The sequence below is a fragment of the Pogona vitticeps genome, chromosome 12 (genome assembly GCF_051106095.1).
Source record: "Pogona vitticeps strain Pit_001003342236 chromosome 12, PviZW2.1, whole genome shotgun sequence".
NCBI lineage: Eukaryota > Metazoa > Chordata > Lepidosauria > Squamata > Agamidae > Pogona > Pogona vitticeps.
In genome coordinates, this window is record NC_135794.1 from 20,333,876 (window position 1) to 20,454,635 (window position 120,760).

Sequence of the window (120,760 nt, forward strand, 5' to 3'; positions counted from 1 at the left end):
GGGCTCGAACCATTCCCGCCGGCTTTTCCAAGGATCCGCATCGGTCCTTCCTCTCCCCCCCCCCCCCCGCTGGAACCACCAGGAAGATCCAGCTGCTGGGCAAACCGCCAGAGGCCAATCCTTTTGTGTGTGTGTGTGTGTGTGTGTGTGTGTGTGTGTGTGTGTGTGTGTGTGTGTGTGTGTGTGTGTGTGTGTGTAAGCCAAACTAAACAAAGATTTTAAAAACACACACATTTTTCACATGGGGGAACTTGCAAGAGAGAAAGGGAGTAAAAGCCGGACGCTTGTCCGCACGTTTTTGATTAGGAAAGGGGGTGGGGGGGTGTTTCATCTGATGTGAGCTCATTCCATCCCGGGGGGAGAGAACAGAAAGCAATTATACACGGATATAAAATGCAGCCTGGCGATCCAGCTGATCTCCTCCGAGGACCGGGGCGTCCGGGGCTTGTTTCCAAAGTGTTGTGTTTTGTGTTGATGCTGCTGCTGCTGATTTTAAAGGGAGAGGGGAATGGAGGTGGTAGGCGGTGGGTGCAGGAAGACGCGCTCCTTCATGTTCTCCCGGCTTTTTTGGCCGGCTACCTCGCCCCTCGCCCTAGCCAGCTGAGGGGAAAAAGAAAAGAAAAAGTAACAGAAAAGTAAAAGGAAAAGAAAAGTTCCTTTCATCGTTAGAAAGAATTTCAAAAAAAAAAAGAGGAGGGAGGGCTCCAGAAGACCACCGCTGGGATAAAGGCTTTGGAGAGCACAGACCGCACCGGCCGCCTCTCCGGATCCTGTCCTTACCTGCCGTCCGCGGCCGATTTTTCTCTTACCTGCCGCTTGTCAAGGGCCGCGAAGCCGTTGCATGGCCGGCCGAGGAGCTGGGAGGGGGGGCGTGGCCGGGAGCCCGAGAGCCAATCGGAACCCCGGCCCGGGGACCGAGCCCTCCATAAAAAGGCGAGCCCTGGATAACGCGCTCCTTGTTTCGCTGCCCGGCTCGCCTGCGCGCTTCTTCTGCGGGCCAGGTAGAGTCGTCCCGCTCGGGGAGGCTCGATCGCGCGCTGCCGGAGAGGACCGCTCGGGTCGTGCGCTCAGGCTTTGAAGTCGCCCACAGAGAGAGAGAGAAAGAAAGAGAGAAAGAGATGGCTGCGATTAATGGGACCGTCGAGAACGGGCAGCCGGAGAAAAAGATGCCCCTGCCGCTCCCTCACCCTATTCGGAACCTAGAGGTCAAATACACGAAGGTAAGAAGGGTGAATGGAAGGTGAGGAGGGTGTCTTAAACCCCACCCACCCATGTGTGCCGTGGGAATATCTCTTATCCATTGGAGTTTTTTTTTTAAAAAAATTCAAGTTTCTAGTCCCTAAGGAATCTTGTTTATTCCTCTCTTTTCCATTGAAGTTTTTTTTAAAAAAATCAAGTTTCTAGTCCCTAAGGAATCTTGTTTATTCCTCTCTTTTCCACTGAAGTTTTTTTTTTTAATTCAAGTTTCTAGTCCTTAAGGAATCTTGTGTATTACTCTTTTCCAGAAACCTTGCCTGTCCTTATCGCTAGAAAGCCCTCAGACCTTCTCAGAACAGGAGATGGCTCCAGGACAAAAGCCATAAATAGGATACGGGGCGTATATGTGGGGGCTTTCTAGGGAGAAAAGTTAGCTCAAAAAACAACAGGTTTCATGCACTGCTTAAGATGCGCTGGTGTCTGCTTCGGTGATGATTAGAAGGCAGTTTTCATGCGTGTGGGTTCTCTAAGCTTGGATGCGAGGAGCAACAACTTAAAAGCCCCATATCGCTATTGTGTGTATTTTCTAACTAGGGAAACGGCCACTTGATGCAGCTGTTAATGTTTGATGGCTGGTCACGTCAGTCTTGGGCACCCCGGCTGTCCGACAAGCACAACAGCAAAGTGAAGTTTTAGGGTTGTCCAAGCTATTATGTTTTGGACCCATGAGAGAAAAAAAGATTCACGAGAAAAGACAGTAAGACTGACGAGATAGCATAGAAGGAAGCAGGAAAAGAGGCAGCTCTATCGTGAGATGGATTGACTCAATAAAAGGAAAGTAGGGCCTTTAGTTTGCAAGACCATTCATGACAGGAACCTTTGAAGGGAACCCGTTTGTGGGGCGGCGATACATTACGAAGCCATTTCACAGGGCACAACCCCAAGAGAAGACGAGAGCTCGTGACTTGTTCTTCTTGAATCAGAAGGGAGGGCATCTCTTATAAAGTGCTGACCGACTTTGATGTTCCCTTAAACTAAACAATAACATATTTTTGAAACTATCCTAACTAAAGAAATTCAAACAATGGATGTTATTTTAAAAAGGTGGAGAAGAAAACCCTCAGTTCGCAAGCCGGGCTTCTGCTTCTTTAAATTTTTAAATTAAATCTCTACTTTTAAGAGAGTAGGTTTGGGAGATCTTTCTTAGTTGGCTGATGCCACTGCAGAGAAGGCCCCGCTTATGGCAGCTAGTTTGGCCTCTCCTGGGCAGAATGGGGAAGCAAGGTTTCAATGAACACTTTTACAAGTTATTGGGTAGAAAGGGGTCTCAGAATCAACCAGGTCTAAAACCAATGACGTATCTCTGGAGCTACTTGAGGTCTTCATGTATTCCCGAGAGGAGGCTGGATTGAGGTTCTTTCTATTCTCGGTGCCTCCTCATTGTCTTGATAACAAAATATTGTGTCGATTGGCATGTTGAGGATGGTCAAGGCCCAACCCAATGAGCCATGGCATTCATTGGCTAGTTCTGGAACGCAGGACGGTTAATATGGATGTCATGCTTCGAGGAGAGATGAGCCAGAAGTGCTGAGGAAATAATGGCTGGCTCACACCATCTCATGACTCAACTGACATTCTGGCCTAGGGATTTTCCTCATTTGCAGTGCCCGCTTAGAGGAGAGCTTACAAATTTGCTTTACCACAGCAGACACCTTGTTTTTCCACATCTCCCGGTCAAGATGCGACACAGTTGTGGTCTTGAACTGTTGGGGAAGTGGAGGGAGGAAAGGGAGACTGAGCGAGCAGAAATGTAAAAATCCGTGACACAGAGTAATTTCATTTATTCTGTGTTAGCTGGACATGGACCTTTTGTATCAATCTGCCAGCCCCATCTTCCTTGCAGATTGCCTTTCTTGTAGATTTATCCCTGTCACCTTCCAAAGAAGAAGATTTATTTTTATACAAACAGTTGTGGAAACTCTGGAGACAGTGTCATATGAATGAAAGGGCAGGGTTTGCACTGGACAAATGCAATAGCTGGAACTATAAAACAGGGTCTTTCCCATAGCAAATGTCTGCAGCCGTGCTATTCTTTTTTAATAAAAATTTAAATTATGTTTGACGTATGTTGGATTCAAGAGAGATAAAACGGTTCCCTCTTTAGCTTGTGATTGATGCCTGAAAAAATCATCTTTCTACCGACTGCTTTAACTGAAGGGCGCTCTCCTGAGCGCGGCGTAATACTTTCACCTCCACAAAGGTAGAAGGAAAGAATTAAAATAAGTATGATAACTTCTATGGGCCCCATTTTTTTGGTAGATTCCAGCTTTCCTAGTTATAAAGGTTTTTTTTTTTTTGCATGTTTTGGTGGTGAAAAATTAGGGATTGCACATGAAATTCAGGGCTAGTACCCCTACATTGATATTTGTATGTATTCTTCTTCGATACATGGGTTGAAGTTCCTGTCTTTAGAAATAAATTAGTAATGGCCCAGCAGGAAATAATACCTGAAATGGAGGATAGTGTAATTAAGAAAATAAGATAAAAATGAGGTTTATAATGCTGTGAAGGAAATATGAATGATTAATATATATTTTTGTTCTGTAATAATACTTTTTAACCTGGGGGGGTGTCAGGGTCTCCTTGAACTATCTGATGAGAACTATTGATTGCCTTCACAAAAAAACTAAACATAAAAACTTAGCACATTTTGTATACAATTTATTTTATACCAAAAAAAGAAATAAAAGGGTGGGTAGCCACACTTAGCTCATGGACCACCTCCTCAAAGACTGTAGATTTTGAACTCTTGCTTTATAGCGTGGGACATAATTAAGTTTGTTGAATGTATACCTTCTATTTCCATAAAAAAATTATCATGCACCTCCTGTTTAAGCTATGAAACTAGATGAAGGTATGCCTTCCAACTTATATAAAAATAAAAAAATGCACGGATACGATAAGGAGGTGATTGTAGGAAGATGGCAAGAGATTTGCACACAACTACTAGAGAAGTATTAAATGTTTGTTCTAACCAGAATTAGTTTTATCTGTTATGGTAACTCAGTTACAGAGTAAGAGTCTAACCGAAAGGGGAACGGCTCAGCGTTCTAGTTTTGCTGCTGATAACAACTTAATTTTTCAAAATCCATTAACTGTCTGGTTTCTACTGATTAACTAATCCATTGGTTAAATTTGTCAACACATTGCAGAAGTGTGCATTCTTGAGGGTCTTGAAAAGAGTTGACCTGGATTTCAGCTGAGTGCCTTTGGCTTCAGTTTCTGGGGCGGTTAGAACAAGAGGATAAAACCCAACTTTTCCTAGCTAACTTATTTTGACACATCACAGCACCTTCCAGAGAGGATAGAAAGAGTGTTGTCAGGAAAACTGTTCATTATCCTTCCCATAACAGAGAAAGCCATTTGGCTAATCTACCGATAATTTTCTTGCAAGATCTAGTGCGGTGGAAGCAGGGAAAAGATGCTAAGGGGAAAAAAAAAACACTTCTAAACTGGGCTGCTGTGAATGCTAATAGAAGATAAAATACAACTTTTGGAACAGAAATGTATGGCCTGAAGCCAGCAATTTGGTCTTTTATTTCCCCGTTCTGTAACGGAAGTTTTTAGGAAATTTTACTAGCTACAATTTTCGGCCGAGGCCTAGAATTTGCAGAATAGCACACAAAATGAACAATTACTTGTGTTGCTTGTGCCTGTAACAACACACTCATCTTTGAAGAATAAGGCCAAGATCCTCTGCACGTATAGCTGAACTTAGCATCTCTTGTGTGTGATTAAATTTAGAGGGGGCCAGGTCACATAATCTTTAAAACATGACAGAACTCGGCATTGTAGTGCATTCCTTTTTTTATGCGCTCCTGATTTGCGTATCAGTTTACAATCTTCTGCTAGATGTCCTCTGTAATCTTGTTTAAATTTTTTTTAGTTCTTTGCAAAGTCCCTCATAAGGCAGAGCAGAAGCATTCTGAAGTCCCTTTCCCTATTTAAGGAAAATGCTTTGGTGTGGTTTAGTTGTTTATTTGTCCCGCCTGGAGAATTTCTGAAAGAACTGGCCATCTTTGGCAAGAAGCCGTTTTGATTACTCACTCCCACTGAAAAGTTTCTGGCGCTGGGTTTTTAATGGCGTTTGAATTTAACAGGAATTGGACGGAGCCAACGAATCTATTTGGGCTTGGCTCGTCGAAAGAATTACACAAACTTCACGGGCTGATTTGGAAGAAGCCAAAAGGTTATTATCTCTATCAGACCCATCTATGGCCAATGTAATTGGATTTTTTTTAAAAAAAAAATCATCTTGTATGTGTAGTTCTAGGACTATGGGTTTATTTTTCTTTCTTTCTTTTTAAAGATAACCATGACTTGTTCTCCCTTTGGGGAAATATTTGCTAAACATTGTTCAGCTGCCCCAAACAACAAATGTTTTCTTGTTCAAAGATGGGATTTTACTTACCTGTGTGATTGAGCGAATCTTGCTTCCCAAGAAAACCTGTCTTTAGCTCTTCATGACCGATCATAATGGAAAACATCATAGAGAAAAGTTGTGTTAGGCTAAACAACTGAATTTAGTCTCTTAAGGGAGCTCCCATTCAAACAATGCACCGTATTGTCTGTTTCTGCTCTAAGTCTCAGTTCTTAGGCGCTGATTTGCTACCATTTCACTTTCAACCAACATGCTTAACATTTACCTGTATGCGGGTAGAAGTGGCATTCCATGGCATTGTTAATCAGCAGAGAAAAATGGATGGATCAACACCTAAAAGTGTATGTGTCCATTCTTGGTAAACGGGTGAGACGGAAAGGCACAATCTTTTTGACATTTTTTTTGTTTCTAACATTTTTTTAAAAATTCCTTAAATGTGTGGCTAGCAACCATACCGTGTTATTAAAAAAAAGCAAGGATTCAGCACCTCCCATTTTTATTGGTATGGTCAAGGAGACAGGATTTTGGGCCATGCTCTTTCCAGGGTGACGATCCTAATCATAGTTTCTTTCCCCTACAAACCAATTAACATCATGGAGTTTTGTGTTCTACAACGTTGTGTGAAACATCGCTGCTTTAGAAAAATAATCTCACGTATCTACCTACATAAGGGACGTGGTGTCGCTGCGGGTTAAACTGCAGAAGCCTCTATGCTGCAAGGTCGGAAGACCAAGCAGTCGTAAGATCGAATCCATGCGATGGAGTGAGCGCCCGTCGCTTGTCCCCGCTCCTGCCAAGCTAGCAGTTCAAAAGCATGTAAAATGCAAGTAGATAAATAGGTAACACCACGGTGGGAAGGTAACGGCGTTCCATGTCTAGTCACACTGGCCATGTGACCTCGGAAACAATCTACAGACAAACGCTGGCTCTATGACTTGGAGACGGGAATGAGCACTGTGCCCTAGAGTCGGTCACGATTGGACTAAATGTCAAGGGGAACCTTCACTTTTTTTATCTACAGTACCTGTCTGTCTGCATATACTCTGTTCAGGGCTTGCTCTTGAAAAACAATCAGAGAGAACAGCTCGTGCCAAAAGTGGTACGTGAGCAGAGTGGAGCTGGTTTTACAGGCTGTTGAAGCTGTTGCCTTCTGCCGTTGTATCTATTTCTGAACCTTTCAAGGTCCTTATCATGGTTTCAAGCTATTTATGGTTTTAATCGGCGTCTGAACAATAACGTGTTCCCTCGTGAACTTACCAAGCACTTGAGTTTATCATCTAAATCTCTATAGTTTCTCCCACCTCATAGAGAAGTCAGGTTGGTGGAGACCCAACACAGTATCTTTTGTCTCGCGGCATCTCAGGGTGGAATCAGATGAGAAAGTATTGTGTCTGGTCACACTGGAAAGTGTAGCTTCCTGGGGAGTCATCTAAAAGTAACTTTTCCATTCATCCGGGAATTGCTCCACCTTGGCCCCTCGGTCAGGGTTGGGCTGAAGTTCATGGCAATTTACTGGGCAATGGGCACCGTGAAATAGCATGCACCAGGTTGCACCAGAAGCAGTCCAAAACACACGCCATTTCCCTACCTGCTTGCACTGTCAGTTGTAGAACACCCTCCCCAGGCAGATTAGGGTGAGTTCCTCACTGGACATGTAGTAAAAATTGTGTCTCTTGGCGGCTTTTAGGAAGACTGCAAAGATGCATTTTTCAGTCTAGCATTTTTGATACGAACAGAATACACCATTGGTTTATTTAATTATTTCATTTGTGCTCTTGGTTAGCTGTCTTGAACAGCTTTCTTTTAAGCGGAAAGGTAAGATAAATTGGAACGAATAAAATGAATGATACGTTGTTGAGTTTTTGATGGGTCTGTTGTAATCTGGCTCAAGACGTTGCAAGGGTTTTGAGAGGCGATCTGAAAAATAAAGACGTGGTTTCTGCGTTAAAGAAATAGGTGTTGGTGTCTGACCCGACCATGCAGCAAAGAGTGTTTAGGAAGATAAGTTAAATGAACAATTTTGTGTCTTTGCTATAAATGTGCAGTCTGAGTAGATCCTTTGAACTTCAGTTTAATCACAAGGCCCAAAGAAAATAAATGTGAGCTCCATATTGCCTACAGCTTCTGCTAATGTTGAGTTTTTGTGCTGCTACATAGGATATTTACACAGATGTACATACCTAGGAATAAAATATAATAAACTGAAGGTTATGGATTTCTGTGTTTCTTGGACTTCAACCCCTTGCATTCTGGTAGTTTTCTGAGAGGAATCCTGTACAGACCCTTGTGGCTAGAGACTACCAGACCACTAATTCCTTGCAGCTCCCATGGAGCTTAGCCTTGCCTGTCCATTTCCCATGTCTTCTCCACAGGAAGAAGGTAGCTGCTGGAATCTTAACTACCTTTAAGAAAAACACAAAAATCCCATTCCTATGATGTCGCTGCAGCACCAGTTCAATTTTCATCATGGCACCCAAGACTACTTTTAGTAGAGTGCTAGTGGGGGTGAATATGATGGACTCCTTTTTTTGCATAAAAATCGAAACAAAACTCATCTAGAATCTTTGCATACAGTAAATCAGCAGCAGGTCCAAGAGACATTGGCCTTCTTGTAATCATAATCTCTCTCTCTCTTTAGATATTTATCAACAATGAATGGCATGAGTCGAACAGCGGAAAGAAGTTCCCTACATTCAATCCTTCAAAGCAGGAGAAGATCTGTGATGTTGAAGAAGGAGACAAGGTGTGTTTTTCTTAAACCCAGTTGCTAAGAGCTAGGCAGGGCATGTGCATAATGGCTCTGCAAAAATGTATTAAAGCCAGTGATGTCTACTGGAAAAGTTACATTAATAATTTTCTAGCTGTTATCGGTGCAGTCAGTCTGTCTGGGACCCCAGTCTAGCTCAGTTTAAGCATTCCTTTCCACTGGCCAGACCATCAAAGCAGAACTAGGACCAAGACAGGAGAATCTAGAAATGATCCAGACTGAGACAAGGCATGTTTGGGGAGTATGTTAAAAAGAAATAAAGTGTAACAAATGTAACTTGAAAGCTATGCAACAGTGTACAGTAGTTTGGATTTCACTGCATGATATGGTTAGTATATCATTAGAAGCAGAGGTACCTTGAGAAGCAGAGGATGTCTGTTTATCCATATATGTGTGTAGGCATCCTTCAGTCTCAAGAGACTATGGTAATGTGCTTTGAATAGAAGTCTTGGAACAGCATCTAGTGTGGCTGAGAAGGCCAATTCGAGAGTGACCGTCCCTTCCACACTGAAGACAAATACAATCTGTCCCCTGTCCAGCTCCCTGATTTGGCTGGTTTTGGGATGGCCTCTTTGCCTCGGCCTGCTGGACAAGGGTCTCTTCAAATTGGGAGAGGCCGTGATGCACCGCCTGCCTCCAGGCTGAGTGCTCAGATGTCAAGGTTTCCCATCTGTTGAGGTCCATTCCTAAGGCCTTCAGATCCTGTTTGCAGATCTCCTTGTATCGCAGCTGGGGTCTCCCTCTGGGGCACTTTCCCTGCACTAATTCTCCATACAGGAGATCTTTTGGATCCATATACCAGTAGTTCCATATACTGTATATAAGTGTGTGTGTTTTTCTAGATGTTGGTTAGGTGCAAGTCTAATTGACTGTGCATGGAGTTCTGAAGGAACTAGATGGATGGAAAATGTAACAGTAAGAGATGCCCATATCTTTTAACTGGGGTGCTTATGACTGGGAAGCACAACATTATAGTGGAAGCATCGCAGACATTTTTCTTTATCCTGTGCTTCACCACTCCAAGTTGCAATGACATATATAGGGTTTCTACAGCACTAGACGGAGTGAGGTGTCCCCTGGAGAGCAGAGAAGAAGTGTGTACCATGGAACCTGCCAGTGTTGAAGTATAAGTCCCCTGCCAGTCTGAACTGGTACAGTCCACTGAGGCTTAGGGCTCACCCCCACCTCATTTTGTTGTGTGTTTAAGCCACAGCCTTGGGACAAAATTACAAAGTATTGTGATGTTCCCTAGGGACTTAAGAAGTTTTGTTCTTTTTCATTTTGTAGAACGCATCTGGGTTTGAATTCCAGAGTGTGGTCTTATTTTAAAAACCAGTTGTTTATGCTGGCTTTAGAGCTTCTTGAGCAGCTACCATGCCACAATGAGGACCTCTGTCTTAATGTCTCTTGTGCTACAACTGTGCATGCTTGCATCCGGAATCATAGGATGGCAGGTCTGTCCAGTCATATGTCAGAGAAATGCAGTTCATCTTATGAACAAATGTGCTTCTTCCTCCACTCCCTGCTTGCAGGTCTTTAAGTAGGCAAGAACATGAGTTGGGATCCTGGATGTCCTTTCAAGACATGCTCAGAAGGTGTCTCTTCATCCAAGCTCATGTCAGCTCTTAATTTGGAATTTCTTTTCCCATGCAATTGCAGATGTGCTTAACGATTACCTTGTTAAATGATGAAACTGCTTGACAATGAAGTTTTTGTGATTGCTTTTGTGATCGCAAAATGATGTTCTAATAGGGAAAAATCATTTAACAATGATCGGTTCCCTGCTTCGGGAACCGATTTTTCGCTAGACGACGATTTAGAAACAGCTGATCGGTGGCTCTAAAATGGCCGCCCGCTGTGCAGAATGGCTCCCCGCTGTGATTTAGGACGGATTCCTCGCTTTACAGGCACCGAAAATGGCCGCCCCTATGGAGGATCTTTGCCGGACCCTGCGGTATTTAGCCCATTGGGACACATTGAACAGGTTTTCAATGCATTTCAATGGGCTTTTTCATTTTGCTTGGCGAGGATTTTGCTTAACAGCAATTTCAACTGAACGAATTATTCTCGTCAAGCGAGGCACCACTGTAGATCATTCAGGAAAAGAAGTTGCATTGGGGAAACTGTGTATCTCGGTCATCTTCAGAGGATGAAACCCAATAGTAAGCTGCAACTTGAGTAGGTCTATTGAATCTGTGGGATTCATGGAGGGGTTGGCTTTCCAAATCCCCATGGAATCAATGGAAATACCCAAGTTGCCACTTACTGCTGGATTTCAACCCGAAAGTCTGTTGGTGAAGGTGAGAGCATTGAAGTGAGGCTGGCCTGAAGATGAATTAGACCTGTTGTCCCAGCCAGCCTACCCAAACTTCCATAAACAAATTGCACAATAGGATTCTCCACTCCCACCGCCAAATCTTGCTTACCTGAAAATTATGGCTAAACTTTTGATTTGGGTCTCTACACAGCTGTGGTGGATGCTGTCTTTTTTTCCTCTCTCCCAGCAACTCTGGATTCTAGCTGTTTTGCAGCTGTATTGCAACGCTCTTGTAACGTAACACTGATTAAGCATTAGGTGGATTAAGTCTGGAATTTCAGCCTTGCCCATAGTTTCCTCGTTTATGTGTGGGTTTCAGTTTGGACCTCTTAACATTCATGTAACTGAAGGAGTTTACTTGGGCTGGACCTGACCTTTCCATTGAGAAATGTCAGCTGAGTGTTTCCACTTGCGCAAATAGTCACCTTATGGAACGTCGAACCACAAGTAGGCATTAAGATAATCTTTGGGGAGCTTTGAAGGTCAAGCCAATCCTTTGGGCCAAAGGCATGTCATACCATTAAGGGGCAAGGGAACTATTGTGGTCTGGAATGAGGTTGGTCCATGTGGTATGTCCACATCATTTGGGGGCAGGAACAACCTGATTCTGAGAATCACTATTCTGGAAGATAGGAGTGTATCTACGATTAGGTTTCCCTCCAGCATATTGTCATTGCAAAAGACAATAAGGGCAAGAAAAGTTGAAGGCAATAGGAAAAGAGAAAGGCCAACTACAAGATGGATTGTTTCAGTAAAGGAAGCCTCAGCCTAGCCCTGAGTTTGCAAGAGCTGGGCAAGATTGTTGACCTAGGAATTTTGGGAGGTCACTGTTGGGTAAAGTCAGCAGCAACCTGACAGTGCATAGCGCTATCAGCAACAGCAACAATACATGGTATTCAGAATTTTCCAGCCTTCTCACTTCAGGATTGAGCCGGCATTCTTAGAGTATATCCGCATACTCTATAAAGTTATAATAGTTGGGTATCACTTTGATGGCATCAGTTGTTTCTGGAGAATCCAGAGGCGTGTCGTTTGGCGAGAACGTTGTCTCTGTGATAAAGAACTGAATGTATCTCGTCAGAGTCCAGATCTTCGGATTGTTTAGGATTCAACCAGGGTTGTTAATTTGGTATCAGCCTGTGCAGCGTAGATACAATTTTCTTTGGAGAAAAAGCCATGACAGAGCACCAGTCCAGAACAAGAACTGAATGAGGCCCTCCCTGATCCTGCCTGAGATCAGAGTCTTTCTTTAAAAAATAAAAAAATAGGCCAGCTTGCAAAAAAAGCAGAAATAACCATAACTAACTTGGTAAAAGCAAAGCTGTATGTACTCTTGGAGTAATGCTGGCAAATTTTACTTCCTCTGTGAATTCAACACGCACACTATGCTCTTTCACTCCGCTGAGCCTGTTCACTCCTCATTGCACTGTTCTGGTTTGCCCGCGTAAGACGGCATGTCCTTTCCCCTCATCTTTCAAGAAATCTTGGCGTTCTCCCAAGCTGACTGGTAACCTCAGCCCTGTGTGTGGATGATGCTCTTTCAGCTACATAAGAACTGACCATTGAGGATCACGTGTTCTATCGGTCTGTAGCAGGTGAGGGTCATCTCCAGAAGGCTCCTGGAGTCTTCTCCTGGGGTCCTGTGCCCTCAGCCCCTTCCTTTACGCAAGGGGGGGGGGAAGAATCAGGAACTTCAGCCCACGGTGCCTCTTCCCAAGTAGCCTCCACCTCAGCCATGGCTCAGAATATACTCTTTCCACATCTCCCCCTCCTCCTACTCTTTCCACATCTCCCCGAAGGAAGCCCCTGAGCCCTCTGAGTCTTCCTTTTTCATCCCTGCCTTTGCTTTGTCCTCCCCCTCACGGGTGGGCCTCATCAGCCCGGTTGCTCACAGATACCTGTCACCCCTCCCTCTCTCGCCTAATAGGGGTCCGGGAGCTGTAGCCTCAGACGGCCGGCCCCTCACACTTCCTCGGGCTGTGGGGAGAGAACTGCCTCTTCAAAACCCATTCGAGGAACTTACGTCCGCCGTCTTTTCCACCCACAGGCGGAAAATGGCGGGGGCAACGGAAGAGGCAAAACCATAGATCTTAAAATGCGCAAGAGAAGTTTGGGTGCAGTTCCTTGCTCTTCGTCTGAGATGTTCCAAAATCCTTGGAATGAATTTTTGTAGAAAACTTTGGTTCTTGTTCCTCCTTTCTTCAGCCTCAGAAAACAGATGGCAAGATCATAATAATGTGCTGTCAAGTTGATTCTGAGTTGCCGCGAATGTCCTAGGATTTTCTAGGCATCAGGCGTTGTTTACCAGTCCCTCCTTCCTGTTGTGCTCTAAGGTGGCGTAGGCTTCCCGAAGGCCATACAGGTGGCAGGGCACCTCATCCCGTCCACCATATAGGCTCAGCATGATCGCTTCTGCCTCCTCTCCCAATGGGTATTCAGCCTCCCAGCCCCTGGCTCTGCCACCAGATGTTCCAGTCCATTGAGTCCTACCAGCTCCTGGGGCCAGAATAGCACCTCTTTTAATTTCACTGCTCACAGACTTTGTGAAGGCAAGCCAACTTTCCTTGGGTTCGAAGCGACGGAATGGGGTTGCCTAGTGCCACATCGCGGGTACGGGACAAAGTCGGTCTTCTTCTTTTCTGCTTTTAATTGTGCTGGCAACGCTTCCTAATTGGTTTTGATAGCGTCGCTTTCGGTATTTAATTCCTGGCCTTGTTATTTGATTTGCTGTTTATTTCCTGTGTCTTCATTCTATTAGCGTCTTGCTTTGTAAAACCCGCTTGAGGCTGTTTTGTTTTTAGAAAGCAGAGCAAAAATGCCATACGATTTGTAATGAGAAGTTTGTCTTCTGGATCCGGCAGGAAATTTACTTTTAGTTATAGTTACCATTTTCAAAGCCCCAAAAGTAATGAGCTCTCATTGGGGCCATAATTTTGAAAGTACCTGTATCTTTTCTTTCTACCTGAAACTAATTAAGACAGTTGCCTTAAGTTTCTTCAAAGTCCTAGAATCCTATGACTTATGGTACCTCCTCCTCCTCCTCCTCCTCCTCATCATCATATTCCTAAGCAATGAGGTAGCATAACTTATAACTATAAATGTAACTAGTTACACTGTGGAATGTTATGTTGTAGTTCCAATGTAACTTGTTTATGACAGTGACTGCATGGAAACTAATCAATTAATTAAAGTCCCTTGTTGTTGTTGCCAACTTATGATTTCCAAGTCTTGGGCTGTGGGTCAGTTTCTCTCTATTTTCTTCCTTGGTCTTTTCTTTTTAGCCTGACATAGATAAAGCGGTGGATGCAGCCAAAGCCGCCTTTGAAAGAGGATCTCTGTGGAGGCAAATGGACGCCATGAATCGAGGGCGCCTCCTGAACAAGCTGGCTGATCTTATTGAGCAGGACAGAGTGGTGTTAGCTGTAAGTGACTTTGACCCATGGCAGCCACAGAGGGGAGGAGAGAGGGTGGGGAGAACCAGCCAGAACCTGTTCATGCCTTTTACTTGCACCAGAGTAGACCCATCCAGCTTTGTAGCAGTGTCGTAGACGTCAAGCAGTCTGTTGGGATCTCAAGGTTCTGCTTTCTTCTTTTACGCTCAAGAGCACAGTCTAATACTTCAGATGGCATGGTGCAGAATTTGCTCCCGACAAAACGTAATCAACAGAAGCTCACTGTTTATAGAACAGATTTGTCTCCACTGACCAAGAACAACATACTAGAAGAAGCTTTATCAAACATCTATGTTAGTAAACCTGTGTTAGACACAACTGTTTCTTAATTCATTGTGTCCAGTTTTCCAGACTCCTGCCTTTTCTTGTCTCCAAGTTTGAGATTTTTTTTTAAGGGGCAAAGTTTAAAAATATTTTTGTGTGCATTTTAAAAAAAGATTCCCATAAGATTTTCATTTTAATGCACATTTTCATGTGCATTTTTTTCTTTCGTGGCATACATTGCAAGTTTGGAATTGCGTGGGTTTTTAATGGCGGACTGCATCCCGTTTATTGTGAAACCCTGGAGCTGCAGAATTAGTTGAATCAGTGCAGAATTAACCGATCTTGATATCCCATGTTTTCCACTATAATTCTGCTGAGTGATCAATCTACTGTTCTCATCTACTTCTTCCATCAGTAGAAACTCTAGTAAGAATTAGACTGGAGGAATATTCCATCTATGTAAAAAAATATTACGTATACGTAAAGAGTCAGATGATTGGATCTGTATGTGCTTTTTTTTATTTCTTAGACTCTGGAAACGATGGACACAGGGAAACCATTTCTGCAAGCATTCTTCATTGACTTAGAAGGTTGCATAAAGACGCTTAGATACTACGCGGGATGGGCAGATAAGATCCAAGGGAAGACCATACCTGTGGGTAAGCCAAGTTGGAGCTGGTATCTTTTGTGTTTACTTCTGACTGCTATTAACTTGGAACTTCTATGGGGGAGACAAGAAATTAAGGACTGTTACTGATGACACAGCCAACTTTGGGTAAAATGAGCTTATGTTCTCCTTCTTCTCAAGCTCTTGGGGTCTTCCTTCATATCCAAGTTCATGGTTACCATAGTTGACCTCTAAATCAGAAACTGAAGACTCTGTTAAAATGGAGAGTCGGAAGGACCAATTTTTTGTCTTGCAAGCAGAACATCAAGATCATCTTTAAACCATGGTGTGGAATTCCTCCTCCCTTTAGAGTCTCATTCTTAAGAATGATCTGTTTTGAAATGAAACAGTTTCTCGGATCACCTCTAAGGAGGACATGAGATTCTGTTCCTGATTTAGAATTCTAAATGTCTGCATAAGGCTTGGGTCATGCAGGCTAATTCATAAAGTTAACGTGGCAAGAGTACTTATTTTTGCTGCCATAAATGTGGACTGTTGCACTGGAGTGGTGGTGCAATTATTTGTTGACATAAGATCCTATGAAGGATCCATCTGTCAAAGGCTCTGTGGCTCATGCAATCATCATGTGTTGAACTTATTTAGCTGTATCTTACCTTCAAACCTGAACAGAAGGCTAAGAATACTCCAAGGTAGAACTCTATGTATTTCTTCATATGGTGATAATGACTTTTGACAAAAGAACAGTGCTTAGCATCAGGATCTCCAATCTTCCCATGAAAACTCTGGAAGCTCCCCAAAAACGCTTGAGCAGAGGACGGGAGAGCAGGTTGTCATGGGGGCTGTCCATGTGCCTCAAAGGTTATTTGGCAGTCCCACAGATTCCCTGCAAAAATTGTCAGATCCTGAAAGTGTTCAAAAATGAGGTACAAAAAACTCATTGATCACCTGGAAATGGTTCTTCAGTGTAATTCAGTTTTGATTTCCTGTTAACTTGGGCTTGTTCTTGATTTTCTGTAATGTTTTCCCTATGTATGGGAGCTGGTGAAGCCCCCCAATAGACTCTGGAAGGTAGACGGTTGGCCTGTAGGTGCATGTAAGGTGCCTATCCTTTGCATTATATCGGTGTTCCTCTTATGCAGCCATTGAGTTGTGATGTGCCTTTGTGAAGCCTCTAATGGCCAAAATATATGAGCTTTGTTATTCTTAATTCTTTTACATTAAACTTTTGTTTCAAGGTTGTGTGCTTCTTTAGTCATACTGATTTGCATGACCCTTAGCATAGTCTGCTACCTAACGTGGGCCACCTAAGTACATGGTACTAAATATGCAGTTTATCCAGTGTTTTTCTTCGACTAGTCTTAATTGCATTTCTTTCTACTGAGCCCTTTGGAAAAGGTTCCCAGCCTTAAGAGTTACGCTACTTACTTGTCTTCGTCTTCTAAAATGATTCATACTGAAATTATCCTTCTTTAGTAACTAATGGCCTGAAATCTCTTGCAGATGAAAACTATGTCTGCTTCACCAGACATGAGCCGGTGGGCGTCTGTGGAGCCATAACACCAGTGAGTATAATGTTTTCTTTGGGAAACCCAAGGGTGGCCTTCTTGCCGACATCTTGAGGTCTCTTGCAGGTCCTACTCTTCCAGCTTCTTTTTCCCGAAGTAAAATTCATCTAGCTTGCTTCCTGATCTTTGCTTGGACCACAGGCATTGACTATTGGAATTTCTCTTTTTTTTAAAGCCAAAATGCATTTTTGTCTCTGTGTGTGAATATGTCCAGGGTATCTGTGTTGATTTACTGAAGCAAAAATGCCAAAGGGACTTATGACCTCTGAAAGACTAAGGTGTTTATTTGGCGTATATTTTCATGGATTGTTGGCACCCTTCAGGTGCGTGTGGTCACTGTGTCATGTTGTAGTTTTCTGCCATCAAGTCACCTTCTACTTAATGTCAGCCATGTGAATATGACCTCCAAAATATTCTGTCAATAACAGCACCTTGCAAACTCTTGCAAACAGCTCTTGCAAACTCAAGCCCTCGGCGTCTTTTATTGAGTCAGTCCATCTCATACTCGGTCTTCCTCTTCTCCTGCTGCCTTCCAACTTTTCCCACTCTGTCTGTGCTCTGGTGCACAACTATCCAAACAAACTGCGCCAGAGCACAGACAGAGTTCTGACTCCCGTCCTCTGAAGATGCCGGCTGCAGAGACTGGCGAAACGTTAGGAAGAACAACCTTCAGAACACGGCCAAAGAGCCCGAAAAACCCACCACAATCAATTGTGTCCAGGGTTCAACGGTCGCATTGGAGTTCCATTTTGCTACAACAGGGAAAAGCTCGCACTTTTCTTTCTTCCTACCCAAAGAAAGCTACAGTGGGAAACGTTGTGGAGGAACTCGATGCTGGAAGCACATTAAACTGTTCTTTCTGTGTTAAGGAAACTCCCATGTAATTGGCCTGTACCAGAGGCTTGAGTGTGGTTGGGTCTCTAACTCTGTAGCTTATTTAACATAATAGTTAATCCCAGTGTATCATGGCCCCGTTCTGTTGATTACGCTGTAGGGGAACATAGCTGCCACCAATTAACTCTGCCTAATCTACAACAGGTATTTTCATTGGCAAAAGATGATTGCATCTAGGCTGGGAATGTTTACACAGCTGTTGGAGTAAAATACCGCTCTGGGATATTTCCTTACTACTGCTAGGATGTGGCCAGCATCATGTTAGAGAGGACGAGATTTGACATCCTCTGTCTTTAGGAAAGCAAATGTATCGCTGATCCGGTCGGACCGGAGACCCTACTGCAATCGGCGCCTTCATTTGGATAGAAAAGAGGTAGCAAGGGATTCAGAAACTTGTACAGTGGTGCCTCGCTTAACGGGCGCCCCGTTTAATGATGAAATCGCATAGTGATTAACTTTTTGCGATCACTTTTGCAATCGCTTTGTGATGGTCTGAATGGGTTTTTTTTTCGCTTTACCGATCATCGCAAAGTGATGAATTTTTAACAGCTGATTGGCAGTTCCAAAATGGCTGGGTAAAAAAAATGGCCGCCCGCCGTGTTTAGGGAAGGATTCCTTGCTTACCAGGCAGCGAAAATGGCCACCGTATGGAGGATTTTCGCTTAAAGGTAAGTTTTTTAGTCCATAGGAATGCATTAAACAGGTTTTAATGCGTTTCTATGAGCTTTTAAAAATCGCATAGTGACGAAATCGCTCAGCAGCGATTTTGCTGCACCGATTATCATCGCTATGTGAGGCACCACTGTACCTTGGTCTAATAGGCAGGTAGAAATATTTCCTAATCTTATCTAAGATCAAAATACTGGGAATTGAATCTGGGTCCTTATATTTAAAAAAATCATATTCTTTTACCCAGCTATAGGCTACCTCTCCTCCATTCTGGGAAATCAGAACATTGGGTTGTTTGAAACTATCCACGTTGCCTCTATGTTTGCTCTGGAGCAGTTTACGCAATCGCAACCCACATAACATTTCTGACTTAACTAGCTTCTACATAAATTGAGCTGGCTTAGTTGAAAACACGCACATATACCCCAGTGTTCTGAAGCAATCTGCTTTTCACAGTGTCCTTTAACATAGCTAATCTCTTCTGCCACCCACAGTTTTCTTTCCGTGTTTATGTCCTGTGGTCCTGTAGAACGAGAGAGGCCTGACCACCCATCCTGAATAAGCATTTCAGTAGCAGCTTTTCTGTGATGTAAAAACAAAGATATCCATGTTGGTTCATGAGAACAAAACAAAATTTGGTTTTGCCTTTTTCTTTGGCAGTGGTTCAACCTATACAGTACTTGTGTTTGTCATCGCCCTGTTTACTGAGCAAAATGGCCCTATACTGACACCTACAGACAGAATAAAGTACTACTATGCAGCTACTACTGTAGATAAGCATGTACTGTATACTAAGAAGAACTAGTTGTTGCAGTGAGAGAGAGATAACTGAGAAGAGAAGAAACATGTTGTAAAGAGGATCCTTGGAAGACTGACACACCCTACACACCAAACAGCATGCAAAGCAAATTAATCTTGAATGTATATAGCAGAAATCTGCAATGCTATTCCATATAACTGTTGTTGCTCTTTAATCTGGGGTGCGTGAAGAGTTGCAGAATTGCAGTGAAACGGATTTTGAGAAAGAGAGTCAAAGATATTCTTAAAGTGCTAGCAATGCAATACTTACAGGTTGAATTTCTTTGTTTCAGTGGAATTTTCCATTGCTTATGCTGATATGGAAGATGGCTCCGGCTTTGTGCTGCGGAAACACATTAGTTGTCAAACCTGCCGAGCAAACACCCCTCACTTCACTATACATTGGCTCTTTAATCAAGGAGGTACGTAAAAGTCGAAGGCATTCTAGTGGGATTCTGACCCTTGCTGTAATTGGTTTTGTTTGGGGTGGGTGCACAGAGGGGAAACAGACAGCCGTGTCTATACATTCACTATGTTGGGACTGAGAAAGAGAGATACAGATGATGGTTGTCTGTATGTCCTAACTAAGGGCCTGGTCTCACAGGAAACCTGTCTTTACAAGCAGTGAGAAAAGGAATTCGAGATGTGTACAGTTACAGGTTTCACAAAGGGTAGACTATATCATACATTCGTTAACATGTGCACGAGGCAGTAGTTGGAAAAGCTACTTCTTGGATTACGACTCCTATGATTCTCCATCCTATGTAGCTACTGCCAAAAAGGTAACTTCTCATCGAAGCAGGAACAACGATGTGAAACAAGCTTGTGTGGCCTAAACCCCCCTGATCTCGGTGGGGATTTCGTTCAGGCAAATGGATTTAGGAGAGCAATTGAGGATGTTCTGAAAGTTACTTGCATCCCTTAGTAGGTGATTGCAATGCCCACTCTCAACACATCCTAACTTTTCTTAATCCAGTGCGACAATAATGATGTACTATTAAACTTTCCAGGCAGGATTCCCCCCAGGTGTGGTGAACATTGTGCCAGGATACGGCCCAACTGCTGGAGCTGCTATTTCTACACATCCTAATGTTGACAAAGTAGCTTTTACTGGGTCGACAGAGGTAAGCATTGTTATTTTCCTTTCTTCTTCTTCCTCATCCCCCTCTGTCTATTTTACCCCACAGCAAACTCCTACTTTGTGAACTTGTTTAAAAGCACAAACATGAATTTTATGTAATGTTTCCTTTCCCTGGAAAGCAGCTCAGAGATTACATCAGGATATTTTGCAAACATTATCATATATTCTGTTCAATTTAGTAGTGTGGCTATTAACATGCAGAGTTTTTTTCTTTCTTTTGAGCCTACTTTTACACTTAAGTTCCCCACTGAGTTAACCCTCTTTAGGTTACTGAGATAATCCAATACAACACTCCATTGATTAATTTAATTTATATGCCTTAGACACACAAAGACGTTAGCAGCAAAAAGAAGAGTATATATTAAAATAAAATCTTGATTGGTTTTTGTTTAATAAACCAAATATTGAAAAAGCAGTAAAATGATAGCCGGCACGCAACCAGCTCAACCCCTTCAGCTGCAGACCAGCTTAAGTGGGCAAGGTTGGCAGGTCTGTTTAGCGGAAGGACAACAGAGATGGTCCAAACCCAGAATCTCCAGTGAGGAATTTAAGAGTTTGGTTGTGTCCATGTACCTGTTATGCTTCCAGTGTTGGCTTGATGGAGTGAACGGTCCACCTCCAAAATCTTAAAGATAGGGCAGGCTTATATGAGAACCTGTGCTGTCTGCCCTTCTACCCGTAGTGATCTCACAAAAATGATGATTCTCTGATCTGGTGTATGGAAACACAACTCCTATTACCCCCAAGCCAGCAGTATCTATGGGGGACACTAGGCTGGGGAAAATCTTCTGCCATCACTTTGCTTAGTCTCATACTTACTTATTATTTATTACATATGTTTGTATACCACCCAGCTTAGTGTAAATCACTACTCGGGCGGTCAACAACAAACGTAAACATAAACAATATATCCATCCCCTCAAATTCCCAACTGTAAGATTAAATACAGTGGTGTCTCGCTTCACGACAATAATCCATTCCAGCGAAATTGCTGTAGAGCGAAATTGTCGTGAAGCGGGGAAAAAAACCCATTGGAATGCATTGAAAACGGTTCAATGCGTTCCAATGGGGGAAATACCTGCTCATCCAGCAAACATCCTCCATAGGGTGGCCATTTTCCAGTGCCTGTCTTGCGAAATGAGGTCTGAGAAACAGCGGGCGGCCATTTTGAGAGCCGCTGATCAGCTGTTTCCAAATCATTGTCTAGCGAAAAATCGGTTCCCTAAGCAGGGAATAGCAAAAAACAAAACAAAAAAACCCCCCACCATCTAAACATTGCTTTGTGATCGCTATAGCGGTCGCAAAAAACTCCTCATCAACTGAAAAAAACCGTCATGTGGGGTAAGTGTCTAGCGAGGCACCACTGTAAAACAAACAAAACAAAAAACAGACAAAAATTGAATGATAAAGATGTCAAAAAAAGCAACAAGTGATGGCAGTTGGATGGGGAAGAGCCAATTCTCATTGACTCCTCAGGGGAAAATACTATTGGCCGCTTGGCCTTTAGCAGCCTCTTAAAGGTGCTTAGTGAGAGGTGCTTGACCTACTGCCAGGGGAAGCCTATTCCAGAAGGAAGGGGCCACAGCTGAGAAAGCTCTATTCCTGGTGGAAGCCTTTTGAGCTTCTTTCGGAGTGGCCCTCTGCAGTCACAAGGGTTAGGTCGATCAGGTGGGGCGAGCAGAAGTTCATAAATGGAAGTGTTCCATTGGCTGAGATGTGGCTTATTGCATTGGGCTATGGCCGATGAAGGGCGCGTGTGTATGAAAACGGCCTTCTTGGTTTTATGTAGAAGAATATCTGCTGCTGTGCAGTTTGTGCTTCCCAGTGCCCCTGTGTAGAAAACTCTGGCCCACCACTGTCCCTTTGTTTTTCTTGGCTGAGGACTTCATCTTCTTGCTGGCGGACTGCTTGCTCCGTGTCTTTGTGGCATACTCGACATGCGTGATGTGACCGTGCATAATTATGATCAGTTGTGGTCAGCCAGAGAGGGCTCCCCTACATCTAACTCAACGGGGCTGTTGGAAACTTTAGCAGCCAGGAGCACCATCTACTGGCGGACCTTGGCGGCATCTGTTCCTTTTATTCATAGAAAAGACATTCCTAGCTTGCTGGATGAGGAAGGTGTAGAGCGGTGGTTCCCAAATGTTTCTTGTGGCTCCCTTGACTTACTGGTCACTGGCTGTGCTTCCCCAGTGTGATACTTTGGGTGAGTCCGGGAAGAACGGAGGGGTCGTGCTCAGAAAAGACCTACCAAAAATGGAAAATACTAGCATTCGTGGGAATGTTACAGTGGTCTCTCTTACGGTGCGGATTATCTACACTTGCAGAACCTGGATCCTATATTTTGCAAAGCGCTAGTTAAATCTACTTCTTTCCCTGTGTGCCGGAATTTGAGTATCAACCAATCTTTGTCATTGGATGTGCTTCCAAGAATTAACCACCTGTCTTCAGAGCTATGAAATGACAGTTTGCTTTATTACATGTTGAGTTCAGCATATTCATTAGAGACGATCTGAGGACGTCATGACATGTTATAACGGCACATATCTGGTGACCAGTATGAACACAAGTGGAGGTTGTGGGTCTGTTGCTGGGGACAATGAGCTGTTGTGGGTTCAGGGCAGTCTCTGTATAGCAAATGGGCCCCGCTGCCAGTCACTTTTCCCTGCCGTCTTCTGTTCGGTAGGGAACGGAAAGAAAAGACTTGTTCTTTTTTTTAAAGTCTAAGGAGCAGCCTTTTTATCAGTAAAGAATCAGCAACATCATGAATTCCTTTCCGTTTGCTAATTCTCTCCTGTAACCATTTGCTGGAACCCTATTTAATATGCCCACTTCCTTCCCCTCGCAGGTTGGAAAGCTGATCAAAGAAGCGGCTTCAAAAAGTAACTTGAAAAGGGTGACCTTGGAACTGGGTGGAAAGAATCCCTGCATTGTCTGTGCAGATGCTGACCGTGAGTTTGGGCGGTGTCTCAATATTGCAGTAATTGCTCAGGGTGCCCTGCCTTGCCCCTGTCTCAGGATTAATTCAAGGAAGGGTTTGTTGAGTCAGCCCCCCTCTCCCCATGATTGCTTCTCATCCAGGTGGTGGTGAAAACAGGCACATGGGGGATCCAGACAAACTAGAGAATGTGGCCACCTAGAACTGGAAGGGTGGATTATTATTATTATTTTGCTGGTGACAAGACTGAAAAATATGCCCACGTGATGGGTGGTGAGCTTTTCGGGGCGGTTGATGAAGCTTGCAGAGGACTTAATGCCAACCTGTGGGGTTCTGTCCCAGGCTCTCTGCGATGTTTCTAGGATGTGCCAGAGGGTGGCTTAGGACTCACAGAGCTGGTGCTCCACCAGGGACCTTGCTCCAAATGGCACAATGGTCCAGCCATGTGCTCCCACCAGCTCTCTCGCTGTCCCCTTCCTTCGGTTTGGCTCTTCGGTTTGCCAACATTATACAGGGTGCCGTACTCATTGACACAACTTTGCACTGATCTCTGTGAGTGTGAGCCTGGGCAGCTCTAAAGATCAAGGCAGCGACATCAAACCTAGAGAGCAAAGCAGAAGCTGCTGTGTTTGGAAGGGAAATCAAAGTATATGGAGAAGGAGGAGGGATATCATCATTCCAGTCCCAGGTACCTGGTGCTGTGCAGATGCTGGTCCACAATGTGTGTGTGTGTGTGTGTGTGTGTGTGTGTGTGTGTGTGTGTGTGTGTGTGTTGGAATTCATCTCTCTGAAGGAGCCAGAGATCATCCACTGGGCATTTGGCTTGTGGAGTAATCTGTTGGGGCCATCACTTCCTCAGAATAGTACACATCTGCTGTTGTATCCCAGAAGATAAACTGAAGGCCAGCAATGATCAATATAGCTCAGTGGTTTAGGTAGCTGGATGCAGGGCCAGAGGTTTAGACTTAAATTTCCCACCGTTTCTACTTGACAAGGGCTGGACTTGATGATTTACAGGGTCCCTTCCAGCTCTGCAGTTTGGATGATTGGGTTCAGCACCATGGATAGTTCCGTAGGCATCACATGCTACACTATGGCGCAAATCCTTTTGCTTAGTTATGCCTCCACAGTGGATTCTCACTGGTGGTTAACAAACCCCTGCTTGGGCTTTCAGGCATTGGACCTCCTGCTGACTTGTGTAACTAGCCAAAACAGCCTTTGGGGCAATCTTGGGGTTGCAGGCGCATGAGATGGCAACGGGCATAGCAGCAGGGGGCTTCTGCTCGGGTAAGAAAGTCAGGAACACTCCCTTCTGCAGACAGCAGGCAACACACTATTAACATGCGTGGTAGAAACAAAGAGGATTGAGGCCTTAGAGTTTCGTGGTAGAGAATATACTTAACTTGCATTCAAAGAGGCCTTGGGTTCTATCCTCGGCATCTCCACATTGGTTTGCAAAAGGCTTCTGTCTGAAACCCAAGAAAGATGCTGCTAATCAGCATTTATTATATGGAACTGGATCATCAAATGCCATGGGCAAAATCCAGTGGCATAACTTTGCACCTGGCATAATTTGGATTTGGCGCTGGAAATATTTAAATTACATTAATTAGAACTCCTTATCCACTTGTTTTAGGTTCTGAGGCTTCTTAGAGGCTCCCATTTATCCCGGGGAAACCTTGGGGAGCAGGGGAGGGGGAGACTTTAGAAGTCATCCCCAGATGGCCACTGCTGACATTAGGACCATAGCTGCCGATCCAGCTGTGATGTTTGACTTTTCAAGCCCCTCTCCCATCCTCAGGGTCCTAAAATCTTCCCCAGGGCAAAGGGTAGCTCTGTGGAGACTTGGAACCTAAAACGGGGTGAAGAAGGGAAGTTTTCAATTCTGTGTTTTCCAACATGCCTTCTGTGTTGCACCGGGCACACCTTTAAACAACAGGAGTTGCCCATTGAGACCAATTTAGTGTCCTCTAAATGGTGGACTCCAAATCCCATCAGCCCCAGTCAGTGTGGCCAGTGGTCAGGATGATGGGAAAGAAGGCCTATCGACATGCTGTTAAGTTTCTCAATTCTAAACCTCATTGGCTTGATTTTGGTATTTTAGTACAATTTCCTATGTTCTTATGGGAACCACTGTTTCTTTCTCCTCCTGTTCTCGGCCCTTTCCAGTGGACTTAGCCGTGGACTGCGCCCACCAAGGCGTCTTCTTCAACCAAGGCCAATGCTGCACAGCTGCCTCGCGGGTCTTTGTAGAAGAACAGGTGTACGCGGAGTTTGTCCGGCGCAGCGTGGAATATGCTAAAAAGCGACTTGTGGGGGACCCCTTTGATGCCAGAACTGAACAGGGGCCACAGGTAAAACATCTGCACTATTGATTGAAATGTGTTTTTCCCCCTTTATTTATAGGATTTCTATCTGTCATTTATTCATTTATATAGTCTGCTCTACAGCTAGAAAGGCTTTTGAATCAGATTCTGGTCACTAGGTAAAAAAAATATAATTTGCTAACATCCAAGAATATTTGTGAACCTCAAGAAACAATGGAAACAATTGTATTTTGCATCATATGTGCACAAGTGGGATGTGTAACATAATGCTGTAGGATAAAATACTCCTGTTCATATATATTTTTTTGTCCATGCCCTTATCCTTGACACTAAACTGAGTTTCCCCATTCTACCAGTTTTTCTCCTCTCCTTTCCGAATAGTTAGATAGCATTTGACGTCATTGTGCATGGGTGAGTCTGTTTTGGCTATGTAAGAATCCATATTTTGAGAATAAGTTTGCTCTTCTAGAAACACGATTCCAGTATGTCCATAGGTGTACTGCATCTGGACGTTGAGTCATGGCAACTAGACTTCTTTCTTATTAGGTTGAAACGTTTTTCTACTCATCCAAGTAGCTTCTTCAGACTGAAGGATCAGTCTCCTATTTCTCATGCTGCTCGTTCATCCGTCCCCAGGAAGACCACTGTTAACAACTGTTAACAACCCATGACACTGGGTGGAGAAAGACTGCAGAAGTAGGATTATCCCTCACCCCCCATCCTTTGTCCATCTAACAAGCCTGTTCAGACCAGGGGGAAGGGAAACCAACGTGAAAGATATATCAGGGATCGCCTATCAACTTTCCTCAGATTAAAGAAGCTATGTGGATAAGTAGCGAAACATTTCAGCCTAATAAGAAAGAAATCCAGTTGCCATGACTCAACTTCCAGATAACCTCATCTGGATGACTGAGAATCTTCACAGGTATATTGTCCATAGGTGTCGTAGAATCTTTATCCTTCAGTAGAGGGAGCCCTTCTATCACAAAGGGCTCTCACACATAAAAACATGAACACACAAAACTCATGGTGTGCAGATATGTATTTTTGGTGTACAACTGTACACTTCTACATAAAATTTAAAATTTACACCACAACATAGAACATGTATGTGGGAGAAATGCATATTTCAAAACATTTGTACACATATCGAAGCCATGATGCCCTGCATCTTCTTATCAGTTCTGAATTACAAAGTTAAGAAATGTTTTGAGTTTTTGTTTTGTTTTGTTTTGTTTTTGTTTTGGTCTTCTGGAACTCACAGCCTGTATTTTAGGAGTCTATTTGATCCCATTTTTTCCTGCTGGAAAGACAATGCCACAGAATGGCTCTGGAACACAAAACACAATATTTTTTTTGCGACTTAAAGAGTTGCAAGGTTACAGCCGTTTTCTTTTGTAACAGATTGACCAAAAGCAGTTCGACAAAATCCTGGAATTGATCGAGAGTGGGAAGGAGGAAGGGGCCAGACTGGAGTGCGGTGGCGTAGTGGTGGGAGACCGTGGCCTGTTCATAAAGCCAGCTGTCTTTTCGGAGGTCACGGATGACATGAGAATTGCAAAGGAGGAGGTACGGAGTCCATAACTGAAAGGTTAAGATGGGTGTGGATAGGAGGAACATATGTCAGGATGAATTCTGATATCTCTGCATTTTTTTTTATGTAACATGCCTGATTTTGTTAAGTGTTGAATAGAGATGGACACAAACTGCCGGTTCATCCTGGGTCATTTAGTGCCTCAACAGATGTTTGGTGGTTCATTGCCCCACCCTCTCTGACAGGGGCCAATCAGAAGCACCGCCTGGAGGAGGCGGAGCTGAGACTCTGCCTCTGAGTGGGTGCCCACTATAGAGGCGGGGACCGAACCACCAAACACCTATTGCAGTGGTGAACAAACGGGGCGAAACCACCGAACTAGTAGTTCATGCCCATCTTTAGTGATGAACCCTAGAGACAAGAGCTCTGAGCCTTGTGCTCAGAAGATATGGTTGAGCAGCCACACTTTATTGCAGATCCTACATCTAGTTCTTTTAAGGGTTGGTTTTTGCATAGATTCAGAGTGAGAAAGAAGAGGTGAAGGTCAGTTGGTTCTCAGTTAAGCCAATAAAGACTTAGTGGTCTCTTCCCCTCTCTGCAAACTTGTTCGTGAATTCTGTTCCATATTTTTTTTTAATCCTGAAGTTTCAAATGGATTGTACCACAATTCATGTATACTTTTGTTAGGGTGAAAATCAACTAAAAGCAGATGGCCTGGCCAGGAAATCAATCTCTCTCTCTCTCTCTCTCTCAAGTTACATCATTTCACACTCAGTATGTCGAAAAGGCACCTGGATGGAAGTAGCATGCGAATGTGATGTTTAATTTTGTGAAACCTGTGATTTTTGTCATGACACTCCTTAACGGGTAGATGGGCTTGATGTCGCCTTTTAACAGATTTTTGGACCCGTGCAACCCATAATGAAGTTCAAAAGCCTAGAAGAAGTCATACAAAGGGCCAATAAAACAGAATATGGACTCACGGCTGCAGTGTTTACAAAGAATTTGGACAGAGCCCTGACCCTGGCTTCGGCACTACAGTCGGGTACAGTCTGGTAAGATAAGTTTATCGCGATGGGGTCCTTTCAAGGAGAAAGGCATGGTAAAAGTATTATAAATAAATAATACAGTGGTGCCTCGCACAGCGAGGTTAATCCGTTCCGGATTAACCCTCGCTGTGTGAAAGCATCGCTGTACGGGAAGGAAAAAGCCATTGGAATGCATTAAACTTAGTTTAATGCGTTCCAATAGCAGCTTTACTCACCGTACAGCGATGCTTTTCCAATGGCCGGCAGCCATTTTCGCGCCCTCCCCTCGCTTAACGAGGGTGCGAAAACGCTGCGTGCGGCCATTTTGGGGCTTCCGGTGGCCATTTTGAGGCTTCCAGCGGCCATTTTGGACCCGCCGAACAGCTGATTGGCGGGTCGCAAAGCGAAAGTCGGTAAGCGAAACGCTTACTGACCTTCGCTGTGCGATTTTCGGCCATAGAGGACATCGCTCTGCGATCGCATTAGCGATCGAAAAAACGTCCTCGTAGAGCGAATTCATCGCTCTATGGGGCGCTCGTTGTGCGAGGCACCACTGTACTTTGTTCAGAATTAGAGGAGAATGGGTATGGTGGATCTCATGTCAGACAAGGACACAGGAGATAGAAGTTCAAGGTCACCCCTTGGCCATGGAATTCATGGTGTGTGCGTGTGTGGGGGGGTACAGTAAGCCTTTTCTTCAATATATCACAAACCTTGAAAACCTGTAAGCGGGAAGCAAATTGATGGGAGAAAACAATGATAACATTATGTTTTTTTCACCAAGGAATACATACAGGCAGTGTGGATAAAATGTGGTCATACTTCTTCCTGTTTCAATTTCACCCCTCATTTTTGGAATGCATTACAAATCTTCCCATGTCCCACTTCTTAAAGCACAGAGAAGATGCTTGTGACTTTTGCTGATCACATGAAACTGTGGGACGCAAGATAGCGTCCCAGAAGACAGAGCCAGGATTCAAAGCTCTCTTGACCATCTGGAGCTTGGCAGAACCAACGAGATGAAATTCAGTGGAGCTAAATGTATAGCCCTACATTTAGGTGCAAAGAAAATTTAAAAAAAAGAAACAAGTACAAGATAGGGGAGACCTGGCTCGGTGGAGAGCAATATAAGTTTTTTTAAAAAATCCAGCTGTCTTGTGTAATCAGACATTGAGCATGAGCTGGCAATGTGATGTGGCTCCCAGCACCCTCCAACCCTATGGTAATGCAGTCTCGGAGCGTAGCATTCAGACCTTGAGAAGTTATAGGAGGTCCTATTCTGTTCTGCATTAGTCAGGGATGTATATGGAACTCTGTCTGCTCCATCTCAAGAAGAACATGGACAAACCAGACCACCCCCCAGAGTGAAATGAGGATGTTGAAGGGTTTGGGTACAAAGGCTTATGAGACATGCTTGAGGTAGTGGGGTGTCTTTTGTTGAAAGTGACAGGGTGCAACTCAGTTTAGACTGAAGATGAGTGCAAGAGGAGAGACCTCCTCTATCTATACATCCTTGGCTGTCCTTTACCTGCTCCAATTTATGTTTATTTATTTATTTATTGCATTTATATGCCGCCCATCTAGACATAGTCTACTCTGGGCGGCTCACAACTTAGAAGATAAAAACAATTTAAAATATACAGTTTTACATTAAAAAACAAAATGATATAAAATGTAATATAAATTTACGATGTTGACCTTCCTCCTTCATCGCTGAGAAGTAGAGGCATTTATCGCTGCGTCTCCCCTTAGTTAATCAGAAATGGGGACTATCCCAATGTGCTTCTAGAATTTGTTGGAGGTAATTGGACATAGCTTGCATGTCTTTACATGGGGAGAAGTAGTCAGAGAAAGAATGACCATGGGTTTCCTAGACTCTCTTTTACTTGCTATGACCTACGGTGGTCCGTTAGCCTATACTGATATTCTTCCGGGGTGATAACATCATTGCCTCCCTTCTTGCTATATATATATATATATACAGTGGTGCCTCGCACAACGAGTGCCTCACAAAACGATGAATTCACACAACGATGCCTTTTTCTGTTAAATTTGCTGCCTCACACAGCGATGTTTCCTATGGGGGATTTTCACACAACGATCTCCCTTTTCGCTCCTGTAAAAGTGTCTTACAATGTTTGGACGCTGTTTTAAATGATTGGAATGGTTAGTCCACCTCCTGAAACCTATGCAAACTGATTTTGGTGTTGTTCTGACACTTCGTTAATTTATGATGATTTTTTGAATTTTCTCCATAGGAAACCATTGGATGGTCTGTCTAATGGTTTCCAATGGAAAAAAACAAAAAATCATCATAAATTAACGAAGCGTCGGAACAACACCAAAATCAGTTTGCATAGGTTTCAGGAGGTGGACTAACCATTGCAATCATTTAAAACAGCGTCCAAACATTGTAAGACACTTTTACAGGAGCGAAAAGGGAGATCGGGAAGAACTTTAAAAGGCAAACGGAGATCAAAGAGCCCTTTCCCAGGCATTGATCTGTCTCAATGATAGAAGTTCATCTGATTGTGTTTTTTTTCCTTTCCAAAGGATCAACTGCTACAATTCCCTCTTTGCACAAGCTCCATTTGGTGGCTTTAAAATGTCCGGAAACGGTAGAGAACTGTAAGTAGTAAGTTTTCCTCCTGTTTTTTTTTTTTTTTTTTTAAAGTGGGGAATGAGCAAGGAAACGGGGACACTCTGTGGCAAGAATAAAAGCCAACTGATATTTTGGAGCTTCTTATGGGTTGAGGTGCTCTTTCCATGGCCACTTTGCCCGTGATCATCAGAACGTCTCCCTCTTGTCAGAGGTGATGAGGAATGGAGCCTTCTACATGGTGGTCCCCAGCAGAGACCTTCAGAAGGGCGGCAGAAGCAATTTAAGAAAAAATAAATGTTGACATATTTTAGATTCCAAGCCTAGGATATCCCTGGTGGTCATAGGTTTTTTTAAAAATCCCTCTCTCTGAGCATAGAAATAGAAGAACATGCTCTAGAGACTTGAGGTTGTAGGAAAGTCCTCAGCCAGGGTATTTTTCTATCACAGTGGTTCCCAGATGTTCTGAGGCTAAAACCGCTAGCTGTGTTGGCCAGGATTTCTGGGAGTTGTAGTCCAGGAACATCTGGGGTAACCAAGGTTGGGGAGCATTCCTCCATTGGAATGTGGGTTTCAGAAGACAGCATGGGAGTGTCCTATAGACATGCTCTGGATTCTCAGGATTCGGAGCCCTTTTGCGCTCTTGGAAGAGTGGAGGAATTGCACCAACCCTGGAGCAGAAATGAACACTTCATTTCTCTCCTCTTGGAATCAAGGGGATGAAAAAGTAAAACAAAAATAAACCCCAAAGGGGTTAAAATGAACAACAACAACAAAAAAGCCACAGCACTCCTTTCCACCCTACTGGCACAAACTAGGATGGTGGGAAGAAGCTTCTTCTCCCTCTTCATTCCTGTCCCATATGATTTCTCCATTAATCTGATAGTTGGTGTTTCCGTATCTATTGCAGAGGGGAAAAGGATTTACAAGAGAGTCCATCAAGAATGTCTGTAGTTTCTTTTAAAGAGCTAAATGTGTGTAAGACAAATCCTCTAACAGCCCATACTTCTTAACAATTCCACAGACGTAGCCTTCCAGATGTGGAGGGATTGCAACATCTGCCATTCCTAACCAGGGCATCTAACAGTGAGGAATGGTGAATGTTGGTACTCATCTTGTGATAGGTATTTCATAGTTGTTTTATTCATCTTAGCTATTCCCTCTGGTCACTAAAAACAACACCATGGAGCATCAGCATGTGGAATTCCTTGCATCTAAACCACAAAATACCTTTTCTCCTTTTTTTTTTTTACAGGGGCGAATATGCTCTGACTGAATACACCGAAGTGAAGACAGTAACTATTAAACTGTCACAGAAGACTCACTGAGTGAGGAATGCCAGGAGACCTAAAACTCTGACGCTCTGAATGTTGATGTTTAGTAGGATGGGCGGGTGGTAAAATTTGAGGAGAAGGGAGGAAGTCCGCGTGAACCCCAATCTTCCTTGGGCCCTGAGGACTTTGTTGGGACACTGTTCAAGAATTAACGGTTTGGCTTTCCAAAATGGGCCTCCAACTTTGGTGTTGTCCACTGAATGTTAAACAATGATGATGATTATTATTTTTTAAAAATGTGAACATGTTTGTATCAATGGAATGTCCTTCCCCTTGATAACGGAATGCTGCTGAACTTCAGTAATGGCTCAGGGGATGCAGGAGTGGAGACGGAGAATCAGATGGGCAACATCTTCCAGATGTGGTAGGATTCCATCTGCCCCAGACATCTGCCATCTAAGAACATCTGAACAATGTCAAGTTATGGCTTGACTGCCATTTTCTAGTGGAAAAGCAGAGTATAAAGGTAATGGCTACAATCCTGTTGCTTAGCATACTAAGCACAACTAGAGCAGGCCCATTGAATCAATGGATCATAGAAGAGTTGACTCACCACATCTCCAGTAATTCAATAGACCTACTCTAGTTGTGACTTAACTACCTTAAGCAATGGGATTCAGCCATTAATAAATGCCCATCCTCTAGAACAGTGGGTCCCAACCTTGGGTCCCCGGACGCTCTTGGACTAAAACTCCCAGAAGCCTTCTCTGCCAGTTCTGGCCAGGATTTCTGGGAGTTACAGTTCATGAACATCTGGGGACTCAAGGTTGTGTACCACTGCTGTAGGTGGTTTCCACAGCCTCAAAGGTTATGCCTTCTAATCGTGCAACTGACCCTGTTCAGACAGCAAAAGCCCTCACTTTGCTTGAACTGTTTTCTCTTAGGGTCCGTTTCTTTAAAAAGCCCGATGAAGTTTTTCATACAAATCCTCTTGATCTGTCTCATGCACGCGGCTGCCTTCGCCACGTGGATTGCTCTCTCTTTTTGTACACCCAGTTTAAATTGGGCCTCTGGACTGTGACATTGTTAAGGGAAGCCCCTACGGCTGATTTAGCTCATCCTCTGTTGGGAAAACAGAGGGCCCTGTAGAAAAGAGGACAGGACTTTTGTATGATCAGCAGTTGTGTGTGTGGGGGAGAGGGAATTTAGCAAGTGTCATTGAATGATTACCTCCTGAATTTTCCATCTTCCACAGGAGCCTTGTGGAAATAGCCACCTGAGGCTCTCAGGAACTAGAAAATTTTCTTCTGGGTCCTTCTATCACCTGTCTGAGAACAGCTTTGGAATATAGGCTTCTTGGGTTTGCCAAATTCTTGGGTTTCCTCTTCAGTCATAAATATGTACCAAACCTCAAAAAAAATTGTACACAACTAGAGGCCTTATCCATGTAACTTTTAATAATGGTTCTAGCTCCCTATTGGGATCATTTTTCATCTTCTTTCTACACTACCAATATTGTGACATAATAAAAAAAGAGGAGTCTCTGTGTTATAAAATTAGGAGATAAATTCTGCTTCTGGTTTTCCAGACACATGTTTTACTCAGTTTAATGTTTATTGTATGGTCACAGACCCAATAACGCATATTCTGCGGTTGCTTGAAATTAGTATTTTTTTAAAATGCTCCATTAAAAGAAAGAGATAAGTAGCTTCATGCAGGGACATAAGTATGCCTGCATAACTCTCACTCACCCAGAGCGTTTACTGATTTGAGAATTCAGAGCCATAATTAGCAGTTGTAGCAGCTGGGGTGGGACCGGCTCGACCGTTGGGTGAACAGAAATTATTCCTTCAGGTTCTGGTGTCACTGAGCTACCTGCTCACCCAGGTATGGCTCTCCTCTTCTAGTGGAAGAAGAGGGTGCTGCAGTAAGGGAGGGAATGGTCTTACCCCAGGCTGCATCGCCAGCTAGTCAAATATTCCCATTACGAACCAATTGATCGACATTTTTGCACCCTGGGCATTTCAGTGTACTGGGTGAAAATCCCAGTCCACCCACTCTAAATACGGCTCTGATGGTTCACCCAGAAGGACCTCCTTAATTTGCAACCGTGTATTCAAGCCAGAGAAGCAAACATCAAAATTAAACCGCAAAAGTAATCTTCTGTCTTGTCTGTCTGATGATGACTAATCCATCATAATTCCATTAGGAATAATCTATTTTTAATAACTTGGCATGTAAAAATTGATGCCTAAAGTCCGTCTTTTGACCTCAGACATTTAAAAATCTTTATGCTACTCACTGTAACAGGGTGTTTTTTTTAAAAAAATATGTGTGTGTGTTTTTTTAAATGTTATCAGAACTGAATTTTTCTATATTGGATAATAAAATATTGTTAGGCACTAATTGTAAAGTACAATCCACTAGAGCCTTTATATTCTTTCATTGCATGTTAGTGCTTTTCTGTATGAAATATTCCTTTTTAAATGTCTAAATATATAAAGATATATTTATAAATTAGAACACAATTAATCTAAAGTATTTTTATTGCTGATTGTACATGGGAGATGTTACGCTTGTTCTAAAGGGGAACTCTTTGTCATGTTAGCTTTATGGTTATTATTAAAAAATGTTATGATTTTTGCGATGTGGCTCAGGCGTATTCTGTGGGGGAGGGGGCAATTTCTGCATGATGAAACCGACCTGAACCATTCGATTCCTGGTACGAATGCTTGATTGAGCAACGTTTGCAAAGCCCAGGCCAACTTGACCTGCATCCTCAGAATGAATGTTATCAGAACTCTGCTAAATACCAACAAAATAATGATTGCTCCATGCGCACAAGGCGAATTCCAAATTTTGCACGGCGGTGACACCTTGATGTCACTCCGGGTTGCCTTTAAATGCACAGAGCACTGGAGCATTAGCATCTTCATATCCTCCATCGTAGATAATGTAACACCTACAAAGTGAATTGAAAGTGTTTCTATCTTAAGTCTGTGCCTTTATCATAGAAAAGTGAAGTTGGAAGGGGGCCCACAAGGCCATCAAGTCCAACCCTCTGCTCAATGCAGGAATACAATCAAAGCATATCTGTCAGGTGATTATCTACGTTTTCCTTGAATGATGGTTGTTGTAGGTTTTTCGGGTTGTTTGGCCCATGTTCTGGAGGTTTTTCTTCCTAGTGTTTCGCCACTTTCTGTGACTGGCATCTTCAGAGGACAGAAGTCGGAACTCTGTCTGTGTTCTAACTCCTGTCTTCCGAAGATGCCGGCCACGGAGACTGGTGAAATGTTAGGAAGAAAATCCTCCAGAACGCGCCCAAACAGCCCGCAAAACCTACAACCACCGTTGGATCCCAGCTGTGAAAGCCTTCAAGAATACATTTTTCTTCAATGCCTTCGGTGCTGGAGCACTCACCAACTCCCGAGGTAACTGGTTCCACTGTCATACTGCTCTAACAGTTAGAAAGTTTTTCCTGATATTCAATCGAAATCTGGCTTCCTTTAACTTGAGTCCATCGCTGTGTGTCCTGTACTCTGGGATGACTGAGAACAGATCCTGCCCCTTCTCTGTATGACAGCCTTTGAAATATTTGAAAAGTGCTATCATATCACCCCTCTGTCTTCTTTTCTCAAGGCTAAACATGCCCAGTTCTTTCAGCCCTTCCTCATAAGGCTTGGTTTCCAGGCCCCTGATCATCCTTTTCGCCCTCCTCTGAACTTGTTCCAATTTCTCAGCATCCGTCTTGAAGTGTGGTGTCCAGAACTGGACACAAGACTCAAGGTGAGGCCTAACCAGTGCTGAATAGAGAGGGACTAGCACCTCTTGGGATTTGGAAACTGTACTTCTATTAATACATCCTAAAATAAAATTTGCCTTTTTTGTAGCTACATCACACTGTTGGCTCATATTTAGCTTCCAAGATCTTTCTTGCTCGTAGTTTTGCTGAGCCAGGTATCCCCCATCTTGTAACTGTGCAATTGCTTTCTTTTTCTGAGGTGCAGGACTTATCCCTGCTGAATTTCATTCTGCTGTTTTCGGCTCTGTGCTCCATCCTATCAAGGTCATTTTGAATTTTGTTTCTGTCTTCTAGGGTATTTGCTATTCCGCCCAATTTTGTATTATCTGCAAATTTGACAAGCATTCCCTGCACTCCCTCATCCAGGTCATTAATAAAAATATTGAAGAGCACCTGGTCCAGGACTGAGCCTTGGGGTGCTCCACTTATGACCTCCTCCCAGTTAGAGAAGGACCCATTAATCATCACCTTATGAGTACAATTATTTAGCCAATTGTGTATGCACCTGACACTTGATCTATCCAGCCCACACCTAGTTAGCTTGCTAATCTGGAGATCATGGGGCACTTCCTCAAAAGCTTTGCTGAAGTCAAGATATACTATGTCTACAGCATTCCCTCTGTCTATCACGGAGGTTACCTGGTCAAATTAGTTTGGCAGGATTTGTTCTTGACAAATCCATGTTGGCTTCTAGTTATTACTGCCTTGTTTTCTAGGTGCTTGCACAATGACCAGAATCTTGTCTGGGACTGATGTCACGCTGGGTCCTTCTATCGCCTGTCTATAGTTCCCAGGCTCCTCTCTTTTTTTGCCCTTTTTGAAGATAAGAGCAACACTGGACCTCCTCCCATCCTCTGGCACCTCACCCATTTTCCATGATTTCAAGAAAAAAATATATTCATAGTGGTTCTGATGCTTAATTTATCTGGGACACAGGGAGAGGCTGGGCATTCTACAGCAAAATAGGAAAAAGCTACACCATCTGGTGACATTCATTTACTTTGCACCATCACCTTTGATGTTGCAGGACTGCATGCCTCATTGGACCCGATCATTGGCTGTACAAAATAGACTTGACAGGAGTTGCATCTAAGCACATCGGGAGTGGGACAGTTCGTCCTCTCTTGTGCTATGAGAAGCCACTGTGGCTTTTCATAGAGGTCTTACTGGTAACATCCCTTTTCCAATTCTTTGCTTGCTGTGATGAAGAAGCTGACCACCTGACACACACCCCTTTTTGGGGGTAAGGTCAAATTGCAGACGTTCTGGGCATGGAAAAAACGGGGGCCAGCCTTTCCTCTCCCCATCCATAGCTTAGGAACTATGAGTCATACACTAAGTAACATAGTTACCTAGATAGACTTGTTGGGATTACAAGCCTGACGCTCAAGTACACAACATAACATACAGTTACAAAGTTGCTTTTGTTTGAGTAACAGGCAGCATTTTCTAGTTATTTTCGAAAGGCTTTTTAAAAGGGCCTTTGAGAGACAACTCGAGGTGGAGTCTTGCCCCAGGTACCTCTCTGTTATGAATCCTAAACGGGACTAGCCCTGTGCTTTTCTAACCGTGCTTTTTTTGTTTTCATCGTGCAATGTCAAGATTGGCCACTAGAGGGAACAGGAGAGGCCTCCCACCGGAGGCGTTACTACCGAAAAGCGCTTCTGGAACGGAGCCGGGCTATCTGCGAGGAAAGCCACGAACTCCTGCCAAAAAATAAAATAAAATAAAATAATTAAAAACCAAGGCGCCCGGGCTCGCCTCGTCTCCACCCCCGGAGCCGCCTGGCCAGTCTCCAGCCTTCTTCCCGGAACTTTGCGCGCCGCCGGCCGCGCAAAAAGCGCCTCGGCCCGCCTCGCAGCCTCTTCCCAGTCCCCACCCCCGGCCGTGTCGAAGGAGGAAGTGGTGGCCGGGCCGCCGATGTGCCTCGGGCGGGCTGGAAAGAGGGAGCGGCAGTCGAAGAAGGCGGCGGCAACAGGATCGGCGGCCGCGCGGGCGCATCTTCCGCGTCCCAGGTAAGAGGCAGGTTAACTCCCTCCCCCCGATGACCGTAGGGCAGGGGAGTTTCCAGCCTTTCCTCTGCCCCGATGGCGTTTTGAAGGTTGCGTCTCGCTTTTCCTAACTCCCAACTCCCGTGCAGACGTTCAGACGTTACTGGAACAAACGCGGGCGCCTTAAGTAACGCGCCCCCCCAGTTCCTGCGCAGTCCTGGAACGTCCGTCCGGAGAGAGTTCGTTCAGGGGGGACTGACTGCCGAGGGCGAGGAGTACGGAAAGCTGGGTCTTGATGGGGAGTTATTTTGTTTTTAGAAAGCATTTTGGAATAGTTTTTCTGGGGAGGGGAGCTGGGCGCATAAAGTTTAGTCCGCTTCTTGTGTGTTGGTTTTGCAGAAGAGGGGAGGAGTGGTGTTGTGTTTGCTCTCGCTGAAGAGCAGGAGAAAAGGAGGAGGAAAGAAAATTGGCGGACGAAATGCTGGGGGGGGGGGGAAGGCCTGGGTTGCCAGAGAAGGCGGCTGCTTTGCCTTTCGAAAATAAGATTTATTCCATCCGGCGAGGTTCAGGTTTCCTTGGCCCCTCCCCATCAGCTTTTATAAACGGCGCCCCTCTCTCCCAAATTCGCCCCTTGCAACTTTTTAAAATCCAGGATGGTGAGCTGATCAGAAAATGGGCAGTCTTTCGGAGCCCAGCCCGCTTTTCCTCTTCCACGTGTTCTCTCTGGGTTGTTGTTCACCCACGGTGCCTTGACAGGCGCCAGTACAACCGGTGAAGTGTCCCTCCCCGCCTACTCTCTGCTGGGCAGAGCTTTCTGCCTGTTTAATTTCTTTCTTTCTTTCTTTCTTTCTTTCTTTCTTTCTTTCTTTCTTTCTTTCTTTCTTTCTTTCTTTCTTTCTTTCTTTCTTTCTTTCTTTCTTTCTTTCTTTCTTTCTTTCTTTCTTTCTCATATTTTTGCCCCACCTTTCTCCTTGAAAAGGTCCCAAGGTGGCTTACAGCAATGAAAGACAATATTTAAAGTTGAAAACCGTGAGTACACAAGGGTGGTTAGCATCATTAAAAGACAACATTTAAAACTGGGGACAAAGAATCAGGAGGCATCTTACATCAAATAACAGGCAATATTAAGGCAAAGATCAATATGTACACAAAAATGTCACTCTGAGAGACGAAGAACGCAGAAATTGAAGACATTTCCCTGAAAATAAGACAGGATCTTATATTAATTTTTGATCCAAAAATCGCATTAGGGCTTATTTTGAGGGTTTTTTTTTCATGTACTGTACAACAATCTACATTTATTCAAATACCATAGTCATGTCATCTTCTGGTTGCTGCACAATAGTGGAGGGCAGGGTTTCACTTAACTGGGGCTTATTTTTGTGGTAGGGCTTACATTACGAGCATCCTGAAAAATCATACTAGGGCTTATTTTCAGGTTAGGTCTTATTTTCAGGGAAACAGGGTAGTACTGTACTAAAAATCCAAGTCAAGGCAAGAATGTGTAACTATCTAAAAATCAGACAAGGGGTTTACTTGAGGTACGACTGAAGAGAAAGATCTTTTTTGCCTGCTTGCAGAAGGAGAGCAAAGCGACAAGATTTTGTAAAACTGTAACAGACATCAAGGAAAGATCCCGGTCTTCTCCAGAAGTGACTTGAGAAGGGTGTCGTTGTTTTGACTTTGTTGTTTGGTTTCTCTTTGTGAACAGGCAATATTTACATTTCTTGGAATTTGCCTTTAAGCCTTAAAACCCAGTCAATAAATAAGCATACACACTCACACACAAATAGCGGTTTGGTTATAAAGTGCAAACAAATGAGTCAACTAGAGTTGGTTTAACATTATTTGGAGGCAACCAAATTTTCAGTTCTACGTTTTGAGAGATGTATCTGTTTGCTGATTTCTTATTGACCTGAGACAGCAAAATATCCCCGTTGGAAACTTCCTTAGACACGATCTTTCTGGAAGTTTGTTGTTAAGGTTTCATTTTGTTATTTATGTCTTTATTTGAACCAGTCGGTTTCTTTTGACTTCGTAATTTCTCTTTGCACCCTGGTCTAAAACGGTACAGTTCAGGAAGTGCTATTTTTTGCACTCTTCTGCCATTTCTTTGTAGCCCAATATATGCTCTGCTTCCTTGATCATGTAGATGATCTGCGTTTTCACATATCTGCTTGCTGATTTCTCATTGACTTCAAAACAGCAAAATATCCTGTTGCAAACTACCTTAGTGAAGGTTTCATTTTGTTATTTTTATTTATTTTATTTTTTCTTTGACTTTCTAATTTATTGATAGATTTATTGATTTAATTTATATCCCACCCATCTAGACCAAAGTCTACTCTGGGCGGCTAACAACAAGTTCATAAAACAAGTTCATAAAACAATAACAGTATAGTTTCTCTTTGCACCCTGGTCTAGAACGGTTCAGGAAGTGCTAATTTTGCACTTTTGTGCCATTTCTCTGTGGTATATACGCCCTACTTCTTGGATCAGGTGTACAATTTGCTTTCATTCCAACAATTTATTGTTTAACATCCAAAGAACAGAATTTGTAGGCACCTTGTGCTCGATGTACTCTCTCCTAGGCCGTTGCTTTTAAAATGTGTGCACAAAGAACCTCGTAAACATTTCCCTTGCACGCCTTCTGTGTACTCCAAGAGTTCTGGGAAATTTGCAAAGTCTCCCGGGTGCAGGGTGGATTGAATCTTAAAATGAACTATATCATAAATCACTGTTTAAATAATGATTTAAATTTTAAAAATGGGTTATTTAAAATAATTCAATAAAAAAACTTTTAAAAATTTAAGCCATGATTTAAACCACGATTTAAGTCAATGTTTGTTTGTTGTTACATCATTGGTTCCTCCCAACCCTGATTGGATGGCCCTGTTGCTCCAAGTTAATCAAATGGAGTGCTCCTCTATCCAGCAGCCCTCTCCATTTTTTGTTGCAGGGAAAAATTTTTTTTAAAAAAAATATTTATTGGTTGCCTTTATACTCTGCATTTCCTCCAATGAATTTTCACCTGTTTATCCTCACAAGAACCCTGTAAGGTGGGTCAAGAAGAGAGAGAGAGAGCAAAGGAGGCAAGACTCAGTTTTGTGACCTAGCAGGGGCCAGAACCCCCATCGCCTAAGTCCCCATCATAAAGCAGTTCCTGAGAAGAAATTGCTGGCATCATAGTAATGTGTGTGTCTCTGTGTGTGGAGTGGCGCTGTTATTTCATTAGGGCTGTTGTTGTAGGGTGATCTCCATGAAGTAAACCAGCCCCCTACCCACTACAATCTAGCAACAGCAGTGATGGCGCATTACCACACCGGCAGGACTTTCCATTGAGTGGAAGGCTAACATGGAACTAGTCAGACACGGCAGCCACCCCATCAGACTGGTCCTCATCAAGCCTTGCCTTCATGGGAGGTCACCTAGCAGAGAACAGCAGTTCAGAATCCTCCAATAGTGTTTGGCAGGTTTTTAAAAAACGATTTAAGGCAGCGACTCCTCCCCTACCCACCAACCCACTGTGGACCAAACCCAAATGTATGCCGCTTAGAAGGGAAAGAACATGCTGCAACCTTTTGTTGCAGGGTGTGTGTGTGTGGCCAAGTCAAGGTTGAATGTGAAGCATAGGCTGCAACATTTTGTTGCAGAGAGGGTTCAAGCCATCAGGGCGGGATAGCCTCCAGCAGGTCTTTCTTGTGCTTCTAAGTTTAAACGTGGCTAGAAGCGTGTTAGTATTAAAATAAGGTTAGCTCCTGTTGAAGGAACAGGCCTTCTTCCTATTCCAAGTGTAGGAAGCAACTTTAGAGTAGCCCAGAACAGATTGGCTTACTTATTTTCTCTATTTGCACTCTATTTTCTGATAAAGCGGGGGGGGGGGGGAATTATTTATTTATTTGGCTTTTATACCACCCATCTAGCCAAATCTACTCTGGGCAGCTAACCTGCTAGCCATTTAGAAATCCTGTTAGCCCTTTAGATGAGCCAGACGTGGCGGATGCATTTGTAAAAGTCTTGGAGAAAGGCCAAGGGAGCCTTGTCAGTTGTGCTGCCCCCAGTTCGAGCTTGTATCAGCTCTTGAGGATTAGACCATCTCTGACTCATAAAAAGCACCCGTCCCAAGGTTGTGGAAAGGTGCCCTTGGTTTAATAGTTACATCGAACAAAGAGCAAGTATAAACTTATTATCTTCCCCTCCCCTCTCCTTGTGGTTTCTGTGTATTCATGATTATCGCTCTGCATGATCAAACTTTGTAAAAGCTGTTGTTATGAATGGGAAAGAACTGCATTGAAATCTTACTGCAGCCTCGATCTAAGTAGGTGTTAGCCTTATATTTCCAAAGTGGAAAGAGTAAAATGGCTCTACCTTGCTGGCCTGCTCACCAATGGTCACAGGATCCATGTCCAAGGAAAGCTGAAAAATCGGTTGGTGGGTACCATACAACGTTGCCGTACAGTATCATAAATGCCGGGCTGGGCTTCACGAATCCCGGGTTCAAGTCCTCAGTGAATTATCACAACTCATTAGATGACCAGAGAAACACACACACATACACACTCCCCACTCACATGTGTCTTGCTGCACAAAGTCTTTGGGAAGGACAAAGAAGAAGAAGAATTTAGTTCTAAATAGAAAGGTTTCCATTCTTTTATTAACTTCTTCTCTGCAGCCTGGACCAGTAAGAAAAACCATGTCAATATCCCAAACTCCCCTTCTTTGCTAGAGGATTTCAAAAAGGAGAATGAGTGGCAACTCAAAAGAAGCAGAGTGGTGAACTCAACCAACACTCATGGACTCATAAGGGCTGTCATCTTGCTTTTTTCATTTCTCCCCTCTTGTTGCCTTAGGCGCTCTTCATGGCAGAAAAAAAAGCGCACAAATGTATGCCGGTAGTTCAGACCTTAAAGGCCCAGGAAACAGACCAGGTTAAAAGTGGGTGGCCTTGTTTTCCCCACGCAAAAGATTGGTGCCTTGCTACTCTCGTTTTAGGCTCACCTTGGCCGCTACCTTTTGGGTCCCTCCGCGTCCCCTCCTCTCCACCACCATCTGTGTTCTGCCACTTCCTGCCACAGTTTCGGTTGGGTTTGTGGTTTAGGAGGAAAAGCCAGACGGGCGGATGCGTTGGCGGATCGCTTCAGTTCCTTGTGGCTCTTTCAAAGAAGGAGTAGGGGGGGCCTGTCTCTCTGCGTTGGTAGGGAAGGTCTTTTTCCTGCAAGCATCTCTGATATTCCCAACATCTGTTGATATTCCCAACATCTGGCTGCAGCAACGGGCAGAGCCTCTTTGTAGAAGGATTAGGGTAGACTTCTCAATTATTAATTTTTTTTTGAAAATCATGACATTGCTGAATGAAACCTGCTGACATTTGCATCGTGAAAACGGGAAGCAGGAAGTCCAGGGTCTTAGGCTCGCCTTGCAGTGCACCAGCTGCAAAAGCCAACACAGAAGCAATGTGTCCAAAACGGGGACCTGGAGACTTTCTTAAAAGGACGGACGAGCGGAAAGTTGGAAGCACACCTTGGTGTAGGTAAGGGCTTTCGTGTGTGGGCGTGAACAGGAGCAAGAAATTGTCACTAAGACAGGCGAAGCCATCTAAAAAACCTTCGTGGTGTGGGGAGAATTGACGCCCAGGTCTTAAAAATATGGGTGAAATGTTGCAGGAGTTCTACTTTCTCCTAAGCTGAGGGTGACTGGCACTCCCACCGTCCTCCAGTCAACACTTTGGGAGATGGATAGCTGTGTGGTTTAGGTCTCTGGCTATGGAGCCAGGGGTTGGAAGTTCAATCCCCCCCCCCAGGCCTTCTTGACAGAGGTTGGACTCCAGAGGGTCCCTTCCAGCCCTGCTGTTCCAAGAGGATGATTATTAGAACTCTTGAATAGTTCTGTGTTTTAGGCATCTGGCTGCAGAGCCAGAGGTTGGGAGTTTGATTCCCCCACTGGGCCTGCTCGATGGGAGCTGGACTTCACGATCCAGAGTGGTATTTGTTTGTTCCTTTTAAATATTTGTATACTTATTATTTTTAGCTTTAAATATTGCCTTTTAATGATGTAAACCGCCTTTGTATGCACTCATTGTTTTTAGTTTTGAATATTGTCTTGGAACAATGTAAGCCGTCTTTGTATACACTCATTGTTTTTTGCTTTAAATACAGTATTGGTTGTTAATAATGTAAGCTATCTTGGGAGAAAGGCGGGTTAAGGAGAAAGGCAAGGTGAAAATATTTTAAATAAATAAATAAACTTGAAAGTAACCAAAAGTCCACTTCCAGTGTTAAATAATCATGATGATCGTGTTCTGTAAAGTCAATTCTGACTTAGGGTGAGCCATTTATTTATTTATTTATTTATTTATTTATTTATTTATTTATTTATTTATTTATTTATTTATTTATTTATTTATTTATTGTCATTGTAAGTATATACACATTTTAGAGTTTTCCAGGTAATCTTCAGAAGTGCATTACCATTCCCTTCCTCTAGGGGCAACCTTGAGACTGTGCAGCTGGCCCAAGGCTCCCCAGGCTGGCAGCTCTTTTTTTTCTGATTAAAAGGAGTTAATGGTCATGCTTCGTACTTATAGGTGTTTCCTTCTGTACTGGTTGTTGAGTGAGGTGAGATGCTGGAAGCTGCAAAAACTGGGAGAGCTTCCCTGTGGCTGGTTCTCCGAAGCTACATCATGTAAAAGCTTTTGCTGTGTTGCAACTTATTAATCCTTCGACCTAACAAATAATTTGGCAGCTGCTTGAAATCATACAAGGGTGGCAGAGAACGGAATATTTTAGAGAAAATGTGCAGCTTGTAATTCCTGGGCTGTTTGAAGGACTTACTTAGATAATTCTGTATCTCAATTGGCCCCCTTTATTTTTTAATAGGCCTCATTTGTTTCCTGGCTGGGATTCAAGCACAAGGAGGAAACAAGCTGGATAAGCATCGTCTGGATGTGACAATTGTGCGCTGGTTCTTAAATGCATCAGAAAGGTGACCCTTTGGGGAGTCCTGGCGAGGCCTCAGCATGTACTGGTGTGTGGGAACAGAAGACTCTCTGGAGGACAGTAAAAGCAATATGGCGGCACCCGAAGGTAAACGAGTTGGCATTTTCTGTTCCTCCGTTAGTTTGCTTTGGGTGTAACTTGGTGGGTTGGCTTTTGCTGGTTCCACATAACTGAGAAAGATCGAAGTGCAAGGAGAAAGATCGAGATGCAAGGAGAAAGATCGAGTTGCAAGGAGAAAGACTGAGATGCAAGGAGAAAGATCGAGATGCAAGGTCCGCTCCGCTTTCACAAAATTTCTCTCTCACATGGTGGGACATGTCTATCTCTTCACAATGTAATTGTCAGGAACTAGGTCCAGTAAGACCCCTATAAGCTGAAAAATATGGATGATAGTGAATGCTATTTTAATAGCAAAAAACTATACATAGCATGGTCTCTGGCTTTCTTTACTGGCCAGATCTATTCACTTCACCTTTAGAAATAAATATTTTTATGATTTTTCTTTTATGATTTTTAATATTTTGAGACCATGGATACTGATGCTGTGGATAAGGCGGTCCTACTGTATCCTGATTTTAGTGGGCTTTATTTTGTGATTTATTTATTTATTTATTAAAAAGGCTTACAATGGGACTTTGATTGCTAAGGAAATTCTTTGATGAAATTCTGTTGCAAGAAGGAAGACATGTTTGTGGTGGAGAATTCATATTCAGAACAGTATCCCGTTTGATTCTTGTATCACACAGCATGGGTAGGAGTTTGTGTTTCCCTTTCTCTCCTCAAACCTCCTGCTTGATGGTGCTGGGCTTGGTCTTCTAATAATTGGGCGTTCAAGGTCAGTGAGATATTTAAGGAGCGGTTCGGCCAGTTTCCATTCCCCTCGTGAGCTTCCCATGGCCAAGCAGGGATTGGAACCCTGTTCTCCAGAGTCCCGAGGCTGTCATTTTATCCATTGCACCCTATGGGAAATCAAAATATTTAAAATATTAAAAATAAATAAATAAAGGTCAACAGCGGTGACATGTGCCTTTAAAAACGAGCAAAAAGGAACAAAGGACCCATTTTTAAATATTAAAAAGTAATGTATTTGCGAAGGCTTTCACGGCCAGAATCTAATGGTTGTTGTGGCCATGTTCTGAAGGTTGTTGGATCAGCTTTGTCCTTTTCAGGAGATGGGCGATTATGGTGATCAGTGTGTTTTTGTTGTAGGTGTATTGTTGTGATAAGGAGGAGGGATTACCTGTCACTGTGATTGATGGGTGTCATTAGCTGGATTGTCACAAATGCTGTATTTAACGGGAGCAGTGGCATGGAGATGCTCTACATTCTTCTCAGCTCCAGCAGGAGGAGGTTCTGCCAAAGAGCCTTGAGGGAAGTTCCATCTGCCTTTGGCTCTGGGATTTAATCATCTTCCCTTCTCTTCCGCTGCTTCCAGGCATGGGCTTTTTCCTTCATCAAGAGGAAGTACTGAGGAATGAATGTGGGGCTCGGTGTGAGAACCAAGAAGAAGCAAAGCGTTGATGGCAAAGAAACGGCTGCTTTTAAAAAATCCTGATACCTTTTCTACCTTTAGCAGAGATCTTATGCAAGGAGATATCAAAGTACTTCGGGAATTTCCTGCCCCTCTGTGTATGGATTCTACGTAGCTCCTCAGATTTCCGCTTTCTCTTCCCAGCTTGTATTGAATGTCTATTTTAACACACACACCCTTTGAGAGGGGCCTCCGTGTAGTCTATGAGCATCGAACAAATTAATATAACCATTGAAATGTAATAATGACATCCTTTCAAGCCATAATGCAGCAGGATTCTCCAAGGGAAGGCTGGGGGAGTCCTCATTAGGAACTGTCTGCATGAAGTTGCTATGGCAGTGATTTGCATTTTTTTTTAAAAGACTGCCCCCAATTTCAGCTCAACATAGCAGGTGTTTTTCCACCGTGTGCTCTTCAGGATGTGGCTGAGGTTGGTTCCCCTATCGTGTATTGCGTGGCTAGAGGAAGATGGGGTAAAGAGCAGTCGTGATGGCTGCCTTGGGTATTTTACATGAGAGTAAGTCTAGTTTAACTCAGTGGGGCTTTCTAGTGAATGTGCATGCATGACTTTGGGTTGCCTGATTTGTATCTCTCTGTACATCTGTGGTGCACGGAATAAAACTGCATAGGCATTTCAGCCCTGTAAATAAGCCTCCCACAGTTGCAAAATTCCTAATTATTTAGTAAATTGCTGAAGAATGGTAGGAGAAATAGAAGACTGTGTTTCAATGCTGGGCAGAGAGGAAGGGTTACCTCTTCCCCTCTTGCAACCTGTGCAGTTCCCATGTTGGGTGGAGAAATGGGCAGAGCACTTAAATTTCTTTTCTGCCAGACCATACAATCGCCTGCATAAAATTCCTGCTCACCTCTGGTGACCAGGTTAGTGATTAAATACGGGGCTGGGGCTGAGCTACAGCGTGTTATTTTCCATGCTCTTTTTTTTTTCAGAGGTGGGAAAATTTCTTTATTGTAGGGCTAAAGCTCACAGAATCCTACACCCAGACCAAGAGATAGATCCCTCGCACCAACTTTCCTCCTCCCTCTCTCTATTTTTTATTTTTTTGCATGGGATGGTGGTGCAGTTTCATTGCCATGTCTTCCCTACTCTTTTCAGTCCAACAAAATCCATTCCTACTTCTATGAATGAACAAATGTTACGAGTCGTTCTGGTTGTGTCTAGTAGCCACAGTTTGCTTCCGTCAGGACACCCGGATGTCATAGGATTGTCGGAATGGAAAGTTGAGGAAGCACCTAAGGGTCATTGAGACCAACCTTGTGCCCTGCAAGGAATCCACAGCTAAAAGCACACACACACACACACACACACACACCCATCAGTGGCATATCCGAACTCTGTTTGAACGTTTCTGAAGAAGCAAGAGTCCGCAACCAAGGTGAACCAAGTTCGGGAATTCCTTCCTAAGGTTTCCTTAGAAGATTGTAATTGGAATCCATTGGTACCAGCAGTTTGTGCCAGTTGGTCCTTTGGATGGACAGGTGTTTGGCCCTTCCCAGCGCTGCCTCCTCCAGTAGGTGCCTACTCAAAGGCAGCTTCCCTGCCCTGCCTCCTCCAGGCACTGCCTCTGTGTGGGTTCCTGCTGGAGGAGGCATGGCTGGGAAGTGCCGAACACCTGTTCATCTGAAAGACGAACCACCGAACTGGCAGTTTGTGCCCATCTCTAGTTCGCATCCTTTCCTCTGGGGCAGCAGAAGATAAACTTGCTCCATCTTCCATGTGGCAGCCTTTTAAAAATTTGAAGATAGCTATCACATCACCTCTAGTGTTATCTCCTTTGAGCTAAACGTACCCAGCTTCCTCAGCCATTCCTGATGGAATTTAGTTTCCAGGGACTTCTTTTTAAAAGTCTTCTTGGTCACTCTTCTCTGGAGATGCTCCAGACACTTAACATCCTTCTTAAACTGAAAAAAAATGTAGGTTTCTGTACCCTAAGCATGAAGCACCATGTTTTGGAGAGAACTTGCATGTGATCATCCCTATTATTCAGCCGTTGGTGTGACAGCTGACGGGGTCAGTGCGAATAACTCATAAGACTTTAAATTATCTCTTGATGTTTGTTGGCAAATCATGCCTACAGATAGTTTATAAAAGCATCTAGGTAAACAGGTCCAGAGAAGTTGCTAGTTTTTTTTAAAAACGCATTATTGGGCTGCTTCCCTTGACACATATAACACCCATTTTTAGTGTACTGATTCCTGTACATTTTAAAAGGAGATCGTTTTAAGCGGACACCACCGTCGGAGTGCTCCTGGTCACCTGGAACCTTACTTTGCTCGTCGTAGGTGACTGACTGGTTGTATACAAGCCTGGATAAATATTGTGAAACTGGCTAGAGATGCTATTTGTTTTTAAAAGCAACATTTACAGGTTGATCCAAAGGAAGGGGGAATATCTTACATTATTCCTTGCTTGGCCCCGAGTTCTGTTTGACTTGGCATGTGGAACTAAGGAGTTTGTGGGGACATAGTATTTCAGTGTTATAGGCACAGCATGTAATAATAATGTGTTTATTGCAGTTGTTGCATAACTAAATTTAGTCAAAAGCTTTCTCCTCTCCCCCCCCCCCCCAGCCTTGAAGTCTTGCCATTTCTTCAGCGTATGTTTGGCAGCTTATGTTATATAACTTCCCCATCTGAATCCTGGATTCCATGTCTGAGGAACCATGAGATTTGAAGAGGGTGCTCGTGCTCATTTCGGGCTAGGCGCTCCCTGCTTCTCCGGTCTGACATGGAAGAAATTCTGCAGAAGCTATTTTTACCTCTTCCTTACCATCCCTCTCGCACCCACCTACGCTCCGTGCCACAGACGTGCTGTGGCGGCTTTTGTACCGTCTGCTTTCTTTATCTGTTTGGACGAGGGGAAAATTCCATCGACATGTATAGGGATTTCTAACCAGGGGAGGTCTTAGAACGGGGGGGGCATAGAAAACAAGCTCTCAGAATAGCTTCCAATAACGTCCCCTCCTTTTCCCACACAAATGATCTGGAGAGGTATAGTAGGTCAAGATGACGTGGAAGGAGTTGGAGGGGAAAGAGAGCATTATTGACAAGTAACAAATTCGATTGATTGATTGATTGATTGATTGATTGATTGATTGATTGATTGATTGATTGATTGATTGATTGATTGATTGATTGATTGATTGATTGATTGATTGATTGATTGATTGCATTTGGTCGTTAAGTCACGTCCGACTCTTTGTGACCCCACCGACCAGAGCACACCAGGCCCTCCTGTCTTCCACTGCCTTCCCGGAGTTGTGTCAAATTCATGTTGGTTGCTTTGATGACGCTGTCCAACAAATTCGATAGTATAGATTTGAACCTACTCAGCTTTACTCTGGTCTCGCTAATCACCGAATCACACTAGCTTCATTTGCAATCGTCTTGCATTTTGTCATTGGCGCCTTTTGAAGATGGTTGGGCACCTGGGCTCAGAAGGTGCGTATCCGACATCTTAGACTCGTAGAATTGTGAAGTTGGAAGGGGCCTCTAAGGCCATCAAGTCCACACACCCCACCTCGATGCAGGACTACACTACCAAGTGGCTGTCTAAATTTCTCTTGAATGCCTCCGGTGTTGGAGCGCTCACCACCTCTCGAGATCATTGGTCCCGTTGTCGTACTTCTCTAACAGTTAGGAAGTTTTTCCTAATGTTAAGCCAAATTCTGGCTTCCTGTAACTTGAGCCCCTTGTTGCATATCCTTACAGAACTCTTGCTGGTCAGAACTGAGAGCGTAGCGCTAGATCACAGGAGAGCCGCTTGGGAGTCTCCCCGTCTGCCTCCCGTCCAGACTTTGGTGGGTCACACCCTGCTGTGAAACCCCAAGAAGCCCACAGGCTGCACTGGGTCTGTTCCTGAATTTGATAGATTAGCAGTCTGACGTGATGTAAGACAGCGTGGTGTAGGCCATTATGAAGTGTTGAAAAAAGCTGGCATTTGTACGGCTGGTGTGATGTCCAGGGTCCTACAGCTGGGAAGGACAAATGACCACCCAAAGAGCAAGAGAAGGGGCATCTTTAGGAGGGGCAGTGCGGACTTGCCAGAGCCCACTAGAGATAACCCGTTTTGCTTCTGTTCCTTTTTATTGCTCTTTATTAATTTTTAAAGCATTTTATGGCTGGGGCAGGTGGCTTTATATCAGGTGGAATTGCCAGGATCCTAGCAAGAAATGTTCTGCTTGGCACTGTTTTCAAAGGCTTTGATCCATTCTCCGCTGTGTTTGGGGCTGTCTGAATCAAAAACGCGACATGAAAGAGATGGCTGAGTGAAGAAGAGTTGTTTACCCTTATGTATATTTCATGAACGCACCTCGGTTTGGGGGGGGGAGCCAAAGATGATGCCGATGCCCATGGAATAGGCTTGGCATACGAGGAGGAATATTTGCAAACTTCTGGGCTGTGCTGAGTCCAGGAAACAAAATATGAAGCTTTCGTTCCAAAGCTTGAGTCATTTCTCTCTTCATCGCCTTCCCCCTCCCCCAATGTTTTTGGGGGTGACTGGAGCCGTGGGTACGGGTTGGTTAAGAGCCAGAGAGATCAAGAAGACTCCAGGATCAGCAAGAAGCACCACCTGGACTGTAAAAGAGCTGCTGCAACTTCTTTGTGACTATTTTTTTGTTTTGCCCACAACAACCCTGGAGTTGGAGCAGATAAGAATTTTTAGATTTCACCCCCTTTCGATAAGAATTTGCCAAAACCCATAAATTATTTTGACTAGGAGGGAGCTGCAGTAAATGTCAGTCAACTCAGTAACATCCAATAGTTCCCCCTCTAGCTCAGATTCTTTTTCCTCCCTTTTTTTTTCCAATCAGGGTTCATTTGGTATTTCTGTCAGTGTGTGGTTATGGAGTCAGAAGTGAACAGATGAAGTGTTCTGTCAGTTAGTTATGTAACCAGTCAGTTAGTTAATAATGAAGTAAATGAAATAAAGCTGAGTAAAGTAACAAGTTACCATTTGCACAAAAATACGGCACTTGTTTTTATATAAGAAGATCTGTGAGTAAACTGAAACATTGCATTCTTTTTCATTGCCAAGTCTCTGAGTGAGTGTATTGAGACAGTAAGTGCCAGTTGAGGTAAACTAACAAATAAGGGGTGGTCAGCTAAGAGAAACCGATGTTCTAACTACTCTATAGATTCCTGCCAGAACCATTTTATCTGATGCATAATTAAAAGGATTTTTTTATTATTTGTCAAAGCCACCTTTCTCTTTACACCAAACTCTGCCAAACCACTCCAGCAGCTAATTCACAGCCGCACATGTATAGAGGTTTACAGTGCATTCCATGCGCATGTAAAAAAACCCAAAAACTTAGCCATATGGTGCATAAATATTTAAGTTTCATTAACAAGGTCCTTCAGAAATCTTCTGGCTGCATAAATTTGAGATGGGAGAGAGAAGCAGGCAAATCCAAAAACCATCCTGCTCCTATGATATAGCCGGCTGGTGGATAGTTACCTAGAAACGGATCTCTCTGTGTTCATAGCAGCTTGTCCCTTAGGATTTAGGCCTAAAACTAATTGAATTTACTTGATCTACTTTGTTATGCTGCATTGGACAAATTTAACTACCTATTCCAAGCATTTGTGGTTTAACCCGTGTCAGCTCATTGATCAAGAATCAGCAGAAATGAACAAATGGGGTTAATTGCGGCTGTGATAGCCATCCGGTGTTCTGCAAGAATTTGCCCTCGGAGGTCATGCTAGGAGCTGTTTGCCCCATCCCCACCCACCACCTCCTGCCCCCTGATTTGCCAGAGAACCTAAAGGTTGAGTTTCATTCCGGAGGGAGTCCGTGAGATCTGTTACCAGCAAAGCTCTCTAGACTCGCAGGCATAGATATTTTTCTCAGTCACAGGAGAAGCAACACAGCTCTGTAACAGCATGGGGAGAGCTCAACATAGCCGTGTTGGCAGCATCCAACGGGTCTACTGCCGGAAGAGATTTTGGATTGCAGGGACTCAGGACTGGCTTAAAATTCAGATGCTTGAGAGGTTTTGAGACTCTGTTCTGAATAATGATAGCAAGGTGAGTTCTGCGGCGTGAGGGTGCAGGTTTTCCTTTAAAATCAATGTTCACATGTAAACAGCTCCATGCTTGAAAATCATATGCTGGCCTAGATCAAAGTGATCCTTATTTGCATGTCGTAGAAAATGAAACAAAACGAAATGTCAGGTTTCCTTTTGCCCAGGTCTAGTTAAGGGTCTCTAAGTGTGAGTTTTAGAGCTCTGCATTTTTTAAATTTGCTGGTATTGGAATGAAGCCCTGGAAACAAGACTTCTATTTTCTGCAGATATCAAACTGTCCGTTCATCTGTTCAGAATGCTGCTGCTCTTCTTTCAATGGCCATATGTTAGAAAATGTGATAATTATAACCCGCAATTAGTCCCAGGTCCCATTTATTGTTCCTTAGTATACTGGCATTAATATGTAGGAGAAATCAGAAAACTTAATAACACAAATCAACTTTAGGAACACAAATCTGTTTGTTGCTAAAAAGATAGTCTGTCGAAGAAAAACGGGAAAACTAATTAATTGAATTGATTGATTGAATAATATTTAAACTGTTTGTTACTTTGTTGACTTCATTTGCATTTGTGTAGTTGCTATGTGAATTCTTTTATTTTGACGAAAGTAGAGCGATGTGAGTGTGAAAGTTGCTTGTAGAGCACAATCGTTCTTACAGGGGAAAAGCATTTATAATAATGTATTGTATGCTTTAAAAGTTTTTTTTTAAACACTGCAGGCCAAGTTAATCACCATTTCTGGTGATAATGTGCAATTGATTATGGATGATTCCAGAGGCATGCTCCTTGTGTTTTCCCCTCCTTGATGGATATTTTTGGAATAAGGAAAAAGTGTTGGGAAGATACAGGATGATGACACGTGAAAGAGAGTGACATCTCATGAGCATCTCTTGAAATTCTACGCATGTGGTGGTCCTTCATGGATCTGACTAAGAGAGAGTTGGAATCTAACGGTAGATTTCCAGTATGACAGTATTTTCTGCTCTGTTTTTCAACAGTATTGACTGAATTAGGTTGCTGGAATGAAGAAAGCTTGGTGAAATACAGGAGTAATTGATGAAAGGGGTTTTGGGAGAATGTCTTGTTCTGCTTCTGAGATGGATAATCAGTTCCTGGACCGACCACCAATGTTCTGCTGTTTTGGGTCCATGGTTGTTGACCAGTCCTAAATAAAGCCTAAACATGGTCCATGCCATTGTGGACCACTGCAAACCTCGACAAAGTTTAGTGAGTGAGAAAGAGAGGGCCTGCCTCCGAATTATGTAATGACTACCCATGGGAGCTCTCCAAAGTCTAAGCCTGAGCAACAACGGGAAGAGGGCTCAACACTGCAGACCTTGCATGAAGGCTATTGAGTTTGTCCGGTGCATGTATGTAGGATTGTAGATTCAGATGTTGTTTGTCTGGCTTTCAGCAATAGGTTTGAAGTAAAGCAAGGTAAGAGCAGATTTTGATCTGCTTTGACTGAAAGTATCTATATTTGTAGGATTGTAAACAGCACATTGTGTGTGTAATCACAATTATTAGCATCTAGTTTTTTATTTACATTTATTCTTCCTAGTTAATTGCTTTTGCTGCTCAGGGAGAGGCTCAAGAATTTGTTCCAGGTGCTGAAGGTGTTGTAAATAAAATGTGCTTCATTCCTTACATTTAGTATGGATATTACCCATGTTTAGATATTCAGTGCGGTACACCGATGGTCTAGGACTTGGGAGATCTTGGTTTGAATCCATGCTCAGCTGTGGAAATGTCCTGGACTAGGAGTGGAACTTGATAAGGCCATTCTAAATATTTGACATGCTCTGAAAGTCCTGTTAGAGTGCTGTAAGCTGGTTTTTTGGCTTGATGGCACATTATATGACAACTCAGATTTATCTGAAAGTGGGATAGGAAAACACAGTTCTTGAACCCTTAAATTCCTACTTAGCTCCCTTCTCAATTTTGAGACTGTTTTGCAAATCAAAATGGAGGCAATTTTGTAACTAGAAGGCAAGAGAATTGTACTTTTGAGAAAAGATATGCTTGGATTTATGGGAGAGATGAATTCTATGCTCCTTCATTGCACAAGAGTGGAATACAAACTCTCCTGGAAATGGTCATGTTCCTTCTCCTGCTGATCTTGGGTCTGCGGGTCGTCGTTTGGGTCGAAGTCCTCCAGACTGCTCCGAGTTTTGAATTGACTTCCTTCCTTATTTGAAATATTTTTGCCCTGCCTTGCTCCTCAAAAACGACCCAAAGCGGCTTTTCGTCATGAAAAAGACAATATTTGAAAGCTAAAAAGAGTGAGCGTGCAAATATTTTGAAAGAATTAGATATGATATTAAAAGTTGAAGGTGTTTCATCCATCGCTCTCCCCTGTGCATGTCTGAATCTCTGGAACCAAGATGGGAGCATCGCTCTGACTTTGACAGATCATCCTGTCCTTCACACGCGTTGAGGATTGCTCAGAACGGGGCAGTTATCCAGGTCTTTTCAACTTAACGGTGTGAATCCCCGGAGCCATCTCGGATGGCTCGGCCACTTGATCTCTGTGTTGAATAATTGACGAAGTCAGACTTTATTGGTAATCTAAGCTGTGCCATTCAAGATGATTTACTGACAGCAGCTACAGATGGATCCAAACACGTCATTCTCTTTCAAAAAGCATTGAAGTGCCTCTGTCCGGCGGCTGCCCTTTTTTTTTTTTTGGCAATGAAAATGAGGCGCGATCTGATGGTGGCCAGTATTTATGTGTTTCAAAGTTGGCAATTTTATAGAGGAGCAGGGTGGGGTTGATTTTCAATTGAAATCACTGCAGGGTGGATTAAAAAATTGCGATTTTTTAAAATTAGATTTTCAAATTGGATCTCTTTTTTTTATTTAAATAGGATTTGTTTGTGGAATTTGGATTGTGGAATTTTGTACTCTGGTGTCTGATGCTCTCTTAGGCAACATTGAACCATTTTGTCCATCCAATTCCATTCTGCCTTCACAGGGGGCTTTCCTTCATCTACTCGTCTCTGGAGGTGCTGAGAATTGAACCCAGAACCTTTGGCATAGAAAACATGTGCCCCCATTTGTTCTTTCCCAACCATGAGGTCAGAACCCATATATCTGGGGTTCTGACCTCATTTTCAGTTGATCTCTAAAGCGTGTTCCCTCCTCTCATACAGAAATGGACCAGGACATTTAGGAGATCACAGTATCTATGTGCCACTGGGAAAATTGAAGGTCAACTGAGAAGGTGGCACTCACTGGAAGGACAGATCCTGAAGCTGAGGCTCCAGTACTTTGGCCATCTCAAGAGAAGACTCCCTGGAAAAGACCCTGATGTTGGGAAAGAGTGAAGGCAGGAGAAGGGGATGACAGAGGACGAGATGGTTGGACAGGGTCATCGAAGCAACCAATATGAATTTGACCCAACTCCGGGAGGCAATGGAAGACAGGAGGGCCTGGCGTGCTCTGGTCCATGGGGTCATGAAGAGTCGGACATGACTAAACGACTAAACAACAACAGAGAAGGTGGCTCTGCCCTATGTCAACTCTATAATTGGTTAGTGTTTCTTGAACACAAGTCGACCCAATACTACAGTCTCTTGAATTTCTTGAGGTGACCCAATACTACAGTCATGGTTCGTGATGGAATCCAGAAGCTTGGATTACCCTGAAAAGACACTGGTCCCTTCTTCAGTCTGCACTGAGTAGCGGCAACAATTCAGGGTTCCCCACCTAAGGTTTGAACTTGAGAGACCTTCTGTATGTGAGGATGTGGCCCCTCTTCTAGGTCCTGAGAGACAACATAACCCACAGCTATGAAGAAAGATGGGTCAGCTAAGTAGGCACAGGCAAGCTACTATCCTTCAGCCCCTGCCTGTAGCGAGGGTCTGTGTGCTTTTCTTTCGTGAGTTATCCTCCTGTGGAAAGTAGCTTTGGGCAAAATTTAAGGAAGTTTGCTTACTCCGTTTTCATGTCCTTGTTTGAAATGGACTCTGCCGAGTATCATGGCATGCCATCAGTGAGCAATTTCTTTCATGCAGACACATGAAGTGTTCCTTCAATTACAAAGATATTTGTGGTGAGGAGAATTGGAAACGGCGAAGGAGAGAGGGGAACGGAAAGACAGGAAGTGTACAAAGTGGCAATTATGTTTATTAACACTGACTGTTTGCAAAACAGTTACTGGGTGGTAATTACGGTTGAAGAAACATTGCGTTAGCCACAATTTTTTTTGCAAGTGTATTCCAAAGGTGCTTTTAGTAGAACCCCCATATCCAGAGGTTCCAAGCCTCTCCTCCATGGATGCTGAAAAATGCTGAAAAGATTATTTTAGCATTTTAAATATTTTTCAGACCGTGGATAAATGAATCAGTGAATACTGATCCCGTGGATAAGGGGGTCCTATGATATTGTGTATCCAGTTTGTGGACTAAGCAGCTTTTGCCCTCTGTCTTTCCGTATGCTTTGTTTTCATGTCCTCGAGGGGCACCTTCATGCATTTCATTCTTTCCTTTTGCTTTTCTGAATTATATGCAAGTAAAATGCACACAACCAGAGAGGGGCATCCATCGATTTGAAAACTGCAGATGAATACAACTTAGTCAGTGAGAAAATCTGGGGAGTTCTGCAACCTGGTGCGGAGTTAGGGCCAAATAAAAATGCTTGTAGGAGTCTGTGAATCATGGTGGAAATGAAACCAGCAGATGTGTCCCAAATATGTATATCCACTGGATGTCATAAACGTTCTAGTTTTGATAAGCTGCTTGTCAAATGTGATATGTTTAGAACAAGTCGTTGTCTTTGTTTATACCACAGGAGTCAAACATCTTGATGAAATGTGATTCAGATGCTTGCATAAAGATCCGTCTTGAAAGATCCTTTGGCTTTCATTTGTACAGCTGTTTCACTGGGTATACCTACTTACCATCCTCCTGCATCTTATGCATCCACAAAAATGAACAAAAAACGCATAGTGACGAGCATCTTATTTTTTTACATTTGCTGGCATAAGTCAAATGGTGTAAATCACTGCAGCAGAGTACCTGCTGTTAAGAAGTCGGTGCAATGGCTTGCCACTAGTTAAGATGATGGAGTTTGTGGTCCGCATCATGCATCAGGTTAATGTGGCTGTATTTTATGTATTTTATATTGAAAGGAGCACAGAAGGAGCCGCCTTGCCAAAGGTGAGCCATTAAGTCATCTGTCCCTGTGGATTTTCTCCTTCCCTTTTTGCACAGATCCGGCAGACATGGGCAGCCGGCAGTCCTCAGCGGGCGACCTCTCCATCAGCCAATCTCCTACAACCGACACTGTTCAGGGTGCATACAGGAGCGGAGAATTTCCGAAAGCCCGAGAGCTGATTAAGACAGCCTGTCAAGATAACATCTCCCAAGTAGAAAAGGTGAGAAGCTATCCAAATCAAATAACTAAAGATGGACAATAAAACTAGGGCAATCACTTAATAAACACATGGGAACAAAACACACAATAACAGAAAGGGTCTGTTTTCGTTCTTCTTTGGCAAGTGTCCCCAATTCTATGCAAAGGGCAAGTTGTTAATCGGTTACAGCTCTTTCCTGTCCTCCTCCAGATGGTATAACTAGTCTGTAGTAATTTGAGTGGCGAGGGGGAAGCCTCTGTTCTTGGCAGTCGCAAGTCAAAGTACGGTGTCGTTGATTCTGGATTGCAGGGTTTTAAATGTCAAGCCGATAATGTGCGCTCATGGCTTGCTACAGATCTAAGCTCTCTTCTCTTGCCGCCCGGACAGATGTCGTCGGAATCACTGAGCGGAGTCCTTTTTCACAGCTTCAGCAGCTGATGGAAGACAGGGATGGTTGGCCGAGTTAATAATATATTGGGTTTTATCCTCACACCGATGTCTTTACGAGTGGTGGGGACTCTTCCCGGCAGAATTAGAACTGGGCTACCTTCCACAGTCATGCTGCAGGACTCACAAGGTCCAAGCCTGAGGTCCTCTGTCCTTGCTGCTAAAATGAACCATCTCTGCTCAGAACGGCTAAGCCTTGCCTCTTTTCAGATGTTAACTAGCAATTAGCAGCAGCAGACCACCAAAAAACAAAATCTTCACGTGCCAATTTAAAAGATCGAATGAGCCTTAGACGATGAGCTAGTTGGCAGAGGTTGTTATCTCAGACACCGTGCTGGGAGGGGAAAAAAAATCCTGGAGAAACAGTTCCAGTCCTTATACATTTATAATGCCCTTCCTGTTTCAGTGCAACACAGTTGATGCTTCTGAACTGCTGTCTCTCAGTTGTGTTGCTGTTATTATGTGCTGTCAAGTCGGAACCGACTTATAGCAACCTTAATAGGGCCTTCAAGGTAAGTGAGATATTTAAGGAGTGGTTTTACCAGTTCCACACTCCCAGTCAGTTTCCATGGCATAGTAGGGCTTCAAACCCAGGCTTCCTACACCATCCCTGTATTTGCTACATCACACCAGGTATCTTATAGGAAGAGCCTTGTGGCGGAGTGGTTAAACTGCTGTACTGCAGCCAAAACTGTGCTCACGACCTGGGGTTCAATCCCAGGTAGCAGCTCAAGGTCGACTCAGCCTTCTATCCTTCCGAGGTCGGTAAAATGAGTACCCAGCTTGCTGGGGGTGGGGGGATGTGTAGCCTGCATAATTAACTTGTAAACCGCCCAGAGAGTGCTTGAAGCGCTACGGGGCAGTATATAAGCAGCATGCTTTGCTTTATATAAGCAGCACGCTTTGCTTATAATACTAGAAATAGGTCCATAAGTCTTCGGGAATGCTGTCAAACAGAAGGGTTTGGAACTGAATTTAGGCTTTTAAGGATAGAAAGGGTCCGTGTTGGATTTCCTGATTCAGACACAAAGGTACCAAAAAATTAGTATTCCTTTTCGGCTGTGCTCCTAGAAGAGACAGACTTCCAGATCGATCCTCAGCCGTCCTTTTGCCACTCGTATTTTTTTGACTCTGTTTCCATCTGTATATGTTGGTGAGGACACGGTAGGTGGGTTTTTGAAGTTCCTAGTGAGCGGTGGGCTGGAAACTCTATCCTTCGACTCTCCACCAAAATATACCACCTTCGGTAGTGGCTTGTGAAAATGAGCGTCTTGTTTTGGACCATCTGAATGCTCTCTGTTGAGTGTTTCTCTCCCGTTATCTCCCCCGAACAGGGCCATCTCCTAAGTCTTTCTGCTGCCTACGGGGATCTGGCGACGGTGAAGTACTTGTTGAAAGAAGTCTCTGTGTTGATGCCCCTTGAACCCAACGATGACAACCCAGCTGTCGTGGCAGCATATTTTGGCCACAAGGATGTGGCCCAAGAGCTTCTGGATTGTGTCCTTGGTGGGTTGCATTTCTTGCGCTTCTGTTTGTCTTGAGGCACATTTCATTCTTACACCGCCTACAATATAATGTGTCTCTCTTATCCTCACTTGCTTTCTCGGGTGGAAAGTGAGTCTCTAAGGTCTAATGGAAGGACTGCCCAGATCTATATGACCCTGACAGCTTTGGGGGTCTTAGTGTCTGGCTCACTATTAAGAGTGATCAGTTTGCTTTACGAATGACTGGGCCTTTTCTGTGGTGGCCCCAACTTTTGTAAACATTGGTGCCCAAGGAATTCAGTTTAGCCCACTCTCTGTTGTGCTTTTCCTTTAAAAAAAATCCAACTGGTATGTACTGGTTTTTATGGCAATGGTGGGGGGGGGTCAGGCCCTGAACCAGTATGGTTTTCTTCATCACATGTGGAAGGCACACAAAAAACCCACAACTGAACAGAACTTTGGAATATGCACAGCATACTCAATGCTATCTAGTTGAGTCAACCAACAACACAAGCTGCATTTTTCTGCAATCCCATGTTGAGCAAAACAATTCCCCTGTTTTTTAAATGAACTGTGCAAATGTTACTTTTCATCAGAGCTGACATCTGTAGTTTTACTCTTGAAATTTCTAGAGAACAGGTATGTTTGGGCACAGGACAGAGGTATACCTGCAGCAGCAGGGAGATATAAACCATTTGCAACTTTCTTTTTAAATTCAGTTTTTAATCTGAGGATTACTGAGTTTAATAGTGAGCCTTATCAGATTGTTTCAAGGACGCTCCTTGGAATCTTTCCCCGAGTATTTTAATTGCTTGTACTCACTGTGGGATCCTTATGCAAATCAATACAGCAATGTTGCTGGGATTTCTACCTGATGGCTATGATGCTGTTAACCTTGTTCTTATGTGTGACTTTTATGATTCTGGTTTTTCTGGTCTGTTTGACTCCCAAGGTTTGGAAAAGTTATTTATTTATTTATTTCACTACAACTCCAGAATCCCCCAGCTAGCATTGTCATAATATGCGGGCATGCTTCTTTTGACAGGTCCTTCAAATTCGGTGCGCCTTCTGAACTGGATGCTCGCTGTTGCCTGCCAGCAAGGTCACCTTGAGATGGTCAAGCTGCTGGTCCTGACGTACAAAGCAGACCTGGACAGCTGTGCTGTGAGAAACAATGAGTTCCCTGCTCTTATCCGATTGCCACTCTATGCAGCTATTAAAGCAGGTAGGGGACAGTGGGCTCCGTGCCGCCGGGACCGGCCCTACCATTAGGTTGAATGAAGGAATTGTTTACAGTGGCAGAGACTGGAATCCCTTGGTATTGGTCGTCCCTTGTTATCTTGGACTTCATAGGCTTTATTGCCATGTTTTTGTTACTTTGTTGCAAAATAATTTGGGATTCAAGGTGCAGCATATATTTTTTCCTTATTGCCTTTATTGGAGAGTGGGAGTGTGTTTGTCCCCCACTCATGTCTTCGACCGTTGGCTGGCTAATATGAGGGGAAGTTGGTCCAGTTTGCTTGATGCTTCTCATCGGATGCCCTAAATTTTATAGGCTCCTTTCAGAATGCTGGCTTTGATCTTTGTTGTTTAGTTGTTGAGTCGTGTCCTACTCTTCGTGACCCCATGGACCAGAGCACGCCAGGCCCTCCTGTCTTCCACTGCCTCCCGGAGTTGGGTCAAATTCATCTTGGTCGCTTCAGTGACCCTGTCTAACCATCTCGTCCTCTGTCGTCCCCTTCTCCTCTTGCCTTCACACTTTCCCAACATCAGGGTCTTTTCCAGGGAGTCTTCTCTTCTCATGAGATGGCCAAAATATTGGAGCCTCAGGTTCAGGATCTGTCCTTCTAGTGAGCACTCAGGGTTGATTTCCTTTAGAATGGATAGGTTAGTTCTTGCAGTCCAGAGGCTCTTACAAAGCTCTAAGCCAGTGCTTCTCAACTTTGGGTCCCCAAATACTCTTGGACTAAAACTCCCAGAAGCCTTTACCTCTCACTGTGCTGGCCGGGATTTCTGGGATCTGTAGTTCAAGAACATCTGGGGACCACTGCCCTAAGCCTGGGAAGAGGATAACCAAACGGCATCACTTCAGACTGGGTGGAAGAGTACTTTTGTATTTTTCTAACAGTGCAGAAAGCTCTATGCATTTTAATAATAATAATAATAATAATAATAATAATAATAATAATAATAATAATAATAATAATAATAATAATAATAATAATAATAATAATAATAATAATAATAATAATAATAATAATAATAATAATAATAATAATAATAATAATAATAAATAAAATCAGGGTGAAGGCACTAACCTTTCTCGTGTTGCTAGTTTATTGCAAGCAAGAACTTTGGAAGAGATGACAAAATTGCATTCTGCCATTTCCTTCTGTAAATGTGTAGATTTTTTTTATTCAAGCAGAACTTGGAAAGGTAGGTTTCATGCATGAAGTTCCACTGTTTCAAAGATACAGCCTTGACCTAACCAGCCTCTTGGGAAGTTCTCTGGTTGCTTTTTGAAATAGTCAACCTTGAGTCTGGATGTATTTTCTTATTAATATATAGGGAAGTGCATCTGAGATTTAAAACAAAACAGCAGCAACCTCCAGTTTGAGGAAACACACTTCTTGTGGCAGTTCCTGTGCTTGACTCAGATTCTTCCTGGCTTTTGAAACATAGGGGTTACACTCTCTCTGTAGAATAAGGAGTAGAATTTCCCTTTGGGGATTAGTGTTTTGCTTAGTTTAATTTTGAAAAGCCAGGAACATGCATGAGAGCATCCTTTGGATTCTATGTTTGATTGCGCCTCCTTTTTTTGGTTAGGACACGAGGAAGTCGCTGCTTTCTTGCTTGCAAACGGCTCCTCTTTCTGTTCCTACATTTTGATGGACTGCCCTGCCGCCAGCAAGCAACTTCTTCGCAAATATTTTGTCGAAGCAGCTGCCTTACCCAGAAGCGCCCCGGGAACCACGGTAAGTAACCACTTGCGTACGAAAAGAAAAGCAATCTGGGGAATGGAGGATCCGTCTCCTCTTTGGGGGAGTGTGAATCTGTGAACAGGAGGGGCAGATTGCAGGGGGGAAAATGTCTTTTTGGGCTGCAACTCTCAGAATTCTCTTGACCATCCTAGAGGAGGAATTATGGGGGATCTTGTTCAAAAGAATAATACCGTATTTTTTGCACCATAAGACGCACTTTTTCTCCACAAAACAGGGGGGTGGAAAGTCTGTGCGTCTTATGGAGCGAAGAAAACAGATTATATTTTCCTGTTTTCTTCTCCTAAAAAAATTGGTGCGTCTTATGGAGCGAAAAATACGGGTATTTCACAGCTCTCTCCTTTGCCAGTGGCATTGGCCTAAATCAAATTGCTAATCCCAGTTTAGACTAGACCCATTGAATGGAATGCTGAATAGTAAGGGAGCACTTGCATAAAACTCACCGATTTAGTGGATATATTTTAGTGGTGACCAAGGTTGACTTCAATGTGTGTGATTGTGTGAGTGTGCAGTGCTGTGCCTCCCTCTATACACCCACAGCAAGTATTTCTAGCCCCTTGGGTTCTGGTGTGGAAACCCACATGGGGTGGGGGTGGAGTCATGCATGTCAGGGAGGGGCGGAGTCACACAGATGAGGGGTGTAGCCCCACCCAACGGGGCTGAACATTAGAGGGTTGTGACTATTTTTTGGGATTCCAGATGGAATGCCTTGGGTTCATTCCAGCAATTCAGACCTTCCTGTTTTTCATCCAAATGGTTATGATTAACACCCTTTTTAATAAAAAAAATCTTCAGGTTCTCCTTGTGAATTGGTCAAACCTCAGGCTTCCTTGGGTGGATCTCGATTGGCTGATAGATATTTCTCACCGGATCACCGAGCTTGACCTCTCAGCCAATTGCTTGACCTCTCTCCCTTCTGTTATCCCGTGGGGTTTGATAAGCCTCCAGAAACTGAACCTCAGTGAGAACCAGTTAAATGAACTGCCTGACATTCCTTCTTCAGATGGCATTCTCTGCACAAAGTAAGTCCTAGACTAATTTCTAGCCCTCTTTTGAGTTGAGCAAGGGTTTGAAGGTAATTGAGTTGACATTTCACACTGACTCTGCTTTTTGTGCACAAAATTAATTGGCTAGTTCAACGTTTGCACCTCAGTTCAATAGCCTGAATTGTGGCCGTACCTTGTGGGCACTGAAATCTATAGCCATAGTTTCCAGGTTCGGATGCAACTGGAAACTATGGTTAGTAGAACACTGTTTGGTTTATTAGCTTCCTTGTGTGAACCATTGAGAAAACAGGGCTACATGCAGAGTGGAAAAGGCCTCTGCTTTCTTTAGTTGAGATGTGGTTGTCCATATGCAGCTATTACAGAAGGACTCTTTCTCCTCCTTTGCTTGGTTTAAAAAGTAGTTGAGACTGGCAAAGTCATTCCTTATTATAGTACTCAGTGCTCCCCGCGTCTCTCACGGTCAGTGTCTGAGCGGAAAATGCCCTACTGCAGAGATTTTAAAGAAGAAAATGGATCTTCTATGAATGCACTAAGTGAAGGTCACACAAAGTGTGGTAATGGTGGTAGATGTCAAAGAAGTAACTTTGTGTTAATCACTTCAAAGAAGCGTTAATTTGTAGGCATGGGACTTTTGGAAGTTTTGGAAAATCAATCGCATAATTATCTATTCTGGAAGTTTTACACCTACACACAACTAAATGTGGCTCACCTGGACATAAGACCTAACTGGGAAGGTTTTGTGGCGTGGCCTAGGCCTAACACTGCCCTAGCTTCCTGTACAGAAAGGAAGTTCCCATTTAACAGTGAGGCGGCTTTCTATCTGCCCTGGAAGGTAGGGTGGAGTTGGGACTATTCTAGGCCACAAAGCCCTGTCAGCTAGACTTGATCTCAGGATGAGCAGAAAGGAAGGTCCCAGCTAGTGTTAAGCAGCTTCCTTTCTACACAGGAAGCTAGGATGAAGCTAGGCCTATATGAGGCCATAAAGCTTTCCCAGTTAGGCCCTGTCTCCAGGTGAGCAACATTTAGGTCTTTGTAAATGTGGGTCTGACCGGTGTAACTTGCAAAATGGAGAATTATGGGATTTGTACTTAAAAAAAAAAATCAAAGGATCCCATGTCTTTGCAACCATATCCAAGACAATTAAAAAAATTAAAAAAACAAAAGCATTGTGGTATTTTAGACTTGACTGTTATATTTCAGTGTGGGCTTTTGTGGACACAGCCAGTTCTTCAGACATGGTGGTGGATTGCATGTCTGGTGGTGGATGGCCCAGGGTTTGCCGGTCTGTTACATTATTCATCTGTTTGTTTTTGGCCGGTCTTCCTTTTATAAATCCACAGGTTGCTTGAGATTGACGTCTCCGGCAACAAATTCCTTAGCCTTCCTTATGGATTCTTGCACCTCACCAAGCTTCAGAGGCTTCTGGCTGCCAAAAATTACTTGGAAAAGTTATTTGACGAGGAGAATGGTGAGTTCCTCTGGGCTTGGGATTTTCAGCTGAACCAAAACCGCCCACTTGGGTAGCAGTAAACCTGGTGGGATATATTCCTTTAGGTCTTGTGAGGCAATTGTTGAGGGGAGACCATGCATGGCAAAGGGCAGTTCCTTAAATGGCGGGCCTTAATTAAATCTCCCCAGCTTCTTTGAATGTATACCTCCAGCTACCCCATGTTCTGACATCCATGTGCATTGTGTTTCAACCCCATAGTTTTCAACTTGTGCTTTCAATTCTGCTTCTCTACACCCAATGGTAGCGAGGAAAGCTATGCTTTTGTGTGTGTGTGTGTTGATTCGTTTTGACCATATCAAAAGCATACAAATCACACAGATCCAAAGCAATCAGCTAAAAAGGGATAAAAACATTTTAATATTAAAATATAAAATAACATGTACATATTTTAATTGAGTTAGTCACCCCTGCAGAGAACCCCTATTTGATCAATATAGTTAGATCTTACGCCCATTGCCTTAGATATGAATTTTGCTATATTGCAGATAGCTTTCGTATTGGCACTCTGAAGAAAATACAGAAGTCTAAAGTTCACATTCTAATGGAGGAAAGCTATGCATTATAAAAATGTGGGCAGCTCAGTGGTTTTCCGTCATTTCCATACCTCTTTAGGCTACCCCCATTTTTCTTCTTCCAAGGGACGTGGTGGCCCTGTGGGTTAAACCGCAGAAGCCTCTGGGCTGCAAGGTCAGAAGACCAGCAGTCATAAGATCAAATCCACGTGACAGAGTGAGCTCCCGTCGCGTTGTCCCAGCTCCTAGCCATTCAAGAGCATGTAAAAAGTGCGAGTAGATAAATAGGTACCACCTCCGTGGGAAGGTCACGGCATTCTGTGTCTAGTCGCGCTGGCCACGTGAGCACGGAAACTGTCTACGGACAAACACTGGCTCTACGGCTAGGGAACGGGGATGAGCACCGCGCCCTAGAGTCAGACACGACTGGACTAAATGTCAAGGGGAACCTTTACCTTTTTATTCTTCTTCTTCTTAAATTAAATAACCATATAAAAAGAGGTTCTATCGGGTCTCCATCCTTTAGCATTAAAACGAAGACTCATGCTCCCTGGAAACCTCTTGGGCACAACTCTTCATTTTGGAGTTAAAGAGTACATTTTGGTGATGGAGATGTTCCTAATAATTAGGATTGCAGTATCTACGTTGGATGGGTTCCAAGCTCCCCCATCCTTGTGGATGCTGAAAAATGTGGAAGTACAGAACACAACCCATTCAATGGCCTCCTCTGGCTCCCTCTAGTGGCCTGTTCTTTCTCTCCCTGTTTGTTGGTTGGAAGTGAAAAACGCGAACGCAAGAAATTGCAGTCGTCAGCAAGAGTTGCAAACCCCAAAACGACCAACCTCTCACTGTGGATATTTTTTTTTTCTTTTTCTCTCTTCTTTGAAGCTGTCAACTGGATTGGCTTAAGGAAGCTACAGGAACTGGATGTCTCTGAGAACCAGCTGCCGGAAGTCTCCACACACTTTTTCCATTGTCTGAAGTCGCTTAACATCCTTAATGTGTCCAAGAATAAGTTGAAGGTGTTCCCTCAGCCGTGGGCCTGTCCCTTGGTAAGTCTGAGCTACTGTCATGGTAGAAACACCAAATCAATATCTTTACCTCTTAAGAACTGCATCACAGTGATCTCCTGGTGGCTATGTCCCTCAAGAGCAAGTTTGTGGTGGGCATTTTAATTATTGTGATACCTGTTTTAAAGAATCCCCTCTTCGCTTGACATTTCTTGTCCTTTTGATTTAAATGTGAGCGCACCATTTTTATTTTCTCATGCCATTTGTTTAGAAACCTTTATTTTATGCCCTACCTTTCTTTTTTTTAAAACCACATTTTAAATGTCTGAACATCGCATTGTGTTAATTCCTCTGACCTGGGCATTTTATTGGTATTTTGATTGTATTCTATAGTATTATTTGTGTATTTGTGTGTTTAAACACAAGGATCATTTTGGTCCATTTCTAAATAATATGACTTGAATGAGTTAAAAAACAAAAGCAAAATCTGCAAAAGAAACAAATTCGCAATACATTGCAATTTCTAGAACAAGGACTACATTAGCAGTACTAGTAATACTAGTTAAGGTGAGTGAAATATTTAAGGAGTGATTTTCCCAGTTCTGGACCCCCAGCGACGTTCAATGGTGGGGATTCGAATCCAGGCCCCTTGAGCCCTAGTTGATCACTCTATTCACTACACCACACTGGCTACCATTATAATATTGCCTGTACATAAACACAGTGGTGTAGGCTTCTAAACACTGACATTCTTATGTTGGGAATTCTTCCAGATATGAATCCTCTTTCTTTCTGAACATTTCTAGAAATACTGCAAAGCAGCTAGAAATATGTTGGAATCGCTACCTGATACTTTGGCAGTGTTTTGGAAAAATCATCTCAAGGAAGTGGACTTTTCTGAAAACTGCTTGAAGGAAGTTCCCCCTGGTCTCTTCCAGCTTGAAGTAAGTTGGGGAAACTTTTGACTTCCCCTCGTTTGGAATTCTCTGCCTTTAGTTCTGGAGCTGGGGTGGGTTGGGGGCTTCCAGACAAAGGGTGTTCAATGCTGCCAGTCAAGAGACCTTGTGTAGCTGGTGTTCTTTCCTCTTTTGTAAACATTGCTCCAAAGGCGATTGCACAGTAAAAGGTGCACCGGGAAGCATCCGAGATTATTTATCGCTCCCGCCCCCTTTCTTGCGGGCAGTGGTGTTGCACTCCCAGAGTGGTGGAAGATTCTGGGTGGCATTCAGTTGTCTCGAAAGAGGGAACGCCACATGATCAGCTTCTCTGGTTGGGCACCTTTGGGTGCAAAACCCATCCTGAAAGCCACCTCTGTTGCCACAGGGAGAGGCACCTCATCGGAGTTTTAGACGACTTGAACACTAGGTGGCGCTCCTGGGGTATCTTTTTCCTGGGTCTTTCTCATTTTTATTGTCTGTGCTCATCTCACGATGCTTGAGATGAGCACAGAGTGGTTTGTAGCAAGCCCTGTAACGAAAGTCAAAGGAATATAAAAACCAGAACCCCTAGCTTGCAAGGCCTTCAATAATTTCTCTGCTGTCCTAAATATAGGACCCTTCCTTATGCTGAGTCAAACCCTTAGCTCACCTCATTCGGCATTGCCTAGCGAGCTGACAGCTCTCCAGGCTTTGAGCGATATGTCTTCTCCACCCTGAAAATGCCTGAATTTGAACCTGGGACTCTTTTTTTAAGCCAAAGGATGTAATCTACAGCATGCATGGGTTTGGCGTTGTCTAAAGGGATCCTCCATAGAGAAAAAGCCTATATACGTCATGGGTTTTGTACCATGCTGGATAGCTTAGTGGTTTAGGTACAGTGGTGCCTTGCTTGATGACGTTAATCCATTCCAGCGAAATCGCTGTAGAGTGAAATCGTCATCAAGCAGGGAAAAAAACCCATTGAAATGCATTGAAAACTTCTCAGTGCGTTCCAATGGGCTAAATACCTAATCGTCCAGCGAAGATCCTCCATAGGGCTAAACAGGGCTGCACAGGATTTAACCCCTTAAATCCGTGATTAGACCTTCAACATTCTCTCTTCCTAATTCAGGCTTTGGTGGCCCTTAAACTCTCGGGAAACCAGATAGCCACGTTACCGTCGCAAGATAAATGGAGCTGCAGACAACTGAAGTCTTTGGATCTCTCCAAGAACCTGCTTGGAAAGTGAGTTCTTTGTATCAGTCCTAGGGGAAACGCCCCAGAGGAGGCCTTTCCGTTTCACCACGCCTCTGTTTTGCGTTTGCCGACAGAGTCGACGAAGGAGCCAAAACGAAGCGGATCTCGTTTTTCACCACAAGGAGCAGAGGGCAGGCTGGTGGGGAAACAGGTAAAGCGAGAAGGGGAACGGACCGTTGGCTTACGGAGAGGGCATCTAAGCTCAGCGGAGGGAAAAGAGGCCTAGGAAGCAACGGTCAGCAATCGCCATTTGGACCGCTGGGATCGGGGCCCTCCTGTCCCCACAGATGCCCAGAAAACCAGCTTTCTCCAGGAGGAGAAAGAAAACAAGACTGTTGGTGGCTTCCAACATGTCCTTATATAGGCTTTTAATAAAGTCAGGACGCACGTTGAAAATTGGTTGGGTTGACCTTGCGCAACTCCCTTGAAGAACTTGAACCTTCATAAGTGAAGTAGACGACTAGATGTCGTCCGGCTGATCTCCCCTTAGACTCAAGATTGTCTTCTATGTATCAGCCGTGCTTGGTCTCTCCTGGGTCTGAGGCAAGAAAGGTCTTTCCCCAAAACTAGATTTTTCTGTCACCCACTACATTCTTTTGATCAGGATGGAAGAGGGATTGAATCAAGACCCCCTCTGTGGCGTTGCGTACTCTCTATCGCTCATTGATGTCTGCAGGCTTGTGTTCATTCTATGTGTTTGTCATAGATTCTGCTCTCCCGCCCTTCCTTTCTCCAGGTTCCACTTTGGAGTTCCCTGAATACTTGAGCGAGTCTCTCGAGGTTCTGTATCTGAACGACAACCAGTTAGACGCCATCCCCCGGTCGGTCTGTCTTCTCAAAGGATTAACAGAGCTTTACTTAGGAAAGTAAGCCCAGTCCTGAGGAAATGTGGGTTATGCCCTTGAAATGTTATTAACATTCCTTGACGGTTCTTGGATCTTTCCTCTGACCAGCATTGGGACAGGAACATTCCGAAGTGCAGGTTCTCCTCAGGAGAGTCTCTGTGGCCTCTCATGACCTGCCTACTTAAGAGGGTCCAGAAATTCAATTCCCTATCAATCCGTATGAATGAATGACAGGCAGGTCTTTTGGAAAGTTAATGGCTCTTAATTGCCTTTTCAAAACCAAGTCACTCTCCAGACTTTTGCATGACAAATGTCTTTGCTTGCAACAATATACTGTTGCTGGGGAAATCCGTATCTTTCCCGACTCTTGTGAGGATTACAGCTGGACTTAAAGGATTAGGGGAGCCCAAGTGGGGTGCAGGGGATGTCATAACTCCAGATACTCAGAAAATCCCAGGGACTTGACCCAGTGAGCCAGGCCTCACCACTGCCTCTCAGCATGAGGCTTGCACATTCATTGTAACGAACCAGTTTTAAGCTTTGATTAGGGTCTGAATGGATCCAGAAATTTGGGTTGGGAATTGAGGCTCACAACCGGGAGTGACCTGTTACGAAGCTTGTGAGGAGGGGGAAAAAAAGGAGCAATGAGGAAATAAGGAGACAGTAAGAGTCTCTGGAGGGCCGAATTTACGATTTTTGGTAACCTTCTGAATTGGAATCACCTTACGGATTTATTTGTAGGTGGACTGACCGTTTATGAAATGTTCCTTTCAGTTCTTTTAAATTTTATGGCCAGTATCTTGTCCAGGGTCTATGTTTATGAAATTCCAGCTGTGGGGGGCTGCCACAGATGATCTAGCAAGATGCTCATCTGCTTGGCCATGTGACTGATCGATCACTTGACCCACCAGATCGCCATTGCGCCTTCTGCAGTAAGGAGCTCTATCCATATAAATATTCAACAGGACGTTGGTCTTTGGATTTGTTATTTACGTGTATACATTTTGTTTGGCTTTCATGTGTTTGAAAATATTTCTCTTTGTTTATTTATATGTGGCACTAAGTTGCTTGAGGTGAGATAGCTCAGTGGTTGAGGTCACTGGCTGTGGAGCCAGGGATTGGAAGTTTGATACCTCACTGTGCCGCCTGGGAGTAGAGCCAGCCTGGGTGGCCTTGGGCAAGCTGCACAGTCCCAGGGCAATCCCAGGAGAAGGGAACGGGAAATCGCTTCTGTATATTCTCTACCTGGAAAACCATAAAAAGGGTCGCCAGAAGTTGGAGTTGACTTGATGACCCATGATTATTATTGTTTTGTTGCTTGACGTGAGTGTGCACCCCTTCACGTGAAGCTGCAAGCATCTGTAGGATGCACAGTATATATCCACCAATGCACCTTAGAGGAAGGTGGGATTAGACGTGGAATGAATTAAAGATGTTGCTTTAGCTGCAGTTTTACCAGTTTTGGAGAGTTTGTTTTGCCAGAATTGTACAAGGACACCCAGAGTGGGCGAGAAGCAGGCACCTTCAATGTTGCTTCAGTTCCACGTCCACGATTTTTTCTATGGGTCCACTCCATCGAAGACTATGTGAATTCCACACCCCACGCTAACGCTAGATTTATCCCAACTCTTCTGCTTCCATAGAAACTCTTTTTGAGGCTCTACCCGCGTGGGGACCTTTGCATTTTGCGTCAGAATGCAGTGCCAACTCGCATGTAAATCCCCCCCCCCAGAAAGACCCTGGGGTTAGTGAATGGATGTGTTTATTTTTTTTTACACAGCAACACCGGTATTCATGAGCTTCCTCCCGAACTCGGACAACTGTCTAATCTTTGGCAGCTGGACATTGAGGAGCTAAATATTGGCAGCCTTCCCGCAGAGATCAGAAAAGAGGGTGAGCCTGCTTCCTCCCGGCGGTTTATTAATGTCAGCTGTTTGAAACAGTGAGGCAATCCAAAACCCAAGCCTTCTTTCGGTTATTATTGAATGGTGGGGGAAATGGGGTGGAATCCGGCCAAGCCATTGTTGCTGCTGAGGGACACACTGGGAAACTTAAACTTTCTGCCCTGCCAGATCAGTTCATTTTTTGGGGGTAGTTTCTCTTGAAAGGTGGTTTATCCAAATACAGTGTGTATCGGGGTCAGCCTGGAATGGCTTTCTTGGTGTCCTGTGTGATCCAAATTCTGATCTGTTTCTCTGTGTGATCAGACCCTTAAATTCCTGGTCTTCAGCGATAGGTGGCAATTTGTTATTTTGAAGAATGTCATGTTTTTAGCGTAATTCGGAGGCGCCAGTTTCTCTGCTTCTTGGCACGAGGAAGGCGTGGCCAAGCACAAGCCTTCCCTTCTATTATGTTGGCAACTGAACCACAAAGGCCTTCAGGGAAAAAAGAAAAAAGAAAAGCTTACATGCTGCCCATTGCATTTAAAGCACTTTCTGGGTGGTTTAGTTTAATTGTGCAGATTACACATTCCTCCCTGTCCCCCCGTGTGAGCTGGGTATTTAATTTACTGACCTTGGAAAGATGGAAAGTTGAGCCAACTTTGAGCTGGCTACCTGGGATTGAACCCAGGTTGTGAGCAGAGTTTTAGCTGCAGTGCTGCAGTCTAACCACTGCGCCAAACAGGAATTCAGGTTTAATGTGTTGGTTTTCTTGTGCGTTTATTTGTTTCTGCAAGGTTGATCTTGCGTATTCAGCCTAGTAGGGGGATCAGGTTAAAACAGAAACCCTTGCCTTTGGATTAGGCATTGCTGACTTCACCTAGATTCTTGAATGTCAGTTGTGTGGAATCATCCTTTGTAAATCATTCCGTGCTGTCGCTGTCAGCTTACTAGTTTCTCTGTCCATTTCTTTGCTAGGCCCCAAGACCATTTTAGCTTACTTGCGCGCCCAGCTGCGCAAGGCGGAAAAATGCAACCTCATGAAAATGATTGTGGTGGGCCCGCCACGGCAGGGCAAATCCACGCTCATCGAGGTCCTGCAGATAGGAAAAGCTTCCCTCTCGGGGCCCAACGACGCCACCATCCGGACCACCAAGTGGGAGCTTCCGAAATTGGCTGGATTCAAATCAAAGGTAAATGGAAAGCTTGATCTGAAAAACTGATGGGCTCAAAGCAGCAGGACACGATAGAGCTCCGTCTGCGTGCAAAGTGATATCAAGGAGCTTCTAACCTCACCGGCGATGGTTGCCTGCTAGATTCCAGGCCAGATTCAAGGTTCTCGTTCTTTCCTATGAAGCCCTTCATGGTTTCGGCCTTCGTGACGTGTCGTAGCATCTTTTCCCAAGAACTGCAGTTCTGCCGATGCCACCAGATCTTCCCAGGCAGTGCTCCTGTGGATTGTCACGCCGAGAGAAGTCAGGAAAACATCCACCCGAAATCTTACCTTGCATGACATGGTTCTTCATTGATTTTGAACATTAACACACACTCTCTCTTGCCCCATTCAGTGACGTAATTCTTGTTGCTTGTAGCCATCATTCAGTCCCCGTTCAAAGGTGGGGATGGCTGGAGAAGCTTTCTCTTCAGTTCCAGGGCTAGGTTCATCTTGCTCAGCCACCCTCTGATTTTCTGAGCTTTCCCTAGGCTTTGATTGACCACCGCAAGGGCTAGAAACTTGAAAAAGAAAAGAAGCTGAGATTCCTCTTAAGTTGGCTTCTGGACTACATGCAGTCTGTTTTAGAAAAATACCTGCAGCAACAGTTTCATTTTGTGCTGCCAAAACAGGATCCTCAAACCGGGTCATGAAACGAACCACGAACCAGCGCCCGTTCGCTGGGTGGTTTCGTTTATTTTGTGCCGGCCTCTAATGGCAATATATCATTGCAATGAAGATCGAGGTTCAATGTGGAAGATGTCAACGTTGGATTTGTTGGCTTCGTAACAATTGAGATTGGCTGGAATAACTAATATGCACAGCAAGAGATGGGTGGAGATACGCTGTGATAGTAACCAGCTGGGATGATTGTCTCAGAGAGAGAGGATGTTAGCCACCCTGATGTTTCCATCCTCAATGAATACGCGGCTGCAATTAGCTTAGATTTCCGGTGTGGAAGCGATAGCCGTTCTTCACAACTGTTTCTTTCTTCATTCCAAACATTGATACCCATTGATTCCACCGTATTGTGCGTTATGAAGCTACACAGCGCGTGAGTTCATGAAATGTGGACTATTATCTCCGTGGTGGCTTTCTTTAATGGCTGTGGGTGTTGACTTGCCTTCAATGTTTCCCTTTGTCCCCTTAGATGGATTCAGTAGAATTTAACGTCTGGGATATTGGAGGCCCCGCCAGCATGTCGACAGTCAACCAGTGTTTCTTCACAGATAAAGCATTGTACGTTGTTGTCTGGAACTTGGCACTGGGCGAAGAAGCTGTTGCTAATCTTCAGTTTTGGTTGCTGAATATTGAGGTGAGGCTCAAGTTGCCACTGGCTAGTAAGGATATATTTAATGTCAAGTAAAAAGTAAAATGTGCGCTGCTTATATACTGCCCCATAGCACTTAAAGCTCTTTCTGAGTGATTTACAGTATAATTGATGCCGGCTATACAGTGGTGCCTTGCTTAACGATGTTAATTGGTTCCAAAAAACCCATCGCTATGGGAAAACATCGCTAAGCGAAACATGTTTTCCCATAGAGATGCATTGAAAACCGGATAATCCATTCCAATGGGAATGGATTGCCATCCTTAAGCGAAAATCCCCATAGGAAACATCGCTAAGCGAAACAATGTATCCCCCATTGGAATGCATTGAAGCCTATTCAATGCATTTCAATGTTTTTGCGATGTCCGTTTTTGCAATTTTAAGTGTGTCTTAAAAGGTTCAAAAACGGTTTTAAATGCTTGGATTCGTTAGAGCACCTTCTAAAATGTGTGCAAACGTAATTTGGCTTTGTTCTGACTCTTCGTTAATTTTTGGTGAATTTCCCCCCCCCCCATTGAAAAGTACTCAGAGGCAATCGCTAAGCGAAGCACCACTGTACATTGCTGCCACCACTACCTCCAGCGAAGTGGTTACTCAGTTTACTGACCTTGGAAGGATGGAAGGCCAACTGAGCCTATAGGGATCAAACTCAGGTTGTGAACATTTTTTGACTGCAGTTTAACCACTGTGTCACAGGGACCCACTTAAGGAGTGACTTTACCAGTTCTTTATTCCCAATGAGTTTCGGTGGCTGAGCAGGGATTTGACCTCCGGTGTCCAGAATCCTAGTCTATCACTCTGTCCACTACACCACACTTAAGGACCTGATCTCACAAATTGCTTCAGAAGACAAAAACTGTGTTGTTACGTAAGTCTTAACTTAGAACTGCAGATCTGGAAGTTCTAAGGAGGCGCTCCAAACCTCTGGCTCTGTAGCCACAGATCTAAACCACTGAACGATAAAGTGTATTAGGAGTACCTGAGATGCTGAATCAGTTTGAAGGACCAAACATCAGTTTAAATCAAAAGGGTTGGCTTGTTGGCAGAAGACCATTGAGAAGGCCGGCTGTACCTTACCTAAAGAAGGAGGTCCAAAGTCTTGATGCCATCACGGAAGGGCATCTCGGATTTGGGTAGGGCAAGGAGAAGGGCCAGGTGATCTTAAGATCTGAGCAGGGTTCACACAGGAGAAGGTGATCCTTCTGCTGTTTCTGCTCATATCTTTAGGGCTTTAATGGGTGACGGCAGACTTGAAACCCACAAGATGGTGGTAAGCTCAGAAGGAGTTGCTCCCCCTCTAGTTTGTTCTAGTCAGCTGTTTCCTTGCATGCAGCTCTTCTGTACCAGCAGTTTCTGAATTGTCCTCAAAGACAAAGTACGTTGCAGGAATGCAAAATCTCAATCCAGTAGTCTTATGCAAAGGAGGTGTAGCTCAAGTGTGCATTCCCATGACCTTTGGGAACAGGCATAGTTGGCACACCAGACCGATCACATTCAAAACACTTCCAAACAACAGATCTGGGTTTTCAAGGTGAATGCAACACAGCAAAAACAGCCCGGACCTCCGTCTGCCTTGACACTCAGCCTTTTGCCTGGATTATGTTTCACATTTGTTTATCCCTTGCCAAGAACAAATCCCTTCTCACACACACAACATAAGATGACACATGCCATCTGCAGTTTTTAATAGCTTCTCTCAATTTTAATAGTATTAAAAAAAACACAATAGCAACCACTCCTGTCTGAGCAATCAAAGATATTTTTTGGCTGATTGGTTTATTTTTTTTCAAGCAATTAATCTAACTAGCTAATCAACTAAACCTCCTATCTTGTGTATATACTTTTGTGAGAATATGTCCCATTGAAGAGAATGGAGATCCATTGATTTTTTTAAAATGGTTGCTTAATTTGATTATATGTGGTGTGTGTTTCTTAGGTTATTTAGCTATATTTTATTTTTTGCTGTTTCTCTCTGGATGTAAACCACCCAGAGTAGAGTTTACCATTAATTGGTGCGGTGAAGAAATTAAATAAATAAACTAGCCAGCCTGCCAACCAACCAACCAACCAAACTCTACTGATAAGAAATTCATAATTGCTATAATTGAATAGCAGACACCCTCTCTTTCCAGGCCAAAGCACCAAATTCTGTCGTCCTGGTGGTTGGGACCCACCTTGACTTGATCGACACCAAGTTCCGTACCGAGAGGATTGCCACCTTGAGAGCCTACGTCCTAGCCATCTGTCGCTCTCCTTCAGGTTCAAGAGCCACTGGCTTCCCAGATATCACCATGAAACATTTGCAGTGAGTAAAGTGTCACTTCACCCAGAGAATGTATTATCTGCAGAGCATATTTTCAGAATGTGAAGTGAGGACAAAACCTGTATTGAAACCAAGCTAGCTGTTTCCAGTGGAAGTGTAGAGAGAAGGGTTCTAGAGAAGCCTTCTTCTTGACATGCCAGTTTTCTCATTTTGCTGGTTTCCTGCATGGGATTAGAGTATTATATTATTTTTTTCTTGTTTTCAGTCATGCGGGTCCACTAAGTCATCCTCTCCTACTGAAGTCTTAGCATCTCAGCGGCCCATGCTTCCCCCCCCCCTGCAGTAGGGTTTTGTTTTATTTTTGAACCCATCTAATACATATGGATGAGTTGAGTTTGGCAGGATTTCATATCAACAAGCCCTCTCCTTCCATGGATTGTCTTTCAGAGGCCCCCATGTCACAACAGGCTCAGCACATGTATTTTTGCTTTCTGTGGTGCTAATGTTTATATCATGGTGCCCACCATCACAGTACTTCGCCTATGCTCCTTTTCCTTTTGTAATTCAGTTCTTGTTTTAGTTTAGTTTTCACAAAACAAAACTTGTGCATCTCTCTCTCTCAAAACTTTCCTCATTCCTTTGTGACTCCAGTAACCACCAGATTCTCAGCAAACCAGACTTGTGTATCCATCCATCTCTGAGAGAGATTCAGCTACAAGCTGTTTCTCTTCAAACACCACCGAAGCGTCTTTCGTAGACTTCTAAAGGACACTCAGCTCCCTCATTCTCCTTCCTTTCAACTCCTATCTCCAACTTTTCATGAACTTCCTCTCAGTTAGGGAACACTGTAACGGTTTCTCCCAGTTGACTCCGGTCCATCTTGAGCAATTTCTCTCATTCACCATCTTTCACCTAGAACTGACAGAGTCAACACTGATCCTTTGGAGTCAGAGCCTGAGGTAGGCAGCTTGTGATTCGGGGTTGACGTCCTTTTGTGGACTTCAGACCAAAGTCCTCTTTTCTCCAGTTGCATCGGTGTGAGAGCAGCCAATACTTTTTTTGAAGCGATTTCCTTCTGATTTCCCTCCCTTTTACCCTGGAGAGTGTGTGAGGAAGGATGACCAACCAGGCTTTGTGGCTAAACCATGAAGAAGGCCCCTTCTACGTAGCAGGCAACCGAAACCAGGAGAAACTTGATAGTTTCCCCAAAGTTCTGAATCCAGAAGCCTCTCCTCAGATGGCTGCGCACAAACAGAGCTGGTATGGGATTATCCTGCACCTTAGTTGTTGAGGCTTTAGAGTAGAATTTTTTATTCATTTTGTGGTTCCTAGCACTCCTACTCAAGGATGAGACAGTTACGAATTTACAGTCCTGCTCTAAAATACAAACACTTTCTCTTATGACTAGGAAAAAAAAAAAAAAAACGGTGACTAATGCAGGCCTTGCCATCAAGTATAAAAGAATCCTTTTGTGCAGGAGCCCACCAGCGTCCTCAATGCTACATTTTACACCCGTTGAGCGTAGGCATGTTGGAGGTATCTCTTCCTCGTGTATGGATGAGGAAGGACAAGTCACACACAGATTCCTCTGTACATAGGGGCCAGGAGGAGCTGCTGGGGGATTCAGGGTGATTTAACAATCAAGATGCCAACCCAAAGAAACAGCTCTTCTGCTGAACATTAAGAAAGGTCTCTTTCTCTCTCTCTCTCTCTCTCTGATTCCATTGCAGCGAACTCTCGTGTAAAACCCTAGAAGGTTTGGACGGGCTGCGGCAGCTGATTTACCATGTTGCTTCTAATGTGAAAGATGCAGGAAGTTCCATTGGCCCCCAGAGGCTTGTTGGGAGATTGGTGCGTATCTTTGGTGGGAAGCTTTCCCCTTGGCTGATGTATTTTGCAGCTCTTAGAAAATACACAGGGTCTGTTCAGAAGTAACGATCCCCCCCCCCAGCCTGTATGTGCGAACATGAGGATGTTGGGGTGGGGCATCCCCCTGTGTCCTGTACAGCAGTGGTCCCCAACCTTGGGCCTCCAGATGTTCTTGGACTACAACTCCCAGAAGCCTTCACCACCACTTTTGCTAGCCAGGATTTCCAGGAGTTGAAGTCCAAGAACATCTGGAGGCCCAAGGTTGAGGACCACTGCTATACAGGATGCATCCGTGGATGTGTTTGATGGGTGTGTTTCTTCTGTAATCTGACATAGGAAAGGTTTTGATTGAATTTGGGGAGCAAATGAATGGTGATCAGCTTCTCCAGTTTTGACCCTTTTCATCCACCTAGTTAGAAACCATCTCAGTTCTGTTTCTATGATGCCAAGCTGTTTGGGATGCTATCATACTGTGACCTCACTTTGAAGTAGATAGCGATGGCTATCTCGTTAGATGGTTTTTTTGGGGGGGGCGGCGGCGAAGGATTACACAGACAGAATATACAATGGTCTTTTCCTTTTATCTGAATGTCCACTATTCAAAGGTACAGTGCTGGCATCCATCGTGTAAAATACCCAGCAATCCCATTGCACAGCTTTGGAAATTAATCTTTTAAAACTACAGGTCCCAGAATTCCAGGTTTTGGAGAGTTAAGCAAGGGACCGTGCTGGTGGGAAATCTGGGGGGGAGATACTCCATTATCGTAACTCCAGAGACAGATTTCTCTGTTCTGTCTTCTGCAAGCCATCCATGCTTATTTAAACTTCTATCATGTTAAGCGCTTGGAGAAGTTACTTTTTTTGCCTCATAGCTCCCACACTTCTCCGGTCAGCATGATCCCACTGCAGTTCGTGAATTCTGAGAGTCACATCCCAAAAAAGTAACTTTTCCAGACTCTGATCCAAGTCCTTCTTTGTTCTCAACAACCACAGTATTACCCCTATGATGTAGAAACGTGGAGAGAGCCACTGCTTCTGATGAACCCACTGATTTTTAGTGTCACTTAACAGATACCAAGAAGTTACTTGAGCCTCCAAGCCTCCATCATAGCTGAGCAACAGAGAAGAAGTCAGAATGACGACGTCCAGTATCTGACAGACAGCGAGATAGAGCAGATCATAGAGAGAACTCCAGGCAATGACATCAAGGACTACGAAGACCTGCAGTCTGGTATGCCTCCATATGTCGTAACTTCTCAGAAGGCAGTACGTCTGGTATCCTTGGGAGAGGGGTGTCCGTAGGCTTTCTGGCAGTACTGAGCCTTTCCTAATGTCAGGAACTCATGCAGCACAGTGGGTGTGTGGGCCAGCTGTTACTCAAGAACCTCCTGCTTCAAAGACCAAACTAGCCACCATCTCACAGGTAGAGAGGAAAAGGACGGGGAAGAAGGAATGCCAACTGATGTGACTTGGGGCCGGGCTATCTGAAGGACTCTGTTCTCCTGCATGAATCTGCCCTGGCTTCAAGACCTATGAGAGGACCTCTTCTCTTAACCCCGTCACCTTCCAAGGCATATTTGCTAGATATGCGAGAGAAAACCACCTGAGCAGCCACATCCAAGCTGAAGAACTCTTTCCTAAGGGAAGCTAAGGGTGGCCCCTATTCTTCCCCCTAAGTGGGCAAATGCCTTTTTATCCAGGGAAGCTTTGGCCAACCGGCTGACTCTTGAAAATGGGGTTGTTGGTGCTCTGCAGTTGTCTTTTTAAGTTGACGTGATTTTAAGTGCCCTTCAATGTAATGGTGTTATAACCATAGCTTGTATAGTTGTGTGTTAATGTTATAACTTCCTGTGTTTCTGTCTGTACCTGCTTCTCATCTTGTTGTTAATTTTTTAAACTGGAGTACCTGTTTTTGGGAGGGTACTTAAATGCTTTATTTATTTAAAATACTAAAGTATTCTTTATTCTCCCGCCCTGAGTAGACTATTTGTCTAGATGGGCGGGGTATAAATCTAATAAAATATGACAGACGAACGAATGAACGAACCAACGAACGAACGAACCAACCAACCAACCAACCAACCAACCAACCAACCAACCAACCAACCAACCAACCAACCAACCAACCAACCAACCAACCAACCAACCAACCAACCAACCAACCAACCAACCAACCAACCAACCAACCAACCAACCAACCAACTAACTAACTAACTAACTAAAATTTATCCTGCTTTTCTCCTTAAAAAGACTTGCCATAAGGACTCATGAAGTGATTGGCATGAGGTATTTTGAACATTCCTGCCAATGACATAGTCATATGCCTGGATCTCAACCTCCAGATGTTAGTGTGCATTACATTTTGCATCTTCTACCTCTCTTCTCTGATCCTTTGAATAGGTTTTTCGTTCCTTTCACTTCCTCCCCTGAAATCCTGCTTGCCAGTGTGGGTCTCGGTAGGAAAGGATGGTTGAGAAGAAGTGGAGGGGAAAAGCCCTACATCCAGGTCCCATTATACCAGGGGATTTTTTGGGGGAAGTTTGAACATCAGTCACAGTGCCACAACCTGGCAACCCTAAATATCTTAATCGTGATAACCATAAATAACCAAATAAAACCTTGCGGTCCCTCAAAAACTAGCAGGTTTCATGTGGGACACGATTTCATGGTTTGTGGGTATCTGGAAAGCAGCCTAGCCTCTTCTGAATTACATTCTCCTTCTCCACATCATCCCACATCAGGCCATTGCACCTCTGACTTGACCCCGGTGCGTTTGTTTTTTGACAGCCATCGGTTTCCTGATAGAGACCGGCACTCTGCTGCACTTCCCAGATACGAGCCACGGCCTAAGAAACCTCTACTTCCTCGACCCCGTTTGGTTGTCGGAGTGTCTGCAGAGAATCTTCAACATCAAAAGCTCAAAGTCGGTGGCGAAGAACGGCGTGATCAAGGCTGAGGACCTCCGGATGCTGCTGGTTGGGACAGGGTTCACCCAGCAGACAGAGGAACAATATTTTCAATTCCTTGCCAAGTTTGAAATAGCCCTGCCGGTGGCCAACAACAGGTACACTGGTAATTGTCAACAGAAGTGGGGCTGATCTGGGCAGGGGAAAACAGGGTCTATGAGGCTGGGGAGAAAGCCCTTTGCTTCGCCTTCCGTTATTTATAGAGAGGCTGCAAACTCCAAATTTTATGTATCTAAACCTGTGTCCTGCAGGTTGTATGAGCGATCATGTGCCATAGCCTAGAGGAGTGGTTCTCGAACTGAGGTCCCCAGATGTTCCTGGACTGGAACTCCCAGAAGCCTTCATCACTCAATGCTGGCCAGGATTTCTGGGAGTTGTAGTCCAAGAACACCTGGGGACCCCAGTTTGAGAACTACTGGCCGAGGGCGGTGGTTCCCAACCTTGGGTCTCCAGATGTTCTTGGACTAAAACGTCCAGAAGCCTTTGGCAATAGCTGTACTGGCCAGGATTTTTTGGGAATTGCACTCCATGAACATCTGGGGACCCAGTTCATTCCCATCTCTACATGTAATGGAAGCAGCTTTGTCTGGAGATGTCATGGGAAGGGAGCATTTCATTATCCTCCCTCGCCATTCCATTGGATGGTGTTGGCCACCATTAGGTTCACTTGCACATAATGTATAGCAAGACCCTTAAACCCTATATATTTTTTTTTAAAAAATCATTTCTTCTTTGCTTTCCAATGCGTGTTGAGATTTATCTCTTCAACCCTCCTTCTTGAGTATAAAAAGCAACTTTCTAAAAGTGCATCAGAAAATCTCTTTGCTAAGGCAAACAGCAGCCATGAAGTGGGGAAGGGTTTCATCCTGAGACCTCCAGTGTTAGATTTAACCCTCTTCCCATCATGTCAAAGAAGACATTTCCTCCGTGTCCAAGCTATTCTTGTTCATGGTTGATGGCAGAAAGGGGTGGGGAGCAGTCTTACGTACACCTCGCTCTCTTGTCTCTGCAGCCTTCAGGTTAATCACAGACACACACCCCTCCCAGGTATGCACACAGATACACACATCTAAGCACAACATGTTTCAAATTATGTGCACCTTCGCAATGAGTTATTTGCTTGTCTGATGTTGGTATATGAAATGTGTAGTTTTATTACAGATTTTGGATCATTTTATCCTGACCTGCAGCTGCATTTGCTCATTCTGTATATATTGGAGCAGGTTCTATTTGCTAAGATTTTTCCCCCTTTGGTCTCCTGAAGGCTTCTTTCCACCCTGACTTCAAACAAATAAATTTCACTGGGCTGTCAGAAGTGCTTGAAAAGAATATAACAATTTTGGCTGCCACAGTTTAGACCCTGGCAGTTGTTTCTGCCAAGGAGGAGGGAGCTCAAACTCGGCGATCCTCAAAAGGATTTGATGTGATATCTCCTAGAATTGTCCTAGAGCAGTGGTTCCCAGACTTTGGTCCCCAGATGTTCTTGGACTAAAACTCCCAGAATCCTTTGCTACTTGCTGTGCTGGCCAGGATTTCTGGGAGTTGCAGTTCAAAAACATCTGGGGACCCAAGGCTGGGAACCAATGCTTTAGGGAAAACTGAATTGTTGCCTCTAAATTGACCATTTGGAGTGGGTGGGTTAACATTTTTGAGATGAAGGGGACAGGGTTCAACTGTAGCCTACAGTATGTGAATTCTGATGTCTAAAGCTGGATGGTGAGTTACCCATGTTAGACCAGCTTTTTCTTCTCTAAAGATGCTCCCTTGGATGGTAACCAAATGGTCTCTCCTGTCACCTTCTACCTGATCTTTTTAGCAAGCGATGCCAGTCTGGGACTTCCTCTGTACAAATCAGAAGACTGCACCCCTGACTTATATAACCCCATCCAACCCACTCTGTAAGAGTGTCAACTTTGTAGCAGCAGTTGCATAACATAGACAGTGGAGTTGCCAATGGATAACCCCTGCTTTTCAGAGTCTGGCATCAGGAAACCAGAACATGTTGCATAATGTTGAATTTCTGCTTAAGCTGGACAGTTTCTGCTTAGTAGAAATACAGAGATCCACAGAGAATACCGTATTTTTCTGTATATAAGACGCCCCATGTATAAGACAGCCCTCAATTTTTAGTCTAAAGATTTTAGACAAATGTATGGTCTTATAGATGAAAAAATACAGTATGTTTTAAGTTCCCCCTTTCTCATTAACTGGCACTTAAACTCTCAGTAACTTACTTTTAAGACATTTGCAGAAGAAAGAATAAAAAAGGTTTCCTTACTTACAGTTTCTTTAAATTACAGACTTAACACTTTCTTTACTGCACACATACTTGCAACCAACCAAACAGATCAACATCAACAAAACAAGTTTCACCAACAAATGAAAGAGAAGGACAGAGCACTCAGCAGAGAGGCAGGGCTCTCTTTGAATCAAACAATTAGTTGATGCTAGGTTGATAGACAATCACCCTAGCCCAGGAAAGTCCCTCCCACTCATTCAAATTACAAACAGCATGCGAGGTTGTAAGTAAAATTCCAACAGAAAGGGTAATTTGAAGGCCAGCAAGGTTCAGATTCTGTTTTTCAGTGAGTGATTTTCCTCTTAGCATCTGGCTGGCTCTCCTTCTCCTTGCGGGATCCAGAACCTTGGTTTTTTAAAAAAGGAGTATTCATCACAAAGACCTATTACTTTCAGAGTGTTTTATATTAAAGATGGTATCTGAGATTCAAAGTCTCAAGGGTTTTCTGAGGACAGTGGCTTGCTCATCTTCTGCCAGGCTCCCATATGGAGTAGACATTCAGCTCCAGTTGGTAAACAGCACACACAGTGGCAAGGATCCGGTGAAATCCCTTTATGGTCATTAGGACGTCATCTTCCAACATATTTTTGCCTGGAAGGTATTCTTGAGATGTTTCTGGACTTAAAGGAAATCAAGAAATCTGGCAACATCTGTTTGTAATTCTTTGGGGGTGGGGTAGAGGGGGGTTTGTTTTGGGTTTTGTTATGCACACCAGTGTTGTTATTTTACACTCCAAACCTTGTGTAACAGAGGAGCTTTTGAGCTGGGTCTATTCTTTGTGCGCCTTTTTCTTTGTGCGTTCCTTTTTCTCTCTCCCATTTTTAAAGGCATTTTAAACCTCCCATCTTTCTGCAAAGCTTCTACTATGTATATGATTTGGGGATATACCACTGACAATGAAACCAAGCTGGTTGGTCAGGTTTCCAAGGCATTTCTGTGGCTTTGGATGATTTGGGAAGCCATGATCTGAACATCTGATTCTCTTACAGCTACCTTCTGCCCCATTTGCTTCCCGCCAAGCCAGCTCTTGACATCCATGACTTACGCCACCAGACGACAAACACCATCCAGAGGGTATTCAAGATGAGCTTCGTCCCCGTTGGCTTTTGGCAACGATTTATAGCCCGGATGCTCATCAGTCTGGCAGAAATGGACGTCCAGGTAAGTTACAAATTAACCCATTTTGCATGTTAGATCTCCAGCTTTTGCGCACATCACTGCAAAGAAAAGAAAGAGGAAGTGATTGCGGTTTCAATTTCCCAGAAGACAACAACGGGAGGCTTAAAAATTATATCAAGAGGGTAAAGAAATCTCTCCTCACCAAATCGGGATGGTTTTCAAAACCCTGGATCGGCCACCATAGCAGGTTGAGGGGTTCACAGTCTTAACTAGCAAACCTCAAATGAAAGTTTCTGCGTCTGGTGTCTCGCCGTGTGAGCGGAATATTGGACAAGTTAGGTCTTTTGTCATCTTGCGTTCGTCTCATCCGCCTGTTCTCCCCCTCAATTCCAGTTCTTTGAAAACAAGAAGAATGCCAAGAGCAGGAACCGACGAGCCGTCATCTACAGCTTCACGGGTACGCAGCGGAACCGATGCAGCACGTTCCGGGTTAAAAGAAACCACACCGTTTATTGGCAAGAAGGCTTGTTTGTCACCTTCGATGGAGGCTACCTGAGGTAACGGTTGAGGCCCAGTAGGGATGGATGGAAGGAACACAACCTGTTCTTTCTTCAACTGCCGCAATGGCTGTGGAAAACCAGAAGCAGAAAGGGGGTGTTGTTGTTTAGTCATTAAGTCCTGTCCGACTCTTCGTGACCCCATGGACCAGAACATGCCAGGCCCTCCTGTATTCAGCAATCCCTTCATGGATTGCTGCCTCGTCGTGGCAAAGGGGCTTGAGTAATTCAGAGAAGCTATGGGCTATGCCTTGCAGGGTCACCCAAGACGGAAAGGTCATGGTGGAGAGTTCGGACTAAACACCATCCACTTGGAGCTGGAACTGACAAGCCACTCCAATATTTTTGCCAAGAAAATCTCATGAACAGAAACAGAAAAGGGGTAGAGAATTGCTAGTAGACTTGATGGGGACAACTCCAGGCTTTGGGGGCTTCACCAAAGGAACAATGCCCGCTTCCCCCTTGATACCATTGTTTGATGGCTTCTCAGCTTTTGTATAACCCTTTCCACTGCTTTGTAAAAGGTTTAAATTCTTCAACAAAAGCTTTGTTGCTAGCTGTAAATTGGCACTTTTAAGGGGGAAAAGTGCCAATTTATGTGGCCCCACCTATTTGTCTTTCACTCCACCCAACCCCTGAAATAATAATGATAATAATCATCTTAGAACTGCAGAGCTGGAAGGGACCCTATGGATTATTTTGCTCAGCCCCTGTCAAGGAGGCCCAGTGGGGAATTGAACTCCCAGCCTCTGGCTCTAGAGCCAGGTATCTCAATCGCTGAGCTATCTAGGAGTTCATGCACTCTGAAGGAAGTTCTTCACGCATGGTGTAGCATGACATGCAGAGCAGCTCGTAGAAGAGTGAATGGTAGGAGTGTAAGATTCCAAGCAGCTAAAGTTCAACAGAAAGATGGGCGGGGGACGGCTGCTAAACAAAAAAAATGAAACTCTTCCCATCAGCTTTTCAGAGGTAATCCTTTTGGGGTTTTTACTTTGCAGCGTAGAGTCTTCCGACGTCAACTGGAAGAAGAAGAAAAGTGGTGGCATTAAAATTATCTGCCAGTCAGACGTGAGGGATTTTTCAGCCATGGCATTTATCACCGACCACGTCAATTCTCTGATTGATCAGTGGTTTCCTGGTAAGAGCAGTTCCTGCTGATTTCTGCTTATGGTAAGGATGTATTGGCCAGGACCCGAGAAGTTACTTTAGGTGTCCCTGAGGATTGCGGCCCCTCCAATCCTTAGGGCTTCTCCTTCAAGCAGTAGGTCTAGCAGTAGGCATGTGTGGATCCCCTTGGTTTCAAAATGGGTTTCAGTGTGTGGATGATGCTGATGCTGGGTGAGGTTCTAGAATAAAATCATAGAACAATGGGAGTTGGAAGGGGCCTATAAAGACCCTCAAGTCGTGTGCCATCAAGTCAGTTCTGACTTATGGCAACTCTTTTCAGAGTTTTCCAGCTAGAGCATTCTCAGAAGTGGTTGACCCTTCCCTTCCTCTAGGGGGAGCCCTAGGGCTGTGCAGCTGGCCCAAGGCCACATAGGCTGGCTCTTCTCTCTGGAGGCCCAGTGGGGGAATCAAACTCCCAGCCTCTGTCTCCGCAGCCAGATCCAGCCCATAGAGTAAAAGCACACCTCTTTCCTAGTTTTGTACCTGGATGCAGTAAAATGGCTGGTGCAGGGGCACATTTTTTTGCAGTTTGGACAGAGACTGTGTCTTTTGAAGTTTGTACCACTTTCCTCGATCCCTCCACAGCGCTCACAGCCACCGAGAGCGACGGTACTCTATTGATGGAGCAGTACGTCCCTTGCCCGGTCTGCTCAACCCCAAAAATGCAGAAAGGGAAAGATGGCCAGAAAACAGAAGACCTTCAGTACTTCAACCTGGAGGATTGCGTCCTCACTGCTATTGAGCTGGACAGTATCACTTGTGCTCACCACCCTGACATACCTGTGCCTTTACAGGAGCTGGTTCCTGAGCTATTCATGACCGATTTTCCAGCCAGGTAATAGTAATGTCTACGATGGATGGATGGATGGATGGATGGATGGATGGATGGATGGATGGATGGATGGATGGATGGATGGATGGATGGATGGATGGATGGATGGATGGATGGATGGATGGATGGATCATAGAATAATGAAGTAGGAAGGGCCCTATAAGGCCATCAAGACCAAACCCTTGCTCAATGCAGGAATACAAGTCAAAGGGTATCTGCCAGGTGGTTGTCTTAAGTTTATCTTGAATTCCACCAGTGTTGGAGCACTCATCACCTCTTGAGGTCATTGGTTCCATTGTCGTACTGCTCTAACAGTTAGGAAGTTTTTCTTGATATTCAGTCGAAATCTGGCTTTCTATAACTTGAAGATGGAGTGCATGAAACCAGCGAACTGGAGAGAAGGGAGGCAGGTCCCTAAAAGCTGAGCTAAAAACCAAAACGAGATGTAGTCAATAATCGCATTTTTAGTTTCATGAAACCCCTTTTCGGGGTTGTGGAGAGCAAAACAAGATGTGGGGTCCCTACCTCTTGTCTGAGGCGAAACCAAACATTTGCTGGTGTTCTTTTTGTGCCAAAATAATTTGGCGGAATTTCAGAGGTCCAGACATTCCAAACCCCTGCTATAGGCTGTTGATTCACAAATCAGAGCAGATTTGGAAAGAATCTTCTCTCCAAAACAATCGTTTTGTAGGTGTCAAGAATGGTTTTTATGTAGGAGGGGAATTGGAATATGAAACCCATCTCTGCAGTTTGAAGTGGTGATGGTGCTGTCAGGGGGGATATGAGGTAAGATGGCTGATGGTTCACCTTGGCTTTGAGTTCATTCATAAGATGTGAAACAGGTGGTATTTCGTAGAACCCATAGAATCATTGAGTCGGAAGGGGCCTATAAAGCCCATTGATTTGGATTTCTGCTCAAAGCAAGAATCCGAATCAGTGACCTTACAGACCCCTTCCAAGTAGATCTGACAGACGGCTGTATAGTTTTCTCTTGAATGTCTCCAGCGTTGGAGCACTCTCCATTTCCTGAGGTCATGATTTCCATTGCTGTACTCCTCTAACAGTTAAGATGTTTTTCCTGATATTCAGCCTAAATCTGGCTTCTTGTAGCTTGAGCCCATTGTTTTGTGTCCTGCACTCTGGGATGATCGAGAACAGATCCTTCCCCTCCTCCGTATGACAGCCTTTCAAGTATCTGAAAAGTGCTGTCATGTCTTCCCTTAGTCTTCTTTACTGAAAGCTAAACATACCCAGTTTGCACTAGCCATCAAGTAGAGCCCTGTTATGATTGTGGACAACACGTCCTGTTGGTTCTTGAAGATGCAGGAGAAAGAGATTAGGGATCTTAAAGTCCTTATGTCTTTTTGACTGGCATTGCCCGCTCCAGTCCCTTGCATGTAATGTAACATAGCATGTACATCTTGGTTCGTTATAAATAAATCTCCTCTCTTTCTCTCTTTCTTTTCCCCTCCCTGTCCTGCACGGCAGATTATTTTTGGATAACAGCAAACTGGAATACACGGAAAATGAAAACAATGTCCTTGGACAAGGGGGCAGTGGAACGGTTATATATCAGGCACAATATCAAGGAAAACTGGTGGCTGTGAAGCGATTTCACATAAAAAAATGCAAGAGCTCGGCTTGTTCAGCGACGGGTATGGTGCTCCTTATTTGAGGTTGGAGACCCTTCCCTCTTCTTAATTTTGCCCTCCACGTGTACAAGGAGGCACACTCCCACACTTGAGTACAGGAGGCTCCTGTTTAAATAGATTTTGAAACTTAAAAATTGACTTTTACAGTTTAGCTAGCTGTAGCGCTCATTTTGTGCATGGGAATGGGACGATGGGAGAAGGGGATGTCTGTGTGGAAGCCAGCCCTCCTCTTTAAAAAAAAGAGAACGCTTGGCTTTATGCTGGCCTTTGACCACGTAGGGCGAGAGATGGATAAAACGAGGTAGGAGAGAGCTCTTATCCTCTCCACCCACCTCCCGAGCCTCGTCTGTCATCATGCTGCAAAAATGGCGAGCGTTGACCTTTTGCTGTTGGGCTTCCCAGAAGCCTCTGGCTGGCCCCCATTAGAAACAGGATGCTGGACAGAATGGGCTTTTGATCTGGCCCAGCAGGGCCGGTCTTGTGTGTAGGCGTGCCAGGATCCTGCGGCGTTAAATGGCTCAGGGCAGTGCATTGTTTTCTCTGCCTAGACACGATGCTGAGGCACTTGCGGGCCATGGATGCCATGAAGAACTTCTCCGAGTTCCGGCAGGAGGCCAGCATGCTCCACTCCCTGCAGCATCCGTGCATCGTCTCCTTGATCGGGATTAGCATCCACCCGCTCTGCTTCGCCTTAGAGCTGGCTCCTTTGGGGAGCCTCACTACAGTGCTTTCGGAGAACTCCAAAGGTGAATTCCGGCGATCTTCTCCCTGCCATTTCATGGAATTGATCCATGGGAAGGAGCTTGACCGGTCTCTTGTGGGAGGAGAGCTCTTAATTATAGGATGTGTCAGCCACCTTTCCCTTCCCCAAACGATGGCACTCCGGGCACCTTTTTCCAAACTAAAATGCCATTTTATTTGTTTGTTTGTTTGTTTGTTTGTTTGTTTATTGTATTTATATGCTGTCCATAGTCTACTCTGGGCGGCTCACAACATAAAAGATAAAAACAATTTAAAATATACACAGGTTTACATTAAAAAACAAAACAATATAAAATATAATATCGTAAATTTACAATTTTAACAATTAACTTAAAGCAAACAGTCCCAAGATGGCAAGAATAAAAGAAGAGAAATAAGAATGACTTAATTGACTGAAGGGAAGGCCTGCTTGAATAGCCAAGTTTTCAGCTGGCTTTTGAAAATGCCCAGCGAGGGTGCCAGCCGAATTTCGGTGGGGAGGGTGTTCCACAGCCGAGGGGCCACCACCGAGAAGACCCAATTTCTTGTTTTTTTTCCTTCCGGGCCTCCCTCGGCGTCAGTCCCCTCAGCTGTCCCTGCTGGCTGTGTCGGGTGATTCGGGTAGATCTGGGTGGGAGAAGACGATGTGCCAGGTATTGAGGTCCCAAACCATTTAGGATTTTCTCCATTCTCTCCTTCTACAGGGGCGTCTTTCGTTCCGCTAGGACCCATGTTGACCCTGAAGATGGCCTATCAGATAGTAGCTGGGCTGGCTTACCTCCATAAGAAGAGCATCATCTTCTGTGACCTCAAATCAGACAATATCCTAGTGTGGTCCCTAGATGTGAAGGAGAGCATCAATATCAAGTTGTCAGACTACGGGATTTCTCGGCAGTCCTTTCACGAAGGAGCGCTGGGAGTGGAAGGCACGCCTGGCTACCAAGCCCCAGAGATTCGGCCTCGCATCGTCTATGACGAAAAGGTAACTCTGAACATCATTGCCTCCAGAGGTTTGCATTCAGACCTTGGGCAAGCCTCCCTGATTGTGTCTTTCTTGGTATTAACCCAAGCCATGATTTTTGTCACTTAAGTTCAGAGTCCTGCTGTTTCAGCCGGAGGATAATTCATAACACAAGGTCCCTCCTCAAATTGTGATTCAGTGGATGCCAAATGGTTGGCTCTGTTCTGGCAATGCAGCAGTATGAATTTATTCACACTGAGCAACTGATATAGTACAGTAGGACCTCCTTATCCGCAGAGTCAGCATGCACGGATTCACTTATCCACCATCTGAAAATATTAAAAGAAAAATCCTAGAAATATATATTTCTAAAGATGATGTTATCAGAACTGGTCACTAGGGGGAGCTAGGGGGATGGAACAGGATACAAGGATCTTTTTGTTGTTTAGTCGTTAAGTTACGTCCGACTCTTCATGACCCCACGCCAGACCCTCCTGTCTTCCACTGCTGTACCTTAAAAGAGTTGTGATTCCCTCTTTTTGCAAGTCTGCTCTGAAGGATGCAAAATTGATTTTGGTTTGAATAAAATTGTTTCTGATTTCCAATTTAGATTTGATTCCGTTTTAAATGGGGTTAAGAAGCCCCTTCTGCAGTCTTTCTGGAATCTCCCTCTTAAGACGTATTGGTTCACTGGGTTTGCCTGCTCTTGGGCGTTTCCAAACGCTGGAAGCAGAAAAGGCAACACGTAGAAGAAGTGAGATCTGTAACATACATGGAAACCTCCTCTGGTTATCTTTAGGTTGACATGTTTTCCTATGGAATGGTCCTCTATGAGCTGATGTCGGGTCAGCGCCCGGTGCTTGGACAACATCAGCTTCAGATCTCCAAGAAGCTTTCCAAAGGGATCCGGCCTGTTCTGGGTCAGCCGGAAGAGGTGCAGTTCCATCGAATGCAGGACCTCATGAGGGAATGTTGGGACACAAAGCCGGAGAAGGTACAAGGAAGTTGGGGGGGCAGGACTCAGCATGGACACGGCCTCCTTATGGGTCTTGTTCTGATTTGAAGAAATTCAGCAGAACTCCTTGGGCTTAGCCTCAAAGTTTTTCAACGCTAGGGTCCTATATTGGACAGTGGACACCACCGGATCTTTCTGGGAAGCCTATCCATATAGTTGGAGTAAAGACCACAGCGGTTGCTCAAGAACCCTGTTGTCTCTGAAGCTTTGAAGCTTGGGGTCCATTATTTGGGACTCGATGTCCATAGTATGTGATGTGGGATATGTCATTGCTTTTGTGCTTATTTTGGTACACCACTGCTGTCTTCGTGGACTGACTCGTAGGCATTCTTTCTAGAAGCTTGTTTAGAACTCGAGTTGCGTTTTTTAGATTTCTTGGACTGCAGATCCCCTCGTTCTCCCTTCTGGGACTTGTGGCTGACAGGCAGATGCTTTGTTGTTGTTTAGTCGTGTCCGACTCTTCGTGACCCCATGCTTTACAGGCACCTACATGTTGCTCACCTGGGAGAAGGGCCTCAACGGCAAGGCCTTTGTGGCTTAGGTAGGCCAAGCTCCACACAAGTATCGTGTTCAGAAAGAAAGTCTCCCAGCTAGCATTGGGGCAGGAAGAGGAAGCTTGAGTGCAGCTAGGCCTAGCTCACCCTCACAGCCTTCTAGTTGAGGCCTTTTCTCTCAGGTGAGCCACATTTAGGTGGCTGTCTCTCAGACAGAACTCCCAGAATAGAGAATTAAGACATATATGTGCCAAGAAACCTGAAAACCCAGACTTTTAGAAGCTCTGAGCTGATGCTTGGTCATGCCGACATTCCTGTTATTGCTTTCAAATGTACTAGAGAAAGAAGTGCTTCCTCCCCACCCACAAACGCTTCTGTGGTTCCAAAATGGTGATGGTTCTTGATGCCGTTGGTCAAGAAGTTCATCTGTAGGGAAGTTTGAAAGAAAACAGGATAGGGCCCTTCTCACGTTTTCCTTTCTCTCTCTCACCCAGAGGCCTCTGGCTTCCTCCGTGGTACGGCGGATGAAAGACCCAACTTTTGCTACCTTCATGTACCTGCTACCGTGTGGGAAACAATCATCCTTCTTCGGGTCTCAAGGGCAGGAGTACACTGTGATATTCTGGGATGGGAAGGAAGACACCAGGTTTGTATGTCACTGCTTGTGTTGTTGTTGTTTTTTTAATCCCCTTTGTCATTTTTGATACAACCTCAACAATGTTTCTCAACATCCCTTATGCTCCATGGTTATATGGAATGTTCGCTTACATTATATACTCAAAAGCTAAGGATTCCTTTCCAAACTTCTACTTTTACTGCCATTCTTACTTTACAAATTGAACACTGAAGTTGAATCCAGCCCTGTCTAAAGTCCTTCTGTTGAATCTGTGACCTTTGATGATACAGCATTTGAGAAGCCTGTGGGTCCCACCTCTGTGGAACAGGATATTTTGGTCCCATTTCTGAGGCAAGGGGGGTTACATTTGATTCAGGGGGGGAAAGGACCACCAACCTGGATTGCCTATTTTTGATGTTGATTTTGACTGGCCAGCCTTGAGGAGAAGGTAGATAGAAGAATGTAGTAAAGGAGCTTTAAAAGATAGAAAGAGAAGGATTATACAGGATACATGGGTTCTGTATCCGCTGATTCGCTTATCCGCTGCCTGAAAAATACTAGATCAAAAAGCCCAGGAATATGTACTTCCAGAGTGTATTTACTAGAACTGGCCACTGGAGGGATCCGGAGACATACAATGTATAAGGTTCAATTGTTGTTGTTGTTTAGTCGTTAAGTCATGTCCGACTCTTCGTGACCCCATGGACCAGAGCACGCCAGGCCCTCCTGTCTTCCACTGCCTCCTGGAATTGGGTCAAATTCATGTTGGTCGCTTCGGTGACCCTGTCCAACCATCTCATCCTCTGCCATCCCCTTCTCCTCTTGCCTTCACACTTTCCCAACATCAGGGTCTTTTCCAGGGAGTCTTCTCTTCTCATGAGACGGCCAAAGTCTTGGAGCCTCAGCTTCAGGATCTGTCCTTCCAGTGAGCACTCAGGGTTGATTTCCTTCAGAATGGATAGGTTTGTTCTCCTTGCAGTCCAGGGGAGTCTCAGGAGCCTCCTCCAGCACCATAATTCAAAAGCATCAATTCTTTAGTGGTAAGGTTCAATACTTCTGTGTTTTTCGGCATCCGTAGGGGAACTTGGAACAAATCCCTTACAGGTACTGTGGTCATACTGTATTTATAGCCCTTATATAGCCTGAGCAGAGCAGGAAGCTGGCTCTCCCTTGTTCTAGTCTGACCATCTAAAGAGCCATCTCGAGCAGGCTACATTTTCCTCTTCCTTAAAGAATGTTTCCCACCTTCTGCTGCCAAACTGGGTGAGTTTTTTTATCCTTGCGTCATTCGGAAGGAAGCTATGTAGGTGCCACTGCATGGTACCAACGGCAGTCGGTCCTGTGGCCTTAGGAAAAATGGGACGGTGCAAAAAGCTAGCCGTTTTCCTCCTCTGCATCTCAGGGATGCTGGTTTGCCCCTGGGGCAGCTGTTTCAAGGAGTCCCTTTTCCGTATTGCAGAAATTACACGGTCGTGAATACCGAGAAAGGACTCGTCGAAGTTTCGAGGATGAGCTGTCCCGGAATGAAGCTGTGCTGCCAGATGAAAGTCCAGAGCTCCCTATGGACGGCCACGGAGGTATTTCTTCTGCAAAGCATTGATGTGTTGGAACTAAGAGGCCTCCTTCTGTTCAGTGGCACGCGTGGCTCTTCATGCGACTTCTGCTTACTGGGTGCATGCTGTGGAATCGGTCTGTTAATTGGGAGAATTTAGAAGTAAAACGGGAAATGAATCTTTTCGGTTGGTTGCCCAGCACACGGAGTCACTTTGGGGGTTGTTTGCATCTCAGAAGGCCCCTGCCAGGAAGCTGGAGAGAGTGGCCAACGTAGGCCCTTCTTGTTCATCAGCTAGAGGTGGGGCGGACAGAGGAAAGCCCAAGCAGTACCTGTGGAGGAAGAGAAGATGGAGTGCTGCTCACCCACCAGGGCTGAGTAACGAGCAACACTGAGGAGGTGTTCGCGCTTGGTGATCCACCCATGGATGTTGGGTGTGGTCATGGAGTGAGGGACAGGAGAGGGAATGGGAGCCATTGTGAGGTGGAGGAAGGACGGAGGGCAAGCCAACAGCCTTGCTGGCAGCATCACTTGCTATTGAATGATTTGTTGCATTCACATCCAGCTTTTAATAATAATAATTTATTGTCATTGTAAGTATATACACAGTATACCCATACAACGAAATTCACAGACACCCAGAGACCAGACACATGCACACACATAACATTCCCCCAACACTCCCCACCCACTAAAAGTCCCCCACTAAAAATATAAACATCTACACCGCAGGCCAGGTAACACAGTCCAACTAATTATTCACTACTGGTGGTCTTTAAGCTCATTATTAATTGCAATTATAGCTCTGGGATAAAAACTATTGAGAAAACGTGTGGCCCGAGTCTTAATTGTTCTATATCTTCTGCCAGACGGCAACAGTTCAAAAAAGTTATAAGCAGGATGGGAAGAGTCTCTCTGGATGCTATGTGATTTCCTTAGACAGCAGGATGTGAAGATGTCATCCAGGGTTGGTAGCTGGAGCCCGATGATATTCTGGGCAATTTTAATGGTTCTCTGTAGAGCTTTTTTGTCCGCTACAGAGCTACTCCCAACCATGCCAGAATGCCATAGGTTAGGACACTCTCAATGGTGCTATGATAGTATGACAGAAGTAAATGCTGAGATAAATTTAACTTGCCGAGCATTCTCAGGAAATTCAGCCTCTTCTGTGCCTTCTTCATTAGCATGTTGGCATTTATAGTCCATGAGAGGTCCTCTGAGATGTAAGTACCCAGAAATTTAAAACTACCAACTCTCTCCACCTCCTCACCGTTTATGTACAGTGGTAAATGTACATTTCTCTTCTTCCTAAAAGGAGGTGTATTTCCTCCAATAAGCTCAAGGCAGTGCACCCAACTGCCCTCCTCTTCCCCCTTTTATCATCCCCAAAATCCTTCGGGGTAGGTCAGCCTGAGCAACCGTGACCCAGTGAGCATAGTGGCCAAAGGGGGATTTGAACTCAAGTCTACTGAGTCTTCGCCTTCGCTTCTGCATGCAGAGCGGCCAGCCCTGTGTGGCTTGAATCCCACGGCCTGGCTTTCCTTTGAGCGCTTAACCTCCGGGTGGGCACAGAAACGAGAGACAGAGCGGTGGGTTCGACGCTCCCCAACAAAGGGAGGGGTGAATCACAAAAATATTTCCGTTTGTGGAGACCGTGAAAAATCAGAACTGCTGTTTCTTTTATGGCTGTTCTGCGCTGGTATTTCCCCTACAATGTGGGTTATTAAGTCCATAGGGAGTTAACATTTTAAGTGGTTTGTGGACAAGAGCCAGATGTTGGGGCGTCTGAAGAACTGTTTTTCTTCGGACACCCCACGGTGTGTCAAGAAAGCCATCACACTAAATGGTTCTCTAGTTTTGCTAGTCTTTATATATGTGTTCTCCGTGTTTCTTGCGGCTCATTTCCCTCCATTTAAGGCAGAATGAATGTAATTACAGAAATATAGTTTCTTCTCTCTCTCTCTCTCTCTCTCTCTCTCTCTCTCTCTCGTACAGGACCAGAAGATTTATGTTTACAGTTTACAAGGCATGTGTCCTCTGAAGGTTCCTCAAAAAGGTGTAGACACACCATCGGTGGTGACTTGTTTTCTTGCTGTACCTATTGTGAAAAAGGTAAGCAGAGTTCACTGCAGACAGACTGAATGCTTTGCACATCTATGGAAAGATTTTTTTTTAATTTGCTTTCCACTAGTTTTAGAAAGCTCTGCTGAGATGACTTGAATGTTATCAAGCTTGCGGTAGCAATAGCAGAAATAGCACCCTTAGTTTCACATGTGGAAAAAGTGGAATAACCATACCTTATAGGTATATATTAGCTCTGGCTTTGAAAATGCTCCACCTGACCATTAATTACTCTTTTATGATTTCTGGCCATTTCTGTGTGACTCCTTCCCTCCAGTGCGTATGCGTTGCTTGCATAATAACCGTAATTAGCCATAAATGCCGTATTACTTAGTTGTGGGCTGGCTAAATGAGCTAGGCTAAGAAAGTAATCTACATTCTGTGCAGCTTTTGATACGATGGGAACAGCAGCCAACATGGAAATCGTGCAAGGAGAAACCTCGTTGGACCTTTAGTGGTGTTCCCTGGGAACAGCTCGTAATGAATGTCCGTATGTCTAATTAGAGTAGCGGAAATTGCCCTAGCAAAATGTAAGAGAGTGAGATTTTGATAGTTTACCTAGTAATACTACAGGAAGTTTGAGTAGACTTCTAGCTGGCTGCAAAAGTATCATAGTACGACAAGGGAACCAATGACCTCGGGAGGTGGTGAGCACTCCGGGAAACCAAATTTAGGCTGAATATCTTGAAAAACCTCTTAGCTGTTAGAGCAGTACAATGACGGAACCAACTGCCTTGGGAGCACTCTAGCGCTGGGGGGCATTCTAGAGAAAATTGGACCACCCTCTGTCTGATCTGCTTTGACTTGGATTTCTGCCTTGAGCAAGGGGTTGGACTCCATGGCCTTCTAGGACCCTTACAACTCAATTATTCTATGGTTCTATGAAAAAAAATGTTTAATTCTCTTCTGCCTTTAGAACTCCTATACAGTGTTGGCTGGTTTATCCGATGGGCTTATTGCTGTGTTCAAAGAGTCACGGGGGGTCCCCGAGGACAGCTGTTCTTACCTCTGCTCCCATACCGCCAATCGCACTAAGTTCCAGATTGGTGATGACGATCCGCGCCAAAACCCTTACCCCGTGAGAGCAATGGAGATCGCCAACCACGGGGCCGAAGTCTGGTACAGCAATGGCCCTGGTATCCTCATCATTGACTGCACGGCCATGGACATCACCAGGCGGCTGGAGCCCTATAGTCCCCCTTCCACCGTGGTGTCGATCGTGTGCAGCTCCGACTGCAACGGGGAGGAGGTGGCCTGGTGTTTAGACGATACAAGCAACTTCCTGGTGATGTATTACACCTCCACCTACCAGCTCTGTGCACGCTACTTCTGTGGGGACCGCAGTCCCTTGAGGGACATGTTCCCCATTCAGCAAGCCTCGCCCTTGATCCCCACTGCCTTGGCTGCAGACGGGAGCCTGACTCCGGAAACCAGCTCCTCTTTGGATGTCAGCATCTTGAAAAGCCAAGAGCTGGGCATTCAGATAATAAACCACCAGGACTCCGTGACCGACTACTGTTCCGTGTCTTCGTGCTCCTTATCTGCCAACCAGATGACGAGGTCCTCCTTGAGTCTGTGCAACTCCCCTACCAGTTTCTCCAGTGTGCCTTTCTCGACAGACTGTGAGGAGCTTGACAAACTTCAAGAGCTGAACCCTCTTTCCGAGAAACCGGAAAGTGGTGCCGTATCAGCTGGCGATGATCTTGGGGGTCTCCAGGCTGTGAGAATCCTCCCCGTGAAGGACCTCCTGTGGATTCCCAGGTAAGTCTCACATCAGGGCCCGAGGGAGTTTCACCACTGGAAAGTTGGTTGAAGGTCTGCTCTCCTCCTCCTCCTCCATCAGACTGTAAATATTTTAATGGGCAGAGGCAGGCAAAGTATGGTTCTCCAGGAAGATGCTGGACTGCATACAGGGTTTATCAGGTCCCTACGTCTTTATAGATTTTTAGCATGGAAGCAAACGTATCAGCCTTCATCTCCTGAGCTTCTTCTAACAAAATCCAGTCTAATGGGGTGCTGCTTAGTTAAACACGAGCAGCCTGATTTGTTGCGCTTTCATGACTGCTTTTGAGAAGAAGGTCTTCACCCAATTAGATTCCCATTCATGGTTTTGTTTGGGGGAGGGGGGTCACCAAAGCCTTCCAACGCTCCTTCCAACACGTTTCGACCAAATATTTCTAGTGACTTGTGCTGACCATCCGTGGCTTGCGCAGTTCAAGAAGTCTGTTTCTGCACACTCCTTTCTTGAACATGTTAGACTTTGGGTGGCTCTCCTGAACCCGTGTCCATTTCTTGGCTAAACGTACGAAAACAGGAGGCGACTCATTTTTATGAGCCCTAGATGAAGATGTACTCCTCGGATGGCGCTTTACAGTATATCTTTTGAATGCCATTTTAGAAGCTCCGTACTTGATTTGGTTCTTCTTCCTATTTTTCAACAATTAATGATGTTGGCCGTGTTAAGGCACTTCCTCCAAGGAATGTTTGGAAAGCATGTGTTTGCCCAATCAGTTCCCCTGCCAACTGGCTTGTTTCCCCATTTTAGACGTGGCGGAGATATTATAGTCCTCGGCTTGGAGAAAGAAGCCAATTCTCAGCGGGGAAGAGTCATTGCTGTCTTGAAGGCTGCAGAGCTGGCCTCTTACGGGTAAGGATGAAAGACGGATGCCGAACATCAATGGTTCTCAACTTTGATTCCTTTTTTTGGGACCCTGATTTTACTCTCACCCTCCCATCTCTGGTCAGGATAGAACAAGCATTCACGAAAAGGCTCTCCTTGAACATTCATGAGCGCCACTGGGGTGAAAGTGGTTTTGACAGAGCAGGGCTGTGTCTGCCTCAGCTATGCGCACCTCCCCTCTCCTTGCATAAATGCAACAACAAGAACAATAATAATATAATAATAAAATCAACCAATCAATCAGTCATACTGCTTGCTAGCAAGTGGAGGAGAAGTCCCACTGATACAGGTGATCACATCCATGCAGAAGACAAAAATAAAACAGAACTTCACAGCCCATTAGGAGAAGAAATAGTAATAATGATCATCTTAAGAACTGCAGAGCTAGAAGGGGACCCTATAAGGAAGGCATGGTGAAGAATCAGACTTCCCAGTTTCTGCAGCCATATACCCAAACTACTGACCTATTTAGGAGTTCCTGTCTACACCATGCAAGAAAGTATGACGTTTCTACTCCTGGGCAATCTAGACTCTGTGCCAGGAGATGCAAATCCCACAGGTAGGAAAAATCAGGCTAGCTGACCCAAGCTTTCTTATTTTGCATATTGTACTACTTCTTGTTAGCCGATATAATGCATTCCAAATTAGCTAATCACAGAGAGGAGCGATGTACATTTTCAAATAGCCTTATTTCAGTACTTCCAAGTGTTCCTAAGTCGTATACTTTCTGCAGTTGTTGTGGTCCCCAGATGGGAAACTTACTTTCCAGAATGACAGTAATACAGTGGTGCCTCGCTAGACAATGATAATCCATTCCACTGAAATCGCCATTTAGCGAAATCATCGTCTAGTGTTTCTCCATTGGAATGCATTGAAACCTGTTTAATGTGTTCCAATGGGGAAGAATTGTCATTGTCTAGCGAAGATCGGCCATAGGAAAGCCGCTTTGCGAACCGCCGATCAGCTGTTTAAATAGCTGTCTTGCAAAGCTTAGGTCCCGAAAACACCCGTTTTGCGAGTGTGGAGGGAGCTGTCAAAATTGTCACCTCGTGAAAATCGGTTTGCGAAGCAGGGGCCAAACATTGTCCAGCGAAATTCCCCCATAGGAATCACTGTTTTGCGAATCGCTATAGCGATCGCAAAAAGTCAATGTCTGGCGAAAAAACTGTCATGCGGGCTAACTGTCTAGCAAGGCACCACTGTACCGTAAACAAAAGCAACTCCAAAAACAGATTCAAAGCAGTAAGGCACATCCATCCATTGGAAAAAATAACCCACTCAGGTAGGCGGGGTAACTGTCTAGCGAGGCACCATTGTAATTATCTCCTTGTAATGTCCACTGTGCCAAAAAGAGAGAGTTTCTTTGTCTCTTGTTTTGAGGCTCTCCGTCCCAGACATGGTTTCCTTTTTTCCCCAGGTCACTGGTGGATGCCGCCGTCCTGGCCAGGGGCACCGTGGCCTGTTGCTTCAAGACAGAGGCCGCAGAATGCTGCCTGGCCGTCTGGCGGAGCTGGGGTGCCAAAGATTTTGACCTTTTCTACCAATCCTACGAAGAACTGGGGAGGCTGGAAGCCTGCATGCGAAAAAGGAGGTAGTGTTGGCGAAACAGAGACAAAAAGCTGGATGGGCCGTGGTGGAAAACTGACACTCTCTCGTGCTGCACAAAATGTCCAGGTTGGAATCTTTGAAGAAGAGTCGGATGGTTCTGCTCTTCCGTGTTGCTGCTAAAAAGACATTCCGGGATAGAAGCTGCCCCCTATTGCAGTGGGTGTCCCTTCTCTAGCCATGGGCTGGTCCAAGAGAAGGCAATCTGCATCGTGAGGCTAAATGTTTGCATGGGTCTTGCCTTCCTCTGGCCGCTGACACCTCTGCAAGGTCCATGTTATGCTGGTTTGTTTTGCTAACGTGGTCTTCCAACACAGATGATCCAGAAATCTCATGTGCTGCATCCCTGTAGTCCTGCATCCCGTAGCAATAAGCCCTTGCATTGGGCGAACGTACGACAGGCCAGCTCTGAGTAAAACTATCAATAGGAACAAGGCGGTGGAAAGATGCATCTATAGGGCTGCGTGGCTTGGATGAACTGGGCTTTCATGACATCCATTCTCAACAAAATTCTTTCAGGGATAATCTGTGCTTCTCACTGGTGTTCTTTTTGCTTCCTGCATCTGCCATTAGCAACACCATGATTTCGCAGAATATGAAGTTATCTGCAGACGTACAGATTGTCCCTGAAGGTCATCTGTAAATAAATAAATAAATCCTCTTAGTGCAGCAGACTTTGGAAGGACTAGCATCTTGAGAACTGGAAGCATGCCTCTCTTTTTTGCATGTGGATGTGGCCCCCTTTGCACGTGGGGTTGCAGGAATACACCACTAGCACAAGGCGGCATGTGCTACCCCTTGCTCAAGCCCTGTGGTTTCTAACGAGGCAAACCGTGCTTTGTGTAATGGCAAGCCAGAAATGGGCTTGAGAATGGCAGAGGGGTCTGCCTCTTATGCTGTACTGCTATGAAGAGACTTCTGGCCAGCAATTCTAGCAAAGAAGTTTCACCTCTTGGGAAGGGGGGAATGACATGTTTTCGTTCATACAGTGGTGACTTGCTTAACAACGATAATCTGTTCCAGGAAAATCGCCATTAAGCGAAAATAAAAACCCCATTGAAACGCATTGAAACCCATTCGATGTGTTACAGTGGGGTAAAAACTCACCGTCCAGTGAAGATCCTCCATACGTGGCCATTTTCACTGCTTGTATAGTGAGGAATCCTTCTCTAGAAAACAGCGGGGGGGGCATTTTGAAAGCCGCCGGCCATTTTGAAGCCGCCGATCAGCTGTTAAAAAATATCGTTTTGCGAAGAATCGGTTCCCGAAACAGGGAACCGATTATCGCAAAGCGAAATTCCCCCATTTAGACCATCGTTTTGCGATCGCAATTACGATCGCAAAAAGATCGTTGTAAAGCAGATTCGTAGTAATGTGAGGCAATCGTAAAGCGAGGCACCACTGTAATTTGGTTATATGAGGGAGCTTTTAAACACTTAGAACAGAGTTATATAATGGCTGAGATCTTGTTGCTTTCATACTGTGTAAGGCTAATGGTGCCATCAGCCATGCCCCCCCCCGAAGGTCCTGAGGCTCCTTTGGAGGAATCCCTTACCGGAAGTCTTTAATCTCTGAAAATCACCACCAGCAGGGTGACTTTACCAGCATCAGTGATTTTAGGAAATTAAAGACTCCCCACCCCTCCCTCATTATCCAACTAAGAACATGATCTCAGGATGAATCAGAATTGTTTGATTTCCTTAAAAAAATTGCTGTGGATGAGGATGATGCACAACATAAGCTGCACAACAGGATTCTAGCCCATATATGAAAATCTAGAACGGTGGTTCTCAGCCTTGGCTCCTCGGATGTTCTTGGACAAAAACTCCCAGAAGCCTTCACTCCCAGCTGTGCTGGCCCAAGATTTCTGGGAGTTGTAGTCCAAGAACATCTGGGCACCCAAGGTTGGGAACCACTGGTCTAGAATGAGAGACTAGAACAAACAATAATGGTTGCGACACAGAAGCCACTGTGTGTCTCTCTTAATCCTGCAAGCTACTTGAGTACACTCGTTTACTAAGCAACCATCTCAGTCACTAGAAGACAACTCCTCAGAGCATTGCGTACAACAGAATTCCTCTAAGGCTTGACTTTGGTACATTATTTTATGATATGTGCTCAGTTGGTTTGATCAAAGGGCCTTCCTCAGAGCCAAAGGGGAATTACCACTCATATTCAGGCAACCACAAGGAACCCACTTGTGAACAGACTTTCAAAATGGCGGCTTCAATGGAAGGTTTTTTATTATCTGTGATGTTCAGGGAAACATCGCAAATAATCTTGAATGTGGTCCTTTCCACATTCGAGCCGTTGGAAGCTAGAACCAGTGATTTCAGAATAACTGTGTTTTAAGCTTCCGACAAGAGCCAGTGTGGTACAGTAGATGGAATGAGGAGACCTGGGTTCGAATCCCATCTTGGCCATTGAAACTCAGTGGGGGAAGAGGGGAAAGCAATGCTAAAACTGTTGCTTAAATATCTCGCATACATTGAAAACCCTGTAAGAATCACCATTAATTGGATGTGACTTAACAGCACCTAATAACAACAGTTTTGTAGCATATAGGCCCAATCAAAATGGAGTCAAAGCTAAGTTAGGATCAAAGGTCTTTAGCACCCATTTCAGTGCTACTTTACATTGCTTTTCTGGAACCGGAGTTCAGGGTTTTATGGAGGAGAGGATTTCCCAGAAAGCTTTTAAAGATTATTTCGGAATTGCCCGGCTAGGGTGAAGCGCAAATACCAAAAGAAAAACTTCCGTTTATATTTTTGGAATCCGCTAAGACGTTTGGATAGAAGGAATTTTTCAGCAGGGGGAAACGGCATTCCAATCCAGTTCTGTGTTGCCTTATCTTGAGGAGGTATCAATTCATCATGTCTTTGTGGTTGAATTTTTTTTTCCTGTTAGGCTCTGAAGAGAGGCATCTTCCATGGGGTGGAGCACATTCTCTCCCCTGCTCTGAGGGGAAAAAAATGTTTTCGCCAAAATGTGTAAACTGTATATCACCGTCCTCAGTCCATGGATGAGTTATTTAGTCAGATATAGGACCCGTAACCTGGTTAAGTTTTTCTACAGAGTTATGTCACTATGTTGTGGGACGTGGTGGTGCTGCGGGTTAAACCGCAGAAGCCTCTGTGGTGCAAGGTCAGAAGACCAGCCGTCGTAAGATCGAATCCACGCGACGGAGTGAGCTCCCGTCACCTGTCCCAGCTTCTGCCAACCTAGCTGTTCAAAAGCATGCAAAATGTGAGTAGATAAATAGGTACCACCACAATGGGAAGGTAAATGGCGTTCCGTGTCTAGTAGCGCTGGCCACGTGAACACGGAAACTGTCTTCAGACAAACACTAGCTCCATGGCTTGGAAATGGGATGAGCACCACGCCCTAGAGTTGGACACGACTGGACTAAATGTCAAGGGGAACCTTTACGCTATGTCACTAAAGGTGTTACAGCAGCCAGGCACAATGGAGTGCGTGTATTCCTTACACAACTTCATGGGTCTTGAAGCTGGGCTTCAATTATTATTATTATTTAATTGGAAAGGGTCCTCTTGCGTGCCCTGTATGACAGAATTGCCTTTTGCCTGCCCTAGGGCAGCGATGGCGGACCTGTGGCACATGTGCCACTGCTGGCGCGCAGAGCCATAAATCACTGGATCGCTACCCCTGGCAGCTAAACCTGAGATGGGGTCTGCAGCCACGGTGCTGGTACCCCAACAGATGGTGGGCCAGGATACGGAGCAGCTGGCACTGGTGGGGATTGAGAATGCCTGGGATTCCCCCTTCTGCCTCTGCTCCTTCCACAACCCATTGGTTTTTTCTCCCAGTTTGGGCACTCGGGCTCAAAAAGGTTTGCCATCGCTTCCCATAGGGGGACCATCTGAACAATTCAAATAACATTTAAAATTTGGGGAGGCAGGGGGACCGAAGGGGGCTCGCAGGCCACCCCTTGACAATCTACATGGGCCTGAAAACAGCAGCTGCCTACGGACGCACAAGACGTGGTTGCTTCATCCTCACATCCCCTCACACCCCAGCATTGAGTGTTACTGACACAGATGAGAGAAGCCATTTTGCAGTGATTGGGGGGGGGGGTTGCAGGTCTGATTACACTGAAGTGGGAAGGTGTGCTTAAGATTGCTGCCATTTTCAGTGGTGTTCCCTAGTGGTCTTCCCAACGTGGGACCCGTATTTTTCACATTCCTCATCAACTGACATCTAGAGAAGCTCCCTGGCCATTTACATAAAACAGTTCCTTGCTATTTTTAACTGCCAATAACCAAAGAGAGAGTTTCTATGACATTTGGATAAGGCCATTGGTGAATGTTGTGTATATATTAAATAAATATATATATTCAAAGTGTGTTGTTATTGCAAGCATGTACTTTTTTTTTTTTAAGGAATCATCATCATCTGATTCCCCAGTCTGTGTGAGAAAGTTACTGAAATTTGGAATAATCCTTGATCAGGGGAATGCTTGGCGTAGAATAACAACACAGCCCCTGTTGCTGTCCAGCGACCTCCTTCCAGAGAGAAACAGGTCTCAGAATAGATAGAATTGTCCCTGGATTAAGTGGTGTTCCTGTCACTTCCAATCGGCAGCCGATGAATTCCTGGCTGTCGTGACACCTTCTCTATCAGCTCACGGTTTTTGCTGCAGTGGGAGGGTGAAAAAAGGAGCCTGCTGGTTTGGAGTTGAGTATTCGTCCAGCTGTAATGAATTTATTGGCGTGTGCATCTGCATTGCTGCAAACTTTAAATGGTAGCTCACGGATCGGCCACTTTTCCAGGCAGGGTCTACTTTGATGGTGCCGTTGCACTCCAAAAGGAGAAGGAAAAAAAGCAAATATAACGCAGATCTCCCTATGAATAAGTGTTACTGTTTTTTAAAAAAATATTTTGTACATGGTATGTTTATTTATTTGCTAGTACTGTACAAACACACCTGCGTTGAGCTTTTGTTAACATCTGCCCGGTTTAAAGTCTCTCTCTCTGTGCGAACAGCGCCTGAGTAATCAACTCCACCATTTACAGAGCCATCGGAAGCATACTTAAGAGCCGAAGTGTTTAAGCTCGTGGGAATTACTTCTGTATTTATTGTATGTAGAATTACACTGTTCCCTACTTGATCACGCCTGCACTTTAAATGTTTTTTTAAAAAAAACATTTTGCTGAGCAGTTCACTTACCCCAGAACGGTATTTGAAGGTTCCACACTGAGAATAAATCTCCCCTCCTTTCTCAACCCTGTCGTGGTTGATTTAAAAAAAAGCACGCTTTGCTTTAGTGGTGTTGGGCAGTTAGGGCTTGTGATATGAAAGCCCTGTGACATCTGAGCATTAGGGACTATGAAATCATCCATCTCCTGCTTCAAACTTCCCTGCTCTGTCTAAGCCTAGCTACGATCTCCTAAATACCTGGCAGGGAAATGGACTTTCCCCAAAATGTTATACTGTAATGCAAAGTGCTTGAGGAAGGTTTAGGTCTTCATCCGGCAGCTAAGAGCCATTGCCTTTGCAAAAGACCTGCTCCTTAATTGTTGATTTGCACTGATCCAGCATTTGGACTCCATGGGTCAGGTTGCATGGACGGTCTATCCTTATGGGGCAGAATGGCTATGGGGACTGTCACAAAGAGCCCCACACACCTCCAAATTTGACATTTGTCACTCTGACATCAGAGCTTCCATAGGGGGCCTGGTCAAACAGCCGAAGAGGAGAGGAGCGCACACCAGCTGGTGAGTGGGGTCGTTGGCTGGGGAGATTCATGCATACGAACCGGCACGAACCTCGAAACCGAGGTTCGTGCCCATCTCTAGGAACAATCGGTTTTCGCTCCATTTTTAAAACTGCCTGCCTCCAGGCAAGTTTAGGGGGGAGATGTTCAAAGCAACATAATCCTATGAGCCGCTGACAGCCTGTTGGATATAAACCCCTCTCTCTATGCCCACAAAATGACCCCTATCCTGTTTTGCAGCTCTGGCAGAGAATAGTTAATCCTAGATTCAATCCAAATACCGCTAGACTTAAGAGTACACCCACTGAAAGTCACAGCTATCATGTCCTATTGATTTCATGTGTTGCCTATGACTCAAATTGGATCCAGCCCATTGTCCTTCAGGGAACTTTGGCCCTGTTTGTTGTCCTTGAGTTGGTTTCTCAAACGGCTTAAATTGTTTTAGCTAACTGGAGAAGCTACGTAATCATCCACCAAACATCATTTTTTTCCCAGAAACACAATTGAAAAGAGCTGCTTTACAAGGAAGCGAAACGAAAAGAGGTAATTTACAAAACTGCTGTACGCATGTCCCATACTTGCTAGTTATTGTTCTTGAACCCTGATCTCCAGATCTCACGATCATGTCTGAAATCTAGATCACAAAGGCACACAGTTTTAGCCAAAAAAAGGACAGTGAGAAAGTAAATATTGTCCTCTGTCTTCTCTCTACCAGCTACAGCCTCTGAGTGCCTACAGACTCTTCCTTTATTCAATATCTGCCCAATATCCTGGCCTTTGCACCAAAAGGACATACAGTATTGGGCTATGTTGCTGCTGATAATCTGCCATGGCATTTTTTTTTCTGACAAAAACACAGATGTTCTTAACTTCCCAGGCTGTAGGCTAAATTCAAACCATGACCTGCAGATCGTCCAGGATTGGCTTTAAACGTGCTTGTTTCAAAAACTAGAACATATTCCCCAGTTTTAAAATTGGAGGATGTCTCTTTTTTTGTAGCCGGCTAGATCGCTCGGCGAGTTAGGTTTATATGGCTGTGGGACCAGAGGCTGGGAGTTCAATTCCGGGCTGTGCCTCCAGAAAGAAGAGCCGGCTTCTGTGTTCAAAGCTGGACAACACCAGGATGCTCCAGAAGAAGCGAATGGGAAGCCATAACCCTAACCCTGTTTTCTACCTAGAAAACCCTTAAAAGGCTCACTCTAAGTCAGAATAGACTAGAGAACACACAATGAGTATTATTGTTGTTGTTATGACCATCATCTTGTAGTGTTGGGGAAACAATAAGAATGTTTCTACCTCCATGCAATGTTCTTTTCCCTTTCCGCTGTGTGAGACACCCTCCTTCCACCCCAAAGACGTGCCACACCATCTTCCAAGGAGCACGGTAGGGTATAGGATGAGAACATACAGTCACAAAGGAAGTTGCAACACCCTTCCCCCCCCCATTGCAATGTGTGCAGAAGCTCCTACGTCCCAACACTAGAGGGCACTTGTTCTTCAAGGAGCTGTCAAAGCTTGGCATCTCCAGGTCTGACAACTGGGCAAAGCAATATGAGAAGCTGCTTAGACCTCCTCCAGAAAAGAGACAAGCCTTTCCAAAACTTATAGTCTCTCTCTCGAAACTGGCTGTCAACTCTACAGACTCTGTCCTTAGCCGTCCTCCACTGAGCATTTCCATAGTCTTCAGATTCGCCAAGCTGAGCCATGTTTCAAGATGGATGCAGGAGGTACTATAGTGCAGGAGGTACTATAGAGGTGCATCTACCTTAAGCAGAAAGAGAAACACACACGGACACAAATATGTTTGAATGAGCAAGAAACTTTTCAAAGCATCTCATAATACCTTGTACATTAATTTCAATGGCTCCTCCACATATCATATTTGTATCTCATCCAAATGGCCTCAAAGCAGAAAAGGGGGCATGCTAATTTGTTGGTTGACCTGTTATTTAACTACTTTGTTCCACTTGTTTACCACCTTTCTACTAGGCAGCCTGCATTTTTGAAAGGAAGGAAGGAAGGAAGGAAGGAAGGAAGGAAGGAAGGAAGGAAGGAAGGAAGGAAGGAAGGAAGGAAGGAAGGAAGGAAGGAAGGAAGGAAGGAAGGAAGGAAGGAAGGAAGGAGAATAATTATCTCAGGCCACTGGTAGTCTTTACTTGATGTACACAGCCTCCCTGCTTTAATTTAAGTCTCTCTTTGCTGCCAGCTGTCCTAAGGGAATATATAGGGTAGATACTCAGTATCTGCTCTAGGATACCACCTCTTACAACTCTAGCAAAAAAAAAAAAAAAAAAGCACATGCACACACATGCAACACCTAGAGAGTCACCAGGTTAGGAAACACTGGTCTAGAAAAATCCAGAAGACAGAGTTCTCTGTTAACGTGAATAGTTGGCATAACTTTCGTGTTAACGTGAATAGTTGGCATAACTTTCTTCCTTCCCCAAATCTCAAAATGGGTAAGAAAAGCATCTTAACATAGACACAAGCGAGAACTTAACATTTCCTCCAGTCTCCTGCAATGTCCTTTTGCCTGTTCCGTTGCAAAATATATCATGCACACTTTCCAGGTTCACCACATTATTGGATTCCTGCACTTTGAAGGGTCAAAACAGAAAGGAGATCAGGGTGGAGACTTTTAGAAGTGGCCGCTTCTCTTCCTATAACTACTCTAAGATGGGGGAAATAAAGGCTGAAATCCTGCTGCTTGGTGGAGTAAGTTGCAGCTAGAGCAGGCCCACTTGAATCAATAGAATTTACAAGGAGTTGGCTCACAAAATCCTCACTGATTCAATAGACTGACTCTAGTGCAACTTCCTAAGCGAAGTACCAGGATTCCAGACTATGTGTCCAAAATATAGTCAGAGGGATCCATCCTGCATTGAACTGGACTACCAATACGTTCTGTGAACGGGCTCCATATCATCTGAATGCTGTCATAGAGACCTCTCACACACAGGAAATTATAGCTCAGTTGCTCAGTGGAAGCTCCCAGTTCAGTCTGTGACACCTCCAGCTAAACCTCATCTAGTAGCACAGTATCATCCAAACAGCAGAGATGTATCAGAGCAGGACATACATGGCTGTATGCACATAACTTAAGGCAGCTTTTTATGTTCAAAATCCAGTTCATGTGTCTCCATAATTAAGAAATGGAAAGGAAGCTGTTGCTTAGTTCCCAGAGATAATTCCAATGACAGGCATGCTTCACCTTTCTAAAGTGTGGGGTGGTTTTTCTTTCTTTCTTTCTTTCTTTCTTTCTTTCTTTCTTTCTTTCTTTCTTTCTTTCTTTCTTTCTTTCTTTCTTTCTTTCTTTCTTTCTTTCTTTTTGCAATTATACCTTTTTCCACTAATTGAGGGAGCACTCCTTCTAGATACACAAGTGTTATCTCATCTAGTAAGACTCAAAGGCTCCTCAGTCTGATTCTACTGTCACTGTGACTAGACATGTGTTACAGTCGCCTAGCAATCTCCAGGCAGCACTGTTACGAAGGATAAAATGTCTATGGTCCCTTTTGTGGGGCCAGCATCCTTAGTATCAGCCAGCCCAAGACCTCATCCACTAGAGGGAAACCACCATAAATGGATTCTTGCATCTTTGTGACAGATTGTAATTGTGGTAAGCTGCTTTGAGATCCAATCCCAGTTTAAAGGCAGGGTATATATTTAATTAACAAGCAGGGCAATGGTACAGTTCAGTCAGAGCATTCCGAGGTCAAAGTGTTCTTAACGATGCCAACTCCCTACTGGTCTCTGGCCAAGAAGGGCAAGCAGGAAGGGAAGAGAGATGTTCTTTGCTTCCCATTGCCCTTTAATTATTTCTCTCCCATTGCTGCCACTTAGACCAGTGTCACTGCTGGTGTTTTATATTCTTTATGACTGGGAGCACCAAGAACCCTGATCTCTCATGTGCCCGAGGAAAAAACACTTTCAGAACTAGAGCGATGACATCAGAAGGCTGAGATGTGCTGCAGTCTTTTCCACAGGAGTGGTGATGAAAACCTAGCATCAGATCCCCCTACAATGAAATATACAGTATTTATTATTTTGGGTTAGCTTATGGGAATTGCAGAAATGTTATCAACACTAGCCAAACAATCACCCTTCCTTCTTCCCCTCCATTACAAGTGTTTGCAGCTTTAGCGTTCATATCAAAAGACAATTTTGCTGTGATTCTTATTTCGTTATATTTTACAAGACCATTTAAGAGACGGAATGTGTGAGCAGGATGTTACATAAATGAACAAATGCATACAGACGAGGATTAAACACAGGATCATTTGATGTTTAATGATGATGATGTGTTATAAGGCACTAGTGAGTTGACCAGAAATGTACATACACCTAAGAAATAATTGCAGGTGGTCTTAAAGGTCAGTATGAAAAGCAAGTTTCTCCATTTGCACTAATGAAATATGAGTGGGAAGATTACTGCTGAATTTGACAGATATGAGCAATTTAAGGAAGAAGCAACTGTTGCAGCTTCTTCATAATCCAGAATCCTTGCTTGAACATGGCTAGGGTAACCCTCTGCCCAACTTTATAGAGGCAACCCTCTGTTTGAAACAGATATGTTTCAGGAAGCCAGATTTAGACATGGAAAAACTTCTTAACTGTTAGAGCAGTACGACAATGGAACCCATGATCTCGGGAGGTGGTGAGCGCTCCAGTGCTAGAGGCATTCAAGAGAAACTTGGACAACTGTCCCTTCCAACTCCATTCTTTTCAAAAGTGTTTCTACAACACTACCTTTTTTTCACTACTGAGGAGCACCCCTTCTAGATGCAGACCTTTCTTTTCATCTTAAGACCTCAGGCTCTTAAGGCTGATTCTACTGTTACTGTGATTAGAGATTATTTGGAGGGCTGTCAGCTGAAACGATGTAGTGTCGACATTGCCTATGGACTGAAAAGACACAACAGGTGTTTCTCCCTGTAGTGAGATGTATTGTTTTTAAAGACTATAGTCACCGTGTCAACATTTGCCCATTAGCAGCTGCAAATGTTAACTAGACTGTACCCCCTGTCGGTCCTCTAGGCTTGACTGTCCTCTGAGAATGTTCTCTCTGCTGTTCAGCCTTTAGAAACAAGAAGGATGAAAGTTTACTCTGCTTGGCACCCATTTTAGCAATCCCTGGCTTAAGCGGGAGAGGCCAGGATTGTGGCAGGTGACCTTCCTTGCCCATACAAGCCAGCTTATAATCTTTTTCAGATGGCTCTCAGACCCCCTATGAGCTTTCAGCAGGGTCAGGGTGATGAACGGGGGGGGGGGGATCTAAGCAAGGGAACTGTCACAGATGGAGAGAGGCTTAAAAACAGAGGGTCAAACAGACAACCAGGAAGACGGTGCCACCCTCGCCATATGTTGTTTCAGTAAGATGCTGAAGGAAGTCCCCTAGCACCGATGTGTTCCTTGTTCAGGAAGAAGGGCTAAGGGAGTGTAATCAAGCTTTCCAGATGAACAGTTTGCCAGAGAAGACTGATGTTTAATACATATTTTTTTTTGCAACACTGCATGATGGGAGGGACCATAGTTTTTAAGTTGCAAGGAAGAGTGGCTTTCCCTGGCGCTCCTTACAAAGTAAGGATGACCCAATCTTGGGAAGGCTCTGAAATTCCTGCTTCTTAAAGGAACAGGAGACCCCTTTTTCTCCATGCCGGCTCAGCCTCCTCGCTGTCTTGCTTTCAAAAATCCAAAATCAAGAGAGACAGAGAGGCAACGATTAGAGAACATTTATGTTTGGGCTGAGGATGCAGATTTGGGCTAATGGTGATGTCTGGGGCGGGGGGGAGGAGATGAAGATTACCGCTCTAAGGTTGCAACTACCCGGGGGGGGGGAAATATGGGAAATGCTACAGGTTTGAGATGGGAAAATTCCCTTTTTCTTTGCCATTGATCATACTACACAAAGGGGAATGAGAATCAGCCCACAGCCCCCACCACCACCTGTAATTTTTTTCCCTCCACTACTGGGGCTTCTACTTTTTTAATCGATCAGTTTGCAACTTCACAGCGAGTCAATGGATTCACATTTCCCTCGTTGTGTAGTCGCACCCTGTGATAAACACAACGGTGACTGGTGCCCACTAGGACCGGCAAGGCAGAAACAAGAGTAAGAGATAGACACATGATTTGAGGCTCAAAATTACAACATCTAGGTACATTGAAGCAACAGATTGCAAATAACTAAGCTGAAAGTTTGTGCTCAGAAGGACTGTTGTGCTCCATTCCATATTCTGAGAAAGGAAATGTGTCATCTATCCAGTCCTCCACTGATGGTCACAGAACTTAAAGGGTTGGAAAAAAAATCAAAAGACAAAAAGCAAAATCCATTGTGCCACAAAGCTTTCTTATGGACACTTGTGCAAGTGTAAGGTCCATAGAACACAGTTGGGCTTACTTTTAAGTGGAACACAAAGAATTGCAAAATACAAAAATAAAAATAATGAAAGTGGAGCCCAGCAAGGTCTGAAAACACACAGTTGGAATGGAGGGGCTGATTGTTTGCAGGATGGAAGAAAAAGAGTGAGATTGGGACGTGGTGATTGAATTCTCCTGTAATGAAGGATGGCTGAGTAGCTGGCAAACGAAATGCATTTCATCCTATTTTAGCATCTGTCTGCGAGTTATACAATTCAGTTAATTAATGTACACTGGTATAATCATTATGGCCTAAGTCCAATTGTTAGACCCATTAGATGTCTGGGAGTTGGTAATACTTGTTGGGTTTTTGGCAAACCTTGCACGCTGCCTCCAGTTGGTTTGACTGTGATGGATTTTTCTGGTTTGGAAAGCACTAGCCAATCGTTCCTTCCCGCCTCTGAATTCAAAGAGAGCCCCGCCTCTTTGTGGAATGTTCCTTTCCCTCTCTTTAGTCTGTTGGAAGTCTGTACAGTGGTGCCTCGTTTAACGACGATAATCCGTTCCAGGAAAATCACCATTAAGCGAAAACATCATAAAGCGGAGAAAAAAAACCATTGAAACACATTGAAACCCCTTCAATGCGTTCCAATGTGGTCAAAACTCACCGTCCAGCAAAGATCTCCATAGGGCAGCCGTTTTCGCTGCCTGTCTTGTGAGGAATCCATCCCAGAAAACAGCAGGGAGCCATTTTGTTTACCCAGCGGCCATTTCGAAACCACCAATCAGCTGTTTTAAAACCGTCATTTTGCGAAGAATCGGTTCCCGAAGCAGGGAACCGATCATTGCAAAGCGAAAAAACCCTATTTAGGCCATCGTTTTGCGATCGCAATTGCAATCGCAAAAAGATCGTCATAATGCGGTTTCGTCATAATGTGGGCCAATCGTAAAGCGAGGCACGGCTGTAGATGATTAATTTGCTGTTGGTCTGTTCACAGCTTTAAGTAATGGAATGTTTTTATTTTTTCTCCTAAAAGAGTTATTGAGACCTTAAATGCCAATTAATAAGAAAGGGGTGGACTATCTGGGGAACTTGGAACTATTCTGTTCTGTGAGTCTCTGTACTTCTGTTACACATCAAAGGAATTTCACCTGAAATTCAAAACTCTGCAGCAATGCTTACATTAAGTCCAAATGATTTTCAGCCTTCCGTCCTTCTGAGGTTAGTACATTGACTACCCAATTCCCGGGGAGAATGGGGGAGCAATGTGTAGCTTGCATAATTAAGTTGTAAACTGCTCCTAGAGTGCTTTAAATGCTGTGGGGCAACATATAAGCACTATGCTTCTTTCTTTCTTTCTTTCTTTCTTTCTTTCTTTCTTTCTTTCTTTCTTTCTTTCTTTCTTTCTTTCTTTCTTTAGCAGATCTGTTCTGAGTGGGATTGTCATTTGGATTGACCCCCTTAGGGCTTTATCCATAGGGAATCCAAGCTGAGACCTTAAAAATCAACTCAGTGACAGATTCCCTTATGCCACGGTGTGAAGGAAGGTGACCTTTCTAAGTACGGAACTGATAAAGCCATCTTGATGGAAACCAAAGCTTTAAAAGCAGCTCAGACTGCAATATATTTCACATGGAAACCAGGAGCCATTACATGCTTCTGAGGATTCTCGCCTGCTGTTTTTTCTGCAAACATTTGGCGCAGAAAGCCAGAGGAGGCAAGAGGGAAGATTGAAATCTTCTATTATTGTGGCTTTTGTCTAGTAATCCAGCGATTTAGTTTCATTGTCACTTCGGGTTCCGCTCCACTTCCTACAAATGCCGCTAATGCGATTATGCTACAAGGACGTTATTATCTCTTGTATCGCTCTTGATAATCCAAAGTCAAGATAGCAGGGAATTTAAAAAAAAAAACCCAACCAAAAACAATAAGGACAGAAAGGACAATTTAATTAGCAGTACCAGGTCTGCCAGAACCCATTCTGGGAGATTTAATCTGGATAAGCATAACAGTTCTGTATCCTCCCTGTAATCTAGACTCCAGTGGTGGGAATAAGAAGAAAAAAGAAAACTGCAGCTTTGCCATCAGAAAACACCAGCGTCTGAAGCGAGAAGAATAAAAATGCATTTGATATGCAATTGATTATACAAAGGTAGGGGTAGCTAGGAAAAGATTCGGGCCACAAGCCACTTTGTCTGCTTGTAAAAAAGATGCAACACACATGCTTTGAATTAAACGGATATGCCTTCCATCATCAATTGCAGAACTGGAGTTCCTCTGTTTGTGGGAGAGGCTATAACAAGATGGCATTAATGCAGAAAAACCCAAGGCCAGGTGGATGGAGAGGTAGGTGGGGGGGGAGAGGTAGGAGGTCACCGACAGATGGGAAAACAGAGCTTCATCCAGTTTGGCTGTACAGCCAGAATTGCAAGAAATACGTTGTTTTGTTGTCGATTAAAACTCTTTCTTTTACAAACCAATTGGTTCCTTTAAAAGGGTCCTCTTTGTCGTCATTGTAGCACAAGTACTAAAGTCCAGTCTCCCCTTAAACAGGGTTGTGATCACACAGGGAAATAAATCAATGTCCCACAAGGGGCATTTAAGTGCTGTGGGGCAACATATAAGCAGCATGCTTCCTTCCTTCCTTCCTTCCTTCCTTCCTTCCTTTCTTCCTTTCTTCCTTTCTTTCTTTCTTTCTTTCTTTCTTTCTTTCTTTCTTTCAATCTATGCCCAGGCTGGTCCTTTGGGGGGGACCCTTGCTTTAACAGAGATTGCTCCACTTCAATCGAACCTTTCCAGTCATCTGAAACTTTACCCCTTTTGGGGTCTGTGGGTTCAAAACCGTCACGTTTTAGCTTGCTGTTATCTCTTCACTGTAAGGAAATGAAACGTTTTACTCTTTCCCCTAATCATGTCTTGGCATGATTGACTGAGACTGTAAGTGCCAGTTGATGAAGGAAAGGAAGCCTACTCTGGGCTTCCTTTTCAAAAAGCTTCCAAAAAGCTAATTTTGTTCTGTGAATCCCTGCACTTAGAGGAGCCTAACCAGAAATTCAAAAACTCTGCAACAGCTTGTAGGTCACAATCACCGGGCGCCACCAGCTCCTTCTGCCAGAAGGACCTGACAGTAGAAGCCTGTTTCCTCCCTTGTGGTTCACACAGACAGGCCAAAATGCTACAGCTGCAGCTCTGGACAGGCTTAGCCTTCATCTTGTCTCCTTTCCATTTGTGTTTTATGCTTCTTATCCTTGATCACTGCCAGGGCCAGCCCCAACATTTGGAGGGGTGGGAGGAGGGGGAGAGGCCCTTTGAAGCCAGAGATTTCCTGGCAGCTGGGTCTTTGCAATGGGGCTGCTTCCCACAGGCGATGAAACACACCGGTTGGCAGCTGGAAGGGCCTCCCGCTCAATTAGCTCACTCTTGGGAATGGCGCAGGCTTTCCCTCCTTCCCCATCATCTCAGCCACTTCCTCCTCCTCCTCCTATCTCCCAGGCTCTGGCAGATGTTTTAAACAAGAGGCTTTGTCAGGTTGCCGGGTTTATAGGCTGCGAGCGCCATAAAATGGTTAACTCAACTCACATAGGACGACAATGGGCCTTTGTGCTCTGGTGCGGAAGAGGAGGCCGGGGTGCTGAAGAGAAGGGCAGGGGAGAAGCTGCTCCGGGAAACTTCCAAGCAGTACAAAATTACCAAGACTTGGCAGAAAGCCCATTAGAATGCAAAAAAAGCATCCATATGGGTAGCAACTGACCTTGAACTTTGGGGGAGCCTTTGTGGTGACGGACAAGTAGATATCCAGGTATTCGATTGAGCGAAATGGAAATGTTTTTTATTTCTTCTTTCTTCCTGGAAGCCAATTGGAGCCTCCCCACGCTAAGCCTTCAAACCAACCTTCCTTGCGTCTCTGACACCGGTACTGCACACACACACCCCTTTGTCCGCACATCACATGGCAGGAACAACCGTCGGCAGAGTCCAAGCAGAAGTCAAACTGGAAGATGGCGGGCTTTCGCTTGGCTTTGTTCCCAAGCAGGATCTGTCTCGCTCCATGATAATCCATGCACGGTGTGGGTGTGCATAGCTTGATGGCGTTTCCGTTTAGGGCCGGTCGGTCTCCCTGCCTCTCCGCCCCACGGCATTCATGGAAACAGTGCCTACATGTTTTTCCTACAGTGAATTTCCAACCCAAAAACACAGCTATTGTGGAAGCAGAGGTTCAAACGTTGGGTACAGAATATGCACCGATGCTCATCTTTCCAGAGGCTAGTGTTTTGCCTGGGTTTTCAAGAAGGGCTCTCTCGACCTCTAGGCTCTTTGCTGTGTCATCACATGCCATATGGGTCAGGGGGAGATAATCCGACTTCCATTACGTGACGGGCAGCCCCGTCTGTGGGGATTATGGTGAACCCCGAAAGAATCATTGGTGCCTTTGTTTGCAACAACGCACCTGGACAGACCATCGCCAAAGACCTCCTTCCAATAAGGAAAAGCCTGATGAAAGGACTTTTCAAGAAGCAGCCCCCTTGGGCTATTTCTGACCCCGAATAATTCTCCTGCTGTGCATTTACAAGTTAATTCCCTAGGGAACGGATGATTGCAGTAGAGCAGGACCTCTGGGGAGGGGGGCCCACCAGGCTGGAAGGACATGAGCCATTGGCTGGGAGCCTCCGTTTCCATGTACGGTGGCTTTCCATGGAGTCCTTCTTAAAATGAGAATGAAAAAGGTCAAGAGGGTGTTGCTGCGGTGGTTGGGTGGGAGAATCAAAAATTAAGCAGAAGGTTGGCCTGCTAGCCAGGACCTGCGGTGTCCAGGAAATTACCAACGCTGAGGAAAGCTGACCTCTTGAAGGTACATTGCGGTGGGCTCTTTTCCCTACCTTACCCCCCCCCGCTTCCAGTAGCCAGCCAGCCAGCAAACTGGTAGGTAGGTAGGTAGGTAGGTATTTGTCATCAGTCTGATTTAGCTCAGCGGGAGCCACAGACATAGACAGAAACCACAACCTACAACCTCACCGTATTAACCTTTTGTTCTGAAAAAAAGCATATTTTACCAGAGTGGTAGCTATTATCTTTTATTTCTTTTCTGTCATTTTCAACATATTGAGGAATCAGGCTGGGTCGTGCTAACTCCTCTGTCAGGGAAAGAAGAGATGACCATCCACGTGGTGTCTTGTCTCAAAAGGACCACCCCTGGCTGGGGTCCGGTAGCTTCCCGAGAGAGTGAAGGTATCTGTGTCTTTCCTTTTGCTATATTGTACAATTCTGCATACTTGTCAACTGTACCTTGGGGCCCCAGATGTTCAGAACTACAACTCCCAGAAGTCCTGGCCAACACCACTAATGGTAAGGCTTCTGGGAGTCTTAGTCCAAGAACCTTTGGGGACCCAAGGTTGGGAACCTCTGGTTTGTGTCATAAATGGTCTAAAGCATCAGTGGCCTTCCCTCTTCATCAAAACTCAAAAATGGAAGTCCATTGGGAATCATTTGCACCACCTGGTACAAATGAAGGCTGCATTTATGTACTTGCTTAGTTTTGGAGAACTCAACCGCTCCCCTTTTATCGGATCTTGGATCAACAGAGCATCTGATTTAAGGAAAGGGGTAGAAGCTACGTGATGGTGTAGGGTTAGGGTTAGGAAATGGGGAGAAAGCAATGCACAAATGAAGAATAGTCTTACTGGATGAAACCTAGGCGATAACACAAGAAAACCAAAAAGCTACCTGGTCTAGCCCTGTTTTGTCTGCCCATGACATTCTTGAGGTCTAGCTTTCAGCATGCTTTTATAATAAATTAGTACTGTATTATTATATGACTCTTATGCTGCTGTATGGTTATATCATTTTTGTAAATAAAATGATGCGTATCAGAACAATTTTTATACTGCTTCTCATAGTACAGAACAAGGTAGTCATGGTAGTAGGCCCCCAACGTATGATGATTGTTTTAGGACTCTCTGCTTTTGCAACCACTCTGCTGTTACTTCCACTGACATCCGAAATCCAGTTTTACGATGAGCGTGCTGATGTTCAGAAAATGCAAGAACAGACGATACAGGGGAGGATGGAGAGAAGGAGCAAGATGACAAGGGTAGATGGATAGGGGGAAATGAAAAAGGTGGCAAGGGGAGACAGAAGCAGAAACAGAATGATAACAGAGAGGTAGAAAGAAAAGGTAAAGGTTCCCCTTGACAATTTTGTCCAGTCATGTCCAACTCTAGACGGCGGTGCTCATCTCCATTTCCAACCCATAAAGCTAGCATTTGTCCACAGACAATCCTCCGTGGTCAAGTGGCCAGCATGACTAGACACAGAACGCCGTTTACCGAGGTGGCACCGATTTATCTACTCACGTTTTTGCATTTTGCATGCTTTCGAACTGCTAGGTTGGCGGGAGCTGGGATAAGCGATATGGGCTCACTCCGTCATGTGGATTCGATCTTACGACTGCAGGTCTTCTGACCTTGCAGCACAGAGGCTTCTGCGGTTTAATCCGCAGCGCCGCCACGTCCCTAGAGAAAAAAGGACCAGCCAATTGAGGCTTTAAGAACTGGGTGGGGAACTGTCCCCATTGACAGGTTGACCCCAATGGGAAACTAAAGTTTGACTGAACAATGGCTGGCTTTATGATCATCATTAGGGAACCAATCATGTCAAAAATATCAGGGTCTGCAGTACTGCAGAGCTATCATCTATTTTCATTGAGACTGTCTTCCCAATTCTGTCTCTGTTACATGCCCTTTCCCTGGATAAACATCATTTACAACTTCAACTCCTTTAACTGGGTTGGTGTGATTTTTTGTTGTTGTTCATCGCTTGCACCTCCTCCGCCATGCAAGTGGAGCGCGAAGAACATTTTGTTACTTGAAGTCAGTTATCCTTTTAAAAATAATTAATGGCTTGCCTGTAGCCACCGCAGCATTGTTGGGAAGTGACGAGGGGCCTGAAATTCATTGCACTTGGCTTTGCCTGGCAAAAATCGGAAGACAGCGGCTACCATGACATATTAAGACTTTTTCCTTAATGATTACTACCAAAGCGTGACTTTACTAACAGAGTTCTCTTCCCTCGAGTGATGAACCTGGGGCATAATTCTGTAGGAAGGTCTGCCCAAAAACAGATTTTTATGGGTTTGTAGCCGTTTCCACTTGCGTCTCAGGGTGAGATGGCTCAATTATAAAATCATAAACCAGAGAATTTATAAACCCTAGACAGTCTTTCAGTAAATAATAGCCAAGCTACCCAAGCCTGTGTGACGTGGAGGTGATATTTTCCAAAGACAAGCAGGCAGCTTGTCTTATAAATGAAGGAGTCGCATAAATCAAGGACTTTGGGCGAGGCGGGAGGGGGGAAGCACCAACTTACACACATATTATGAACGGTGCACATTAATTGTAGGTGAAAAATGAAAGACCAAGGTAAGATCCCTGAAAAATTAATGCATTAAATTCATTTTATTTCATTTGTCGAATTGCTTCAATCACATCCAATTATCAACTGGGTCATTTTAGCTTACAAAATGACTATGGGGTTCTCTTAAAATACGGCGCTCTCTAAGATGCACCATTGTGGCTGTTGTTACGTGCCATCAGGCACATGACCCTAATAGTGTTTTCAAGGTGACATATTTTAAGGGATGATTTTACCACTTCCACTCCCCCAGTGAGCTTCCATGGCTGAGTGGGGATTCGAACCCAGGCCTCCTGAGTCCTAGTCTATCTCTCAGTCCACTACATCACACTGGGTATACCTAGATGCACCTTTAACAATAAAATATTAATAATTACATGCCTTCAAGTTTGTTCCAATTTTGATGACCTTTTCCAGTGTTTTCCAGGTATACTGAAAAGTAATTTATCATTTCCTTCTTCTTTTTGGGGGGGGAAGGGCAGGTGCCCTGGGACCCTGCAGCTTGCTCAGGGCTAAGTAGGCTGGCTTTTCTCCTAGGAGGCAGAGTGGGGAATCGAACTCCCAACCTCTGGCTTCAAAGACAGGTGGTTGGCAATCAAGATATTATGCAGTGGAGTTGGAGTGCCAACTGAGTAGAAAATAACACCCTGGGCAGCTGCGATGTCTTAAACTCTTCAAGCTGCAGAGAAACAGGTATTTAAACTTGAAGGGGCATCCAGATTTTAAGCTTAAGCACTCACCCCCATATAGGGCAAAACGAAATATGTCAGCCAAGGAGGGGC

The 120,760-nt window shown here is 44.4% G+C and overlaps 2 protein-coding genes across 4 annotated transcripts; both read left to right on the forward strand.

Annotated features, from left to right (window-relative positions):
• Nucleotides 1-217: 217 nt before the first annotated feature.
• Nucleotides 218-34,478, forward strand: ALDH1A3 (aldehyde dehydrogenase 1 family member A3). Its single transcript, XM_020781737.3, has 13 exons — nucleotides 218-1,220; nucleotides 8,277-8,381; nucleotides 14,004-14,144; nucleotides 14,968-15,097; nucleotides 16,567-16,628; nucleotides 19,286-19,414; nucleotides 20,003-20,116; nucleotides 22,982-23,084; nucleotides 25,241-25,425; nucleotides 26,803-26,967; nucleotides 27,830-27,987; nucleotides 30,514-30,588; nucleotides 31,815-34,478. Exons 1-13 carry the CDS (start codon nucleotides 1,119-1,121, stop codon nucleotides 31,885-31,887), a joined length of 1,542 nt encoding a protein of 513 aa, XP_020637396.3. The 5' UTR covers nucleotides 218-1,118; the 3' UTR covers nucleotides 31,888-34,478.
• A 776-nt stretch (nucleotides 34,479-35,254) lies between these two features.
• On the forward strand, nucleotides 35,255-104,835 carry LRRK1 (leucine rich repeat kinase 1). 3 transcript variants are annotated; one of them, XM_072982186.2, is made up of 34 exons: nucleotides 35,255-37,650; nucleotides 44,502-44,708; nucleotides 57,413-57,576; nucleotides 59,337-59,508; nucleotides 60,532-60,711; nucleotides 62,313-62,461; nucleotides 63,281-63,507; nucleotides 64,833-64,960; nucleotides 66,403-66,566; nucleotides 67,331-67,468; nucleotides 68,574-68,686; nucleotides 68,773-68,849; nucleotides 69,435-69,564; nucleotides 71,324-71,436; nucleotides 72,402-72,616; nucleotides 73,787-73,951; nucleotides 76,099-76,271; nucleotides 77,960-78,080; nucleotides 79,170-79,329; nucleotides 80,886-81,162; nucleotides 84,353-84,524; nucleotides 84,876-85,039; nucleotides 86,038-86,177; nucleotides 86,792-87,041; nucleotides 88,527-88,693; nucleotides 89,239-89,436; nucleotides 90,136-90,413; nucleotides 91,192-91,386; nucleotides 92,396-92,547; nucleotides 93,977-94,094; nucleotides 96,065-96,181; nucleotides 97,107-97,951; nucleotides 98,736-98,837; nucleotides 100,288-104,835. In XM_072982186.2, the coding sequence occupies exons 2-34, from the start codon at nucleotides 44,642-44,644 to the stop codon at nucleotides 100,463-100,465; spliced, it is 6,009 nt and encodes a 2,002-aa protein (XP_072838287.2). In that variant the 5' UTR covers nucleotides 35,255-37,650; nucleotides 44,502-44,641; the 3' UTR covers nucleotides 100,466-104,835. The 3 variants fall into 3 exon arrangements, with proteins under 3 accessions (XP_072838287.2, XP_072838288.2, XP_072838289.2); XM_072982187.2 differs by lacking the exon at nucleotides 35,255-37,650 and adding an exon at nucleotides 37,705-43,156; XM_072982188.2 differs by lacking the exons at nucleotides 35,255-37,650; nucleotides 44,502-44,708 and adding an exon at nucleotides 51,943-52,200.
• Nucleotides 104,836-120,760: the final 15,925 nt, after the last annotated feature.

Bases quoted from the DNA above. Each gene is read 5' to 3' on its own strand.
- ALDH1A3 (XM_020781737.3), top strand. From the start codon at position 1,119: ATGGCTGCGATTAATGGGACCGTCGAGAACGGGCAGCCGGAGAAAAAG. The intron at 26,968-27,829 runs GTACGGAGTCCA...GCCTTTTAACAG, and splicing joins TGAGAATTGCAAAGGAGGAG to ATTTTTGGACCCGTGCAACC. The intron at 27,988-30,513 runs GTAAGATAAGTT...TCCTTTCCAAAG, and splicing joins CTACAGTCGGGTACAGTCTG to GATCAACTGCTACAATTCCC.
- LRRK1 (XM_072982186.2), top strand. From the start codon at position 44,642: ATGTACTGGTGTGTGGGAACAGAAGACTCTCTGGAGGACAGTAAAAGC. The intron at 57,577-59,336 runs GTGAGAAGCTAT...TCCCCCGAACAG, and splicing joins ACATCTCCCAAGTAGAAAAG to GGCCATCTCCTAAGTCTTTC. The intron at 59,509-60,531 runs GTGGGTTGCATT...TTCTTTTGACAG, and splicing joins GCTTCTGGATTGTGTCCTTG to GTCCTTCAAATTCGGTGCGC.